Consider the following 144,179-nt stretch of genomic DNA (forward strand, 5'->3'; position numbering starts at 1 on the left):
AGGAAGGAAAATTTCTGTACACAATTGTGGACACAACACACTTTTTGTACAATAAGGCCCAGACAAACTTTTTTTTAGTCAGCATGTTGACTACAAAAAACTGAAACAAAGTGGGGGGGGGGGAGTCTCGATTTTGCTTAAAGCTAAAAAAAAAAGGGGGGAAACTAATTACAGCCCCTGTCATTAAAATATTTGTGTATATGTTCTAAACTTTACAGACTGTGAGTAGTCCCTGAATTGGATTGCTCTTGGTACATAAAGTTATTGAAGGCTGGGGGGGAGGGCATATTTATAATCAAACAATTTGAAACAACCCATAACATTATTATAAAGTGTAGCAGCAGTATGCATCTTCCACAAAAATAGGGTGTTTACCTCACAGTTACTGTGGTTGCTTGTAGCGGCTTAAAAGCTGGTTTATGTTGCAAAAAACAACAAGAAGAACTTTTAAGAGAGGACTAAAATAACTGCTGCTGAAGTCTAACAAAGACACCAGTGAAAAAAAAGTACCAAGGTTTAGGCAAAAAAAGGGGGGCAGTCATATAAACCACATGCAGCTGTATGAAAGGCCTTCCCTTAACCACATTTAGAAGATTATGGGCAGGTTGCAGGATCAGGTATTCCATTCTCCCAACCCTCTGATCTGCAAATCTCACATTTCCACCTTAATCGAATCCTATGTGTGTACTCAGAAATAAATCCCACTGGGTTCAATTGGGCTTACTCCCTGGTAAGAGTGTAGGATTGCGGCCCAATAAACCCAACTGCGGAAGCTGGTTACCCTTAACCATAATGACATTGATGCTAATGAATTCCTTTACCCCAGTTACCAGCAGGAGGGAGGAATTCTCTCTGGGGAGGGAAAAGGATGGTAACCATGGTTAAGAGAATCACATTGATAATATCTAAAGAAACTGACTAGATTGTTCATGATCTTCATGTGCTACAGAAGATGGGAACAGTTCAAACGTAATAGAAGCTAGTTACAAACAGTCTTAACAAAATTGGCAATGACTATTTTACTGTGCCCATTGCCGGCAATGGACTAATAGAAAAATCTGGTTCCTGGTTAAAATTAAGGATGCAACAGACATTTGCCAGGTTCTAATTTCATATTGTGGGCCTAAAGGTAAAAGAATTGTATGCCAAAAATCTCATACTCAAAGTTTGAAGGTTTTACAAAATCAGTGTTTGTTTATTTTTGAGCTGCATAATAATTCCAATACTTACTGTAAGCCACATTTTTTTTGGGGGGGGGGGGTACTCTCACAATAAAGGTAGGAGAGGCTGGGGGCACGAACTGTTTCAACAGCTAATGCAAACCAACACTCACAGTCATGCTTTGCCCCACCCACTTGATATTTTAGGTTATCACAGTGTTACATCAGTTTGCTTAACAGCTGCTCATTGCGAAACAAGAACTGTCATTACATTCTGCCCGTTTTTCAACAGATCTGTGTGAGGTTTAAAGCATTTTAAATATTCAAGCAAGAAATGTATTACTTTTTTTTAGAAGAAGAAAGGGACCCAGACAGCAATAAGTTTCTGGTGATCCATAGTTAATTTAGTATGTACTCACTAGATCTCAGAAAGACCTCTCCCTTTGCACTTGAAAATAAAGTGGTTGCATTCAGTTTTAGTTTTTCAGTGCATGAACACTTTGTTCTGATTTTTGTACAAGTCAAAATATGTTACATGACATACTTTTAAAAAACCCAGTCCTCTACCCTTTTTTTTTGGGGGGGGGGAGAAATCAACAGATTAATTATTTACTTCTCCCACATTCAGTGTTTAGCAGTAAAGCCAACGAAACGAAAGAGATCACTTCAAGACTATAGCTTTTGTACTCAGGTAAAATACCTGAGCAAAAAATGACATCAGTTGAGAGTACACATGTGTATTTAAATTGCTGCTTCTTTTGGCAAAACACACTGAAACAGAGCCAGATCAAGCCTTCATCATACATAGGTATTTTGTCAAGAAAACTGGCAATTTAAACAGGTAAACCATTCTAACCTGATGTGAGGCCCATATATTTTGCACTTATAGGCAAGTACAAAATGTAAACAAGAAGCCCGTGATGGGCATGGTGCAAGTAGGGGAGGTATGTTTAGATATTATAGATTTGCCCATGAAAAAACCAGGAAGAAAGAACAGAAAGAATAAAAAGTGATTCCTTATTGACACTTGACATCCATGCTTTTGGTCTTGACAAATTGATCTTAAAAAAAATCAATTATCTACATATTTATACACAATACTTTCATAAGGCATAGCACAATAGTTTGTGCATATACTGCCTCATACTTCACCAAAAAGCCAATACTACCTTTCAATAGTATTTGCCTAAACAATATGTAAAACATCATCCATTCATTACAAATTTACACCAAAACATTCTTCCTGTACATGATTGTCTCAGTGATGTACCTATTTGCTTAAATTAGTCATACTTTAAACTACTTTGCAATGTGCTAAAATTCAAAATCAATTTGTTATCAGAAGGCAAACACTCATTACAGCCTTTCATTTATCATACATTTCCACATTTAGGTGATGGTGCCAAAACAGAGTCTGTTCATAAATAAGTAAAGATTCACAGAGTATCCTGGGTCTGAGGAACTAAAAGAGGGAGAGAGAAAGGGGGGGGGAGTAAACCTTTTCAAGAAATGTATGCATGGGATTCTTAAAAAGAAAGAAAAAAGCTCAGTCTTTGTTGTGCAATCAAGTTTGCTGTATTTAAGAAGGTGTATGTGCGCCACAATGAAGATTCTAGAAACCACAAAGCACTTCCCAGTCTCTTCACAGGTACGAACCTTTCAATGTGGTGAATGTGATAAGGACACACTGTTAAACATTCTCATCATGGCTTGTTTTCATTAGATTCACAGTACTAGAATCAACAGCTGTTTCTGAAGACAAGAGACATGCTCCTCCATTTACTGCTAGGGCAAAGGTTGAGACCAGTTGCAGCTGTACATCAACATGATGAAATCACAAATTTCTGTAGCCCAGCAATGACACAAGTTGCAGGCACACTGTCCATGGGCGCAAGGGAAGTTCTGGGGTTACAAAGTGCTACTATAAGTACTCCAGTTCCAAGGCATGATGAAGGGCCATAAGGTCAGAGTGACTTGTGATCCTCCAGAATGGCATGGCATGCTGTGAAAAACAAAAACACAATGTAAGGGCGCAAAACTGTATCTTATTTTGGGCTGTGCTTGGCCCATTTCGTATTGGAAAGCAGGCAAATGAAAATGCGAGAATGGCTGCAAAAGTGTATCGATTCAGCATTAAAAATACTTCATAAGATTCAGAAGCAAAACATTAGGATGTTTACAGAGGCAGGACATATCAAAACAGACCATATAAAGTGAATACAAAAAACCACAGTGCTTAGCTGCCCTTTCTTTTTTCTACACAGTGTTTATTACAAACGCAGATCCAAATTCTGTATTAAGAATTCTAGCTGTTGAGCTAGAAGTCTACAGCTGGAGGCAAGTGCCCCCTGTGGCCAGAAGGTAAAAGCTGTAGTACAAGACAAGCATAGGGCCAAAGTCTGCAGCGTCAGCACCTCCACACAGGTAGCCTCTTTCTGCCAATTCCCAAGGAAAGAATGGGATGACTTAACAGTGTGGTGAGAAATGTACTTATGAGACTATATTGGGAAGAAGTGTGATAAAATATTCCTCAGTTTCAAAGACATACTAAGCTGCATTATGTATTCCTGCTCTATACTCATGTTCTCTGAGACTAATTCAATAGCTGGCAGTGGCTTTGTGGTCAGACATCGTAGTTTTTTCTCTGAAAGAATGCAACAAACATTGGGTAGATTAAATCAGGGCTGTTGATGGTGACTTGGCAAAGGAAACTAAGTTTACTGGGTTGTATCCAATGGTGTCCCTCCACGAATGGAAGATTCTTTAATTCAGTAGAATGAGGAGGAAGCTATTTTCGCTGATTCACCCTCTCACTGCAATCTTTTGCACCACCTGCCAAATTGTTCATAGGGTCCCCCAAGGGAACTTATGGGAACCATGATGGGGCTACATGGGGGGGGGATGAATATGCAAAAGTCACCTTCATTTCTTCCTTCCCTCCCTGTAATCCACTTAGAAATTCTCCACTGGATTAAAGAGGTTTTTGTCAACGCACACATACAACCTAGTTTGTTTTGCTGCACCTATATATGATATGGTGTTTAAAGACCTACAGAAGGGGAGCTTCACAAAACACAACATATTAATAGCCAACATGGTGCCCTCCAGATGTTTTCGGACTCCATCATCTCTGACCATTGGCTTTCCTGGCTGGAGATGTTGGGATTTGGACCCCAGCAACTTCTGGTGGCCCCCGTGTTGGCTACCCCTGGTATAAAGCAACATAGTAAAACTAATAGCAAGAATCCAAACAGCACTGCAAGAGCATGAAGTGCTGAGACACATGCGTGTGGTGCATTAGTGGCACAATGCCAGTTTTCATTTCAAATTGCACTCCTTTGCATCATGCTGGAATTCCATTTCAGAGGGTTCTCCTAACTACCAAGAACAGATTTTCAGAGGTTAAGATAGGTCTGCAGTAGAAAGGTGGACTGGAAAGACCCCACTGTTCATATGGAAATCCATAAGCTGTCCTTGAAACCCAAGTTAAAGGCTGCATTCCTAACCATGTCTACTTGGAAGTATGTCCTATGAAATTCAATAGAGCTTACTCCCCTGTTAAGTGTGGTTATGACTTCAGAGGTTTCCTAAGTATGTAATTCTTCCTGTTTCATAATTAATATTGCTTCAGCACAGCAATCCTTTAAAATCTGTACCAAAATACATAGCTGAACAGCCTCATTAAAGAAGCAAATCTGAACAGCTTTTCCTTGGAAGGAAAGAAAGAAATCTGGTTTCTTAAACTGGAAACCTACAGAGAGAGAAAAAATCTTTTCTTTGTCCACAAGACACATATCCCAAAATGATGCAGTATTTGGTGACAATACATTTAATAGTGTATTGTTTGCTACCAAAACATCCTTGTTTAAAACTTTCTGGCAGGTGAATTAAACAGGTTATTAAAGCAAAGAATCAAAATATATCATTTTTTGGCTAACCCTTTCCCAGTGATTCGTATTATACTGGCATTGCTCATGTTGACATTGTAACAACTTTTCCATATGAAATATCTTAAAGATGAATGTTTACATTTCATTCTACTAGCTAAATAAAAGGAAAATTTGAATCTGGACTTAAAAGTGTGTTTGCAAGACACCTGAATAAACCAAAGATATGAACAACTGGGGTGGGGGAAGGGAAATACACAAATATAATTCACAAGGGGTGAAAATGTGATTGTGAAACCATACTACCCTAAAGCTATAAAAGCAGGACTTTTGATGTCAGTGAAATATTTTATATAAATAATAAGAAAAGATAGCCATAACCTTTCAGAGAGAAAACATTCAAGCTATCCCATCAGAAAATATTTGACATTTTAAATGTAAAGGAAGTGAAGTATGTTTTGGATTCTATTATTTTAGATGTGCACAGTTCAAATAGCTGAATCCTTCTTTTAAATCTTAAGCTGCTATAATGTGAGAGCCTGGTTTGCATGCCACATTGCGGCAAACCATGACTTTAGTGCAAACGCGTGTGCTCCTGGAGAGAAAGCTGTGGCAACTTTGCTTCTCCATGGTCATTTTGCTGCTGTGTTGCACCAAGCAAAACCCTGGCTTGGCTTAGTGTGTCATCCACACCAAGGTTTATGAGTTAGCTTTCTCGAGACTAGCCACAATCTGTAAACCAAGAATGAATCTTTATTACAGCATGTAAAGGTAAAGGGGTCCCTGACCATTAGGTCCAGTCGCTGACGACTGGGGTTGCGGCGCTCATCTTGCTTTATTGGCCAAGGGAGCCGGCGTACAGCTTCCAGGTCATGTGGCCAGCATGACAAAGCCGCTTCTGGAGAACCAGAGCAGCACACGGAAACGCCGTTTACCTTCCCGCTGTAGCAGTACCTATTTATCTACTTGCACTTTGATGTGCTTTCGAACTGCTAGGTTGGCAGGAGAAGGGACCGAGCAACAGGAGCTAACCCTGTCGTGGGGATTTAAACTGCCGACCTTCTGATCAGCAAGCCCTAGGCTCTGTGGTTTAACCCACAGCACCACCCGCTTGGGTGTTAGCATGTAGTTAGAGCTAAATTGCAAGCCTGTGTTTGGATTACACACTAAGCAAGGTTATGGCATGGCTCAGCGGGGTTTAGCAGCAAAGCAATTGGGGAGAGGTGAAGCAGGCTTAATCTCATTGCTGGGAGCCTACATGTTCATGCTAAGGCATAGTTTGGCTTGTGACCAAGACCAGAGAAAGAGGCAATCTATATGGCACAAATGGGGCATTTATCTACTAGGCATTCCTGCAACTCTTGCATCAATAGTAGGAAGTTGGAGTCTGTCTAAGAGAGATATGGAGATTTCTGGCAAAGAAGGGAATGGACCAGTTAGGGCTGTGTTTTCCTCCTCCCAACGCCTTTTTTGCTGTCCTTTGGCTCACCCAGGGCTTGGGCTCAAGCTACTCCACTTGGGAACCTAGGTTGTGGTCAGAAAGGGAAAGATGAAGCAGCCCAGCATAAGCCCTGAGTGACAGCAGGAGGGGGGAAATTGCCCAAGTTAATCCACTTCATTCTCCAGCCATATTTGTCAGTACTCCAAGGCTGGCTCCTGTTTAAGAGTCTAAGGACAAAACAAGGCTTTGCTGGGTACATCTAGTCAACAACAGCGGATAGCCAGATGCCTCTGGGAAGTTGCAATCAGGGCATGAAGGTAACAGCTGTTGCAGTATCTTCTATCCCACCTACCTGGTTATAAGAGACACAGCATGCTTGGACAGCATCCATTTAGCTATCATGGCTGATAGTGGATATGTCAATCCACAGCTATGAATTTTCTCTAGCTGATTTAGAAGCTGCCTTATGGTCTAGCTACACATTGCACAGAAACACATGTAACAAAACTGTGATATCAAGAAGGGGTGATTTTTAAGCAGAGAAGCAGCAGTGGGGTGCATTTGAGTTTGGGTGCTTTACCCCTGTCTCTTATCTGCCACTTTGTTAATGCAACCTCTCTTGTAGAAAGCACATTCTGTTCTGATTTCAAACCAGTGCATGTCGGTACTTTGTGGGAACATCAGCTGAATTCATTACGCTGTTGCTTTAAGAAAACAAATGTAAAATCAATATATTCTAGTGTGGAAAAAGCACAAAAGTGGTCCCAGCTGTGCCCCAACACATCTCTGTTTCAAGTCCTAAGCAAAAACTCAGAGCTAACCAACAGACAACAATGTAACAACAGCCACAGAACGTGGCATAAACTCCAGACTAAAGTTTACCCCTTACTGATTCACTGATTGTTAGTAGTTTACACAGTGATCCTCTTTTCTTACTGTTCTACATAGAACAAAACTCAATACTTTTTGCACAGTTTGCTATTTGAAAAGTAAATATGCTCCAAGTTGTTCCATATCCCCCCTGTGGCAATTACTAATTTTATATTACTGCAAACTCATAAAAAGAACCTGACCCCAAATGTATTTGAATCTGTTTGCAAATGAAGAATCTGAAGACTGCAATTTGGGAATGGTTAGGTTAATAACCAAATATTCCAGTAAACATCTACTGCTATGTTCTATATGCAATTTTAATAGCATTTATGTGTAGGGATTTCCTAGCACAACAATCTCTCTCCTAGGAGGCAAATACAAAGACAGTGAACTCTATGCATTGTATCCCGGTCTCCTCATAATCCCACCTGCATCAGCTGTTCTATGAACTAGTCCAGATACGTTTTCCCCATTTTATATTACTGTTTAGTCTGAATATTTTAATTGTCTTATAAAATGAGTCTGCAGGAAATAACAGCTTATGGAAAGGTGACAATGCCATGACTTATTCACTACAAGTGAAATATAAGAGTGTGTTGCATCCTGAGTGAAACACATTTCTTTTAATCAATCAAAAGGGATGCCTTAAAAATAGTGCATTTGAAAGGATGCACATTCTCTTTTTCCGACAAGTTCGGTTTAAGATTGCAAAAATTTGGGCTGTTTGTTATTGTTATGTACATCTAGTTTTTTCAACACACTGCAACATGTATAATAATTTTTGTTATACATGGTGATATATGAAAAACCATCAGTTCCTCAAGCAACTGATTTATAGTTTTTGTCCACCTAAAAGTTGCTTTGTCCAGCCCATATTTTACCAGCTTCCTCGCAAAAATATTTTGTCAAAAGTCTTACTGAAATCAAGACACACTACAACCACAGCATTCCCCCGATAGATGTATACATCCTTTACATATAATGCTCATCCTCCACCCTTCCCATTTGTTCTATTCCTATGGACAGGTTATAACTCTCAATTTCTACATTCTAGTCATGAGTCTTATCCCACCCTGTTTCAGTAACACATATTAGTAATGCCTATTATTTACCACCCTGTATTAGCACAAATTTGTCTTGCTTGTTTCCCATGCTCTGTGCATTAGTACAGAGACAACTGAAACCACGAGTCATTCCCTCTAGCAGCTTCCTACTTGTAGTTTTCTGCCCTTTAGCTGGTAGAACCACATCAGTTTCCTGTCCATCAATGCTGCTATTATCCCTAGTGCCAGTTGGTCCCCTGTCGTCTGTAATATCTGTAAGTTTTTCGATGGTAAACTGTTTTCTGACACCAACTTAATAAACTGCACAGACAAGCCACTGTCATCAGAAACAGATCTGGAATACAGTATTTGATTGGTTGATCAGGCAGCAACTCACACAGAGAAAATGTGTTTTCTGGTGTTACACATTAAACTCTCCAAACAAACAAAACACAAAAAAATGTACAATGCCATTTGTCAGTCTTATATACTGACAATTTTGAATGCTTGAGAATAACTGTGTCATACCATAACCACTTTTCCAGTTCATTTACTCCCTCACAAAGCAGGGGCGTACCCAGGATCAAAACTAAGGGGGGCAAGGGGCGGGGTCAAGGCACTGGAGGGGAGGGGCCACAGCAGACGTTAAGGTGACAACAGATCATCTATCAGGGCCGTCTTAAGCCCATCCAGCGCCGTGGCGGAAAGGTGCCTTTGCCGCCCCCTCCCTGCATGGGGGAGTGATGGGGGGGGCTCTGAGAGAGAGCCGCACCTGAAAGTGCCGCCCGGCGCACGCTCCCTCTGCCCTTTCTGCCGAAGGTGCCTCACAAGTCTCCCGCTGGGAGGAAGGAGCTGGCCGAGACGCGGGAGATGCGAGGCGGCGCGGCCTGCGTGGCAAGCAGTCGGCCACTTGGACGCGCCCCTCCCAGCTCACAGCGCTGGAGCCCGGTCCTGCTCAGCCTTTGCCCGGCCACGCAGCAGCAGCTTCAGCCCCACTCTCGCAGCTGCAGCTCTGGCGCCGCAGCAGGACAGGCACGTGCTCTCGTTCTTGGGATGGCGGGCTAGCCGGGCACACTGCGTGGCTCCCTCAGATGAAGTCACGCCACACACGCATGCACAGCTAGCGTCGTGCAGCATTCCTCCGCTGGGGGCGGGGGGGAAGCAAAACGCAGCAGGGCGACAGCGGCTTGGCTGCTTTCTCTGGTTCCCCGCTGTGCTTGGCCTTGCCGGAGGGTGCAATGGGGAGCTGGAGGGAGGGTGCGGAACGCCGAACTCGCGCTCCACCAGGCTGTGCCCACCAGCCCCGCCGGCAGCGCCGCTCTCGCCCACGGCTGCGCCAGCCCTGCTTCTGGGGGGGGGCTGCTTCCAGGGGGGCAGCTGCCCCCTCCTGCTCCCTGCCTACGCCCATGTCACAAAGGAATATCTAAAGGTGCACTCAGTGTTTTCAGCATCAAATCTGAGCTGGCATTAGGCAATGGAGATGAGACATAGCCAGCGAAGGAACTAGACATAGCCAGTGGAGGAGGAGCTGGCACTTGGGAGAAAGCTGCTTCGTTTATTTAACTGACAGCTGGTGGTTGGGATGGGAAACTGGTTTGACCACTTGAACCAAGGAACAACTGGGACTGTGTAAAATTAGTTTGCATAGTATGGAAAAGTAGCTCACTCCAAAAGTCAATTTCTCTTTTTTATTTTAGTTTCGGTTATTTGACCATTCAGACTGAAAGCTCAGTCTACGTTAGAAAGGAAGCATGAAGTTCTTTGGTTATATAACTGCAGTGGTGTGCCATAGATGTGTTAAAAAGGGTGCAGCACTGGCTCCAGCTCGCCTCTCCCTGCAACTCCGTGCCAGCTTAGGTCAACAAAACAGAGAAAGTGCATTTGCTGTGGTGGGCAAAGAGCCAGCACAGTTTGTTCTCTCCCCAAAAGAACAGGAAAAATTGGAGGAAAATCTCTTTGCTGGCAGATATGGGAGCAACAGAACCACAGGGTGTCCTTTATTATTCTGGGCTTGGGGCAAAGCCACAATTGAGACCTTTAAGTTAAAGGCATATAAATATAGCCACAGGGAGCTTGAAAAGTAGTATTTTTGAGGTGAGATAAGAATCTGAATGGTTGTAGACACAGGAAGATGTTTTTCTTAGGCACAAATACATATAGTTACAAAATTCCTTGTTAATATAATCCCATTGAATTCACGGTTGCTTTGCCAGGAGAAAATCTAGATGCTTCCTTCTGTCCTAAGCTGGAAATTCCTTCCGGCAACAAAGAACACATGAAAGGAATGCCTCCGGAGGATGTTTTGTACTATCTGTCCATTTCACAAATGTAAAAGTTTTGTGAAGGAAACTTCCAGAAACTGCTTATTTAGATTAGGCACTGATAAATGCGCACAGTTCTTTTGGCAAAGGACTTTTTAATCACCAGCACATGGAATTTAGTGCTATTCATAAAAAATAAGGGCGGGGGACCTTTGGCTCTCTGGATGCTACTGAACTACAACTCCCATCATCCCTAACAATTGGCTGTGCTGGCTTGCACTGGTGTGAGTCAGAGTCTACCAACATTTGGAAAACCAAAACTTCCTCACCCCTGATAAAGGATATAAAAATGAATCGAAATGTTGATATTTCTCTTACTTTTATATATTAGTTTTAAAATGTAATTCATTTAGGCAAGAAGGCTTAATAAATGAAAGTCATATATATGGCCCAAATGCACATGGTGTTCAGACACTCCCCACCTTCCCCTGACATTTTCTTATCTGTTAATTTTTGGGTTTTATTTGATCTTTCACACAATGTAAAAGGCACTACTAGAAATCCAGCAGAATCTAAGCACTCATTTCCATGTTAATTGCTTCCGGGGGGGGGGGGGGGACAGATTGCAATCCTGCTAACCCAGAAAATAGTGAGAGTTTTGTACAGTAATTTCCCCATGATTTTCATGGATCACACCACCACTGCTCATGTGATGAAATTTAGGGCAGTATTCCAGAATACAGTTCTTACCCAGTTTTCATGGGTGAACTGAAGCTCACATGCTTAAAAAGGGTGGCAAAATGTCTGTAACATCAGCTGTTGTGTCACATCATGCCCATTTTTATGAATGAAATTTGGGGTGACATGGTGGTATATCAACCTAAAAACCACAGTTCCGTATAACACAGGAAAACTAATGCAATAATCCTTAGTCCAGCTCTGGGCTCAAGGCATGAAATCCAGAACTACAGCCACCCCAAGACATGGCTGCCCAGTCACTACATGATTACCTCCAGCAGCAAAGATCGTGAAACTCGGAAAATTAGAATATTGTCGAAAAGTGCATTTATTTCAGTAATGCAACTTATTATTTTTTATCTTTATCTTTATTTTTACAAACGCTTTCTTTTGGATATTCCACAGTAATAAAACAAATCGTTACAATAATACAAAAATAAACATTGCTATTACATTTCATTAATTAAATTCCATTTACAGTGGTACCTCTACTTACGAATAACTCTACTTACGAATGTTTCTACTTACGAATGGAGCTCCGTCCGCCATCTTGGATGCGGTTTAGATAGGATTTTTTCTACTTACGAATTTTTAGATAGGGTTGCTTCTACTTACGGATTTTTTCTCCCAATGCATTCCTATGGGATTCGACTTACAATTTTTTTTGACTTACGAATGTGCATTCGGAACGCATTAAATTCATAAGTAGAGGTACCACTGTATAATTGACCCACCTAACAACAAATAATTACAATTACAACAAATTAAGGCTTGACATATCTTGCTTTGCATGTCATGCATCTATCTCATATATTGGTTTCACCTTTTAAGTTGCATTACTGAAATAAATGCACTTTTCGACAATATTCTAATTTTCCGAGTTTCACCTGCAATTCCAAGGAACATTGCTGTAGAAATGTAAACCTTGACTTATTACCTTCTTTGATCCTTGTTCTTCTTCCACACCATCTCCTATAACAACATATACTACTTTTCTTCCAAATCTTTGAATTATGCGCTCAAAACAGCTTTCTTTTCCTAAAAAAAAACACATAAACCACCCAAGGTGGTGTAACCGAAACCATGTTGTATTTTGCTTTAAGAAACCAACCAGTGCAGCTAAAAACATTTTATATTATACCAACAACCCTATCCTGACATTAGCTTATTTTTTTGCATGAATGGTCACTGAAAATACCACAAGGCTCTGATGTAGCCTACACTTCAACTTATTTCCCTCCCCTGGCTTCTTACTTTTCTGGTATTTTAAGCCAATGCTGGTCAAATCCACCAATTCACCATGGATATTCACTAAGGTCCCTATTTCTCATTTTGCCAATTTCCTCCAGGGAAGGGACTCAGTGGCATGGCAAGGCTACTATTTCTTCATACACTATCAAAGTTATTGGTGTGCACCCATATGAATATTCAGAATTACTGAATAATAATAAAAAAACCAGAGCTCATTTTGAGAAGAGAACTTGTGTATGTATGTGAATATGAAATGGCTAGTGTAGGTGCACCAGGGGCAAAATGAAGTGAAATGAAACAGTCAGCAGAGCATGAGAATCTTATTCCCAGGGTCATGGGTTCGAGCCCCACTTTGGGCAAAAAGATCCTTACACTGCAGGGCGTTGAACCAGATGAATCTCATGGTCCCTTCCAACTCTTCTATTCTATGACTCTATGAATGGAATAAGGAAGGGTAATTGCATACACGGCTTTGAAGATAATTAGTTGGAACCAGAGTGCTCCTTCATCAAACAGAAAGGCTCCTTCTATTCACAGAAAGGGCTGAGATCTAGTGAAGGCTATCTCTGAAGGAAGGGATGTGAAGGCAGTTTTTGCCAATTCCCACTCTGTGCCATCTCTCATGCTGATCTAGAGGAACTCCCAACCTTACAAAACAGTTTTTCAGGAGACACATGACCCTACAGGGGAAGGAGAACTTGGTGATAAATCACCTCACCCCCTTCCTTCAGCAGGAGCACCCTGTGAGCAGAACTCATTCATAGGAACTCTGGATCCAAGCTTATGTTTCTGGGTAGAGACTGAGCAGTGACTGGATATAGGTGCATCTCTGTCAACCTAACTTTCTTCACAGGATTGTTGTAGAGATAGTTCAACGGCAGAGCATCTGCTTTGCATACAGAAGGTTCCAGGTTCAATCCCTGGTACCTCCAGATAGGGAGATTAATGTCCCCTGTCTGAAACCCTTGACAGCGCCTGCCAGTCAGTGTAGACAATATTGAGCTCTTAGATAGACCAATAGACTAAGCATAAGGCGGCTTCCTGCATTCCTAAAATCAGAACAGTGAAGAACTCTGTACACAAAAAAACACTATAAAAATGAATAATATTTTAAGGACATCGCCCAGAATGATGATATCTCTCTCTATACACAATGGTTAGTATCAAAAGAACTACATGATATTTCAGAATTATGTTCCTTTAATAGTAGCTCCCAAAGCCACAGGGAAAAGTTCTATTTTTTTAAAAGGGGATTCACAGGGCAGTTTCTAGCATGGCAAATGAGCTTTCAAAGGGGAGGGGGGAATCAACAATCTCAGTGGGTGTAAACAAGTTCTTGGGCACACCTAAGGTAGCTCTTTGGATCCTGCCCTATATATAAAAATAGCTCATGGGAAGCAGTTCCAGAGTCTCCTTTTGACTTAGTATTTTAGTGGAGTAATGTACAGTTAAATAAACAAGTAGAATGTGGAATTGTTTATAAAGTTCTCCTTAAGCATTGAACTATGAGCAGAGATAGATTAGAAGCACACATCACAAAATGAGTGGCAGATGGAATAATAGGGCAGACTAAATGAGATTTTCAAAATTAACTTAATCAATGTTTCTTGTTACTAAGACTTAGTTTAATAATTAGAGCCCCAGGAAATTCTGAGAGATGCACAAGTCTGTTGCATGCATAAACAAAGCATGTGTTTCTGTATTAGTAAAGAGACACTTCTATCTCAATCATTGTGCCACCACATTTGAAACAGGGTTTGTAAGTTGTAAAAATAACTCACCTATTTTAGTTGCACTGTAAATATTTTCTATTGGAAATACTACACCTAAGCCATATAGCAAGACTTTTGCAAGAGCTGGAATAAGCTGAGTAGTCGTCACTAGAATATTCACACAATTTGTCCTAGAAGAAAGGGAACGTATCTTTCATAAACCAAACAAAGACTGCCATTTTACAAGCATTTTACTATCCTTGTTTAGAACCGGGGAAGGGAAAAGTAGGAGAGACAGACTGAACCATAGTTAGAAAACGTCCACAGGCAGAGGAACAGCATTTATATAGTACACCTGTTGTTGTTAAAGCTGTTGCTCTGCTGATGAAGCATGTCAGCGCTGGGACGCTGCACTGCCAGAGCAGCATAGACAGGTGCTGCTATATTAACAAGATTAAGGGCACAATCCTACACTGAAAATCTGCTGGCTGTGGAGCTAAAGGATTCAGTGGAAGCTGTGCTATGCCAGCAGAAATCCAGATCTTTCTCCACCATATGTACCACCTCCACCTACAGGACATTTCCACTGGCAAAGATATGCCATGGAATGGTTTGTAAAATCACACTTACCAGTATATAGAGTCAGAGATGCAATTTTGTTGTCTTCTTGCTCGGGGCAAGCAGTAATTGTTCCCAAGTTAGCAGCCAAATAACAAACTGCCCCTTTCACCCCACTGCCACTACCTATCTGCCTGCCTGCTCTCCTCCTTGCTGCAGATAGTCCTGCTGTGCCATGAGTGGGGAATCTTTGGCCTAAATGTTGCTGAACTATGTCTTCCATCAGCTTCAACCTACATGGGCCAATAGTCAAGAGTTATGGGAGTTGTAGTCCAAACACTTCCAGAAAGCCAAAGGTTCCCCATCCCTCTGCTGCACTACAATCACCTCCCTATTGCAGAACAAATACTATGTTGTGGAAAAGCAAAAGTGAAACTCTTAATATGCACTTTTAGGACAACATACAAAGATAGAAACCCATCAGATCATTCCAATTTAATTTCCATATTCCAGGGAGCTACAATTGGGATTAAAAGAGCAGCTTCCTGCTAATTACAAGCACAAGCTTTATGGGGGGGTGGGGTGGGAATGTATATTAGTGGTAAAGATACATGGTGTCATTAGCAGAAATGCCCTAATTTATATTTCATGTTACTATGTGTTGCTGCCCCAGCTTGAACCCACTTACCTAGAGTGAATTAGTGTGAGTGCTTTTAGTGCAAGTGTTAACCAAGAATCTGTAAGAGCTTCAATTTCTGCTCTAAGCTGCAACCATGCTTCTCTCTTTGCTGGACCCAGAAGACCTGCAGGGAGGAAAGGAGCAAGCACTGTAGTGTTTGCATTTCAGCTAAGATCACTTACCACATCTTACAGATCTATAAAGTGTGCAGCTCTAAGTAGCTGAGTAAACACAGCCATGTTGAAAAAGGTTCAGAAAGACTATTAAGCAGCATGCAGTATGACGGGCACTTGCCTCCAACATTATTTTTGTAGGTGTTGTAGATTTCTTTTACTCGTCTGTATCGAAAGGCCAGTTTTCTCATCCAGTCCACTCCTCCACGCACACCCGTTGCTAAGCATAAATTAGCGCTGGTAGCTGCTGCAGGGAAGCCATCTGTTCCGAAGTTATAGGTGCTGATTTAGTTGCAAGAAATTACAAAAAACAAAAAACAATAATCAGACTATTCCAGACCAAGAACAACTGAACATTACACGGGCAATTTAGCTGAGTTGCAAAAAGATCCAAAGGAACAACTGTACTAAAATTATTATTATGTATTTCAATATTTCCTTTTCAGTTGCCTTTTTATATAAATCAATATGGATTTACCTTAAGTCCTGGCCATTGTCATCTGATGAAACATCATCAATATGAACTTGGTCACATTCCTACAATGAAAGAAGGTTGCCACTATGTTTACTTTTATTTGACAATTGCAATACAATTTTTTTTTGTGCCAGAGGATTTAAAAAAACAACAACAAGCAAACCTGCAAAACCAACAGATTAATTTACTTTTTATCTTGCTGTAATGTAACAAGCATGCTCTATTTTTAGATGTTATTATTGTAGGAAAATACTTGCATGTTTAGAAAGTAAGGTAGTTGAAACAATTACCATGTTTAGTTCTGTACATGTTCTTATACCCTTTCAGGTACCTTCAGACTTCAATCTACTCAAAGCTGTTTCAGCCAGTGTATGTGCATAACTAAAACCAGACATTTTGGTAAATGTAACATATTAGAAAAATTAAACCTGATGCTAACCACCAATGAAATTATGACCTCTGATTGCTGTTGAGCCACACACCAACACAGCCTGAGGCCAATGTTTCAGAATACTGCAGACTAAAAAAAATCTGTTACTTGTTTTCCATTCACTTGAGAATTGTGAGCTTCTTTCTCCTGGCTACCCAATCTATTCTTAAAACATGGAATTAGGAAATCCAGAGTGCTGCGGGAACACTTTAAAAATCTACAAACTAACTCTTTCCTTCCTTGAAACCTCTGCACACAAATTAAGCCCCATACCTTTATATGTAGGTTTATCTGCCTGAAAATTGCCACATGAGTGCATTCCATTTGCTTCAACATTGGGCAGGAAAACATCAATTGCTATGTAAAAATTTGGCACTTGGTGAGTAAATAAAACACCTTCCAAAACAGCACTTTCATTTGAATCTAAGCTCTATTTCTCAGATATTTAAACAATTGTCATTGACCTCTCTTAAAGAAGTGAAGGCCAATAGCAAAGATGGTCCATTTTTAAAAAGAACTAATACATTGGAGCCACGTATTTTTGTGTTGCTGGTTCCCTCTGAACAAATTTCTCTCTCTCTCTGTGGACTTGGGAGGGAGGGAGGGGAGATAGAAGTGGAAAGAAATTCAAAACAGCTGTTCCCTAACAGAATTAAAATCATGACCCTTAACCCCTGTTCTAAAACATCTATTTTCCAGCCAACCCTCTCCCAGCAAGCAGTGAGCTCCAAGGAGGAAAAGACTTTGACCTCATAACCTTCTTCTCCTCTCCTGAGGTCAACAACCTCAGATAAGAAAAAAGGGGGGAAAGTCTATGTGGCCTCACATGATGGCTGAGTCTGAGTCTTTTGAACACATATTGCCTTTTGAGAATATAGCACAGAACAGTGGAACACAGCACTGGCACCAGTGTGTGTGTGTGTGTGTGTGTGTGTGTGTGTGTGTGTGTGTGTGTGTTAGAGGGAGTATGCAGAGGAGCTGGAAGCATTAAATATTATTGTTCAATGCAAGTTTGCTGGAAGTTTAGAATGCATACTGCCGGCAGCACAGAGTTAGGTTCACACTACAGTAAAATAATGGTTGAAAAAAGATTAATTGAATGGCAAACATTTTTCATATATAAGTTGTTTTTACAACTCTCTGGATTTATCCTTATTAACATTAAAACTGTCTTACCATATTTATTTTAAATATGAAAATCAGGAGCAATGCATAAAGGGAAGCACAGAAAATCCATTGCTCATGGCAAATCATAGAGATACATGCCATCAACATGGTGCTGAACCAAGATTTTATTGCAGGCATTTGCAGCAGGCATTAAATGCAGGCATTTGCAGCAGCAATAAAATTAATGTGCACCAGTCTGAGGAGAACCAATTAACATATGTTGAATAACTTCACCTGTGTGCACACCTACACATATATGTGCATGCATGTACACACATACATCTATGGAGTTTGGTTACTCAGTATTTTTACATAGATGTTTGCAAGCAGAATAGTTTTTCATGGAAAGGACAATAACACACTATGATTTATTTAAACTCTGGGAAAGCTGAAAGAAGGGCAAGAGTTAACAAGAGCAGAGCTGCTTCCATCTGTTTCACAGTTTTTAGCTGCCTGGTGAAAAGGAATAATAGTATACCTACAAAGGGGTTATGAGAGTCTGGAACATAAGCAAAATATTGGGTTAGAGCCAAAGCTGCTTCCCTTCACTTGGATCCAGCAGCTCTTCCAAGACCCAAAATTGGATGGAGCAGATTTTTGGGTGTGGTGTGGGCTCCAGCGGGAGTCAGGATCTGAGTGTGCCATGTTCTGTTAGTTGCCATTCTCCTCTCTACTCCACTAACCAACCGTCACAGCTAGCTAAGAGGATTAAAAATATATATGACTACCTAGGGATAATAGGATGATGATGATGATGATGATGATTACAATTGTACCTTGGAAGTCAAAGGGAATCTGTTCTGGAGGTCTGTTACTTTCAAAATGTTCAGAAACCAAAGCGTGACCAAAGCAATCGAAAGCTGTGGAAGCCACGTCAGACGTTTGGGTTCCAAAGAATGTTCGCAAACTGGAACACCGACATCTGGGTTTGCGGTGTTCGGGAGCCAAAACGTCCAAGTACCAAGGCATTCAGGATCCAAGGTATGGCTGTATTACTATTATTCAAACTCTGAAGTTTACAATCTGAAACAAGGAAGCCAAAATGGATCCCTTTTCAATCACTGGAATGAATTACTGAGAGATTCTATTGGCTTGCTTATGACAGCCTATGAATTTTTTTTGCTTGGACTTGAACCCTGATCTTCTAGGTCCTCTTGCAACACTATGGCCTCTGAACAAGCACATAAAGATAAAATGCACTTTCTAAAGCCTGGCAATAATCCACACAACTAGGCTGTAACATCTCCCAACATTTTACCACTTTTGGAAAGTGAGACTTTTTAAAAAAAAATTAAAAAAATTGATACTTTTTCAGGCGTTGAGTAGGAAAAAGACTAGTGGGGCAGATTAGAAGCAGAATGTTTTGGATAGGAGAGCGGGAAGGATATTGATGGTGAAAAAGGAACTGTAGGAAAAGCAAATCAGAACAAAAACAGCCAGAAAAGATGGAGAGAGGTAAAACCAAGAAAAGAATAAAAGAGAAGTGGAGAAAATGAAAAGAGGCACCATGACCAGCTCAGTGGATGAAGCGGGGGTGGGAGGTAAACAAAAGATAAAAGGCTGACAGGTTCTATTTTAAATGGCACTGCAAAGATATAAAATCTATAGGTAAATCCCAGGTTTTTGAAAGAGAAAAATTATTTAACTGCTGGGAGAGATGAAAAATAAAAAATAAACAATCAAAAAGCAAATTTAGCTGATAGAATCCAATCCAATTACCCTCTAATTCTTAATGAATCTATTGTGCCTATTCTCTAAACATCCTGTGTTTGTTTTTGCCTTTTGGGGATTTTTGATCTAAGGAGGAGGCATTCAAAGCATTGTTCAGTGTAGGTTAGGTATAATTAAGTGTTAGCAGGTTTATAAGACTTAACTTCTGAAAGCTTTAATTTGCTGAATTGGGACAATTGGGGTTTGAGTCAAATGAACTTCAGTGGAATGACTGACAGCCTGTCAATCTCTTCACTGCTACACTTCTGAAAATTCTGATGTACTGACAACTTCAAAGACTCACAGAAAATAAATAAGAAAGAACTGCAATGGATAACAAATGAGGTTTTAAGATACCGGTATGTATCCTGCATAGATATATACAAATAACACATGTGCTTTATTTATAATTGCAACAGGTCAGAACATTGTAATAATGTAAAAAAAAAATTAGAGTTCTAAATCCAAACATTTAAATCTCTATGAAATTTCCACAAGAAATAAAATTGTCTCTGATTTGTATGTACGACTTACATGCCTTCCAATCCATGCACCTTTTTTTAAGATTCTTTATCTATGAACTAATTTTAAGTAGAATAGTTGAACAATTATTATAATAGTTTTTAATTTCTTATTAACTATGCTTATTATTAACTTATTAACTTGGACAGATCAGACAATTACATTTCCCAACTCTTGCTTTCAACCAATTGAAATAAATGCTTTCAGGCAGGTGGCAAGTTGGTAGCTGGACATGAGTCTGTACGCAAACATTAAACTGAGACCATTTTGCCTATACTTACATTATTTTGGTTCTTTCTATCATTTTTCAAGGTGCACAAGTGACATGATAACATAAAATACATTTTATTCAGTATACTGCAGTAAAATCAAAGGGAAAAAGCCCTGTAACAATGGCTCTTAACTTTACCAAAAGCATGTCTGCTGCAATGATGTAATGGCTCCACTTTCCAAAAATTAAAAAAGTAAAATCAAGTAATTTGTAGCCTTAATGAGCAGTGTGTGCAAAGGCTTTGGACAAGTTTGCACATAATGAAAAGGGACAATATGAATAACTTTACAAATATATCCTCTGAGAATGTGAAAGCATTAGAGGCCAGAGTTCCAAACCTGCTGATTACAGCTAAAATACACTTCCATGTTTGCTTAATCTTCCTAATTTACCGTGAGAAAACTAACACCATGCTGTCAACTAATTGTTTCAGTGATTTGCTTTACAAAGTAAAATGAGCTGAGAAAAAAACAAAAACAAAACTCCTTCAGAGCTAGCTCTTTTCCTTTTGCCTTTACATCAGGGTGTCCTTTGAGACTGGCTGGATGTTGGCCAACTCACAGGAAATGATCAGTGGATTCTCTGTTCCCCTTGTATCTGTCATTATGCAATTATCCCCACTGCTTCACTTTTTTCCCTACTGAACGAACAGTAGAGAAAATTGGTCCAAATATGTGTGAGAACAAGCCGTTGAAGGTTGAAACCTATATTTATATGTGCGTGCATTTATTTTGTTGAAAAGAAAAATACAGCATGTTTGTTCCAACAATATTCTTCCCCTCTACATATGCTGCAGTTTATTAGACCTAAGAAAGCACAAACTTCAAGAAACCTGTGTACCTTGACATTCCCAACTGAAACAACACTTAAGCATATGCTTAAGCATTTATCCCTCCTCCTCCTCCTCTCTGGCTCTCTCTGTTTTTTATCTCACTACTGTCAACCTTTAGATGGTGAAACCCTCAGAACAGTTATAGGGATACAAATATGGCTCCATAAATAATCATAATCACAAAATGCAAACAACTTTATTTTGGAACTGATTGAACTGTCTACATGTTTCAGTGTAGCATTTGTCTTTGATGAAGCACTTAAATTTTAAAGCCTATTCATGGAATACCAAAGTATCAAAGCCCTGCACCTGCAGGGAATTCCTACACAAAACTATGAAGGAAAGGATCCCATCTGCACATGGAAGGTTTCAAACCATTTGAAGAATTTTCCCTGCTTGCCCAAGGAAAACAATAGACTTATTGCCCATGTTTCAGAGCCCTATCAGAGTTGTTGGAGTGGGGCTTTCACTATGATCCGTCAATGAATGTGCACTTATTACCTGTGTAGTGGACCCAATCCTGATATCTTCTTTGTGTTTGTGCTTCTGAGCATGGAAATGTGAGGGGGTTGCTCCTCCTCCATTTCTTGTATAGGGCAATATAATATCTTTTCCTTAGAGCATCCATTGCTATTTTGTTCAGTGCCTACTTATCACCGGCTCACAATCTCCTCCTCTTCTTCCTCCTCTCATGAAATGAATGAAACCACTGCCTCCATGCCCAAAGTAATTTGTTAATATACCCTTCCCCCCCTTTTAATACGTAGTCATAAAGTAAGCCATTAAGCATTTGAGAAATATAAGACATACCCCGAAAATAAGCCATACTTCCGCGCCACGGAAACCAAACCCCACAGGCACTTCCACTCACAGAGTCACTCCATGCGGCCGGCACTGCAGGAGCACGATCAACTGTGAAGTGGCGCTCCAAGAGCGCCATTTAACAGCTGATCGCACTCCCCCCTTGTTGGCTGCATCCCGTGCTCCGCCTTCTCGTCCACCGCCGTTCCTGACACCTCCGTGCTTGCCGCCACCGCTGGGCTCACTGCTTCTTCCTTGCCTGGCCAGGCCAAGAAGCTTGGAGCGCCCTGCAGCGGCGGGCGGAGCGCCTGAGCCAGCGGCCTCCGCCTGGCCCAGCCAAGGACGCCTGCCGCCCCGCCACCCGGAACCGGTTGCTGCTGCAGCACAGAGCACTCAAGAGAGCCCAGCAGTGCCCTGAGCCAGCACCCTGAGCCGTAAAAACCGTACCGGTAATAAAAAAATAAGACACCCCACTGAAAGTAAACCACCCTGTGTTTTTTTTTAGGATAAAAGTTATAAGACGGTGTCTTAAAAAAGGGAAAACACGGTATATAGGTATTAATTTACATAAAGAAATGAATATCCTTGGAGGATGTGCCAATGAAGAGCCTTAAGGATATTGCCTCCTTTTCGCATTCTGTCTGCCATAAAAAGTAACTGTTTGGGAAACCTGCTGGTTTATTTCCCTTCTGGCTCTGTACTCCCCTCCCCAGAGAAGCCAGTGCGGAATGTTCATGAGAACACTGTTAAATGCTGTAGACAGCAACATGGTTAGGACCTTGGAGCAACTCCCCATCATTGCTCACTTGCCATCTGGCATGTGGGATAGGTAGGATATTACATTTTTATTCTAGACTATCATAGTACATATAAAATGCAGTTGTTTTATGAGAGGCAACTAAATTGAACTAATTACTAACCTGTCATGTGTCCATTAATTTCAGTTGGTTTACTTTGAGTATGAATTAGTTGGAAATTGTGGAGTATAGTTAGTCGTGTTGGGTGTAGTGCCATAACGAAAGATGTATTTATTAGGAAGGATGGAAGTAGTGAACCAACTGAAGACTTATTTATCGGGCAGTTGCTGTATTTTGTAAATAGTTATTTGATGGTGTATGTGTGATCACACCTGTTTTGTTATTGATAGCTGGAATGTATGGTTTTATTGATTTTACAGGTACTGTACCCCTCCTCGGGATTATTTTATTACTTATAACCGGATAGCAAATTTCATAAATAAGCAAACTTTTTTTGACATCTGTTTAGCAAAACCAATTAGAAAAAGGTAGAATAAGGTAGCTAAAATTGACTTATTTTGCATTTAAATTTCTAGTTCTTATTAGTGCTGATGCAGCATCCATTTGCAGAAATAGGCCTTTTTATGTGCAAAAGCCATTCAAAAATAACTGGAAAATTATTTTTAATTGTACCTCCTTCGTCTGTATTCGGGACCACTGCTGGCTTCCTGTTAGTTACTGACAATAAAAGTTTAAGTGCTCCTGCCTAACCCATCACCAGAAAATTGCTGTTCACATATGACATAAATCCATGTGAAAAAGGAGAGACTACAGTTCGCAGGTTCTCAATACTAGCCCTCAATTGGCAGAACCTGTCATCCCTGTCTGGTCTGCACTTTGTGACCTGGAGATTTCCTCGACTTTCCCACAATAATTATTCTGTGCAAAAGGTAGGAAGAAAGGTGCAGATTACCTGTGGGACAGGCACAAGATATAGAGAACAAAGAGAGCTCTTGAAATCCATTTCATTCCATCTGACAATTTGTGGATTAACAGTTAAGGAATTAAAACTGACCTTGAAAAGTTTCAAAATACTTCCAGTTAAATTCAGTGTAATGAACCTACACAATTTACATTCATACTACAATGCCTGTTAATGAAAGGCTAAGACAAAAATTAAAGTACATGAAAAGGCCTGACTTTTTATGTAGTAAAGGGCAGGATTTTCCTTTGCAAACTGAATGCACGCAGAATTGCTTCATTTACATGGGGGCAAGCAGTTTGGATCAAAATCTTATTTTAGTTTTGTACAAAATGTGGTACATTATATTAATGATAATATCCATATTTCACACACGTCTTTGCAATTTTACCATTTCAAGATTTTTGTTCCATTAGAAAAAGAATACATGCATGAAAAGCAAGATTTTTGACCAAATTATTAATGACTTTAGGGATATGACACGTTATAATTCCCAGCATCTCCTGAGCTACTTAAACTGAAGCCATGATTGATATACAGATTGTTATCATAATCTGCATGACATTTTGATTAACCCAGCAGATGCCAAACTATAGTTAGTAGGAATGCTATACCTTTTCTTCAATATATTTCTTGCTAAATTATTCAGCAAAAATCAGCCCCCCCAAAAAAAACCCATATGTGAGCCTTAAATACTCTATCCATCATGCTAAATTCCTAAGCATGTAGAGTATGTACTTTACAGTTGACACATATTTTTAGATGTGTACAATGCCCACTATTGCATTGCTCTGTCCAAAGAACCATCTCTTAGAACCGGATGGTGAAGTTCAAGTTCAGGGATCAAATGCATCGCTTCAGGCCTCTTGGGCTCTTGCCAGGCAAACGCCTCACTGGTGCTGCTCCATGCCTAGGGTTAGCTAGAATGTGTTTTCCACAAGGGAATGTAGTCCTTGGGCTGCAAAATATGGTCCACCCATCTCCCTTTGAACAAGGTCTTTGATTGATGGGTTTTGACATATAAATGATCAGAGCCATAGCTGATGGTAAGCTGAAGTAAGCTTGGTAGTACAATAGCTTTGTAAATAAGCACTTTGGTTTCCCTGCGAATGTCCTGGTCCTCAAACACTCTGCACTTCAATTGGGAGAAAACTGCACTCGCAGAGCTCAGGCGATGCTGGATTTTGGCATCAATGTTAGCCCTTGGTGGAAAGGTAACCGCCTAGGTAGGAGAAGCGATCAACATTTTTCAACGTTGCACCACTAAGTTGGATTTGTGGAGCTGCAGAGGGGTTTTTTTGTACTTGTTGGTGTAGCACTTTGGTTTTTTGGATGTTGAATGTTTCGTAAGCTTCTGCAAAGATATTTAGGATGGTTTGGAGGTCATCCTCTGAGCATGCACACACTACGTTGTCATCAGCATACTGAAGCTCTATGACGGAAGTTACGGTAACTTTACTTTTTGTTTTCAGCCTGTTCAGATTGAAGAACTTTCCATCTGTTCAATATATGATTTCTACTCCGGTGGGGGGTTTCCCGTCGACAAAGTGTAGGATCATGGCAATGAAAATAATCTCAGGACGCAAGGGAGAAACGTGCTAAGAGGAAGGCACACTTGGCAAATCCACACCGTGATCAACTCCCACCTGGAAACCAATGTCCCCACTGTGGAAGGACGTGTGGATCCAGAATTGGCCTCCACAGTCACTTACCATTGTTAAAATCGTGTTAATGGAAGATAATCTTACTCGCCTACGAGTGATCGCCAAAAAAGAAGAAGAAAACTGAAGTGTTGTTGTTATTCCATTTTTGTTCCTTTGTTTGTTTGTTTAAAGAGGAAGGTGAGATGAAGAGAAGGAGGAGAAAAAAGGTACACATAGAAAAGGACTGACATATGGTTAAAAGAGAGCTAGATACTATGTTGCAAATTCAGCTTAAAACTGATCCCAGGTTTTTTAAGGTTGAAGGACATTGAAAATGGCTTTAAAGATTATTTTCAAATTCAAATTCTTAGGATCAAATCTTTAGGGTGTTTTTTCCCATATCAAGTCAATTTGTTTTCTTCCAATGATCTGCCCATTACTTTATCTCTACTAATTTGTCACTAGTACTGCCAGTGATCACTATAGCTTCTTTTACCTTTCATTTTAACTGCTAGTCTTGCTGAGACACTCTAGTATAAAATAATTTTTCATACTGGTATCAAGTGTAATATTGCTGTGAAAAACTACATTCCAATACCATCGGTCTCTTGCTATCCCCTTGCTATCCCCTTGCTTACTTTAATACCATCAAGTGCTACAAATAATCCACTTGCAGAGGTCATAATGCTGATCTTGGAGTAAATATATTATTTTATTGGCAGTAAGAATTGAAAACTACACCTTACACTGAAATCACTGTATTTTTCCATCTATAAGGTGCCCCCTTGTATAAGACGCCCCCTATTTTTGGGGCCTCAAAATTTAGAAAATAGGGGGATTGAGCTTTCGGGGAGGATTATTTGGGGGAATGCCGAAAATCGCTCACCCGCAGAATGCAGCATACAACCGCTCACACCGCTTACAATCTCGGGCTTGGGTGAGCCATTTTCGGCATCTCCCCCCCTCCCAACAATCAAGGGCCATTCGCCGCTTAAAAACTCAGCCTCGCACTTCATTCTGGTTCTGGTGGGGAGAGATTGAATGACTGGTTCCCCATGTCCCCTGACAGAGACCCCCAGCGATTTTCATGTGCCCCTCTGAGTCATGCAATCTGAGACCAGAGCTGGTGGCTGGAGAGAGCAAGAACCTGTGGTGTGAAGTTGTGATGAAGCTTCAGGTAGGCAGCAGAGTCCATCACCGAATAGCTTCAAGCAGAGGTCTGACCATAGGGTGAATTTCAGCAAGCAGTCCATGAAGCATCTGGACTAACATAGAAGTCAAAAGAAGCAGGAAGAACTTGAGGCAGAAGAGATCTATTGTACAGCATCTGTTCCTAGTTGTAAGCAATTGACTGGAGTGAAAGTCAGAGAAATCTGGCCAGAGGGATAGGCTACTGAGAGCTTATTTGGCTTGAGAAGACTTTTAAATACCAGGCACTGTAACTAAATGTATTGAATCCTGCTTAATTCAGAACTGTACACTTAAGCAAGCAATCTTATTCTGCCATCTGAAAAGCAACACATTATTTCTTTATGTAAATAATTCCCTTAACATCTCTCTCTCTCTCTCTCTCTCTCTCTCTCTCTCTCTGTGTGTGTGTGTGTGTGTGTAAAAACTTGTCTTTATGCACCAAACTACTGGGCTTCTCTTACAGAAGTAGGGGCTGTTTGGTGGCAAAAGTTAAAGGTTTTATAGACATTGCAAAAAACAACAAAGAGTCTTGCGGCACCTTAAAGACTAACAAATGTATTATGGCATTGGCATAAACTTTTGTGGAAGCTTATGCCATAATAATAAATGTCTTACTCTTTAAGATGCCGCAAGGCTGCTGTTTTTCTTGGGGGGGGGGCACTGCTACTTCTCTGGAAATAGTTAATGCAACATTCCTTAACTGTGACATCTATCTGAGAACTTCATTATACACTATGGTAGGAAGTTCCATAGAGTCAGGTCTCAAAGGCATTTCAAAGGGAAAATAGGAAATCTATTATTTTCATCACATTTTGTGATTGTGCACTCTACATAATCTAACCAAATTGGCTGTATTTGTTTTATTCATTTTTTCCAAGCAATATTTATAAGTATTCACTTTACTGAAAAATTCCATATAAAAACAAGACAAAGGAAAGTATGATAAACCAAATATTTTAGGAAAACAGAAGTGATTAGTTCAAGTCAAATGCCTGCTAAAAAGAGGGGGGAGGAACCAGTTTGCACAGAAGTGGAAGCTGATCAAAGAGTGGGTGATATGGGTATTCCCTGGTAGGAAATACCAGAATTTAGGACAAGTCACAGAAAGGCTCTCTTCAACATTCCAACGAAACACAGCTCAGATGTTGGTTGGAGGTGAAAGAAAACCTCTGCAGAAGGTCTTAATGGGCAAGCAGTCTTCTATAGGGGAGGATGATCCTTCAGTTATCTCAATTCCAAAGCTGTTAAAAGGTTGAAAGGTCACACTCAGCCTTGTGGATTGGGCTTAAAATGAATTAAAACCAATAAAGCCGTTGTAAAAAGGAAGTCATATGTTCTTGATAACCACTTCCAACCAGCAGGCTGGGTGCAGCACTGCATACTACCTAAAGAAGTTTTAGACACCTTTCAAAGGCAGTTCCATGTACAACACTTTGTGGTAGTCTATTTGTGATGTGATGAAATCATCTGACACCATGCCAGATTTGCTTCCTCTAGTGTGCATACTAACCTAAGCTCAACAAAGGTCATCTAGGTTCAGAGTTGGATCCAGAGGCACTACCAGACAGCAAGCATGTGCATTGAGAAGAAGTGAACTCATATCACTAGATCAGCAGTTCAATTAACCACCTTTGTCTTGTGTGCATTAAGCTTTAATTTATTTGCTCCCATCCCATCTATTACCAGCCTCCAACACCAGTTCAGCACCTCTACATCTTCCCTCAAATGACAATAGAAAAGATAGTGTGGGCTGCCACATTACAAATTCTTGGATTATTTTATCCAGCAGTTTCAAGTATAAGTTAATCATCATAGAGAAACAAGATAAAACTCTCTGGGTGTCAATAGGGGTCAACACGCTTGCCTCACCTCATGACCTTCTGAAATTATCCTTCAGGAATTATCAGAACCAGCACTAAAATGTATGTATTAGAACAACAGATTTTCATAAGTAATCCTTTTCTTAATTAAAAACAAAACAAAACCAAGCAGTATTCAGCTAACACATTCTGTCAAGGCCATAGCGTACATAGATTTGCTGTCTTAATTGGTTTTAAATTCTTTTAGCCCATACTTATAGACTACAGCAAGTAAGCCTGATTGATAAGACATGGGATGAATTCTCTTTCTTGTCATTCTCTTTCTAGGTTTCCTGACTGAACAAAATAATCACTGAACTAAATGAAACTCACATAGAAGTTTTATTGTAGTACTCCTGAAACAGAAGAAGACTCTGGGGGCCCTGGATCTAAAGCTCATTCTGGAAGCCTGAATTATACCACTCCTCTTTATTGTTTTCAGACAACTTTGCAAATAACTCTCTCCCACTTAAATACCTAATAGCCCAACATTTCCCATTCTTTCATAACATATATAGAAATGGAAAGTTGCCCAGAGAGTCCAATATGGTCATATTAAATTTCAAAGAGCACACTTGTCAAAAATGAAAAGTAAAGTTAAAAAGGAGAGTGAGAGGAGACACATTTATTTAACAAACTTGTCAAACTGAATCTGAACTTAGAAGTAGTATAAACCTTTATTTTTTCCCTGCAGATCAGGACTGAACCAGCTAGTTTCTGCAGGCCTGCCAGTTACTGAATCACAACTAAACCAGAATAGTGTTAGTTACAGATGAAACTAGAATTCAACAACAACAACAACAACAGCAGCAGCAGCAGCAGCAGCACAAAGTAATGATCCGACTCCCTGTTTAAAATTCAGCTAGAATGTATACCACAGTTTAGAAAAGGTACAAATAAGTTTAAGATGATTTGTTTAACAAGCAAGGTCACTACTAGAAACAGGATAATGTAGCAGGTGGACCTTTTGGCTCAATCCAGAACAGTTTTCAGTCTAAGCATGGAATGTTGCAGTAGATATCCACACTCCAGGGCTTCCTACTTCTCTAGTAGTACATCCCAACTACTCTGTAATGCAGAACACTTCAGCTTCCAGAACTTCTTCCTTATAGTTACTGCAAAACAGGTGTAATGACCGTTCCACCCCTCACTTGCTTCCTTCCCACAAATACACACCTATCTCATGTTTGCTTTTAATCCTCTTGAATTCTTGCTGCTCCTCATTTAGCTTCCAATTCCAAGTATGAAGGCTATAACATTCAGCAGCTGTAGCCGCTGAACAGTTCATCTGCTTGAACTGTGCACTTTTCACTCTGCTTTTGTTTTAATAACAGCTCTTCCCTCTTGTTGGGTTCTGGACTTAAGTCAGGATATGTCTGTGAACACAGTTTTGTTTTCTCTTCACCCCCTGCTCAATGTACTTCAGAGGTAGTGATACTTCAGGTACTTTAGGTAGTGATACTTGCAGTGCAATCCCAACCTCTGATCTGAGACCAGGATTAAGGTAGGAGCAACCCTCTTTCAGGCTCCATTAGCCTCTGCCACTGCAGAAGTCCCCACTGCATCCATGGGATCAGGAAGCTACTGCCAATGGTTCTCCCACCAGTGACAGCCTGTGGAAAATCCACAAAACAGGACCTTTCAGAGCAGGATGATTGTACAGCAAAAGAGACAAAATTATCTCTTCTTGGAATTCAGCAATTGCTCCATGCTTCTCTGGCCAGGGTTTAGAATTTTTCTGTGGGCAAGAATGGGGAATAAAGTTTTCATGCTTCTTTCTGCAACCACAGTGACTGAAAACACATTATCAAATGAACTCTGGTATTTTAGTCATTTAAGCTAATAAAGCTCTTTGTTGCTACTACCATTTGGCAACTTGGGCTGCCTGTTTGTAGCAAAAAATAAAATAAAAACAAATCTTAAAAACAAGTCATGCCAGATGAATCTCATTTCTTTTCTTTTTTTGATAGAGCTAGAAGCTTGTGGATGAGAGGAATGCTGTGGACATAGTGTATCTTGATTTCAGTAAGACCTTTGACAAAGTACTCTATGATATTCTTGCAGAGAAGCTGGTAAAATGTGGGTTGGATGAGATAACTGTTAGATGGATTTGTTGCTGGTTGACTTGTTGAACCCAAAGAGTGCTCACAATTGGTTCCTTATCTTCCTAGAAAAAAGTGGCAAGTGGGATGCCACAGGGTTCTGTTCTGAGCCTACTGTTGTTCAATGTCTTTCTAAATGACTTGGATGAAAGAATTGAGGGAATGTTTGTGCAGTTTGCAGAGGCCACAGAAGACAGAATTGGGATTCAAGATGACCCGAATACCTGGCTTGCCAGTAGTACACATGAAAATGAGAAAGAAAGAAGCTAATAATAATAATAATAATAATAATAATAATTTATTCTTTGTACCCCACCCATTTGGCTGGGTTTCCCCACCACTTTAGGTGGCTTCCAACAAAGATTAAAAATACATTAAAATGTCACACATTAAAAACTTCCCAAAACAGAGCTGCCGTCAGATGTCTTCTAAATGTCAGGTAGTTGTTTTAACTCTTTGACATCTGATGGGAGGGCGTTCCACAGGGTGGGTGCCACTACCGAGAAGGTCTTCTGCCTGGTTCCCTGTGGCTTTGCTTCTTGCAGTGAGGGGACCACCAGAAGGCCCTTGGCGCTCAGTGTCTGGGCAGAACGATGTGGGTGGAGACACTCCTTCAGGTATACTAGACTAATGCTAGTCTTGGCTGCATCAATGGAAGTATAGTATACTGATCAAAGGAACAAAATAAAAAAATTCCTTCCAGTAGCACCTTAGAGACCCAGGAAGTAAGAGTTCTGCTCTGTTCTGCCTTGGCCAGACTATAGCTGGAGATTCCAACTAACAATCAGTAAGAACTTTCTAATGGTAAGAGTTGTTCAACTGTGGAACAGACTTCTTTTGAAGATGGTGGACTCTCTTTCCTTGGAGGTTTTTAAAACAGAGTTTGGATGGCCATCTGTCATGGTAGGGATTTCTGCATTGCAGGTGGTTGGACTAGATGACCCTTGGGGTCCTTTCCCACTCTACAATTCTTTGATACATAGAAAAACAACAAGCACAGTCTACATTGATTCTAGAATAAAAAGTCACGTGTAAGAAGCCTTGAAATTTGTACGTTTTTGGTTCCTTTCAGCGTCTGTTTTCAAACATTTTTAAAAGCAACTGAGGTACAGAGCTATTTTTTAAAAAAATTAAATGATCAAGACATATCTGTAAATAAAAAGCCTAAATTTCTAGCATTCGTTATGTGGACATCATGTGGAGCTCCAAGACTGACAAATTACTTTGAAAATATTTTGTTAAAAAGCAGTATATCAATAGCATCAATAAATAAATATCTAGTATGTATCGTACAGACCGAGCCTAGCTAAGTTGTTTCACAAGTTTTAATGATTTAAATAGGATTTACTTCCAATAAGGTTTGCTTGGAATAAGAAACTTATAGTGCCATGTTATGCATGTTTTTTCTGAAGCAAGCTTGACTTTGTCTAATGAGGCTTACTCTCTAATAAGCGAATTTAGGATTGAAGCTTTTTTTTTTTGCTTTGTATATCTCTGCCACATCTAAATCACCTATCTCAATTACCCCATCAAAAATGTGCACAGTATAGGTATGCTAGCAGGTATGAGTAAGTATAAATTCAGTGTGGATGTATGTGTTTGTGTGTGTAGAAATGAACAAAATACAGTTATATTGGTATGTCTATATTATTTATTTATTTGATTAATTTCATAACATTTGTACAATGAAATAGTAAATTTTATTCCTTTATAGGAAAAAAACCCTCCTCAAACTTACCTACTGGTTAAAGCATTACCAAGACAAAATGTTTACAAAGTAGCAGTGTAAACCACTACTGAGCAATCAGATTTGTCAAATGGCTGAAGACTTGCTGTTCTAAGAAAACTTACTTGGAAGCAAATCCCACTGAAAACAATGGGGCTTACTTTCAAGTACACTTGGAGTTAAATGGTTTGTAAGTGGCACCTTATCTGGATAATTAGAAACTCAGCTAAACAGGAACATGGAATAGCACTGCTGTTTACAACAGAATGCTCAGCGTGGTTGGAAATGAGTATCATGGAAAATGTGTAATATGGGTATGAAGACAGGTGGGTTAGTAAGTTGTTTTGAGAGGTAGAGTCATATTATGCAAAAGGAAAACTATACACATGAGAAAGTATTTGAATTTGGTGGACGTGATCTGTGCTTCTCAGCAGCTGCACTAGAAAATGTGTCGCTGCTGCCAAGAGATTGTGCAGATTTGTCTGCTCTATCATACTCCAAAATGCAAAGCTCAGTACTCTGTTATTTTTTTTTCTGATGGTGGAAAGCCCAAGATATAACAAACACACCATATAGATGAAAAGAGTGAAAATTGTATTCCTGCTAATGCACCATGACCACCCTGTTTAGGATATTATTCCAGAGGTGTAGACATCCCAAGAGAGAAAATTAAGAAATTAAGAAAACATCTATTCATATAAATTCATTGTCACTGACTGAGCGTGTTGATGTTTATGCCCAAGAGGTTTGCTTTTATCCTAAATGCTATCTCTGCAAACCCCCAGGCCACATAACAAGCCATCTGTGAAGCTCCTTCAAGTTAAAAACAGAGTTTACAACATACCAGGTGAGAGGGAAGGCAGGCAGGAAGGGTGGGTTGGGTTGGGGGAAAACGAAAACATTGCAGGGTGGGAAGAATTAGTTGCAAAGAAGCATTTCAGGTCATGCCAGACCAGTGAGAAATGACCAGTGCAGGCAACAAATTCTCCTAGCTGAAGCCAACTTGTATGTATATGGATGCTGCTCTTACACAATACAGTTGACAAACCAAAAGGTCAGATATATTGTATTGCTAGCCCATACATAATTCAGTGCTTTCAGGCAGCCTAATAAGCTGATGCTGAAAACACCCCAGCAGCCGGGGTGTTTATTCATTGTTGCTCAGTGTTTACTTTGATCTATAAAGAAAGAAACTTATATGACCTTACAACTGGTCTGTCTCCAGAGTAGAACAGTGGGTGACAGGGGGCAGGGAGGATGCAGAGTTAAATCCATCACTAAACTGAACTAAAGGAAGGTTCATCCAGTGGTGATTAAATCAAAAGTGACGCAAAGCTTTCCCTAGAACTCATTGCAGTGTGGAAACAAACCTGTTTAAGGGGTTTGAAAGGCTCAGATAACTTCCCTGCCATTGTTTTTCATTTTTTTCATGCCTCTACACTTCCTGGTTCTGCCTGAGACCAGATGTGCCAAAATACTCTAATAAAGAGCGTTGTCATAACCCAGCAAGAAGCCGGAAACCCAGGTAATCTTGTAAGCAGAAAAAATGTTTTCATGTTCAAGACATCTGCACATACTTTTCATGAGGACCAAATACTTCTCAAACGCCGTCACATTGCCTATTCAACTATTTATAATGATCACATGAGGTATAACTATTACTATTCCTTTTCTAGAAACTCCCCCCTCCTGAAACCTATTGTGGTTTTGCAGTGTAGTGCACATTAAAATCTTCCACATTTTCTGACAGAATGTTGTTTTCTGTCCTTTAGAGAGTTAAAAGAAAATGTATTGTTCAGAGAATTACTGTGCAGTTGGTCTTTTTAAAGTTTCTATTCCAAAACTCTGAAGAATTGATGCTTTTGAATTATGGTGCTGGAGGAGACTCTTGAGAGTCCCATGGACTGCAAGAAGATCAAACCTATCCATTCTGAAGGAAATCAGCCCTGAGTGCTCACTGGAAGGACAGATCCTGAAGCTGAGGCTCCAATACTTTGGCCACCTCATGAGAAGAGAAGACTCCCTGGAAAAGACCCTGATGTTGGGAAAGATTGAGGGCACAAGGAGAAGGGGACGACAGAGGATGAGATGGTTGGACAACATTCTCGAAGCCACCAACGTGAGTCTGACCAAACTGTGGGAGGCAGTGGAAGACAGGAGTGCCTGGCATGCTCTGGTCCATGGGGTCACAAAGAGTCGGACACAACTATACGACTAAACAACAACATTCCAAAACTATTATCTAGATTAGAATATAAATGTCCACTCTACCACAATTCTGCAGGACCACAACTAACATAAAATAATTACAGTATTAGTGAAATAATTTACTAAAGGCACAGCCACATATTATGAAAACAAGGGGCTGCCACTGAAAACAGCATCATCATCACCACTGCCATAATAATTCTTAATCACCATCATGGATTTCTTAATCAGCTTCTAAACAACCATCTCAACATGATTTACACATAATACTATTAAAAACAGTTAAAAACACATAAAGATCAAATGCATGTAAAACAAGACTAAAACCCTAACAGGTCAAAACTTGTGATAAAGAACCATTTATGCAGCCAGAAAAGCCTGTCAGAACAAAAGTTCCCACTTGTTTCTGGAAAGTGCAGATAATGGAAACCTGTTGTATCTCAACAGGAATGCTATTCCACAGAACAAGGGAAGCCACACTAAAAGTCCTGCTCTGAATTATTGCACAACATGGGTGATCCTTGGAATTTGCATAAGAAGTGCTCCTGCACTCCACATCAATATAAGGTAGTACTGGGTCCAACATCCTTTTTGAGGTGCGGCAATAGAACTGCACATAATATTTTTAGGAATGTACAATGTGATCACAAATTCACATGCTGAAATGGACTGACTGAAACTGCTTTTGAAATGTCACCATATTTTCAAAAGCAGCTTACAGTGTGAGTTGAGAAGATGCTACTCAGGAAACTCAGCTCACAAGCCCTTTGTGGCATACAAAGTAAAATCCAAAATTCTCCATTAATGTTGCCAGCGTTTTGTCATAACCACTAAACTTATAGTTAACTTCTATTGACATCAGTTGTAGTTGCAAGAAGTTACAAGGCTTTACATATGTATACATGTAGATTTATGGTTGGGTAAAACAAAAGAAAACACTATAAACTATTGGACGTAGGCTTAGGATATGATACTATTTTTTATAGCTTGTATAAAATTGAAAGCAACCAAAAATACATATACAGCCTTGGAAAGTAAGGAGTCTTTAACATTAAATTGCATTATTGAAAACACTTGCAAATGTATGAATTCTTGCATTTTAAATGTGAAGAAATAAATACTTCACTAAGGAATGAAAGAAAAAATAAAGCACATTTAAATAATTTTATTACATTCTTAAGTTGCCAATTCATCTGTGAGTAGTTTCTTTGCAGATGAAAAGAATTCAAAATATAGGACAGATGTTTGAGAAACCACATTTAAGGTTCCTCACACACTAGCATTTTTCAAATGATATTGGCTCATCTATTAAATAAGGTGTATTTTGCTTGATTTTTTTAGAAAAGGAAACATCAGGAAATATTTAAAGGCCAATTGCTGCCAATTAACTTTGATCAGCAAAAGTTGTATTTGAATCTTTTGGATTCTTTTGCCTGTCTGGAATAACATACATTTATAAATTCTAACAAAACAACAATGTGATGATTAATGCCTGTTGGCAGTCCTGCCACAAGCTTGTTTAATGGTTGGATTTTAAATAAGCAGCTGTCTTTATTATGATGGGAGCAAAACTTGTTTTAATATATTCTTTTCTTTTTATGATAATAACAACAGAAATTGCCTTTCCCATTGTAAGATTAAACAGGCAACCCACTTCACTGGAAGTTTATGTAGAAAGTTCCAAAAAGATGGATACAAAAGTAACAGCATTGAAGACTGAAATGGGTTCCCATTTTTATTTTTATTTTTTCAGTTCATGTAATAGTTCTACTGCTGAAATCCTTCTGATCACAGAGGTCACTGCTGCTGTATTCAGCTAGTTCTCTGTTCACATTTCATTACTCACATGGGAAGGTCTACTGACAAGCTGAAAACAACCACCACAATCAACTACAAATGTCTATGAATTGGTGTTCATACAAGACTTGAATGACTAACGAAAAGAAGTGGAACAAGCTTTATGTACTATGTAGGGCTGAGCAATATATCAATATATCACCCAGGAATGGTACATGGGGGCAGACTAAGGGCCGGTGCTACCGGTAGGGTTTTTGGCGCCCTAGGCGAGGTCACCTTCTGGCGCAAGAGCAGCCAATCAGAAGCTGCGGGTGCCTCTGGGCCGAGTGGGAGGAAGCGGCCGGAAGTGGCCAAGAGCAGGAAAGAAGCAGCGCCGGCAGTGGCACGAAGACAGTGTCCGCCGCCCAGGCCAGCCTCCAGAAGGCGCGCACAGCGGCGGCGGCCTCAGAGGAGGATCACCTCCCGCGTCCTCCTCCCCACAGTGCCCCTGTTCGCCAGGTGCCCTGGCGCCCCCCAGCCCGAGCCTAGGGACGGCCCTGAAGGCAGTGGCGGGCGGCGGGCTGGCCAACACAGCACACCTCAATTTCGGCGCTCTAGGCAGTGGCCTAGTTTGCCTTTATTAGCGTGTCGGCCCTGGGCAGACCGCAATGACAGCTTCATTCAGTGGTATATCACTGGTGAAACCGTCACTGCTCTTGAGTTCCTCTGCCTCCAGTGCCCAGTGGAACAGAGGGAGCAACAAACAAGCTGGGAGCTGGAGGCAGAGGAACTTAAGCGCCGGCAGTTTCAGCAGCAATATTGAAGACCCAACATCACCCAGCCCTAGTCCTATGCAAAAAACACCATTTTAATTAAGTAGCTGAGTCTACCAATTATTCAACATTAATTATTTTCCTTGGGTTAAAATACAAGACTTCCTCCCAGAGGTTTGCAATTGAGAAAGAGACATACACCTAGTGATCATTAAGAAGGCAGTAAGGTTTAATATTCAATTGTATGCATAAACAATTATGTTCTGATGTTTGAACTTGTGTACTTTGATCAAAATTACAATAACTGAATAAGATATAGCCATCAACACTCCAAACAACTTTTTCAGCTACTAAATGTGGAAGTGTAACGCATTACAACTGATATTTTGTGTGAGCAAATATATTCATGCAGCCCTTGTGTAGCATATTTCCTGATTATCCAATATACTGTTTTCAAGATGCTGCAGGCCTACAGCTCCTATCATCCCTGACCACTGGCTATGCTGGTTCGAGTTGATGTGAATTGGAGTACCCCTGCCATATTCAAGCAAATAAGCATTTCTGAGAGGTCAAAACAACCCTCACTCCGATGTTGATGGCTGGTGTGTGTAGGGCTAGGATGGCACATAGGTGTCACCAAGGGTAGGACTTTGCTGCATCGGGGAGGCTCCAGCTGCATCCAGGTGAGTGGAAAGCTACTGCCAATAATTCTGCCGCCATCACTAGCAAGTAGAAAGCCCAGAAATTGGAACTTTTCATGGGTAGCGAACCACCAGGTCAGGAGCAGACCCCAAACCGTCCAGATCCCCTGAAGGGTCTGATCTTTGGGCCTGTCAGCTACACCAACCTGGAGTGAAAAGTGGGGAGGAACCCTCCTCATTTTCTGCCAAGGCTGGTATGAACTGAAGTGACATTGCGGATCCAGTGTTATTTTCCTCCCTTGCGCCACTTATGGTTGCCCTCCACAAGCCTATAAAAAGAAACTAATAGTACATTTTGTCTTGATAGACCTATAATTACTTACTTCTAAATCATTAAAGAATAGATGTGTGTCTGCCAAGTTGAAAATCATCTCCTCCATCCTCAGTCCCAAGGAAACAGAAGTAGGGGGGTCCTCAAAGAAAAAAAATAACAATTATAGTCGGTAATGTATAGAAAGGAATCCTAGAATTCTACAATTCTCTGCCACCCAAACCAGTCTATGAGCCCAGATCTTGCATTTATTTATTTAGGTTATTTATACATTGAAGCCAGATGTGTTCAGAGGGAGGAAAGGGCTTCTTTGATCCAGCTTCCTACTCCCATTCCCCCTCCTCCTGTTCCTCCAGAGTCTGCCATCCTGGGTCTGAGCCCAAAGGTGCTCCAATGAAGTACTGTTGTTGCTGCAGTAGTTAGGATGTGGGATACTGTGGACTAGAGCAGTTTGGGCTGCTGTACATGGTGTGGAGGGGTATGAAGCGATTTGCTAAAAAGGTAGGCCAGGAAAGATCCTATGCATGGGTGTGTGTGTTTTTGGTGGAGGTCACTGTAGTCTAATTGAATAGAAATACGAAGCTTCCTTATACTTTGGCAAACCTTTGTTTCATAGGTCCTCAGGGGAGTTTCCTCAGCTCTGCTACATGAGCTCAATTCTGGAAAAATACTAGGAGCTGAACCAGAACCTTCCACATATATTCTGAAATAGATCTATGGACTCCTCCCGAAATACTACACAATAAATTTAAGGACTCTAATAAAATACTAATCATTCAACTATAGCCCACCCATATGGAGAAGTAATCTATAGGGTTTTTTATTCATGTGCAACACACTTTAATTGCTCTACAGACATTACCATAACAAGTTACTTCTTACTGATCTAATAAAATCAGAATGTGCTCAGCATTGTGGTTTGCAAATATAATACAGATGTGTGTTTTTAATATACATTATTAATCTATGAATTGCAACAGGGCCCTAGTATATACATAGGGCATGCAATTTAACAAAAAATATTTTTTAAGGTCATGAACATGAAAACATAATTTTGAAAGAATAGGTTATATATTTGAAAAAGCTAATAAATAAACTAGATTGGGTTAGATATCTCCCACATTAATCTATCATTTGTTTGGCAATAACTTCCCAGAGTGTTTCAACATAAATGCTTTAAGTTCATTAAAACAACAAAATACAACTATTTTGTACTTAATGTTCTGATGTGTTTAGGTAATTTTGCAACTCTGAATATATTGATAAAGAAAAATGAGGCTTGAAACCTAACATGGCTGCCCATCCAAGTGGGGGGGAAAGAACAATGCTAAGAACAGGACAAAATTTATAAACATTATTTATTTATAATATATGTATATGTATGTGTTTGTGTTTGTGTGTATATCTATATTTCACAGGGAAGGGTAATAGATCAGAGCTAGAGCATATGCTTTGAATGAAAAAGCTTCAGGGTCTGAAAAGACTTGAGTATGAATTCCTGGAGACATACTGCTAGCCACTGTAGACAATATGGAGGAAGATGGATCAATGAACTGACTCAGTATTAAGCATGTTTCTATATTATAAAAGATACATTCCAGTCTGGTTTCTCATTCCAATTCTAACTACTATTTCCAGGACTACATTTCTTTGATTAGTTTATTCCCTTTTCTCCTGCATCACAGAGCAGAATCCTATTATTATGAATAACCTCACTTTCCTAACTACAGTCTCTGGAACAGCAATATTGCAAAGTAATAATAATAATAATAATAATAATAATAATAATAATAATAATAATATATTTTTGCCACTACAAAGAATCTATAGAGATAAATTTCTCACTGTTCTCCTAGATTCTCTCTGTTCCCAAACCAAACTGCACTGACTCAAGCAATCTACAGGATAAAGATTTTTTTTTTAAAAAAAAGGTCTTGTGCTTGAAATCCCTGTGTACACTTAACACAGGTACAATGGTGTATAGGGTTGATGTAATCAAATACTACAACCCAAGTCCTCTTTTGCTATTCAGAACCATTAATTTCCAAATAATTACTGGGAACTGAAAGTTAAGAAAAACTACCATCCATTGTAAGTTTATTAGGATTTGTAGTTCAATGGAATGTCTAATAAGATATAAAGGTGCAAATCTCATGTGAATGTTCAGGTTAAAAGGGGAAATACCAGTGTGATGGACCACATATTCTTTTCTTGAACATGGAAGTCAGCATACAAAAACTATCAGTATGTGATTTTAAAATGTTCACTCTCTTTGTTCTGTGGGTAAGAAGTAGTTGAAAAACAGGAAAGTTCACTTATTGTACGTGTCTTGGCTTATTTTCCAGTTAAGCTGGAAAGCCACAATTGAAGACTTCTGTGAAAGAGAGTTTTTGTTTCCCCTCCCCTCTTCACAGAACATTAAAGCACACATAAGAATCTCTTAGAATTAAATCAGGTAGGGTTCCCTGCCCCCAAGAGAAAATAACTTTTCTGATCAGGATTGCAAAAATTAAAATACCATTAAGGTGGTTAAGATATCATGCTAAACCATTATTTGGAGGTACATGAATGAGTGGTCAAGGAGCCTTGGTTAGCACTCTTCCTTCTTTTATACTCTTGCACATGGCAATTCCCTACCTCCTTTAATCTGAACTATGATTTTTGTTGTCCTGCAAATCAGATTTAACACTAGGATATGGCAGTGAAATGGGAAAAGTGGAGAATGGACAAACCAAAATTGCTCATTCATATAGTACCAAACCATGGTTTGATGTTACATCTGAACCATTTAATGTGGCAACTTTTCTTAGCGTCTTTCATGTTATGCAGCAATCGATTTTTAAAATAGTTTCAAATAATCATTCACGAAGCACTTGGCATAGACCACCTTGTGGTGCATGCCAGCTGCTAATGCTGTATGAGGTGATTTGATTAGAGACACAAATCTGCAGAAGGCATCTCTCTTTGTAAACATTTGAAGAATGTATCCAGCACTTCCACACTTTCTTTTTTAGCACAGCTATTGATCATTTTTTTTGAATGAAATCTAAATATCTATATTTAAGATAGTACTTATATTGCAGAGAAATTGCTTTTGCCCTGTGGCCAAATGACAGTATTTTGTTAATGAGAAAATACACACACATCCTCTCCAGCCACATCTATTGCCATCATGATTGGTGTGAGAAATGTGAAATGTGAATCTCATAATCACCCCATGGCTAGCATCCACAACATCAGTTAGTGGTATTTTTTGTTGTTGTGAAACACTTCAGTTTGTCAGATATATTTGTTATAACGCTATCATTTTTTTATTTTATTTTTTAAAATGAGCTATTTAGATCCATCTTAAAAGGTCTAAAAATATAATGCATCAAACCTGGACTTCTTCACTTCCACCCACTACTATGGCAGAATTACTGAAGAAGATAAAATGGTAATTTTGATCAGTGCCACTTGACTTGTCACTGTAAGTTTGTTGCTTTGCTTCTTTTCTTCCTCTCATTGAAACAGAGCAATAGAGCTCTAACAGCAATATCACACCTGATTTAAATGTGATGCTGGGTATATAAATGCAAATCACTCATGCAATGTTACATGTGGCCAGCATCTTATTTAAATCAAATGCCACTTTGTATATGTGTAGTATTAATACACTTGCACAGTGTACACCTGGGGAGCACTGCTCACTGATGCTGCATTCACTGGTGTCTGTAACCCTAGCATTACTTATAAAATGAACACCAGATTTTGGGCAAACTGTAGAATGCACATTCGTGACACTTCTCAGCAAAAAGTTGTTGTCCTGAATTGGCCAATTCCTTTTTGCTCTGAGCTGCATTCTAATGAGCACATGAGGTTTTGTTTGCTGTTGCTTCTTTCATTCGGGGATGAATCAAATTTCACTCTAACACACTATAGTATGAGAAACTTGTGCAGCACAGCAATCTGAACCCTGGGCCAGGGAGCAACAAGGTGGACTAGAGGACTGACTGCCAAATCCCAAAACTTGCTGCATTGAACCAGCCAGGGCATTGAAGTGCCTCCCTGCTCCCACCCCCGTTTTTCACTATATAACTGGAATAGCAGAGAAGATCTAGAATCAAGCCCTTTAGGAGATCCCAGGCTGTCAGCTTGGGATCCACTGATAGGAAAACAACCAAACATGGCAACTACAGCAGAGCCTCTCCAACTGGTGGCAAATGGAGGCAACCAAAGAGAAGACTACACAATATCCTAATCACCAGCACCCCAGACATCAACATCAAGAGAGATCAGGATTGCACTGTCAGCAATACAATATACAAAAAACACACACCACCCTTTTGATGAGAAGGAAAAAAACTCCTACAGCAAACACGGAAAAGCTTGATTGTGCTCCTAAACTTTTATCTAGCCTTTGTAAGAACAGCACTTTATACTAAGAACAAGAGAGACAGAGATTACGTTGACTAATATTTTAAGGGTAGATTGCAGTGCTTTATCACATCATAATTCTGAAGCATGTCAGAGATATACACATGAGCCCATTTATTTAATAGCAGGATAGCTTTGACATACACACATCAAAAGTTATTTATTCAGTTCTCTATAGATTAAAGTGCTTGATCTATCTTAAAGTATTGGAGGCAATTTCAGTGCTTTTTTCAATTAAAATATTTCTTTCCACTGATTCATACAGTGCAAGCACTCTTTTTTGGGACATCTGCCATAGCAAACTCCCTTTCATAATCTTATACATACCAGTAGTTATTTACTTTCACTCAACATAGTAATAGGGACAACACAATCATTTCTTTCCTAGTATATTATCAATTTAATTGGGGTGGCAAAAACTTCCTCACATCCCAAGGTCCAGTAGGGGAATTATGGGGCAGTAATGCTATTCAAGGGGAAAAGTTTTAGAATATTAGGAGAGGGTGATAGTTGGGCCTAGCACTGTGGGAGCAGCTGCAGCACTACTCTTTCCGGTGCATTGGGATACTGTGAAAAGTCCTAGACCTAGACTGTGTGGGAGGAAACCATGCTGCAGCTGTTCCCATACCAGTGTCAATCCTTGGAGAACAGGGGAAGCACTATAGCTCAGTGATAGAGGCTCTGTTTGCATGCAGAAGGTCTCAGGTTCAGTCCATGGCAGCTCCATGTAGGAATGAGAGTCCTGCCTGAAACCCCAGAGAGCCACAGCCAGTCAGTATTGAGCTAGACAGACCACTGGTTTGACTCAGTATAAGGCAGCTTCATAGGTTTAAAACTGGACTAATGTAATGGGAAGAGCCATAGAATATGATCTTCCTGCATGGTATGAAACTTCTTATGTCATAGGGCCCCTGAAGTCAGGTCATTTATGTGGTTAATCCAAATAAATGTGGTTAAAATAGTGCAAATAACCCATCATTTTTCCAACTGCAGAAAGGCCAATTAAAAAGCTGATGGGAAATTAAACTGGAAATTGCAGAATAGCAACCAAATGCTGATGATGTCTTATAACCTCTGTGTGAACATAATAGCATGAATGCTCAGCTGGGAAGCTTCCAGAGATAGTAATAAGAATCTTAAGGGTAATTCTGCAAATTAAGGCCAAAAGCTTAACTAGTCCAACATGGTGTTTCTGACAGTAACCAAAAAGATACCTATGGGAAGCAATCAAGAAGCATATGAGTGCAATACCCATCCTCTGCTGTTTCCCCAGTGGCTGATATTCAAATCATGCAAATATTGGTTTGTTTGTTAATAGAATATAATTATCTAATTCCTCACTTCTAGTTTATAAACATGGTCAAATAATTCTGTAGGAGAAAACCTACAGAAGTTTTGGGATTTACTCCTGAGGAAACCACGGGATTACACTGATAATTAGATCAAAGCAATTTATGATCTGACAATCTTATATTCTACTAATTTTGTTTTTGTGCCACCAGCACTGAAAGCCTGGATGGGAACCATTAGACAGTTCTCCTACTTTACTTTTTACTTCACTACCACACCATACTATAGATTCTTTCTGCACTAACACATATAGACGTTGACTGTCATGGTACTTACTCTCCCATATCTGTTAGCATAGGATCCTGTAAGCAAGGAATGGAAAATGATGATTGTCTCATCCAAATCCCAAATGAATACTCTCTGTAAAAAGATAACCAAATCAATGGGTCCCTCTGTAAAGTTGATAATTAAAATAGGAAAAAAAGCTTTGATCAATGGATGTACATGTGAACAAACTATTCTGAATGTTGTACCATAAGAAAGCTATCCTTTCTTACTATTTTAGAGAAACAATACATTTCAGAACGACGTCAATAAGTAATATAACATCTAACATACTTTCCTATTAAGAATTAACATTTGGAGGGTGACTGGTTTCCTATCCCTGCAGTAGATTTTAGGGAGGAAGCAGTAGAAGTGTTGCAGTGATGCCTTGGGTAGCTATTACCTCTCAGCAAGCAGGGGACACAATCTAGGGGGGAGAAATTTTGAAGGGGATGGAAACTCCCTTGTGAGAAAGGTCAAAATATAAGACTAAGTAGGAGTGGAATGGTTTTTAGCTGGAGTTTATAGTTTTGCTTTGCTTTGCTTTTGAGGATTTTCATGTGCTGGAATTTGGTTTTATGCATCTCTTAGCCTGGTATGCTGTAACTCACTCCAATGCTTCTGAAGAGTATGAGAGATAAATAAAATAGCTTCTTCATATACAATACCTCTAGGTCGGAATCAGGCGGTGGTGAAGGATTATTATTCCTTCTGCCTCGACCACGTGATTTGCCATCTGAGCTGCGACGCAACCTTTCTGCTTCAGAATCTTTGATGGGTGTTGCTGGGCTGTGGATTGTACTGTACTCTGCTTCAGAAGAAAAAATTGCTTATATTTTAGTTTAGTTGTAGTTCTTTGATTTTTGTTTCTCTTTAAGTATGATGCACTGAAATGGCCACACAAAGTTTTGGTGTACTTTTGTAATATATTACCATATGTATTTATGTTACTAGTGGTACACTAATTCCTGGAAGTCAGAATTCTTCCTAACCCAAATATATACAACAATGAAGTCAACTGAAAGTTCTCCTTTCCAATACTTGGAGAGGTTATTACTTAAAAAACAAAACATCCTCCAGCTTCCAAGAATTCATAGAACATAAGCCGGCCAAAAGTTAACCTAAAAGCTCACTGATTCCTGTAAACTTTGTTCTTTGCTCTCTCATATTCTTGGCTCTTGAAATCAGTTTAAAGCTAGTTTAGAATTAGTTTAAAACTACGTCTTCTGTGGAGAACTTTCAGCTTAAATTTCGGAGTGTGGAGGAAGTAGGGCACCAACATCTCTGATAAATATTATGGGGCAAAGAGGGTCAAATGGGATGGGATAAAACTCACTGCTGCAGCTTCTCTGAGTGACTATCATCCAGTGGCCACCATTCTCCCTAAGCCCTCTGGATTGATGCTTAGTGATGACTGGAACATCTGGGGATTATTATAGCTAAATATGGACTTGCAACTTGCAGTCAAGCTTTTCAGTGCAATCCAACTCAAATGTCCCACTGTGTTCAGTGGCATCTACTCCAAATAAATGTACGCAGGGTTGCAGATGGACTAAGCAATCCTAATGAAGTTCTTACACATCCTTTTTTTTTTTTTTTGGCTGTGCCTGTTCCAGGCTGGTCCAATTAAGATGCCCTAAAATGGGAAAGTTCTTTAGGGGATCTGCAGAGCTGTGACCTGAAACGTCCCATTTCAGGACTTCCCACCAGCTACCATGGATGGTAGTTTCACACCCACCTGGGCAACACTTGGGGTTCATGCTACAGTGGAGCCACCAGCAGCAGCAGCGCCACCAGAGAAGCCATGGTGTGCCATGCTTACCCCACCTACCAGTCATCAACACTGGGACGGTCACGATGGCAAATATTAACTAAAGTTTGAGTAATGAGCTCAACATCTGAAAAGACTATAACACATCTTGTAATCTGTGGTTTTTACTTTTTAATGCTGGTGTTTATAAATTATTTGATGTGGTAACTATAGGAAAACCTGTATTTAAAAACTCACTGCTGTCCATTTACCCCCTGCTGAGCCAGTCCTTTCTTAATAAGTGGCACCATACATTCAGAATTCTTCTAAAAATACATTTCAAGTGCCAAATTGTGGCCTATAGGTACAATCAAATCTATGCATTTACCTGCTGTAGGATCTGCAACTGCTTGATTTGTGATGCCAGATGGTGGTTCTTGAAGCTGGTATGTCGCATTGGAAGAAGGGGTTGTTGGACTGGTATTGCTGCTTGTCATATAATGCGACGGATATGGAGAACTGTTATAATACTGTGCGTATTGACCTTGGCCAAAGCTGGGGTAAGAAGGATACTCCTACCACAGTAGAGAAAAAAAGCTGTATTAGAGACTTTCCCATCAACATGCTGCTTACTTTTTGGTGTGCGTTCCAAAATGTAAGTGCAAACAGATGCCTCAATTTCTCTGCCATCTTGGATTTTGCAGAGTAGGAAATCACAACCATTATTTATTTTGCATAAATAGGAAATTGAATTTTAGAAAAAACTATATCAGAATTGGGTATAAATATCATCCTGACATTTTTAAGGCAATAAAGAGGGGCTGTTACAACTAACATTAAGGTAATCTTCAAAATTCTAAAGAACTTCAAGGTTTTATGTAGAATTACAGCTATGAGTTGTATTATCTTTCTCAAAACACACTTTTGGCACCCTGTCATTAAATTATTTTCATATATTTACCTGTTGCGAACTGTTAAATCCCGTAGAATTTGTAAGTGAATTGTTTCCAGCATATATTCCAGATGATGTTGTGAAACTGCTTCCTGAAACAGAACAAAAAAGGAAGAAAGTTTATATGAATAGTCAATACAATGTCTCTAAAAAGAACAACACAACAAATCAACAGTGATAAAACAGAATTTTTCATATGCTGGTACAATAAGTAATCTACTGTGTCATAGGTAAGATTATACTGTGAATGAAATGATAAATCATTACTTCCAGGGCTCTAGATTATGTGAAAGCTAAAAAGTTATTCAAATGGAATGTATGAAGAGTAGAATCAGAAGTCAAAATCACTTTGCTTCATTTTATTATGTTAGGTACCCATAAGAGCAAAGCTTGATCAGTAGAACCAATGACACAGTTTTCACTGTGGGCCACTTTCAGTGAAGTGCCACTTCAAACTATAGGTGTACGGTTCCTATGTTAAAAATGCTTCCTCATATAAAAGACTCCCTCTACTATTGAAAACTAACATGTAGATTTTCTATGTGAAGAGAAAAAGCAACAAGAGTGTCTGGTGGCACCTTGAAAACTAACATTTATTATGGCATAAGCTTTCATAGACTAGAGTCTACTTCACAAGAAGGCTATAGTGTTATTGGCCTCCACAGTCACTTACGGACCCATTGTTAAAATCGTGTTTATGGAAGACAATCTTACTCGGATACGAGTGATAGAAGAAGAAGAAGAAGAAGAAGAAGAAGAAGAAGAAGAAGAAGAAGAAGAAGAAGAAGAAGTGTGTGTACCGGTAATTCATTTCACATTGTGGTCTTTGTTTGAAGTTATTTTGTTCAAGGGAGGTGACCATCTAATTTAACTGGCTTATCAATTGCCAGGCTGTCTGTTATCATGTTTTGTGACTGGCCCTTTTTAATGACATAATTATCACTTCCTGTACTCTCTATATTTCACCCCCCCCCACCTGTTTACCACACCCCCTCCCAAACTATGTGTATCCAGATAACACATCAAGCACTGATGAAATAAACTCTAGTCTATGTCATAATAAATAGGTTAGTATTATCTGATTTTACTGGAAATTAACGATAAATTGCTAGAACTCAAGCCAAAAGATTTTACTGCAACAGACGAACACAGCTACTCCTTGGAAATATGTGGAGGAAGCTTTTTATTTGGATAAGCATTCAAATATGAGATCTCCCCCTACTGTCTTAAATAGTAATCCAGAGCAATATCTGCATGCAGTTATTATGTAGCCTCGTAAGTTTCAAATCAGAGCAAAACGACATAGAGATTGTGGTCCTAAAACATTTACTTGGAAAAACCCCATTGATTTATTTAATTATAAATGAATATTATTAAAATATTTTTGTCACATTTTTTTTTGGGGGGGGGGGAGGAAATGATACATATGATACATGATACATATCCTAGAACATACTGAGAACCCCAAACTTCCATTGCTGTTAACAAGACTTATACTTTGCTGTTGTTGTTTAGTCGTGTCCGACTCTTTGTGACCCCATACTTTGTAGTCCTTATAAATGAAACCTTTTATTGTTGCTATAATGTTTTCTTCCATGCTACAGAAACACAAAGGACGTTTTCACCACAATCTATGAACCTTATGGGCTTCTCAATAATGGCACAGATAATTATAGTTCATTAAATGTTCTTGAGTATACAGCCTTGGGCAGCAGTTTTCTCTTTCCTTGAGAAGTTATTGTTGCCCCTGACACTACGAGAATTATTATATGACATTTCAAGTAGAAAGGCCATAGCCTAAATGTGCCTGGACACTGCAATACTACTCTCTCAACCTTAGCTGTCCAAAATGGACAGATGGGCACTCTTGTTTTAATGCCTTTATCTACAAAGCTGAATTTCTAAAAGGGCAGCAACCTCCTTTTAGGCCCAAAAGCAAATGTGAACATATGGACACTTAAGAGTGAAAGTGTATGGAGGAGGGGAGAGGGAATGGGGAATACAAAAAGCTGCAATTTCCAGGAGGCACTGAAGTAGCAAGGCACCCTCATCATAATCTGCCTTTTTCATTTATCATGACTACAGAATAGCTAAGAACTAAGGTACCAAAAGGATAACCAATGAGAGGAACAATGGTCCAAAAGTTACAGTTCAGAATGCTATATATCTGAGAGAATGAGGTTAGGCTATGCTTGGAACTGTATCTAAGATACACACACACACAAGCTGGAGAGTGGTACCGGTAGAGAGATCCTACAGATCCCAACCACTTCCCAGGATGGAGATCTCTTTTGGTAGGGCTTTTTCGCAGCCGGCACCTCTCAGGCAGGCACCATCACCATTATAATAGAACAGGGGAGGCGTTCATGGTGAGTTTTGGCACCTCTTTTTCTAGAAAAATAGCACTGCCTGTTGGACCTTCCATAGGATTGCAATTAAATGATTTTGTAAAAAGTGATCCTCACTTTGAAAAGTCTAAAAAGGAAATCTAAACGACGCAGTATACTAGAAATGTTCCTTCCTTAATTTTGTAAACACCGTATAATGGGCTCCATATTGCTGGAGGTGCCTTAGATGAAGTATGAGATTTAACGCATAAACAACTTACATGGTAAACCTTTAGATAAACTAGTCTACATTAACTAGTGTTCTCTCTAAATGCCTTAGAGAAAACAATAAAAAGTTATTTATACTCATGTTCATGAGCCATCCAGTTATGTGGACACTTACTATGGATACCTCAAGACATCAGGTTGGATCCTGACAACCATAAGTAGAAACAAGCTTGCAGAAGGGGACTTTACAAACTTCCTTCCAGTGACCCCCTCCACCCTGCCCAAAAAAGCTTGTCCTTGTGGTTGGGGACCCTCCAGAACAGAACAGGATGAGCAAATGAAATTAACAGAAAGAGAGTATTAATGAATAGTGGGCTCACAGAAGGTGTCAATTTACCCCTTCCACAGCAGTCCTCTCATGTTCAATCTCACCCTGTTCTGAATGATCCTGCAACCCTCAGGACAGATTGCTTTTGAGTGGGGAGTGCAGAAGACTGCAGTGGGGAAAATCCCCTTCTGTGAGCTTTCTTCTGCTTGCAGTTCTCAGGATCCAACCCACTGCCTTTGGAGAAATCAGGACTAGTTGTATATGAAAAAACAGACACACATTAACATTTTAGTAGAACAAAGAGATATTTCAGTAGCAGGAAGAAGGGTTTTCAACTCCCAGTTTTTCAAATACACATTACTTGCTTTTAGTAAAAGCATTCACCTTTATATTAATGCAGAAAATAAATATAAATATCAGTGCCTAAGCATTTAGGAAACTATTTATGGAGAGTGATTAAAATAATTGTCAAATGTTGCTCAGCAAAGATTCTTGTTGGCTACTGTTTCTTCTGGAATTGTGCAGAGGTCTAATAGATATCTATATCCCTACTCCTAAGTAAACATGAATGGGATCATGCTGACCAAGTAACCACTTTATGCAACATTTCTTAAGAATAGACATTTTATTTTTTGTGATTAAGTGGATATGTACATCGAAGTACTCCTATATAGAATCAATTAATGTATAAATTTCACATAAATGTAATAGAAATATCTAACATCTAAAATAACACTTAAGCGGCAATCCTGTGTCTACTTACTTGGGAGTAAGCCTAACTGAACTTATTGGGACTTATGACTGAGTAAACTTGCTTAGGATTGTAAACTTGCCTTTCTTGCATATTGGCAGAAAGTTCACAAGAGCCAATGAAAACTGTTATTGCACCTAGGCCAGCATATTACAACAAACATCTCTTTCATCTTATGCCATTACTGACTCCTATGGAGAGCAAGTAGGGTCTCACAGACCATAACAAATGTGAAACAGGTTTCTGAAAACTGCTACGTAGACCACCCAAGGGCATCAGCTTAGGAGTACTTAAAACATTCTTTAAAGTTTGCCACATTTTAATAAGGTATGTCATGCCACAAAAGCACAGTGCTATTGTATCAGATGATATACAGATCAACAAAAAAGACTGAATGCCACCATCTAGCCCAATGAACTATAAAATTATACAAAAATCATTTTTGCACCTTTACAAATTAAAAGTACATTTTATAAATAAGTAATCATGCTGAAACAATTGGCTCATGAGTAATGCTAGGACCACAACTCTGTGTATGTAAGACTTTCAAAACACTTTTGACAAAAGCTTAGCAGTCATGGGATAAGAACAGAAGTCTTTTTGTTTGTTAAAAACAGCAACTGGTTAAAAACAGGAAGCAGAGAGTAAGAATAAATGGGAAGTTCTCTCAGTGTTTTTGTTGGCATCCGTCTGTCTTGAGATAAAATGGAGTGCACCTCTGGGGGTGAAGTCAAAGTGCTGTGTTATAAGCACCAAAATGACCTCCCCAGAATGCAAGCCTGAGCAGTGTGTATGGACATCCTGACAAAACCTCTCTCTCGGCCTTGTTCATGTGGTCCAAAGGAAAGCAGAGCAATACATTGCATGAGCATGGCTGCAGGAGCTGCCAGAAGGAGGTGTACAAGGTGCCATCCAACCGTCTCAGGGACTCCGCTCCAGATTTGTTTAGAGTTTACTCCTTGGCCTTTTCTTCTTCCGAAGGTATCCCACAAGGCAGTGGAGGTTTTGGTACAGAGTTTTCCTTCTCCTAGATGGGCTACGTTCCCAGGTTGGTAAGCCCCATCTCCCCCTCACTTCCCTCTAGACACATGCAGGAACCACCTTCATAACCTTTGGACTCACTATTGGTCTTTTCTGCTCAACCCATTGGAGCCACATGCAGGGGAAGTTCCTAACTTACTGAGGATTTGACACCCATTTATTTTTTTAGGACAACAAAACTGTAACTTTAAAAAACAAATTAAAAACAGAATATACATTACAGGGTCATGAGCTAGCTTTCCATACTTAAGGCCATGTTAATTATGCTTTATATCGGGGAGCAATCTCTATTCTGTTGAACTCCACATTCCTTCAGGGGTAACATTTTGAAGCCTGCATGCCAGCAGCAGGCATAGCTAAAACCAAGGATGGGCAAAGCCAGAGCAAAAGTGTTTTGCATTAACTTATCCACAATAAAAAATTTCAGTTTTCACCATCGCAACCTCAGATTAGAATTATCAATCCTATGCAGATGTAAGACCCACTGTGCCATTTCAGATTGTACAAATCAGTATTTGTGGATAAGAAGCAAATGCCATTTTCAAACTATTTTACTACAGCTACCAACATATGCAACTTCCCTATAGTCCTCAACTTATACCAATTAGGAGAAGATAAGGCACATCTTTGAACCCTTTGAACCTCTGCATAGCTGCCAAGTTTTCCCTTTTCTCGCGAGGAAGCCTATTCAGCATAAGGGAATTTCCCTTAAAAAAATGGAGAACTTGGCAGCTATGAACCTCTGTGAAAATCGATCTTTGGTGATTTGTGGAAACTCAGCAGGATGCAAAAGTGTTTGTGCATTTAGAATATGAAAAATGTAGGATGCAGGAATCATGGCCCTGACTCTGCTGCTTTTGCTCTCAGCAATGTTGCTGCTAACCATATTTGAATTGTTATGTGATAAGGCCACTACTCCAAAAAAAGAAGACAAAATTAAACAATATTTAAAAATGAGGCTGAAGCAGCTGCCAGATCCTACAAAAGAAGATGTGACTCAGACATAATTCCAACTTTTAAATAATAATAATCATAATAATAATCAGTTGAAAGAAATCTTATTCTTTCTGTTGAAAACTTAGTGGTAATGTGTCTTAATCCAGACCTTATGTCAGATCATCACCTCTGCCATTCTAAGTTTGCTGTCAGTTCTAAAGGTAAATGTTTCCTTTGCTTACTGGCTAAGGACTAGATCAATACATCCTAAAAGCTATTCTGCATCAACGAAGTCTGATACAGTTAAGACATTAAGGCTTCTCTGCTTCATAACATCTGTTCTAAGGTTTCCAAGGGATTCAACATGCATAGCTCCCACTGACCCAGTCTAAAATTAGAGATCATGTTTCTGGTTAGTTTTGAATCCTTTTCTCTATTCCTAAGGAGAACTGGATTCCTTAAGTACCAACACAAAGAAATATACAATGTATTAGGCATTATGTATAATATCAAGTAAACATTTAAATTACTTTGGGGAAGAAACCACAACTGATAGCATCTAATACTTACAGAACTTCCAAATTATACTGCCAACATTACCTAAATAATTCTGACAAGTTAACTTGTAGGGAATGTCATCTTAAATTTACAGACAAAGAAAACACACCTAAGGGATGAAATTGTGTCAGCTTATATTTGTATTCTTGACACAATTTTTTCACACTGCTCTGTTTTTTATCACAACAGAGAACTATACTGCAAGAAATGGAATTTTACAATAAAGGTCATTTTATGTTGGAATCACATAATAAAATAGCCTGTTTAAAATGCCTATGTTAATGAGACCTTTAAAACTTAGGTTTGAATTAAAAATGCTAATTTTTCATCAACAATGCAAAATTGCATTTAAAATCTATCTGGTTTTGCACATAATATACACTGCTATCATCTTCAGTTGGCTACCTGAATTTTCAATTATTATTTTTAAAAAAAACCACAAAACCAAAACAACATGTGAAAAGCAAACAAATTCTAATTATTTTATACAGACCTTGCATCTGGTAACTGTATGGAGCCTGTCCTGGCTGGGGAGCGCTAAAACTTGCACCATAGCTCAGAAAGCCTGTCTGTCCTGGTGACTGTGTTTGTGATAATCCGCCTTCTGTCTTGATGCCTGCCCACAATGCACCTAAATCAGTTAGTGATAGCAAAGCTAGTTGTTCATATTTTAACAGAGGGCATTAAATAAAATCACACGAGTATTCATGTAAGTATGCAACATTACACCAACCCATAATCTAGTTAAGCTGCACTATCTGAACTGACACAGCCTTTCTAAATTCTTGTTTAATTTAAATCTCACATGAACATACTGTAGATTCACCTATTTAGCAATCGTGACATTATCAGTTTAGAAATGGTGGGCAGTATGAAGGAACAGTGACAGTTTTAGCTTAAAATTGTGAAATTATAAATGTTTAAAGCACATTTGATACTATTATACATTTTTTTTTATTTTCTGTTCATTCAGAAAGACATTAGACAACTCGTTTTATTAATATAAGTATTTCTTTCTTCTATAGCTTTTCACATGCAAGAGCTTTATAATTAAAGAGGGTCAGAATATCAATATTTACAAAGTCCAGCATGTGAGTGAAAACTTTCTTAGCTACCAAAGTTGACAAGTTTTACAATGCAATCCTGTACATCAAGGTAACTGGACAACTGTATATAGGATTTCCACCACATGGGTCCTAATGCTTTAGTTGATTTAGTTACCAGGGGCCAATGTGAACACATACAGTAAGCACCTTTTACAATTAAATAGTTTTAAGATTTTTCCTAGACATTTTCAAACAGGGGTGAGAGTGGGGAAATTATCTCTTTTTAAATTATTGCTTGGGCCTTTAGGCATATATCCATTATTACAAAAGGGATACAGCCTTTTTGCCATGTAAACAATACAGATCCCACACTAGTAAAACACCTTTGAGATGTCTCTTCAGACTGGAGTAACATTATATAGTCTATTTTATTTCATTTCTTATTGAATTTCATCAAAATTCAAACATCTACAACCCTGAAAATGATTTCATTAAATAAATGCAATCCAGAAAATTAAATGTATTTAACCTGATAAACAGATAGAGACAAAAGTAACCTTTTGCATCCCACCATATGCATTGACACCTCACTGTCTGGTTTGCATCCACACCATAATAGGCCATTATATTATGTTGTGTTTGAAAAGGGCCTGCAGCCCAGTTGTGCAGGTAAGCTTTAACTGTTGCAGAGAATCAGTGACATTTGGCAATGCAACTGAAGCTCAGCCCCGGGTTTCTGAAGCAGGGCAAGATGCATGCAGGTGACAAGGAAGACCAACAAATCCGTTTGGAGCTAATCTGGTGATTTGGCATACAAAATAAAATCACCATGTGGATCATGCACTTGCAATTTCAGATATGGCAAAGCTGCATGTAGACCATGTATTGGTGTGTAAGCTGCTTCTCCTTTACAAAAACCCTCAATTATTTTTCCACTGCAAATCATCCACTCTCAACGGTGCATTGAAAAGGAGAAGCAAGTGTCATGATAACACTGCAAGCAGCTGGGGAGTAAAATTTCATTCCCCACGTGGCAGCTATATTGTGAAAAAGCAATCCTAACTCTTTTAAACCTCTTCTCTGCATTAAAAGGGAAAACTCATGAATGGCATGATGGTAGTGATGGGAATTATGCTGGTGCATGAATATATGTATGTTAATATGTGTATTTAACCTAATTCAAATAAATAATAAACTTCCAAGAGCATTTCTGATAAAGAAGCAGTAACTGAAAACCATCCTGCAATGGGAGAAATCTACATTTTAAAGTCTTTTAAACAGTTTTGCTGAAGCATTAGAGCCAAGAAAGTATTAGCAACCAGCTGTCGGGGCAATCATTTCCACCAACCAAGCTCGCTCTGTTACAAACATTATTTCTCCATTCTCTCATTTTACAAAAAAATTAAAAGCCTTTGCCAGAGTGTTCTATAAAATGTTTAGGTACTACAGAGTAAATTAATCAGTGTTCAATTAAAAATTCAGTTCTCATTATTGTTATTACAGCTATCTTTGTGATGTATTTATCAAGTATGTATAAATATATCAAACAGAGTTTTTAAATTTTGCTGTTCAGAAAAGGGGGGGAAAGAAACACAAAAACAGACCAACTGGCAATATTACAAAAAAAAAGACTATAAACCCTAAAACAAGAATGTAAACTGTAGTAACAAAACAAAGTTGCAACAAATAATCAAACATTGTGATCAATTTTCCTATTCTAACAGTTTAAGAATAAATTTCAATTATTTTTTAAAAAATGTATTTTTAAAAAATCAGTTCTAACACTACAGGAATAAACCACAAGTGGCCAAAGTTTTAATTTTTACTTTCATATAAAAATAAACTTGAAAGTATCATCCTGATAGTCGCTTTACTAAGATGAAGTTTAAAACAGGTCACAAGATTATATTTGCTAGATTTAAGCAAATACAAAAGGAACAGATTTGTAAATGCCAGTTGAAGAAAACATAACCCATTATTTCCCGAGTTTCAGTCAATTTAATTTGTTGGTTAAGATTGCAATCCTGGGCATACTTTATTAGAAAATAAACCCCAGTGGACTTATTTTCCATTATATAGGGAGATAGTATAATTCAGAAGTCCTCAATGGTGAGCTCAACAGTGGGGATCACCAAAACTTTTAGGGCAACGTGTTTCCAGCTGAGATGAGCCAGTGCCCTTCTCAGTCAACATCTAGGGAGAGAAAGTGTAAAGCCTTTTTATATGAGGCAGTACTTTTGGATATATTATTATGTAGTTCTTTGGCTCCTGTTTCAATTGTTGAGTACTTCTTGGTTTATTAACTGTTGTTTTAAATAAAATTGTGGGTCGCTTTTATTGGGTATGTTTAATAGCTGCCATGGAAATCTAGTAGTAGTGGTAGTAGATCCCAGGGCAGTTCACAATACAAAAATAAAAGATAAAAACAAACCAATACCACCCCGCATCCCACAACACATTTAAAAGGACATCAGATGTTAATGGGACTTCAACTTTGGTAGAATTATTCTTTCTATATTTCATAAGAAATACTTTAATAAGTAAAATGCAGCAAGGGCATCTATATACACCATGCATGCTGGGAGCTTCCTTTAACATTCTTAATGCTCCATAAAGAAAAGTGCACTGATCTTTCTTTCTTTTTACACAAACCATAGGACATTCCAGTACCTAATATACCCACAGACTAGGATCCAAATGACCCTCCTTGCTTTGCTACTCCACTGGAGGCATCTGACAACAGAGGAGGAGGGGGAAATTTTCAGGTGTGTCCTGAAAATCTGTTCTACTGGGTTTGCATAACATAACCTCCAGAATTTTTGTGGGACACTGGGGACTGCCAATGGGACAGGGAATTTTTAAAAAATAACCTCCCCTCTTCTATTAGCAGATATTTCCCTCTGGATCAAAAACTCTTGTGTTTCTGCAAGAACATACAGTAGTTGGAAATAGCCCATAGCAAGGAAGTGGGAGACATGGGGATGTGAAAATTAGGATGCTGCTAAATACTGATGAGCGCGATTCCAAAATCATGGAACAATGCTCTCCTGTACTTCTTTTCAGGCCTCAGTGATTTTGCAACATACTTACGGGTATGCTTAAGCTACTAACATGCGGTATTCTGTCACTAAGTTACACTGCACTCATCAGCAAAGCAACTTCACAGCCCAATACACAACTGTTTGTCACCATCTCCCCAAAAACATTACTCACCATATGATGGGATTCCATAGGGCTGACCAGGCTGTGGGTACGTTGAATAACCTGTGGCTTGTTGCATCCCTGTGGTAAACTGCGTCTGCCCATATGCAGCCATCGTTTGTGAAGAAGGAGTAGGAAGAATATGAGGGTATGGTCTGCTGTTTGTTGAAAAATGACAGAAAACAGGAAAGTCTTTGTATTAGATAGAAACATGCAAACATTTTGGTTAAGCTGCATGACAGAATGTAAATTCCTTGGCCACTGTGCAAAACAAATTAATTAATTAAACAATTTTCTACGTCTAAAGATACATTTGTAGTTATTCTAAAGTACAACCTCTCTCAAGGGTAAACTGATTTCAATTATGATTTAGCAGATGGATTCAATTATAATTTATAAATGAGGTTTAACTCATTTCTTTTTTTTTAACGTAACAGACATCTTACTTGGACGGGTATATCTGTGGTGGGGAAAACTGGTGAGTTTGTCTTGGGCTGAAGCCACTGCTTCCAATTGCTGTACGGAGGAGAAAAGAAAGCACATGGAAGTGTAAACACACACATCTAACCTAAATATTATTTCTGTTAAAGGAACTTTAGAAATTTAATGAAGTTTAATAAAATTAAAACAGTGCCAAGTAATACTTTACTAGATCCAGGCTAGCACAACAATTCTCAACATCTTTATTGCAAATTAGGCTTTTGCAATTGCTCTTAGGGGACCGTTTTTAAAATATGTCACACTTTAAGGCCTTTTTAACACACCCTGTCATATTTCTAGCCATTTAATTAATGTTCCACTTTTCTCACAGTTTTGTACTTGAATTAAATGAATTACTCCATGCATGGTTCTTAAATGTAAATGCTGTAAAATGTCAGCATTTTTACACAAGGGTGACATTTTAGTGAGTCAGATATTCTTCAAACCCACAATCATACTTCCATTTTTCCTTCCCAAGAACTATAGCCACTACTGAAAACAGCTATTTAGCACATGGTAGTGAGGAATGGAACAAATGCCTGTAAGAGAGCAATTCCTCTTCAGTTTATTTTTTTATTTATTCCTTCCAATGACTGTGTGTGACTTAGGAAGCTGCTTCATACAGTCAGTCCACTAGTCCATCCAACTTAGTATTATCTGCACTGACTAGCCGTAGCTTTACAGACAAGGGAGTTCCTCATTCAACCTAGATATGCCACCGATTGGACTCAAAACCTTTTCATCGCAAAGCATGTTTTCAAGCACAGTGATGGCTGAAGACATTCAAGGTGCTATGGAACTAAAAAGGAAGCATTCCTTGTTGGGTTCTCTCAGCTAGAATCTTAAGCAAAGTGACAGTGTATCAGTACTGAGATTGTAAAACTGACATATCAAACTTGAAATCTTGCATAATAATTTGTGACATTTTGGTTGGCCTTTAAAAAGTATTGCAGGCAGGCATCCTGGGCAGCATCCAGCCAAGTGCTCCTCAGAATAGACTCACTAAAATTGAGGGCCTAATTTACTAATGTCCATTAATTTAATAGATCTACTCTGAGTAGGACTAACATGGAATACAACCCATTTTTTTCAGCAGTAAAACTGCTGAAGCACCTTCACTGTTCAAATGTACATTTCTTTTTCTTTGTCAAGATTGGGGGCCGGTGGAAGGATCTTTACATTTGCAGCAGAAGCTGGCTATGAACAGTGCAGATTGGCTGTTCCCTCCTGGCCATAACCGGGACAGCTTTGCATTAAAAAAATAGGTTCTCACCTCAGCAGAAAAACTTTTGTCTTCACACAAACTTAGATTTTTTTGAGGCAAAGCTATCTGCTTTACATATGCCAAATAAAATGTGGGCTTGGACTACACTGAGACTAAAGGGTGCCCAGTAAATGTCTCCAGTAACAGCTCTGTATTTCAGCTAAGAACAGCAGAACGTACAGAAGAAAATATTGCTAGACCAAACTGAGGCTGCTAGATTCACCTGGAACTGGAGCAGAACTTACTTATGAGTAGACATGTATAGAATTTCACTATTAATTTCAAAATAGACTTGGCAGCTAATAGGTGGCAACAGCTGCCAATAAGGGGAATACACACATGAAAATCCACAGAATGTATGGTTGTCTTTACTCAGAAACAGTTTCCTAATTAAATATCTGAAACATATATGGGTATCATATTTACACATGGCAAATGCTTCCTTACCTGATCCTGAAAAACTGTCTAAAGACCCGTCCGCTGTTGTAGTAGCAATCTCACTGCTGCTCATTGGCTCTGTTTTAACTAAAATATAAATAATGTTTTATGCTCACTGTGACTGCAATCCAGACAAATTTCCTTGACAGTCAGTAAAACTGAACTCAGTGGGGCTTACTTCTGAGTAGACATGCACAGAATTTCATACTTGTGCACAAACACTCATGCATACGTGCAACACACTCATACACTAATTGTTTATGTTCATATATACTAATGCAGCATTAAATTCTAAGAAACACAAACAAGCTTCTTTTATACATTTATTTTCTGTAAACATATTATACACAAAGATATGTACAACTGTCCGAAATGAGTAAAAACCATCATCACAGAACTGCTTATTGCCTTTCTAGAAAGTCGTTGAGGTGATCTACACAACTGCCAAAAAGTTACTGTCAGGTCAGTACAATATTAGGCTGCAGTTAGGCTGCAGTCCTGCAGCATTTACCTGGGAGCGAGTCCAACTTGGGTAGACAGGAACAGAATTCTGCTGTTACTAAACCAATTATATAATTTACTGTACAGGCGGCAACCATTTTGCACAGGGGTTCTGTTCCTGGTCCCCACGTGTGTAGGTGGAGCATGCACAATCCCAATCCACGCCCATTCTGCCCGGCCCGCCCATTCTGCCCTCTTCTGATTCTAAAAGGACCTGTGTGTAGATAGTTCAAAATGGTCGCCGCCTGTACTTTATTCAAACTTTTTATACCTAATCTTTATAACTTTCAGGACATTTCATGAGACAAACACACAGACACTTAGTTACTTTACATTCTGCTAAACTATACATTTGCAGGTATCCAAGTTTTGTACATTTCAAAGGAAGCTGCCTTGCACTGAGCAAGACTATTGTATGCATTAATAGGAGCTCTCCTAGTTTCAGACATGAGTTTCCCCCAGTCCTACCTGGAGATCGCAGGTATTAAATCTGTACCATTTTACATGCAAAACATGTGATCTACCACAGTGCCCCTTGCAACTGCAGTCTACCTTATGTTTCTTAACTAGGATAGTGGAGGATACATAGTTGGTCTTGCAACAGGAGTGGAAGATTGTTGCAGGGATTCCCCCCAATTGGGAAGCAAATCTGGAGCAAATCTGGGAAGGGTGTGGGGGATTCCCAGAATTTGACTAGCATAAGATGAGTGTGGGTTAGTATGGCTCAAGAGTAAACTAAAGCCCTTACAATAAAGTAAAACATGAATTTATTTATGGAATCATAAATTTACAGGCACTTGATAAATTAGCATCATCATGGCGTGCTATGGTCCATGGGGTCACGAAGAGTCGGACACGACTAAACAACATTAATAATCTTCTAGACATTATAAGACCATTTACACTTGAGATAATTAAAAACAGCAAATGCATTTAAAACGAGACTAAAACACAATGAAGCAGACACATGTAGTAAAGACCCAATTATCTAGCTGAGAAAGCCTATGGGAACAAACACGTCTTCAATTGTATTGGAAAGTGCAGATATTGGGTAGTGCCTGTCATATTTTGTAAGGAATGCTATTCCACAGAACAGGGGCAGTGACTCTTTCAGTTACTGTGCAACAGGCTTCTCAGATCTTTGGAACTTGCAGGAGGAACTCTCCCACAAACTGCAGCGAAATACAGGGTTTATAAGCGATAAGGAGGTTTCTCAAGTAACCTGGTCCTGAGCTGTATTGAGCCTTATGTTAGCAATCAACACCTTGAAGTTGGCCAAGTAGTAGACTGGCTGCCGGTGCAAATCCTGAAAGCAGCCTCCAGACCAAACCCAAGGGTTGCACCAATAGAGCACATTGCAGTAATCAAACTGTAAGGTTCCCAATGCATGCACTACTGTGGTTGAGCCAGTTTTGATCCAAGAATGTCCATAGCTGTCCTACCAATTAAAGTTGGTAAAATGCATTCCTAGCCACTGAGGACACCTGCACCCCCAGTGACAGAGCTGGATCTAGGAACATCCACACACTATATAGGCACCTGCTTCTTCAGTGAGAGCACGACCTCATCCAGGACAGGTAACTTCTCAACTCCTCTGACCTGGGAGTACTCACCCACCAAAGCTCCATCTTCCCAGGATTCAGACTCTGTTTATTAATACCTATTACCCCTGACAGTCCAGGAGGAACAGCAACAACATCACACTTCTCCTGTCCCTCTCCTGAGAGAGGTCATCCAGTAGGGTGACCAAGGAATTCCCCATTCTGAACCTGGGTCTGAAGGCAGATTGAAATGGGTTGGCCCTCTCAAGTTCCTTGCCCAAAGAGGGTATTAACAACTGGGTAGTAGTTGTAAAATACCATTGGATCCCGGGTGGGTTTTTTCAGGAGTGGCCACACAATCACCTCCACTGTGGCTAACACCACTCTATCATGCAGAGATGCATTTATCACACACTGAACCCACCCAGCCATGTCTCCCTAGCTACCGTAGCTTTAATCAGGCTGCAAAAACTGAAACTGATCCCACTAAACATGGCTTGATGGAGTATTGGCATCTCACAAGCTATGGAGACGAATGGCATTGTCCTCAAGCAGGTTATAGAGGATCTCTGAAGTACCTTGGGCTCCATCCACCAAATGGAGTGCCAATAGCCTATAAATCACATATTTACTTAGTTCCACTTGCCAACTTCTAGAGGACCCAATGGGGTCCTCTAGAAAGATGTAGGTCTTCGTTGTTTTTACCCCCATGCAGTAAGCACGATAATGTGCTCTCACATGTGTTTGGTCATCTTTGCAGTGGGACTTCCACCACCTGCACTCTAGCCATCGCCTGGTCTGTTTCATCACATGCATCTCCCCAGTATACCAGGGAGCTGAATATGTTCCACAGTGTTGGAGAGAATGGTCAAGATCTATCATATCTACAACCTTCTGCATCTTGTCATTTCATAACAAAACAAGGTCTTTTGCAGGATTGCCAGTTCTATTCACTAGAAAATTTCACAGGAATCCATTGCAGTCCACATAATAAAGGGTCCCACACCCCTACAGGGCAAGCTGGTACTGTTAGCCCAAACTGCACCAGGTTGGAAGGGCAAGCAGTTCAAAAAGCAACCATAACAAAGTTCATACCTAGCCAGGTATTATAACTGGCAGACTATTTTATTTACTTTTGGTTACAAATAGTACAAAAATCCCAAAGCCATATTCAAAACACTTTTAATTATCACTATACCACACTAGCACCTCTCCTCAACCAATATCCAAAGAGGTTTTCCTAATTTAAAGCTTCCCTTGTGGGTAAAAGTTTGTGTTTCTATTGACTGAGTGTGTTACGCAATGCTAGTGAGAACTGAGAAAACCAGGCCAATGAATATAATAATTTAAACCTTCAACTTTATGCCACACATTATATGACCCCAGCCCTTTAGACCTGAAGCACCTGTGATACATTAACTTCACTTCACCTGTTAACTGGATATTTCTGACACAGTGGAGTGGGAAAGATTTGAGACTTCAAATCATGCATTCTCAGTGTTTCCCAAACGTGGGTCTCCAGCTGTTTTTGGACTTCAATTCACATCACCTTTGATCCCTGGTCCTGATAGCTAGGGATGATAGGAGTTGTAGTCCAAAAACAGGTGGAGACCCACGTTTGGGAAACACTGCATGACTACTGGGAATGACACTAGAAGTTTGCACACTAGAGTCTGCAAAGATGAAACAGGGTTTTCATACAGTCAGTTCGTCCTAATTTTTTCATAAGGCCTGACGCGCAAAAGTCCACCAAGGCCAACAGGAAGAAAATAATACTCAGCAGGGCATACACAGCAGCTATGCTGTAAGAGCTTCGCCTTCTCAGATTGCTCCATACCCACACATTATATTAAAACATTGCCAAAGTGCAGATAAGCAATTCTGCATTGTAACCTATTGCAGGACAGGTGTAAGAGTTTTGGAGGATCCCCAAAATCTGGCAGTAAAATACAATCCCGAAGGAGCTCCAAGCTTAAAAACAGATATTTTAAGTGTGGAAAAGGAGAGTTCTGACATATACCCTCTTTTCTGAAACAAATGCCTCAGAATGCAGTGAATGTGCTTAAAACCACTTCTACCACATGTTAGAAACCACACTATCCAAGTAAGCTGAAACTCTACTCAAGCAATGCCAGAATTTGGTCCAGCCTTGAATACATTTTTCCTGTCCTGCCAATTGTTTCTTCTTCCAAAACCATATTTATATTCTGATACTTCTCTGAAGAATTTTCCCCTGCTCTTGGCCCTATGAGTTCCATCCCGTCCTTCCTACAGCAGTTAGTATATCACTCATATTTTGTGTGCTGATGACACACTACTATAGGTCAAAGCTTTGGGAATAAATAGGTCATGGACTTTTGGAAGAAAAGAACAAATTCAAACTTCAAAAAGCATTAGCCATTCAGCCAATCTTTACAATAACCCCCAAAACTGATTACTGAAAAGCTACTACGGCAAAATTGACCTAATTTTAAATGATAGGTAAATAACATTTAACATATGTTTCTTTACTAGGTAACATACAGAAGAATTATTTCTCCTATTATATTCCTATAATCTTAATGACCCATTAGATTCACTCATAAAATGCAGAACTATTACAGCTTCTGATAACAAAGTGTGCTCTCTATTTTCCACTGGAATACAATTTGCAGAACTGCCGGAAAAGCCATGGCCATGATGAGACTGAGATGTGCAGGTGTCTTTAGAGTTCCAATGCTCAGGAAAATTACTATACTGAGCATCTCATTATTTATTTTATTTTATTTAGCTATACTGCTTAATTGCAGTTGTCACAATGGTTGAAAATTCCCTGCCCTCTCTAAATTTATGGAGCATGAATAGAAGCTTAGCAGGTGGAGATCATCTATTTTACTTTCACTAATACAGCCAATCAAGAAGTCCCTGGAGCACTTATGGGGCTTAGGTGTAGGTGTACCCATTTAAAGCATATTCTGCCTGCCTGGCACTCAACCCCCAATTCCTGAAAGAAGGCAAAGCAGGGATGCATTGTTGGGTTATAGCTACCATCATCTTTGACCATTAACTTTGCTGGGTGGGGCTTACAGAATTGGAATTCATCTTGTGAAAGGTCAGAGATTCTACATCCCTGACATGAAGAATCACAGGATACTATTACTTAAGTAATACTGTTATCTAAGAGAGTAATTCCCCATAATCTTTAAGTGAATATTACTTTCTTAATAATAATTAAATATTCATACTACAGAAGGCTGGAAAATGCAAAGTTAAAGTCACATTACATTTGGCTCTCCAATAGAGATGGCACTGAAATGCTCAATACCTGGTTTCATAAACTGACTTGTCCAGCCTGTAATGCTTGACTGTGTTACAAATTGTATATCATATCAATGAAAAGTTAACTCAGAATGTTAAACTATGTTGTGCATGCTCAGTTAGCATTCAACAGACCAGGTACCCCAACCCAGCTGTGCTTTGTGGGTGAATTTGTATAGGTTATTTTTAGAGCTAACCTCTCTCATTCATTGCTGTAAAATTACATGACTACATACTCTGCTATTTGGTAAGTGCATCTGCAGAAGTTTTTCCCCTCTTCAGTTAGCCATTGACAACTGATGAATCTCACAGGCTGCTGTGAAACACATGGTCAGATTAACCCTTTGATGCACATCTTCTCTACCAATTCAACCAATTATCCTGATTGTTTAATGGAAATATTTTATGCTTGTTTGTTGTGCCCCATCCAAATTCAAAACGCTTTTTGCTTTCAAATGTGTTTGCTTACAGGAGGATCTCTCTGCCATGGACGGTGCTGTGGAGTTGAATCATGCCAGGTTTAACCAAACTATAGTTCTCAGGGGTTGATACAATGTGCACAGAAAATAGTAGATTTAGCTGAAAGGCATGACATGGAGCACATCAGCACTGATCGTTGCAATGCGCCCATCTGAGCAAGCAGACTTGTTTTAAATGGAAAATAGCTTGCCAATTCTTTTTAGTGATTTAGCTGCAGTAAAAACCTTCAAAGCAGCTCAAGCTTTGCACATGCTTTCTCTCCATTCATGAATAGGACCCATGTGCATACATCCATAATTAGGTTTTCAGAAATAACATCTGAACTTGGTTCTTAGCAGATATTAGGACCAAATTAGATGACTAATGGCTATACACATCATTAGCACACACCCTTAAGGGGAAAAAAATACCTTAAACTGCAGGTGTGTATATTATTTTCACCTGTGCAGGGGGAGATAAGGGTTAACCTTTTCTTCCTGCTGTGAAACCAATGAAAATTTTCCCTTGACAATGGGAACTTTCCTTCCTAAGAGCAGCTTAGATAGGATTTTTGGCCAAATTCACCCCACCACACACTATGGTCCCAATGAAAGCTGGGCCCACATGTACCTATTAACTTAAACACACAAGCAGACACATAATTGCTAATGATACATCTAGTACCATGTCTCATTAGGCTCTTGATTATCCAAAAGCACTGCCAATTAAAAGAGATTCTCATGGTTCATGTTGACAAAGAAGCCTGATTATACTTCCTTTGAAAGAAGGTTAGAGGTTAGTGAGTGGGGCTGGGGCAGTGGGGAAGAGAGAAATGGAAATATGGGAATATATGAGGAGAAATACACACTTCCTTCTTCCTGATGTGTACCATTGCATCTGAGGAAAGTGAGCAGAAAAGGAGACCAAGGCTATGGTGCACCAGCCACGAGAAAGGATTGCAAGTGTGTCAAATTCTAGATATCTCTTCCTATCCACCTTCCATGAGAAAAACAACAACCCAGGGTCCCTCTAGATGTCCTTTTTATCACGCATCATGATAAGTCATGCTCATGATGCTATTGGGGCAGTTACACCCAAGCCTGATTTCAGTACCAACGTCCTACTGGAATCCTTTAACTTTATGTACCACAAATGTTTTTCGTTATTTCTGCCCCACTTTTTTGTGCAATAGCCACTTCGGACAGCAATAATATGATAGCAGTGTGAAAGCATCTCAAAAGAAACTAAAGTGGAATAAATTCACCACTATTATTGTGCCAAGAACACATTGAAGAATACAGTACAACCACAATAAAACACAAACACCCATGAGATAGCCATTTCAAATGATATTGAGACCAATACCTTCAGTTGACTTATACAGTATATAAGTTGCTGTTTTTTACAAAGTCAGGCCATTGACTTTGTATGGTCTACAATAACTGGCATAACCTCTCTGGGGTTTTTGACAAGAGTCTTTTCCAGCCCTATCTGGAGATGCCAATCCTACCAGGGTTCTGCATACAAATTCTGTGGTGTATCACATAATTATATTTCCATCCCCCCAAACCTCTAAAAAAAACAAAAACCTTCCCCACCAGCTCAGCAGATAGGTCCCCTTGTAAGAATAGTTTCATTGTTTCTATTCTATCAATTTTTCTATTTTGTATATCTACAAAGTGTAAATAAACATGATGCAAATGTTCGTGGAGAAAGGAGGAAGAGAACATCTGAACAGGCAAGCTATTTGGAAGAAATAATATCCCCCCCCCATCATTTCAGAGAGCATTGTACAAAATTAGTTATAACATGTACTTGTGAAATGGGTATTGCAGTATTGTTGTATTGCCCTTAATAGCCTACACTATTTTTTCACTGTTCAATGATAAATTAAATTATATGCAATTTCTTATCACCAATCACCATGACTGATAAGTGGGGTTGAAGAGAGGGAGAGAATGAATTTGTGGGATCAGAGGATGGTAGGGAGAAAGAATCCATGAGAGAGAGGAGAGTTTCAGGGAGGGAGGCCGGCTTATTTCTGAAATCAGATTAGATCAGAGATAAGCTATTTACTGATTTTTCACCTATTTTTGAGCTAACCTGACATGATCTGGTGGTGGTGGAAGAAGTCATTCATCTCTATTCAGATACAGCCTTTCCCCAAGTAAATGCTGTAAGTCGCTTGCAGACATCCAGGTAACAAGCAACGAACAACGAAAACAATGACAAGTGTTCTTGCTCAGTATCCCTATATTTTACTGCAAATGGAAGTCTACTCATTTCACCATGTGCAAAAGGCAAATGGGTGTCATGACTAGCAGTTTTAGATGTTCCTAGTAAGATAGGAGAAATGGGAGTGCCTGATCACCTCATCTGTCTCCTGAGAAATCTCTATGTGGGACAAGAAGCTACAGTTAGAACTGGATATGGAACAACTGATTGGTTCAAAATTGGGAAAGGAGTGTGACAAGGCTGTATATTGTCTCCCTGCTTATTTAACTTATATGCAGAATTCATCATGTGAAAGGCTGGACTGGATGAATCCCAAGCCAGAATTAAGATTGCCAGAAGAAATATCAACAAGCTCAGATATGCAGATGACACAACTTTGATGACAGAAAGTGAGTAGGAATTAAAGAACCTCTTAATCAGGGTGAAAGAAGAAAGCGCAAAATATGGTCTGAAACTCAGCATCAAAGAAACCAAGATCATGGTCACTGGTCCCATCACCTCCTGGCAAATAGAAGGGGAAGAAATGGAGGCAGTGAGAGATTTTACTTTCTTGGGCTCCATGATCACTAGAGATGGTGACAGCAGTCATGAAATTAAAAGACGCCTGCTTCTTGGGAGAAAAGAGATGACAAACCTAGACAGCACCTTAAAAAGCAGAGACATCACCTTGCCGACAAAGGTCCATATAGTTAAAGCTATGGTTTTCCCAGTAGTGATGTATGGAAGTGAGAGCTGGACCATAAAGAAGGCTGATCGCCAAAGAATTGATGCTTTTGAATTATGGTGCTGGAGGAGACTCTTGAGAGTCCCATGGACTGCAAGAAGATCAAACCTATCCATTCTGAAGGAAATCAGCCCTGAGTGCTCACTGGAAGGACAGATCCTGAAGCTTAGGCTCTAATACTTTGGCCACCTCATGAGAAGAGAAGACTCCCTGGAAAAGACCCTGATGTTGGGAAAGATTGAAGGCACAAGGAGAAGGGGACGACAGAAGACGAGATGGTTGGACAGTGTTCTCGAAGCTACCAACATGAGTTTGACCAAACTGTGGGAGGCAGTGGAAGACAGGAGTGGCTGGCGTGCTCTGCTCCATGGGGTCATAAAGAGTTGGACACGACTAAACGACTAAACAACCACAACCACAATAAGATAAAACACACAGTAACCCATAGGCTGCAAGCAGCTCGGCTGTTCTCTGTACAGCCTGTTAAGTTCCCGGGGAGCCCCATTAACTTCCTCCAGCTCATCGAGCATCAACTGGATGCCAAAGAAAAACAGTCACTTTCTATACTGCTAATAAGCATTAGGATGATGATTTAAGCTGCTTGATTGTAATAAAGCCTCAAAGCATTTTACAAAACAAAACATTTAAAATATCAACAAAAAGACAGTTAAAAACAGGTATTAAAACATTCAAACACTGATTATAATCAATAATCAACTAAAAACAGATTAAAACATAAGTACCTTCTGCTTGTCTAGATCAGCTTGCCTAAACAAAAAGGTTTTAAGCAGGCACCTGCCATATGTCTACAGGTGGGGAGTTCCTCTATACAGGCAGGGAACCACACTAAAAGATTGATTTCTTACAATTGAAGAACGAGCCTTATACGGCACCTGTAACAGCGCTAGTCCCACAGACTAGAGTGGTTGAGTGGGAATATATAAAGGAGATTCCAGTGATCAAAAGATTACTGTCCCCATGCTACTAATGCAAAATTGCAGGGTAGTGTACCTCCCTCCAGACAGTGACGGAGGGAGACAGCGCCCCCAGGGACATGGCACACATTTTGGGGGCACTGTGCGCTGCGCACAAGGGTGTGGCACACCATCTGTGGGGCGGGGTGCCCAGAGCGGGCGGGAGAGAGCCGCAGTGGCGCTTCTGGGATTCTGGGATCACACTGCCCAGGGCGGCGCGCCCTCACCGCCCCCATCTTCCTACGCTACTGCCTCCAGAAATCCCAGAACAGTCCATACCACTGTTTTCATTTTGCTTTTGCCATTGCAGATAGTGATCTTGGCTGCATCAGGATCATTAGAAGACCTTAAAGCCTCCACTCCCCAGTGATCCCAGTGATCCAACTAGATATGCCAACTAAATATGTTTTGTTTCATCAGCCATTTACTATAAGCTCTTGTTCAGAAAATACATGAGTAACTTACCGAACAACTTGATTTAAGTAAATTATTAAATAATTCATTTTGTTTATTTAAAGACATCATTCTATACCTGCTTACCCGGGAAGAATCCCTATTGGATTAAATAGGACTTACTTCTGAGTGGCATGTACAGGATTTCATAGTAAGCCCTCTTGTTTTAAATCAGTGCAACTTGAAGGCTAGTGAGTACTAATGAGATGTTCCTAATGCTAGCTCTCAGTTGGAAATAATTTAAGATAAAGCAAGACCCCTGCCTTCACTATACATAACACACAGCTCCACATGGATCGCTGGTGAAAATGCTTAGATGTCTGATGGAGGCTGCATGTATTATCCATTAGTATGACATGACAAGGTTACTCAAAATAAATGAGTTAAGATTTCTAAATGCATATCAACCCAAACACTTATTATGTAGTACTATGTCTAACCACAACGGGACCACTCAGCATGAAAGGCTTGTGGATTACAAACATAGCCTGTGATGATCCCATTCTTCCTACAGAACAGACCACATTCATTCCAGTGTGCTTTATACAGGCACAAGTGATTTTTTGCTGCTTCAGAATACATTGCTGCATTACTCCCTTATTCTTCTCATTACAATAATGCTGAACTAACAGTGGCTGACGTAGCAGTAAATTGGCTGCATGTACAACCACACAAATCTGAGATCCACAGACCATCAAAGTACTACAATATCTGATAGCACAAATGCATTGTAGTCCTATGCACAATGAACAGTTTATGCAGGTAGATCTTTGCATACATGGAGATTACTACTAAAAGAAATACAACTGCAGACCTAAATCTCATATTTACTGTGTTTATCCAATTTTCCAAAGAGATTTACTATTGATGATATTCACTGAAAATAAACTTCAGGAACAGCTATGTTAGTTGGCTGTATCAAAAATAGCAAGAAATTTTGTGGTACCATTAAGCCTAATGAATTCAGATATTATGAAAAGGGTTCTGACCCACAAACATTTAGCCACAATAAAATCGTTGGGCTGGTATCCAACATTAGTCATACTCAGTGGGCAAGTTATTGATTTACTGAGTCTACTCTGAGTATGACTACGGTAACACTGGACACTACCCTTAGTCTTTTGCTGTTCTTTTACTAAAAATAAATACATTAATTGTTAAATTTGACTTATTGAAGTTTAAGCAAAAATATATTGAAAAATTGCAAGAGGTTTTTGTCACCCATCAAAATTAAGCATCTTCCTTTTGCATTCTCCCCATTGCATAAAGTGACAGTATGTCAGAGCAGGCTCAGACTCCGTACAGCACTAAATATCCTTAAATTTCATCTGAAATTTCTTCCTATCCACGAATACTCCATAATTTTCCATTCCTTCTTATACTACAAGGTTTGATAATGGATAACTTCACACTAGCATGTATTATTAAAATAATAATAATACTGAGCCAGAATCTCTCTCTCTCTCTCTCTCTCTCTCTCTCTCTCTCTCTCTCTCTCTGTGTGTGTGTGTGTGTGTGTGTGGTGTTTGTAATATTCAGGAAACATATTATTTTTCTTGGACATTCATAGCACTATTAATTTATTTATTAGACTTTTAATTTACCTCATTCAAATGCCAATATGTTAGATAACACTTTAAAAGTCCACAAAAAAACATTGCAATATGCATCTATTAAAGTACGTGGGTGGAATTCAACATAGCAATGAAGAAATTGTTCTGTCAGTGCAAGCATTTCTGCTTGCTTGATGGAATGATCTCCCCTCTGTCCCCTGTACTTTGGTCGGGGTGGGGGAAGTCTTCTGACCTCTCAGAGTGGATTGGGGGGGTGAAAGTCATAGGGGGGAAGAACAGAAAGCTCCTTTACACTAACAGGGGTCCTTGAGCTGGCTTCTACTCGTGGAACAGGGTAGCTGAATCCAGCCTTATATTTTATTATCATTCTATTTTCAATATTTTTAGGTTATCTTTAAGGACAAAGCCCATGCAGATGTGAGAATGGACCAAGTTATAGGGAAGGACATGACCTTTAGTAGGCACTGCCTTTCTTCCTCTCTAGGACCTGGCAAGGACCCTTATTGATCAACACTTTGATTTGTGAGGTGACAGCACCTTCTTCACCATCCCATTGTGATTTGAAAATGTGGGCTCTGATATTTGAACATTAAGCGTCTCCTGTTAAATTGCTGCACATGTTACTAGGAGTGGAACAAGAGATACAAAATCTCGTTCTAGCCTTTCCATAATGACAGTGCTGTGATTGCATGCAAAGGTGTCTGTAGGCTCATTTGCGTAAAATATTATTTATGTAGAGTGCAGGCTTCAAAAGAAGAGTAAGTTTTGAAGTCAGAGCCCAAGTTGAAAATGCTTGAGTAACTTTGCCATAAAGGTTTATATGCTTCTTGTTTATATCTGCACGCACTCTGAGAACGCAGAAATGAATTCCAGAAATTAAGAATTTAAGGGTTCTTAAACTATTTGTCTAACCAATTTTCAAGGGGAGTGGTATCAAGAACTTTGGTATCAATAACAGTGGCAACACATACTGTATAACTTTTCCTTGATCCATTCTGAGAAAAAATGTATTTCTTCCTAACATGCCTTAGGTTTTAAAGGAGGTATCAATCCTGATGTCCCCATTTATATATCTGTATCTTTTCCAGATATTATAGCAACAGGTTTTTTTTTTATGACTTCCTGTATAAAATGTTGTGACAGTGTTAAAATACAATAAAATAGATGCGCCGTTACAAGTAATGCTTTCAAAGAACAAGATATTACTATATGATTTAACTGTGGACAGTTTGTGTAAACACTGCATTGGATTGCTCTTTCAATTAGAAAAAAGGGGGAAAGAAAGATATTGTATTATACACATGTTTAATAAGCTGTTTTATTGTTTTTAAAAGATCCTTCTATTACAAAAAGCCTAATTCCTGCAATAAAAACAAATGCTATCCTTCCTCTTTCCTTAAGATACACAGTAGATTCTAACACCTTGCACCTTCAGTCCAATAAATGAAACATAAAACTTGAGATATATCTTGCCTATAAAATGACTCATTCAGAAAATGCAAACCATATTCCTTTCAGATCTAAAGAACAACTTTCCCACATGTATTGCCAGAGTTTGTTGCAAAAATGGCTTTTAGGTCAGCTGTCCCAATGTGGGATGTGAAAAGATATAAATAAATCAAATACTTGTTGTCTCCTCTTCCAAACACACATTGCATCAGAGGCCACCCCAAAACGTCCCTAACTTCCACAAAAAGTGTTTTGGGCATCATAAAGTGATTCAATAGGCAGGTAAACTCAGAAGCTGCAACTTAGAATGCATAGAAACTGCCACCATAGCTCTTGGATTTCACCCACTGCATTTATTGCCAGGGTGTTCGTATTCTACCACCTAAAATATATTAATTCTTATAAAGCACCCACCTACACACAGTCACTCCCCCAAAAGATCTGCTGGCGTCCGAATAATATATTTTGTGTGTTAGGTTCTAAAGTTCAATGGGTTATCAAGTCCCAACTGCCTGCCCTACAGCAGGATCCCTTTCACAAAATGGATTCATCTTGCGAGCTGTACCTATTGCTCAAGGGGATATTGGGCTAAGGAGTGCAGTGTACCTTTCCTGTAAAAGGTATCTATTTCCAATACAACATTGCACAATATTTATCACAATAACACTACATAAGCAGGTATACAATAAAGGAAGTAATTGCAATGAAGCAGTACACACGTAAATCTAAATAACATACTTAACACATTCCATAACAGCACATACAACAGCCACATACAGTTATCCATTTTCTATTAAAACAAGCCAAACTGAAATTTTAATATCAGCTAGTCTACCACAGTATTAAAACCAACTGACAACTTTAGCCCAGTATATATATGCAGATATAGATTCTGTAGCAGGTATAACAGACCAGGTGTACTGCAGACATTAGGGACTACAACACCCATCATTCAGTGAGGTTGTTCTTCCCAATTGTGTTTCATAGAATTATAGAATCGTAGAGTTGGAAGGGACCACGAAGGTCCTCTAGTGCAACCCCCTGCAATGAAGGAATCTCAACTAAAGCATCCATAACAGATGGCCAATCAACCTCTGCTTAGACATCACATTTGCTTAAGTCACATTTCAAGTTTCAAGTCAACTTGCACATTGCTATACACACCAGAGAGGAGGCAGGGATATTTTCAACCAATGTGCATTACTTGTTTTGTTTCCATGCATCTGCACCCTCCTATTCATGAAACTCATCTATGCAACTCCTGTCTCAAATGTACACACCTCAGCTTAACTGCGAAGTGAATGTAGCATATATATTTTTGATCAGATAGAAGCTGGTAAGGGCTGATGGGCATTGTAGTCCAACATGTATTGAGTGTACTATGTTTGCTAGCCGTGGTCTAGAAAGCAATTGAGGAAATGGTTCTCCTTTCTTATTCTGAGAATCATGGCTACTTACACCCTAAAATGGCACTTCATGCCATTAGCAGTTTCATTTAAACTCAAATTTGCTTATTCCCTTCAGTATTCACATCTTGCACTAGGTAGTTCCATATTGATAGACTGTTGCCAGAATGCACTATCCGGCTGAACAATCAAGGCTTTTTGTGCCAATCATGACATCCCATCATGTTTTGGTAAATTCTGTTTGCATTCATTATCCACAAAAGTTATTTCTTGGGAAGCACCTATGCAGTTCCACCAACTACCAATTATTATTTTTTCCTGTATCAGGTATAAGCTATTGTTTTCCAACTTGGCTCAGAGCAAGTCTTGAGAGAGATGAACAATAAAATTTCGTATATTCCTAACATGAATTCATGGCCCATTAGATGTGGCATACAACTATTTCTATAACTTATTTATTGCAAGAATGGCTAAGTCTCTGTTAAACAACTAAATGAATAAAATTCAGTCACAACTATACTTAATGCTGAAGTAAATACTTTCACATCCTGATGCCCTTCTGCAGAAATATGTTAAGGATCATGTTAAGAAAGTAACATTTTCCGCATACTGCCACAAGGAGTTTCTATGATTTAGTTCATTCTTGAACTAATGCTGCAGGAATCAGCACTAAACTTTGATTATACCAGAGCAGTGGCACCCACCTACATCCCAATTTCTTGCCATAAAAGGTTAACCACTAAGTGTGAAGTGAAAAATATTAGCTACTAACAGATAGATATCTATCAACCACATCCTGCTGCAGCACATTTGAAAGGAATTAAAAAAAAAACATGGGGTTTGGACAGAGCTGTTTTATTTAGTACATTTTTTTTTAAAAAAAAACACCCCTTAGTGAAAGCAGCTTGACCTGTCTATAATCACATAAAACTTAACTTTGCTTCAGAATTCATTTAAAACACATACTGTAACAGGATTAAGATTGCCATAGGAGTGATATCAGAGTTCACATTAGAATCTGATCCATTCTATCATCAGATGTTGACCACCTGACTATTCAGTGACATCTTTCTATCTCACATGCAGCAAACAAGCAGATTACACATTATGTATGCTGCAATTTCAAGGGAAGCATGTAGAAACCAAACACTGACAGCATCTCCATCAGTCCTATGATTTTTTTCAAAATACTTTTATTTAAAGTAAGATTTCCTTTTAATAGTTTATACTCTCTTGCCCGCCCCCAAGTTACTATTACTATTCAACTGTCTGTCCTAGACTATCATTATCCTCTACCCCAACAGATAAACAAAAGGAAAACAAAAAGGGACAAGGGTAAGTAATACATCCCAAAAGATCAAATTCATTTTAAGGAGATAAAACAGCTCTTGGTGTATTCCTACAATTACTAAATAAGTAATTGTAAAGCAAAGTCCTATCCCGCCTCACAGCAACCAATTTAAAATTTGGCTTTTGTGCTAACATTTTGCTTGAAAATTATATTTATACCCTAACCTTATACATGGCTATTTGGAAGCTGTAGTGTTCAAGAGAGTTTACCTATGGAAATCATATAAAGGGTTATGACTTTGTTTATTTATCAATGAGGGCAAACCACAGCATTTCCAATTTTGATTAGATACAATCAGTCAGAACCTTTTAATAGTTTGCAAACCTTAAAATGCATGCTAATAACTGTGCATTCACCGTTACTACACAAACCTGCAGTGGTCTGTGTATTAGTATTTAACAACCAGTCTGCAGTGCTGAGCAGAGTCATGTCACCTAAAGGAAAATTGCAAAGAAAATGAAAAAGCTAGTACCTTTTCCACACACATCCCAAAAGAATACGTACAAAAACTGTATAGAAGTTTTCCATTTCTTTTTAAAATTGTTAACTAATTAATTAAAGGGCAGTGCTTCGGGCTGTGTTCCTGTAGTCTACAATCTCTAAAATATAACCTTGATTCAACATCCAGACTAATTTTTGTACTCCTTTTTATTTTTCCTCATTCCCTCATGCACCCACCATCCCCTGCTTTGGGGGATACCTTGCCCGATAAAGACTTTTGGGGAAATCACAATTTCATAACATATTGATTGGTCCTATTAAAGGAGTTCTTTTCCTCCTTACCAGTGCACCACTTTTCTCTTTACTTGGAGCCATTACATTAAAACTTAACTTCGATGTAAGTGTGTTTATCAACAGGAAAAGTTTTCTCAATTTTGTTAAGATAAAACAGTATCTTAACAATTACATTTACATTCCAATTTTAAAATCAGAAGTCAGTGGTGTAATATGCGCACACACACAAAAGATAAACAGCACAGTCCTCTGCATATTTTGAATCAAGTCTGTGTGTTTAAATGCCTTTATTCACAAGTAGATATGCTGTGACTACATCCTCAATCAGATGTCTTTGTCCAAAAGGCAGTGGTCAGTCATTAATACTGATTAAGGTTGCAATCTAAACATACAAACTACCCATTGAACAAAGTCGGACTCACACACACACACACACACACACACACACACACACACAGTAAAAAAATTGTTTAATTTGCATTATTTTAATTTAAAGGGAACAAAAAAGGCCTATCTGACAAAATACAATGCAGCTCCATTAGATTTAGAGGGAATGGAGGCTAAAAGTATAATCTGATAACCTAAATAGTCTTCAGTTAGAACTCAGACCAAAAAATGTTTTGGGTAATGGGCATGGGAATGGTGGGTAAATGGATAACTCATTTGATAGAAGTTTCTCATCACTGTCATTGCTATGGTCAAACTCCAGTAAGTGCCCATGAATAACCATTGGAATGTTATCTAGTTATACAGTATTTCATATCTAATAGAAAGGTAAGGCCTGGCAATCTGATATGGTAAACCAGTGTATAAGGGCTCTACCATCTCAGTTTCCAGATGGAAGCTCCTCCATCCAAAATAGTAGTACAATCCAACAGATAGAAAGCTAGATGACAGGAAGTTGAAGGATACTTTCCCTGACATGCTGCTTTGTCTATGTGCAGAAGACTGTTGTTGTATGAAGGAGTATTCCGTCATGAAAGCCCCCACCTTTAGTCCGAAGTGGCATAGTCCAGACACACATTTACCATCTCAGTGAAAAACTGAGGTCTAAAGTAAACCCATCATATTACACAAAAAACCCCCACCAACAACTCACCTTCTGTGCCATTGGGTGTCATGGAATTATTATTTATATGAGAATTATCAAGTTTTGGACCATTGGGAGATTCACTACTACCACTTAGTCGACTATGAGGGCTGGCTAGATCCTGCATTTCCATAGACCTAAAAAAAAAAGTGAGTAGAAAAATTGACTACTGCTTTCAGATCTGACTGTGGAAGTACAACCCATGCCCTACCATTGATTTTACTATTTACATTATTACTTCCTTAGTTTGCCTTACATTTTTGCGGCATGTCATACACTCATTGCATAATGGCTCTGTATAATACACAATCCTTAACAGATTTAAAATACATTTATACCTTCCCGTCTACACATTTTTATAAAGCGCAAAATTAGAGACAAAAATTAAAATGCATTGAAGAGTACATCCCAAGTGCAATACAGTAACACTGTTTGCTTGCATATAATTTACCACCCAATTACGATTTAATGGGCCTCCAAACCAAATAAAACACTTGAAGCAATAGTTGAACCTACGCTCAACTGACAAGGAATGAGATATTCCTGATGTATGTGTTTACTCTGGCAAACTACTTAATTGTTCTTCTGTTTCCGTTGAAACAAATGCAGCATTAAAACATTATTATGTCTGCTCTCTTGTTTGCTTTGTGGATTACATAAAGCGTGCCCAATTGAAAAGGGATAAGGCCAATATACAGTGAATCCATACAGGCATTAGTATGCCTTAGCACTTTGCAGTACTTGAACTGTCACTTAAAGTGAAACAAGAACAGAATCAGTGCAAATTGTTAATATTTTATATAATATATTGCCTCTCTTGTATCTTAACTGTGCTTACGATTCCTGATCATAATAGCTTTTATAATACTCAACTTCCATTAGATTTATTTTGAATAGAAGATCTGCATAATATAGTTAAGGGGCAATGTTCAAATCATGTACTCTAGAATAAGGGCCCTTCTGCATGAAGAAAGTTTCAGAACACTTGATTCATGTCTATGTAATGAAGTATCAGTTTGCATTAAGCCCAAAGTTTACAATATGCTAATGAATTTGGCTTCTGTAATATTTTTGGATTAAATATTATCAGGAAAAGTTTGTACGGTATACTTTAAGCCCACCAAATCAGTTTAACTTTGGTTGCAAAGCTGTGCACCTACTTAAGAGTAAACCCCACTCAACTCAGTGGAATTTACTACCAAGGAAGCACACACAGAATTTCATTGCATGTTTTCTAACATAAATATGTATTTTACTTTCCACAGTTATACTGCTTTCACACTACAAATTTTCTCACTAAAAATGCTCCATTTAAAAATGACTAGTTGGAGTCCTTTTAAATGCTAGACTGCTGGTGTTACTTTCATTACCAAATCCAAACAATTTTAAAATACACAGAACTGTATACATGAATTAGAAAACATTTTAGTGCTGAGCAGAACCTTTATTTAAAAGTGCATATTTAAATTACTTCTCAAAGCAGTGAAAGAATATTCTCCAGATTAAAATTAACAACAATCAAATATCATTCATATGTCTTTTACATGAAGTAAAATAACTTCATTCCAAGTGGTTTTCCCCCCCTACAGAAAGGGCACTTTGATCTTATCCTTACCTGCAAATGGATGAAACAGCAACATCTGAACTGGTTTGGGACTTTTGCACCTGCAAACCAGGGACACAAATAGAAGCCTCTGTTATTCTACGTTCATGTCAGGTCTTAATCTAACTAAACAAAGAAATCTTCCTGGGGATGGTAATGCTGTCTTTTAACCAAAAGAGAAGGAGGGGGTTACTGCTGCAGTGAAAGACATATTGTCTTTAAATTGAAGCCTCAACTGTTGTTTCCTCCAGCAGGTCTATCCCCCCCCCCCTTGCCCATGTCATGGGGAAGGCAGCCAAATGACGGGATAGTGATTCATCACTGGCCTATGACAGCTGCACACTGGATTTCCCCTCCCCCAATCAACATGCAAAGCACTCTTGCTAAGGTAGTTTAGGAAGAGGTGCCTGGGCAAGGTAGCTATTAACAGAGAAAATATACCGTATCTAGCGAAGGGAAGAAGCTCCCTAATGCTTTCCTCCAGCATCCTCTGAAGATCTTTCAGTTTTTGTTATCACTGGCTGAAACACATCTCCCTCCCACCCCTTTAACTCTTGACAGTCTCTTATCCTTATCATGTTAGTTTTCATCCCTCCCTCCTCCTTCCACTCCGTCATTTAAGTTTGCAAGTCCAGTTTCCAGCCAACTTTGAAGACTGCAAACCAACGCTGAAGGATTTAAAGTCAAATGCAATGCTACGCTCCTATAATTTGACTGTAAGTTCCTGAATGTTTAACTAGGCCAGAAATTCCCCTTCCTCCTATCTGCACCTCTCCCTACAATGCAAGTTAAACTAAAACAAAGAAGAGCATACACTTCAGAATGAATGAATACGAGCAGTACGCAAAAATGTATTTCTAAAATGAACTCTGTGATCATGAATTGGTCTTGTGCATTCTCTGTGAATGTACACTCTTTGGACGGGGGTGGGCGAGAGATTCAATAATGTTTGAAATCTAGACTCTCACTGGTTTAGTGTAGTGCTGTTGCATGTTATCAGAATATGTGTAAGGTTGTGTTTAAATGAATAGCCTTTGATACACAGTTTACACACACACACACACACACACACACACACACACACACACTCACACACCAAAAAAGCCACCAACAACTGCCAGCAGGTGATAAAGCCCAGGTGAAGCCTGGCTGCCGGCTTGAAAGCACAAACAAAACTTCCCCAGCAAGGACACACATTGTCTAAATGTCTGAATTCAGAATTCCACCCAACCTGAACTGACATCTCTTACATGATCACAGAACAAAGACAAGCAAGATGAGGCATTTTAAGTGCCATAAAAGTCATCCAGGAAAATCTCGCTTGTGCGCCTCTAGTTTTTGTTATTTTTAATCACAGACAGAATTACTACTTTAGCAGGAGTACACCACTCATATAAGCAGCCAGACAACGTATAATGTTACACACAATAGCAAAAAGCATGTACTAACAAAGATAGGAAAACTGTAACTCTCCCCCACCAATGGTATTTAAAATGCTGCATAGTGTGCTTTTTAATAGACCATGGCAAGCCAAATCAAACTGGAGTATGAAATAAAATTTTAAAAAATCCTTCCAATAGCACCTTAGAGACCAACTAAGTTTGTCATTGGTATGAGCTTTTGTGTGCATGCACATGAAAGCTCATACCAATGACAAACTTAGTTGGTCTCTAAGGTGCTACTGGAAGGATTTTTTTTATTTTGTTTCGACTACGGCAGTCCAACACGGCTACCTACCTGTAACCTGGAGTATGAAATGTGTATTTGCAACAGCTAAGACATTTTTTTAAAAGGAAAAGAAAAAGGACCCAAGTGTAATATGGAAACTTTTTACTCTTAACCCTACAGTGCAGTAGAATGGCTTTAGGATATGTTCTCTCCTAGTTCTTCTGTATACCTTGAATAAATTATAGGAGGGAGCGATGCATACTTAACAGCTATCTCTTATTAACATTATGGAGGGCCATTTAAATATAATAATTTTAATTGAACTTCTAGTAATATATAGTAATGTTTTGTATATTATTTTGCTGATGTTATAGAATATAATTTGTCAATTACAGACAATGAACAAAAATTGTTCTGAAAATAGATAATGAAATATCTTATTACCTCTGTCTTTAAATAACGGCTAGTGTATATATATCTCATATGCTGCAGATATTAGCATATCTTTTTAAGATTCTATAAGTTGTGAGAGTTCATATCCAAGACCTTCATTTTCATTCGTCATACTTCAGTTACAGTCCTTTTCCTATTAAGGATTATTGAAACCATGTGTTGTGTGTTATGGTATTTAAAAATGATTCTTTAATCAAAATAACTTTAAAACTACTAATCCTTACTTAGATTGGTCAAGTGAATCCACATAGTGGTACAGGAAAAATAAATCTACTCTCAAGAATGCAAATGCAGACAACAATTAGACACAGATGTTGGCGAAATTAGTTACAATTTACAAAATGCTACACTTTACATGCTTTCAGTTTTTTATGCAGTATGCAAAATTACAGTGCAGTGAGTAACTGCACTTAGGATGCCCAGTTTTTAGAAAGCAACATATGTATGAATAGTGTTTCACCGTTACTGCTACTTTAATATGTCTGCATCTACTGTCATCTAATACAGCCTTACCAACAAAGTATATGGTCTTCTATGGCTCATTAATTATTACACAAGTAGGAAGATTACAGCAATAATTAAAATCTACTCAAGAAAGAATACTTTAAAAATGGAAGGGAGAATTACTGCAATGGGCAAATGCCATGCACAGGGAAATCAGACCAACAATATTTTAAATAAAACTTTCTGCTCCTTATGAATAATCACATGATTACTGCTTAGGAAGTGGCTTTTAAAGGCTTAAAAATGTTTGACTAACATTGGCTCTTAGTATTTCTATAATGAAAAAGAAAGGATTGTGATAGCAAAGCTACTAGCATCTTAAATAATACCAAAATGACATTTAAGTATCTTAAACAGTAATGTCTAATTCTGATTAGTTAATGAGATCTTTTAATTTTGGGTTTTTTTCTAATTAAATTTATAATTCTTCACAGATGTAGGTTTTGTTGATGTTCAATTTGTCGCTCTCATTTTGTTAAACCTCACATAGTACTCCACCAATCCACTGAATAGCCACATTAAATCTGTTAATACCATGCTCTTCAACCCCAGAAATTATTTCCAGAAGGCAAACTTGCTTTCAGAGATCATCAAACAAGACTTAAGGTACACATTTTATCACATTTTCCCTACCACAGAGCTCAAGATGCAGGAGAAAATTCATGACTTTTGCACTGTTTATTATACTTTGGTAAATTACAAATCAAAAGCATCTGACAGAAAATCATGTATGAAGCCAAAAAGTTAATAATGTTCTGTGAAAAGTAAACTGTAAATGGGAAAGGATTCTAAATCTCAGCACCATAGAACAAACAAAATGTAGGTACTTGTCTAAATTATTGGTTTTCCAGACATTTTTTCACTTGCTAGAAGCAATTCTTATAAAATGACTATAATTTAGAATATTTCTTCCAGCTAAAAGAAAAAAATCAAAGTAAAAAATGCTGTGCCTATTCAAACAAATATACCTCACATGTGAGTTAGTAACTTACTTTCAACCACAGTTGTGATCTAAACCAGAAATCGTAAAGACAATGGGAACTTTCTAATCATATTTTTTTATATCTGAAACTGCATTTTTTTCTGTAACGTTAACATCTTCAACATAAAACATTGCCAAAAATGGAAATTAAAAAAATGAAGAAAACCACAATTCTTAACTTCAGTATTTTACAAAACCCTGTCAATCTTCAATAAGGGCTACCTCCAAATGCTAAAGTATTTAAATGCACTTTTTTAAACCATGTGTTTTAAAAATGTAACCATGTTATTAAAACTAGATTAAATTAGTGCATCAATCCCCCAAACAGAATATTATGATAATCTCCCTAATACATCTGAAATTTTGACATATCACTGAAATTTAAAAACAGAAGACACATGTCACTATGACAATGCTTCTGAAACAACAAAAATGTAATTTTGAAGTTGCAATCTTAAAGTCTCTTATTTTGTACACAATGGTACTTACTTCCAAGTAAACATGTCCTGCATTGTATGTTGCACTTTGTGTAACAACTTTTTAGTTACTATTAAACATTTTTTTAAAAAAAACCACTAATTTGTTCCCTCTCATTTGAATCTGTGTTAACCCCTGCTGCGACCACCACAACTGAAACAATGGCTTGTTTTTTTTAAAAAAATCTGTCACTGTGCTTGGTTCTCAGCTTCCTAAAGCTAAAGATAGGTCATTAAGCAACAAAGCTGAACCTCAGGTAATGCCAAAATTCCATTAATATGTATTTTATACACACGCATCGTCATGCATTTATGAAATCCATAATTCTCTTGAGGCTAGTAGAAAGAAACCTCCAAGAAACCTTAAAATGCAGATTCCAGAAAGTATGCATGAAGGGGAGGGGGAAGAGAGACAAGAAACAAAACAAAACAAGCACATACACACACACCATTCTGATGATCTAAAAATATATATATCCCTAAAGCTGACCATCTGGACTTTCCTTTCATTAAAAGATAAACTAAAATTTATTATCGGCTTTAAAAGTGACTTCTGTACTCCCCCTCCCCATTAAAGTGCACCTAAAATTTGGGCTCGAGGGTAATTTTATATAATTTGATGGCTGGTTGTTGTTTTTGGGTTTTTTTTAAAGACTATTTTGACGTTCATAAACAGCTTCAAGAAAAACATTCTTATAAATTTCATGAGTAAGGAGATTCATAAACATGATGTAAAGTATGCTTGGTCTTTAAAGAGGTCGTTTCCTAATTCGAAGTGTTGAGTTTCCAGCAGTACCTAACGTCATATATAATATTGTCAGGTAGCTGTTTATTTTGCCATTTTGATAAAGCCCTCCTTTAAGGTTCAGCAGAGCTTTGCCAGCATTTAAACATATTAAGCAGGATTTCCTGCTTCGGCAAGAGCTGTCAGTCTCTGCCATATGTCCCCCTTTCTCTGTTCTTCTGAATTGTTGTGCCTTTTAGGCAGGTCTATAAAAAAAATCATGGAATATATCTATATGATCACTCAACATTGTGTTATTTATTTTCAGTGACCCTCGAACACTTTAGAAAACCAAACACAAGGCACAAAACGCAAGTCGAACACAAATAAAGAGCTGAGAGCTATGTAGAATCTGATTTGTGGGAAGGCTACGGAGCGAGCCGGGAAGCACAATTAACTGCAAAAAGTGACGTATATTAGATATTAATTGGAGGTGGGAGTGGGAGTGGGAGTGAGAGAGAGAGAGAGAGAGAGAGAGAGAGAGAGAGAGAGAGAGAGAGAGAGAAAGAAAGAAAGAAAGAAAGAAAGAAAGAAAGAAAGAAAGAAAGAAAGAAAGAAAGAAAGAAAGAAAGAAAGAAAGAAAGAAAGAAAGAAAGAAACGTGCATGAGATCCAGGCGTGGAAGATTACTGAGATTCTTGGAAAAGTACAAACTTGTTCTGCAAACAGGCCATGGATGAGGGTGCTTTCGTCTTAAAGCAAAAAAACAAAAACAAAAAGTGTTATCTCTCCCTGTTTTGCAAGATGGGGCAGCTGTTGTCAAATCCATGCAGTTTTTGAAACAGCCGGGTTCGTACTTACAGTGAACGGCTTTGCTGCATCCACCAAGTATTATGGGCTGCCTTCACGCTTGCGCTTAACTTAAAGCCCAACCACCGTTGCTCACATAGTTTTGTTTTGGTTTTTATTATTATTCCTGGGTGAAAAGCGCTCTCTCTCTCTAGCCTGCCCTGGTTTGGCTTTTAAAAAAAGTTTTTATACTTTTTATTTTATTTTTAAGTCCCCCTCGAACAGCAGACGAGAAGCGCAGCTGAGTCTGGAGGGCAAATCCGAGTTGAGAGCAAAGGGTGGCTGAGGAGCGAGCGAGCGAGAGACTGGCTGGACTGACTTCTGTTGCTGCTGCTGCCGCCGCGGGCTGTGCCTGCCAAGCGAGTGTCTGTGTGTGTGTGTGTGAGAGAGAGAGAGAGAGAGAGAGGTGGGGTGGCTGTGGGGAGCGGAGCTGAGGGAGGGCGCTGCGTCTTCGGCGAAGAAATTGAAAACAGCCACCGAGGGCTTTCCCAGGAAGGCTTAAAGTCGGAAGTGGCACCGAGGGGCCCGTCTCCGGCAGCACCCAGCTCCGAGGACACCGCCGCCGCTCCGAAATTCCCGCTCAAACGCCGCTTCGGGAAGCCGAGGCGCGCGCTCTCTCTCCCGCTCGGCTCCTCAGTGAAGGCGGCCGGAGATAGGATCTGTGGAGAGGCTGAGCAGACAAAGGAGCAGCAGCAGCCCAATCTTCATCTCTTCCCCCTCTCCATATAGGTGGTTTTTATTTATTTTTGCCCAGTCTTGTAGGTCTGCCCCGACCTCGCCTCAAGGCTTCTCTCTCTCTCTCCTTCTTCTCCCCCTTTGGTTTATTTGTAATGCGAACCACAGCTATTCTCTCGTCCTTGTTGTCCTTAAAAAATAAAGAAATGCTAACACAATCGAGCAGAGGGCCCTGGGCTGGCTCGCCTCAGAGGCAAACCTTTGCTGGCGAGCAGTTTTGGTATGCAAATGAAGGATCCCGCGGTATGTGAATAAACAGCTGTGGGGGAAGAATGCGGCCCGAGCGCGCCCTGTCAAGAAGCGCGCGGGATCTCTCTCTCTCTCTCTCTCTCTCTCTCTCTCTCTCTCTCTCTCTCTCTCTCTCTCTCTCTCTCTCTCTCTCTCTCTCTCTCTCTCTCTCTCTCTCTCTCTCTCTCTCTCTCTCTCTCTCTCTCTCTCTCTCTCTCTCTCTCTCTCTCTCTCTCTCTTTGCTGCTGCTGCTGCTGCTTCTGAGGCACCATCACCAACAAACCATTTATAGCTTCGGAGAGGAGGCACGGGAAAGCCAGATCTGCACCTTCCGAGCGAGAGAGAGCATACTTAGCCTTGGGGGATATTGGGGGGGGGGGTTAAGCCCCTCTGAACGGGGCAGTTTCTTTTAAGTGAGGTTTTTAGGAGAAGCCCGAAGCAGATGACAAAACGCGGGATCCAACCGGGAGAAGCTCCACAAGGAAGGGGACGATCGAGTCCGCTGTTTACAAAATAATAATAATAATGTCACGCAACATCCACGTCTGAACTTGACTGGGCGCGCGTAGCAGATTAGCTCTGCTGCGTAAGGAAAGGGGCAAAAATATCCACATAAAAAGTCAGTTCAGAAATATTTAACCTACACTAAACCCTGCCCTGTGCCAACATCAAGCAATCTGACACGATAACCACAAACCTTTCAACAGTTCATAATGTGCAGATACAAATGATGGTGGGCAAAATGAATCATTTAAACACACTTCGACTTGGATTTCATTTTTAGAGCAATTGCACCTCATCCTTATTCATGCTTGGTGGTGCACAGTGTCTTTTTACATTAATTGTGTTTTTATTTGTCCTTTGTGTACATAAAAACGGGCTAGGAAAGAATCTAGTGGGAATATTTTTGGTAACTGATGTCTTTTTAAAAGAATGATATTTTAATACAATTACCGTTCTTCTAAAAATCGAACCACACATCACCAGAGAAGCAGTGTCCCCCCCCCACCCACAATAACAGAATTATTCTGAGCTATTTAAACCAATCTCACCATAAGATACACATTTATAAATTAGCACAGCCTTCTCCACTATACAAATAATTTTCTCACAAGGAGATAAACACCGTGAATTGTACACATAGCTTACTTATACAAGTTCAAATGCCCTAACTAAAACTGGTTTCGGACTCACATTCATAATTTTGTCTCAGACTCTGTTATCAAATATTGAGTATAGCCTTACCTTTCATTAACAAACTTTGTGATTGAAAACAACTCTCATAAATAGAAAATACGTTCTGGCTGCAATGTCCAAACTGATACACATTCTGAAGAAAATCTATCAATAAAACTTTCCACCAAGCAAAAAAGTTGTGCCTAACAGTCTTAAGCTGATACACCAAGGGTCTCTATTTGCTTAGCGCTGGCAAAAAAAAGGGGGATAGACACCTACCATATATGGAAGGTTAAGGTCAAAATCCGCATATTTCTATTGGATCTGTTCATGGAGCCAGTATAAACAGAGATGCTTGCCTTCTTTATATAGCTTAAACGTCATACTCAAAGTGTTCTTTATAATGGTTCATTAAACTGCACTAGAAATAAATTTATTTGCAATATTTTAATTTTATTAGCCAAGATTTTACTAAAATGAAAACCTTATACTTACTATGACACAAGGAATAGCCATTGCTTTGGGCTTTATTTTCATTCTAAGCAATCTGTTAAAAGAATATGTTATTGATGTTTATCAGCATAAATCTGTTTCTCCAGCACACTGTTAAAATGAAAACATTAGAAAAGTTGGTACACATTGTATGTAGATACCTGTTAAACCTTGCTTTCTTCCCCTGAAACACACAACTGCTGGAAATAATTTTGCAAATATGCAAAGAATAAAAAAGTGAGGCAGTGTACCAAGCCTGATATATTTCTACTATACAAATACAATACTAACCCAGTCTCCCCCCCCCCCCCCGCCCCAAAATACATTTTTATTAACTACATTAAGCCTGCAAGCCTGCATACACTTACATGGGAGTAAGTTTTACTGAACTCAGTGGGGCTTACTTCTGAGTAGCCATGTATCAAATTGCTCTTTCAGAAGTTTTACAATAGATACTAAAGCAATTGCTTTCCATGCTTATATTTTGTGTTGAAATCATTTGAAGGTTACACAATGAATTCAGTCTGAATGTATCCAATGTCAAAATCATTTATACTCAAATATGTATTTACAGTGGTTGACAGACAAGTAGCTAATTTTATGTACAAGATAGATATACTGTATTGAAGTCTGAAAGACTAATCTACCTTGGATTTGCAAGAGATTCATTGGTGAACATTTTAATAATCCTTTAGTAAAGCATTCATTCATACTTCATACAGTGAGTGGAGATATAAAGGACCATAGCTTTGTAGGTCTGTGTTAAACTCCTGATCTGACTATTTGTATATAAGCATTTGACAAAAATGCCAGTAGAATCTGAAAAAAATACCATAAGCATTCCTGTTTAAATTCAATTTACAAACCACAGTATTGCTATTGGAGGCCAATTTTTCAGCAAGGGTAAAATAAGCTCTGTTTGATTTCACTATGACCCTTATTTATATTATCTAAAGCACCCTTCTTGTCTTTATAGGAGCAGATTCCTGGGTTCTGCATAGGGAAGTGTGTTAATTTTCATACATTGTTTCTGCTCTTAAGGTCCAATCAACCCTCTCCAATTCACAGTTCTTGCATGCAACTTATCTGGCACTAAATTATATTGATATCAGTAGGACTTAATCCAACACATGCATTTAAGATCAAGGTGTTGGACAATGATCCTGAAACTTTATAGCCTGTGATCCCAAGCAAGGACATGCTCTTCTACTAAAATCAATGGAAATTATTTCTTTATATGCCTTTTAAAGCTTGAGAAGTCTGAAAAAACATTCTAAAATCCCACTGACATGCTACATATTATTTATTTGTCTAATAAATTTTCAGACATGTTACTGGAAAAGACTCCTGAGGAGACATGGCTGGGGTTTTGTTTAAAAAAATACAAAATACAATAAAGCAATATAAAAAGTCAAATGGTGTCAATTGTTTTAAAAAACCACCCTCTAATTCAGAAATTTCCAAGCAGTTCATAGTAACTCATAGTAAAATGACACTAATCAATAAATATTGCAGAGAAAAAGTTTTTTTTATTCAAATCACATGCCAACTGCTGGTTTGAACTAGAAGTTTTCACCTGACTTTCAAAAATCTACAGGGAAGAACTCTAGCAGGCTCCTCTAGGAAAGGATAGCATAGAGCAGGCCCCACAACCAAAAAGCCCCTGTTGTATGTCCTTCCCAACAGACACAGTATTTGGTCCTCTCCTGCAAATCTTAGCAAATGAATTTCAAAAGCTCAAGAGTTTGATATTTAACAGCATTTTGCATCACTTGCAAAAGGTGAAACAAAGGCAATACATTTGCTTAAGGCATCTTCAAATTATATCCTGCCATCTCTGAAATCTTTAAAGAGCAATTTACTCCATAAGTAGTCCTTGTTTAACAGAATCTGGTAACTATGTACTGGAATGCAAATCTTGCAGTATGCAAATGTTACAAATTACCACTCATCATAAGGAGCTGATTTAGGCACCTTCAAAAGATTGCACATTCCCAGTGTGATATTCATATATTTTTTTTATCTTTGAACAGAAGCCCTCAAGGCTGTATCACAAAACTGCTTTTGAAACTCCACTGTGCATAATGGATCTTGACTCTCCTAGTCAGAATGTGTATGTGTGTGTGTGTGTGTGTCAGAGTAAACCCACTGAAATTAATAGACATGATTAACCTCATTTTGAATATGAATAATGTTGGCTACAACTATGATTCTATGAACCCAGTTTTGATGTTTGAATCTTTACTCTCTGTTCCTAAATTGCTTATCTTGATCCACCAAGGCAGATCATGTGTATGGAACCATAATTGCACAAATGCCAATGCAGTTAACAAAAGGAAGCAAAAGTAATACTGTAGCTCTGGATTAGATTTTGGATGCACCTTAATTGGTCAAGAAACTGGTTCTCATCTTCATTTGCAACTCCTCACCCACCCTAATCAATGTAATACAGGAGACTGTGTGCTTCACCAAAAAAACACTGGATCTAGTGTTAGAAGTTAGAGAAGAAATTCTTTATATCATGGTTAGGGAACCTGTAGACTAACTCCTATCAGCTTCAGCCAGCATGGCAAATGGTTAAGGATGGTGTCAGCTTTAATCCAGCAACACCTAGACTCTAGAGGGCCACAAATTCCCAGCCCTGGCTTTATATTAATTAATTAATTTAGAATTCTTGATGACCTACTTTTTAGTCAAAAGACTTTCAGAGTGGGTTGCATCCGTTAAAACGTCTAAAAATGAGGCTTTGTGTCAGATGAATCTTCTTGGGAAACAAACTGTCAGGAATGCTTTGATGGTGTTTCCTGCTTGGCAGGGGGTTGGACTGGATGGCCCTTGTGGTCTCTTCCAACTCTATGATTCTATGATTCTATGATTCTATGATTCTAATTCTATAACCTGGGCATCACAAAAGACAAGTTTCACCACCCATATTTCCCCTAAAGACAGTGAGACTTGAAGAATGGCCTCCAAGGAAAATTATAATAGGAAAGTTACAGGTAGGTAGCCGTGTTGGTCTGTTGCAGTCAAAACAAAATTAAAAAATCCTTCCAGTAGCACCTTAGAGACCAACTAAGTTTGTAATAGGTATCAGCTTTCATGTGCATGCTCATACCTATGACAAACTCAGTTGGTCTCTAAGGTGCTACCCAGGTGGCGCTGTGGTTAAACCACTGAGCCTAGGGCTTGCTGATCAGAAGGTCGGCGGTTCGAATCCCTGTGACGGGGTGAGCTCCCGTTGCTTGGTCCCAGCTCCTGCCAACCTAGCAGTTCGAAAGCACGTCAAAATGCAAGTAGATAAATAGGAACTGCTACAGCGGGAAGGTAAACGGCATTTCCATGTGCTGCTCTGGTTCGCCAGAAGCGGCTTTGTCATGCTGGCCACATGACCTGGAAGCTGTACGCCGGCTCCCTCGGCTAATAATGCGAGATGAGCGCGCAACCCCAGAGTTGGTCATGACTGGACCTAATGGTCAGGGGTCCCTTTACCTTTACCTAAGGTGCTACTGGAAGGATTTTTTTATTTTGTTTTGACTGCGTCAGACCAACACAGCTACCTACCTGTAACTAGTACTATGGAAGGCACCACATTGAGCCGCATGAAATGGAAGTCCATCAACCTCACAGGTATCTGAAGAGGTGTGCATGCACATGAAAGCTCATACCTATGACAAACTTAGTTGGTCTCTAAGGTGCTACTGGAAGGATTTTATTTTATTTTGTTATAATAGGAAAGTACATATGGGAAAAGATGGCCTTTCATGTATTTTGGGCAGCAGTTTGTGGCTTTCCTTGGGTCTTTCCCTGGGAATCTGAAAATACACCAACAGTCCATGTAGTAGATCTATTGTTTCCTTCTTTTTACATCCGTCTACCTGGCTCTATGCTTGTAATAATAGCAAGATCTCTGGCAACAGACTGCTCTTTACTACACTTGAGGAAAAGGGGGACAAGGAACTCTAGTTATTGGAAAAGGCTCACTGGGATTTAGTGATAAAATGTGCAAGCCACTGTCTGCAGTAGAGTTTTGAGGTTGAGAAGGCATGGCTATGTCATTGTATGTTCACTATAATGTGACCTGATATCAAAACAATGCTCTTGGAGTCTGTAGGTATTGTCTGTGTCACACCATTGTAATTCCATCAAGTAAAACATCTTTTATTAGCTTTAAAAGCACTAGTTCTCTCAAACACAACGTTTGTGTCACCGTAGAAGTCACTTAATAATGAACAATAAAATCCAGTTCAGAACACACAGATTCAGTTAAGTAACTTTATTCTTTTGCATCGTTCCACTAGGGTCTAAAGCTCCTGAACCAAGCATTGTATACTACTTAAATGACTGTAAGACCAAAATGAAAACAGATCAGGAACATTATAGGCTCCATACAAAACACTGTTGATAATGATTTATATTAACATTTTAATGCATTCTCAATATGAGAGGGGGGAACATAATATAATAATCATTTGCTACATGAGTTGACGGTAATTTGGTTATTCATTTTAATAAAGCACTCAACACAGATAATAAGCACGCTTTGTGACTAGATCATAATTATTATGGGTATATGCTTCCAAATACATTTAATTGTGTGAAAAACAACAGATTGAATTATACTTACTAAAATAATCAGATCTATTCCAATACTTAATTGGCTCCTTGGTCTTCATAAAAACTATAAAAACAGAAGTTTTGCATCCATGTGGTTATGAAATGTTAGCTAGCCTTTTAAAAATTACTTTGAAATCAACAATAAAACAGATTATTTTTCTTTGTAAAATTGAATAAAAATTAGCAATGTGTGTAGTGCAGCCAAGGCTAAGTACTTTTAAGGCTGCAATCCTATATACACTTACCTGGAAGTAAGTCCCATTTAATTTAATGATGCTTACTTCTGAGTAAACATGCCCAAAATTATACTGTAATACAGAGTTTTCTGGAATTCAGTCATTAATTTCAGAGAGTGTTAACCAAATGCTTAACTGTCATTAAAGTCAATTGTATTTTTAAGTGCCTAACTTTGACTGAATTGTACTTGGTGGCCTAATGCATTTTCTTTTTTTAACCAAGAAAAGGGTTAGGCAGCTATTTCAGAAAAGTACATTGTCGCCCATGACATACATTTCATTAATTATTATTTCCAAGAGTGTTGCTTACAATACTGTTCCCTGGAGGCAGTTCAAGGCTGTGCAACCAATTTGTCCAAATACAAACTGAACCAGCCAATTTGTACAGATTTGTGCCAAATTTGGATCAGATTGACACAGCTACAAAACACTGCAGAGTGGGTTGCATGTGCACGAATGAATTTGTAACAATTCGTGCCAATCTGAAACTAAATATTAGTATCTCTAAAGCTAGACAGTCTCCACTACAAGAAGAATGCTGGGTGGGGAGAGGAAGGAGAGCTGGATAGCTATAGCTTCCAATCCAGGGCTAGAATCTCACCAAATACTCTCCAATCACAGTGCTTCGACAGAGGGATGATGGTGTCAAAATGCAGCAAGCTCACCTCTCTTTTAATAAACTCTGTCTCTTAGATGTCAATCAGCCAAAGGCCTAGTTAAAGAGGGACATTTTCTCCTGGTGCCTAAATGAAGGCGCTAGCCAAACCTTCCTGGGGAAAGCATTCCACAAATGGGGAGCCACTGCAGAAAAGCCCCGTTCTCTTGTTTCTGCCCTCCCGTTTATTAGTACTTGTGTGTGTGTAAGTCTTGTGAGTACATTGTACACCAGGGGCCAGCAAACCTTTTCATCAGGGTCCACTGTCCCTCAGACCTTGGACTATATTTTGGATAAAAAATAATGAACAAATTCCTATGCCCCACAAATATCCCAGAGATGCATTTTAAATAAAAGGACACAATCTACTCATGTAAAAACACGCTGATTCCCGGACCGTCCGCAGGCCGGATTTCGAAGGGTCAGATCCGGCCCCCGGGCCTTAGTTTGCCTACCCATGTTGTACACAGTCAGTGCACAAGCAGCACACATGCAATGCAATAATACATACATGAGTGTATGTTTTATTTTTATTTTTGAAAAATTATATATACAGTATATATATATATATATATTACCCATTTTGAGTCAAAGTCCTTGCACCAATGTTAAAAACCAAGAAAGTTATGCGATTTTTAAATCATTTTTAGCTATCTGTACCCCCAAAATTCTTCCCTCTTCATCTTTAAATTTTACTTCTGTCTCAAATTTTGGATTAATATACATCACTATTCCTCTCTTCTTTACTTTGTCTGATGCTATGAAAGTTATGGCTGTTTTGGTTTCCCATTCCAAGTCAATGGCATTTCAGATGTTTTGTTTTTTCCTACACTGTGGTTTGGATCTGTGCGTCAGATCAGGCTGGGTCCTGATTGTGCCGAGTCAGGGCTAGTATAAATAGCTGAATCAGGCTCTGAATCAGATTGTGGGGCTTGGGGGGTATGCACAGCCACACAACTAAGATCCAATGCAACAAGTTATTGATCTTTCAGTGTAGTCTGTATTGCAGCACACTGTGGAGAAAAGCACAAGCTTAATTTTCTGCTATTGCAACCCATCATTTCAGTTTGGATGGTTCATGCCTGGTTATTGTTTGTTTTGGGGTGGATGAACAACACCATCTTGTAGAAGTGTCAACTGTAAATGACAAAGGAGGATGTCTGAATTAAAAGTATAGTTAGATGGATCACTTGATGTATACTTCCCCCCACCTATTAATTGGTTAACTCCAATTAACCGTAGTGACTCACTTCAATACTTCATATCATATACATATTATTTTAATTGTATTTACCAGAGATCCATTAGTTTGCCATTGAATACAATGTCGAAATTCCAGCCAAAGTCAATGCTAGCAGGATTTGATCTCAGAGTTAAAGTGTAATGATTGCACAGCGGCTGAAATTTCTCCCTTTAAATTTTTTAATAATAATTTAAAAAACCTAACCAGTTACAATTGGAGAACAATGGTGGGGGTGGAGGAATCCAGCAGCTTCAAAGTTTTACCCCTCCTCCTTCGTTCCAGCAGCATTAGCTCCTTTTCTTCAGTCTCACAAATCGGAAAAAGAGTAACCTCTAAAGCTGTTTTAGACTGAAGGTCAGAATTCAAAGGGCTGGTAACTTAATCCACAGAACACTACAATCACATTGCTATTGGAAACACACTGAGGAGTACTTGCATTCTTGAGGCTTATATTAAGCAATGTCAGTAAGTATACAACTTGTGTACAGTACATTTATACATATACATACATATTACACTTACACTTACGCTTACACACACATTAAAAAATAGAGGGGGAAAACCCTTTCCTTAACTTATGGTTGCAAGAGATTAATGCCTAATAGCCTAATGCCACTGAATTTTACTTTAGTGCTCTGGAAGGTGAGGAAACTGGACTGTGTGTAATTTGATAATAAAAGCAACAGCTTTGGTTTGTTTTATCAAATACTTAAAAGAGGTATGGTACCTTTTCCAGCTCAAATGTAAATAAGGGTCAAGATCTTATTTAGAACCATACTTGCATGGTACTAAAAATTATACAAAATAATAAATAAGCACCTGAGAGACAGTTCTATTAATATATCCTTCTATTAACCCCAGCCATTTCAGATTATATAGAATTAAATAGATTTAACCCTGTTATGACAAACTGCTTTTTTCAGGCACAACAAACAGAACAGAATTTACCTGGAAATTTATTTTGCAGTTGAGAACGAGGTGAGATAAATTTTGGGCAGGGGGAGGGGATTATTTGTATATTTATACTAACCTTCAATTATATTCCCAGTTCTTTTGCTTCAGTCATACCCCCAGCCATTTTGGCAACATAAAAATTTTATATGACAGAATATGAAATAAATTATATGGAAATTATTCTTATTATTATTTTGCCAAATATGAGTGTCTTCATTTTGTTTGCAAATGCGTCCATTTAAGTACAGTCATACCTCGGTTTAAGTACGCTTCGGTTTGAGTACTTTCAGTTTAAGTACTCTGAGGACCCGCCTGGAACAGATTAATCCACTTTCCATTACTTTCAATGGGAAAGTTTGCCTCAGCTTAAGTACAGACTTCCGGAACCAATTGTGTACTTAAACCGAGGTATCACTGTATTCTAAATGGCACGTCCTTTCTTATAATCAATGTCATTTTTTTAAATGTTTCTTTAAACCAGTTTCAGGAAGTATCATATAAAAGTCAGGGATTTTGCTTTGAAGAATGGAGTTTTATTCTCTTGCAGGGTATTAGTTTAGAATGAACAAGACTAAATAAAACGACAAACTACAACTGGAAATGACATTTCCTCCAGCATTTGTAAAATAAAAACTGTTAACCGTGCTGATAGAGACTGTCTAGGATTCAAGTTACCTCAGGAAAACAAATCACTGAGAAGCAAGGAAAAGGATAGTAGTGCTGCTATCATGTCATCCCCTGCTGGCTGATCTATAGAGCTCCAATTAGCTGAGGCCTAATCGGAAGGCTGTTCACTTTCTTTTCTTGGCCAGTGAGATATGAATTCGTTCCCAAACAGAAACTCCTAGACTGGGGAAAGCTAAACAGAACTTAAAATTACGGATTAAAACGTGAAACTTTTGATAACTTTGCTTTATACAGGACAATACTCATTCAGCAATATTAAGGGGGTAATTTAGCCCAGTTTCTAATATTTACTCACTTTGTTTAAATCCCATATTTTTCTAGTTTACAGTAGCATGGGGCTCTATGCCAAAATGCATGCTAATACTTGTGAAAATGTCTGAAGAACCACAGTTTCATGTAGTCCAGGGAGACCTGCTTTCAAATCTCCATTTTATTATGCAATGCAATGGCCGACCTTAGGCTGGTGTGTCAGTGGTAGAGCACACACTCGGTATGCAAAATGTTGCAGATTCAATCCCTGTCATCTCCAGGTAGAATTGGGCATGTCCTCACCTGAAATCCTGGAGACCCACAGCAACTCAGGTTAGGCCAGGTACCCTCAAACTTGGCCCTCCAGTTGTTTTTGGACTACAATTCCCATCATCCCTGACCACTGGTCCTGTTAGCTAGGGCTGATGGGAGTTGTAGTCCCAAAATAGCTGGAGGGCCAAGTTTGTGGGTGCCTGGTTTAGGCAATACTGAATTAGAGGGACCAATGATCTGATTTGCTATCCAGTGTTCTTGTGTACTCTGCAGTAATAATTGTTCTACTCACGCCTACCCCACTTAGCACTGTATTGAATTCCGCCCACATGTTTAATTCTGCAACTACGGTGTGTGTGTGTGCGCGCACACACACACACACACACACGAAGAAACAAATACACAGGGTGTACACAAGGCATAGAAGAAAGGGCATAGAAGAAAGATGGGTGAGTAACAAGTGGTCTATGTAAGGCAATGTGGGGTTTTAAAAGAATGGGCTGCTCTGAGAGCAGTCACAAGTACTGATGTGTGGAGTGCTGGTGATGTCCTGAGCTAGCACATTGCTCTGTCAGGCTGATGGTGAGCACAAACTCCATGCAGGCTTGGACATGAGTCTCTGTAGAGCTTCCTTGGAGTGCAAACACCATCTCTCAGATGAGAACCCACCACACTTTTGTCTCGGAGTGGGAATGTGCCAGGTTGAACAGACCCCCGTTGCTCTTTGAAGGGAAGTATACACCATATTCAGTCAAGGTGAAGGCACAGGACAGCAACAGGGAGAAGAATAAGCCAAAGAGAGTTGACGCTGCTCTTTGTGTAGGATGTCAACATTCTGCATATCTGGATAGACTTGGCAAAACAAAATTGTTTTTAGTAGGTGCGAAAAGGAAGTACAGCGATGCCTGATAACAAGGAGCAAAGATTTCTGCTTCAGCAAGCCAGGATCCAAAGATGCAGCAACTGAAAGGATGCTCTTAAAAGGACTCTTGACCACCAACAAGGATCTCCACTTCAGCAAGTAGGGATCCAGTCAGGCAGAAAACTGGAGGTACTAGCTGAGGAAAAGCTGCGGAAGAGAATGGAATCAGTCCCCTTGTTCCATGCTGAAATAAAGTGATTTCAGTACGAGTGGTTTCAAGCAGCAAACAGAAGAATTTGGCTGTGAAGCCTGGTGTTTATATACTGCCCTAAACAAAATCCCTGAAGCGAATTCCAAAATTGATTTGCTATAGGGAGGTGTAATTCCTGGGCAGCCTTTCTTACAGCACGGTATAACTATGCACTTATTGGCAGGATGGGGTCCCCACCCTGCAGGATTTTCTTTTGTGGAGGCCAATAGTGTTATGCACTCTTTAGTTAGCATGATTAAATTAAATTTAGACTGGCCTCATCTCTGGAGCGATGCCCTATTGTAATACTGGCTTGACAGGGTTTCATTGCCTGAGGTCCTGTCATGTGAATTGCAACATCATCTCAGTCGAGGTGACCAATTTCCACCAGGCAGGCATCCAGCAGCCTCCTTGCTTTTATTGCAAAATAAACCATAGTCAATACTGGAGCGAAGTGCCTCCCAGGCTCTTGTAGCTAGCAGCTTGCCAACACTTCCCTTTTACCTTTAAAGAAAAACAAAAACACTTTCTGCAATGATTTCCTGAACTGTGAAAAGACTCCACTCACAACAACAGCACTAACAGAGGGCCATCTGAAACACAGGCTTCCCATGCTTACAGGAAAGCCCAGCAGTGGACGTCATGAGGCTTTCAGAAGCGTAGGCTACAGGGAAGGCTGCGGAATGAAAACCTCACCTCTTTGCTATTTTCAAATACAGTATCTTTGGAGATATGTAAAAAAAAATGCAAGCAATCAATTCAACATGGTTAACTTTTAATAAATAATAATAATAATAATAATAATAATAATAATAATAATAATAATAATAATTTATTTATACCCTGCCCATCTGGCTGGGTTTCCCCAGCCACTCTGGGCGGCTTCGAACAGAAAATGAAATAGAATAATCTATTAAACATTAAAAGCCTCCCTAAACAGGGCTGCCTTCAGATGTCTTCTAAAAATCTGGTAGCTGTTTTTCTCTTTGACATCTGATGGGAGGGTGTTCCACAGGGCGGGCGCCACTACCGAGAAGGCCCTCTGCCTGGTTCCCTTTTGTATTTGATTTTACATATGTATGAGTGTATGTGTGTAAAAAACAAAGCAATAACAGTTTTTGAATTATTGGGGAAATGTCACTGGGCTCTTAATGAAACCCACGAGTCTGACCATCTGATATCCCCAACTTTAGCCAAATCACCTCCCACATTGGCCCTGTTAAAAGCAGCTGCTAGGACAGGTATCACAAAATAAAATTGGGGCCTTCCTTCCTTCATCCCCCTTCCCATAATTCAACAGCAGCAGTTATATCCCACTTACTTAAATATTAGTGCCAGTGCAGGACTTTCTCCCAATGCAAATAGGAGCAGCAGTTGAGAAGCACTTTTTGTCAGGACTGCGGTACCTGCTATAATGCTGATCATTACCACCCCACAGCAATTTATATTTGCACTTTTTAAATAAAAATGTGCACATTAAATCATAGAATTGTAGAGTTGGAGGGAATCTCAAGGGTCATCTAGTCCAACCCCCTGTGCAAAGACATATTTAACGCCAACCTAGTTTGGTGCTCAGTGATAGAGCATAAATGACCTGAACAAGCATACCTTGAATGTATTCTGCCTGGTGGGCACTTGAGGTGCTGATAATCTGCTGGGCAAAACCTTTTTGGGATCAAGCAAAAAGCAAGATTTCTTCCATGATGCTGTTGTTGTTGTTGTTTAGTCGTTTAGTCGTGTCCGACTCATCGTGACCCTATGGACCATGATGCTACTGTAGCTTTGAAACTGTCCCTCCCAGGAGGCCTGCTAGGCCAGCTCACTTATAGCTTTTGGCATGCAATGAACATTTTTATTCCACCAACCTTTTTCATATTTTGACTGTGACAGGTATGGGTTTATTGGCAGGTGCTGCGTTATTGTTTTGGTCATTTGAGAGTGATGCTTTATATTGTGGTCATATGCCTTGATTTTTATTGTTATTGATTTCACGTTATTGTAAACTGCCTTGCATAATTTCGGTCAGAATGGTGGTCTAGACATCTTGAAAATAAAGAAATTAAGTAAATAATCCTGAATGTTTGGGATCATTGAGTCATCTGCTACCCGCCTCTATGTATTAACAGTCAGCATTTTAAAAGTCCACTTTTCTGAAAATTATTTCCCCCCACACCGATGGGTTTTGATGCAGAGTAAGTGGCAATCAGTAGATGAAATCCAATGGTTTTAGATCAGCTGAGTCATCAATTGTTTCATTTTTGGAGCTGAGTTCTAATTTAGTCACACTGAAGACAAACAAAACTCAGCTGGTTTGATATCAGCCTTTCACTTTCACAGAGATTCTCTCGGAAAAATAGTTAAAAGTGAAAAAGCAAAAGCAAATTATTCCCAACTGGTTAATTATCCAACAAAATATCTTTTAATAATTGTAGTTAACACAAACATTTTCCTTTTCAACTAGCACAGTACTCTAAACTTAGTCCAATGTTACTCTGAGAAAAAAGTTGCAAGAGGTACCCCCCATATACAAACTGTACACTGGTACTCAGTCAGAAGCCCTAATGCTTAAATTATCCTGAATTAGATCTTCAGTCCGTAAAACAAGCAAAATTAAGATTATATATTCACTTTAATTGGGAATTGAGTAATTATTATAATATGCTACTGAAAGAAACCAAGCATAAACAACAGATACTTACGCTTCTACTGTATTATTTAGAGATATTTTGAGCAGATCATAAAGTAGCAGGATTCATAATTGCAAGCAATACAGAGATGCTTACATTGATTGTAACTAATGAGGTATTGTTATAAAGCCTCGGGCATCTTGCCACTTGTTTTGCATAAATAATGTAAGGAATAAACTTCCATCCTGTTAACGTGCTTTTTTTTTAACTCATCTGCTCAAAACAGAGTGAAGGTGTGGGGGTGTGACAACAGACCCATCATGCATGCACAGAATCCTACGCAGATGCCTGTAAAAATTAATCGGTGAAGGGTTCATGTGTAGCTGCTCGCCATACTGGCTTGGCCATTGTCGTGCATTTTGAGTCAAGAAGATAAGCTAAGGGTTGGATCCTGAATTGCCCTTCCATCCACAGCAGGGAATGCAATCCAGCACAGACTCCAGCTGGATGAACACAGGAAGGAGCCTATTTCTGCTAATTCCCCTACAACTAGGGATGGGAGGTCACATTTTCAGCAGACACAGCAACCCTAACTGATTTGAAATGTTTCTTTTTCACAGCAATGAGACAGTATTTCCTCTCTGTCTTTTTAACTTGTCTATCTATTTTTCTAACTGACCAGGTAGAGACCCTGTGAGACATTGGTGTGATTCAGCACTGAGCATCAAGCAACAGACTGGATTCCAGGAAGTTGGATTAAGGCTTCCATACATCCTCCACCCCAAATCTTGGAAACCAATTTGTTAAGGATGCTGGGAGTTGTAGCTCTGTGACGGATGAACTACAGTTGCCAGGATTCTTGGGTGTATGTGTGCTTTGTTGTTGTTTAGTCGTTTAGTCGTGTCCGACTCTTCGTGACCCCGTGGACCATAGCACACCAGGCACTCCTGTCTTCCACTGCCCCCAGCAGTTTGGTCAAATTCATGTTGGTAGCTTCGAGAACACTGTCCAACAATCTTGTCCTCTGTCATCCCCTTGTCCTTATGCCCTCAATCTTTCCCAACACCAGGGTTTTTTTTTCCAGCGAATCTTCTCTTCTCATGAGGTGGCCAAAGTATTGGAGCCTCAGCTTCAGGATCTGTCCTTCCAGTGAGCACTCAGGGCTGATTTCCTTCAGAATTGATAGGTTTGATCTTTTTGCAGTCCATGGGACTCTCAAGAGTCTCCTCCAGCACCATAATTCAAAAGCATCAATTCTTCGGCGATCAGCCTTCTTTATGGTCCAGCTCTCACTTCCATACATCACTACTGGGAAAACCATAGCTTTAAACGCATTTTAAATGTATGGTGTGCATAAGATAGTAACACAGACTGAACTCTCTAGGACCTAGGAGAGCTCTCAGGCTAAAAGGGATGCTGCTGCCACTGGGGGTTGTATGACTCAATACTAGAGAAGTCCTGCAGACAGCTCAAACCCCTCACCTTAACTGTGACTTAGCAAGACTTTATAAAGGGGATTCCATCCTGACTTCGAGCACCGTACTTCAGCATCTCCAGATAGCCTCCAGATGCCCCTTCATTGTTCTTTGCAAGACTTTTTCTCATTCCCTTTCCTCTGGTGCTCCAAATGCTGCAAAATCAACATGTTTTCAGGGACTCTGGGAAATGTAGTTGTCCTGAGCATCAGAGTCCTTAACATCAGAAATCTGGAGAACAACACATCACATTTGGTTCATTTTTCCACTACTGTAGTCCTGAAATGTTTGCACATCCCAAAAGCCCAAACCTCAGTGGATCAGTGTTATTTTCAAAAAAAGAGAGGGGACAGAGAAGCAGGCTATGAATCTTGCTCTTTCAGACTGATCTTCCTGATGCTGAAGAACACATACAGTGTGCTGGCATTGAGTGAAATCCCAGAGAAGATATGGCTGATACAATCTTGCACTTTGTAAAATGGCTTCAACAAGGGCATTGTAACTGGGTATGTGCAGCTAATCTATGTGCAGCTAGACCCTTCATATTAGCGGGGGGGGGGGGAGATTAGGTTTTAGCCAGTTTTAAATCCATGTTCTTTATTTTTGTGTGTTGAATTCCAACCAATATGATCTCCTAGTAATAAATCTTTTGGAACAAATGTTATAATATCCAGATTGATACAACCCTCAACACCTATCTATGCTTAAATCTTCTAGTGCATGTCATTGATAAATTGATATTTTACTTGTTATATAAAATTGAGGCACCCTCAAATTTCCCAATCAGTTTTAGAACACCTATCTGGGATCATAGCACCTGATAGCTACCTTTTTCTGTGACCGGGAAGCAGGGAGTGGGGAAAAGTCACAGGAGGGTAATAAAGTTCCCTTACTGGAAATTATGCACAGAAAAGCTGTTTTCTTTTAAAAAGTAAATGATTTAATTTTAAAAAGCAAAGGGATTAGAGACATGCAGCATCCAGATTACTAAATGCAAAATGTAAGGCAAAGAATTGCGTTTTGCAGAGACATATCACCTTACTGGTGATTAGCTCTCTGAATAGGTTTCTAAATGATTGATGCTGTTTTAGCTAATTCTGACACTGTCTTGCTTTTTTGACCTTGGAATGAAAATTCGGTCAAAATTCTAAAGAGTAAGTTTGAACCTTTGGCTCCACACCACTCTATCCTGCCACATGAGTCCGTGCCCATTATAGATGTGTGCATACATATGTACATATTGCTTCTTAATATGCACATTTGAAAGGCTACAGGATGATACCCTTTGGCCAATGTCAGGGTCAAGCTGCACATTAAGCACACTTCTTTCTTTTTTAAAAGGATGCTTAACATTACCACTTTTCACTTGGAGGAAAAGCAGCCGATTAGCAGCTGTTCCTAGTGAAAGGAGGCAATCAGACAGAAAACGATAAATAGCCATCCTTCCTCCATTCCCTTGCCTTAAAATGGGGATAGTAAAAAGGGGCTCTCAAACTTTCTACCCACAAGGCCCACTTAGCTGAAAATTACATAGGCCCACCAGTCACAAAATGGTGGCAGATGGAGGCAGAGTTTGGTATAATCAGCCTGCAGGCACTAACATCACTTTCTAGCGACAGTAATCTATTTGTTTTGCTAGAGCTACATTATTTGCCACAGCATGTTCCTTGTGACAAACAGTTCCTATATCCTCTTCCTCTCTCACAATCTTCCCTTTCTATTTCTGTTATTAATAAATAAAAATTAAATGCTAACCTTGCCAACAAAGGTCTGTATAGTTAAAGCTATGGTTTTCCCAGTAGTGATGTATGGAAGTGAGAGCTGGACCATAAAGAAGGCTGATCGCCGAAGAATTGATGCTTTTGAATTATGGTGCTGGAGGAGACTCTTGAGAGTCCCATGGACTGCAAGAAGATCAAACCTATCCATTCTGAAGGAAATCAGCCCTGAGTGCTCACTGGAAGGACAGATCCTGAAGCTGAGGCTCCAATACTTTGGCCACCTCATGAGAAGAGAAGGCTCCCTGGAAAAGACCCTGATGTTGGGAAAGATGGAGGGCACTAGGAGAAGGGGACGACAGAGGATGAGATGGTTGGACAGTGTTCTCAAAGCTACGAATATGAGTTTGACCAAACTGCGGGAGGCAGTGGAAGACAGGAGTGCCTGGTGTGCTCTGGTCCATGGGGTCACGAAGAGTCGGACACGACTAAACAACAACAATCTTTTTATTTGATTTCCCTCCCAACATTGCCTCTTTTTACTTCAGAAAGGGGCCACTTTCCTTCCCCACCCTGCCCAACTCCTATGTTTCTCAGCCACTTTTACTCAGCATACAAAGAGTTGCTGGTCCTGGCATTGTCTCAACCCAATGACTATGGCACAGCTAGTGGGTAAGGCAGCTAAATGAGGAGAGACTGTGCTGGCTGTGGCACTTGAGACTCACCTGAAAGTGGCCCATTGGTGGGTCCCAGCTGATAGTTTGAGGCTGCATGCACACCATCCATTTAATGCACATGCCCTCCCCCCCCCCAAAAAAAGAATACTGGGAACTGTAGTTTGTTGATGGTGTTGGGAATTATAGCTCTGTGAAGAGTAAAGTACAGTTCTCAGGAGGACGTTCCTTAAATGTTTGTGGTGTGTACACAGCCTGAAAACAGGCCCAGCTCTAGGTGCAGTCCTGGTGGCGCAGGGCGCCAAGGCGCTGGGCTGGCAGGGGGGCGCTGCGCGGCAAAGCCATGCGGAAGCCATGCTGCGCTCTGTGAGGGCGGGAGCGCCGGAGCGATCTCCGCACTTCAGCGCCAGGGTGCCCTTGAGACGGCCCTGCCTGAAAAACACAGCTGCAAAGGATCCTGGCGGACACAGGGGATGAGGGCACAGACAAACAGGAATTCTCCTAGAAGTTCCCCTGTAATTCCTGCTGCAAGTTTTGCTGTTTCTGGTAGTTGATGAGAGATGTGAGGAAGTAAGAGAAGTAGCAACAGCTCCTATCTCACCCACTCTGGGTATCACACAGTGCCACCTTCAGAGAAAATGGGCACAGGCAGTGGCGGAGAGCAGGCGGGGGCAGGGCTGGCACGCGTCCTGGGGACGTGGCACGCTGGCTGTGTGGGCGTGGTGCACTAGCTGCGGGGGCGTGGCACCCAGTGCAGGTGGGGGGCAGCAGCGATGGCCCCCCACCAGGATTGTGCTGCCGATGACAGCATGACAAGTAGCAACACTGGATGGGGCTGCACATTTTACCTTTATATAAAAGAGCCATCCAGTGGGACTCAGGATGAGCATTGGAATGCAGATGCAAAGGCACATTCAGACACAAAACACAACAACATGAACTCTGCATACATAAGCCTGCTTCCACATGTTCTCTGAAGAAAGCAAGATATTCTTACTGACAAACCAAGACACTTTCAGAGTTGGAAAAACTGTGCATTGACTAGCATATGCAAATTCTTATCTCTAATACTTCTGTTTTCTATTCCTTTGACTTGAGTTTATTTTCAGCATGCATTTTGTTCATTAATTTTGTTTGCAGATGTTGATTTAGAGCAGGTTAAACATAGTGTGGACTTAATGTTGCAACTAACCCTCTCACCCAAATATTTAAGTACACCCAAATATTTAAGTACTGTAGCAAGTTTTGTTTACTTATGTTTTGTAGCAACATGCATATTGCAACTTTCATTTATACTGTAACTTTCCCTTGTCAAGCGCTACTGTTCTCCTATGCAGAAACCACTGGTAGAAGTGAAAAAGCAGGTCACCTAATGGTGTCAATGTATTTTAAGCATTACAAGCTCTCTTGAAATCATGCCTCTGGCAACACAGAACGGCAGCTAAATAATTAATTGGGTATTGACAAGGCCCGATAAAAGGGAAGGTCTTCATTGCATTGGGACCAATAACTTCTTTTCCGTGTCCACAAGGAAGATGCATTTCTGCTTGCTTCCCTTTTTGGAAGATTTACACACTTCTCTCTTCACACCATGTTGGGCTCTTAGTGCTACAGTTCTAGCTGCATACTGTGAGAACTACCGATAGCTACATCTGCTTTGTCCTGCACATTCATTGAGTGTGACGTCATATGCAGCTGATTCCACAGTCATGTAAGACATATTCTCAAATCATAAGGCTTTTCCAACACACTGAATAAATGCTTCTTCATTGCAGTTTCTTTTGCAATATCTAGATTCCCCTTCCCCCAACCACAGACATCTAAACTTAGACTGCAGCCTTATACAAAGGAGCTTCGATTGTAATCAACATGGCTGCAATGTAGAAAAGTGTGGCCCAACTGGAGTTTTAATTTGCTTGTTGGCCCACTGATGTTGCAGTATATGAAAGGCTAAAGTTGATTATATAACCCTTTAAAAAAAAAGAACTCTGCTGCTCTATGATATCATTCATACATGGATCAGAAAACACTGTAAATATGGGAGAAAATTAATTCCTCCCCGTCTCCTATGTCGTTTGCTCTAAATTGTACTGCAACAACCTGCATCCTTTTGCTGTATATCTATTGTCATGGTACTTCAAATGCACTTAATAAATTGCACCTTCCATGAAAAGAAAAGGTGATGGATTGAAAAATGTTTAGCACAACCATGCATAATTGATAGGCTCCCTAGTGCAAATAAGTGTCTAATAAATAATTAAATTTAATCTCATTATAAGAGTTTTCATAATGGGATAATTTAATTAAATGAAAGCCAAAGGGTTTCTAGGGGTTGAAAGATGCTGGTGTTGCTATATTTGGCTAATGGTCTAGGGATGCTAGAGTGAAGAAGGGTAATTCACAGGGGTGCATGCATTATTTAATGAATCCCTCCGAGATAGAAGAAAGGACAGATCAATGATAAAATGACAAGTTATCATTGCTTACAAAGCACATTTAAACAAACTGAGTAATGTTCAAGGGGGGAGAGAGAGAGACTTTTCAGCTCTCTTGAAAGATAGCCGTATTCTTACTGTCACATGTTCGTCCTTCATTTTTTCAGAGGCATACTTTTGCTACATTATCACATTATTAAATTTTGTCTCCATGTCAGAGCGAAAATAAAAGCAAAACCTTGCAAGCTACTGGACAGTTAGGTCTAACTGAAAGTTATAATGGATACAGCATGTATATACGATACTAAAAAAATCGATAGCTCTGTCATGTGGGACCCATTAACAAGCTTTTTCAGCGAGCAGAGTTTGGGGCTTCGTCTCCAGGAGCACTTAGCTACCCTAGGATGCTCAATCCATGCAGACTAAGTAGTTATCTTATTTACAGGTGATCAGTTATGAATTAATATGAATGGCAAATTGTGCACCTGAAGTTGTGGCTAATTGTTATTCTACGAACAACAGTGATCAAGATACAAGACATTAATAAAAGGAAAAGGGAGTTATCTGGGATAAATTAATTTCTAAGTAGCCAGACAGCAGATGCAACCATAAAGTTTCTTTGCTAATGAAAACAGTGGTTTATATCTGAAGAATATATAACAAAAATATCATGCTACAGTTAGGGTATGTTTCAAATAAAGGTTCAAGAAAAGAGACCACAGGCTAAAGGAACAAACAAAAATAAGTTAATGGCTTTTGCACAAAAACAGCAGTTATAAATAGAGTTTTTGGAAATGTATCTCTTTAATACCCGACAATGAACTATAACTGCTGCTCCATAGCTTTCCTGGAAGATGTTTAGAATTTATGCATCTCTCACATTCTCCTTTATAATACAGATGGAGCTATCACACATTGGCCTGGCCAGTGTGACCATGTGAGCATGATGCTGACTCCTGTAGAGGATCGTTCAGCTGGTTTGGGACTTGTAGTATAAACCTTGGTTCCAGCTCATGGTCAATGAGGAGTGAGCTTACTAGGAGCCCTAGTTCAGATGACATGCCAAGGCAAAGCTTGGCTTACCTTGCCTTACCTTACCTTACAGCAGCAAAAAGGTCCAGGGAAGAGCAAGGCGGCTATGCACTTGTCTGGGAGACCTCACACTCTCTAGGCCAAGGTTTGGCTTAGCCTATTGAACCAGGCTTGTATGTCATTCTTTTTACACTCTATTTAGACAAATTATGCCAGTTTACTATGAAACTGTTTTAGCATCGTGATCAAAATCTCAGTCTGGCTTCATATTTGTCCATTTTCATGCATCTAATTTGCCAAAGGACACATTTTCTCTGATCCAATGGCAGCTTCAAGATGGGCAAAGATCTTATTCATACTCAGGGATATTCTGTCCACTTTAATACATAGATGGGGTGGCTTCATACATAGCAAAATATACACACGCAGAGCTCTCTATAAAAATTCCAATTTCCTAATCTGAGAATCATCCCAGCCTCCTCCTTTTGCCCCATGTAAAATCTGAACCACTCCCTTGCTCTGAAGTATTTTAAAGCAAGATCATTTAGAAAGCCTCCTTCTGCATGATAAAATTTGGGATGAAACTTTATTTCATTCACATGACTCTTCAAGAAGGTATACCATACTCCATTCTGGCTCCTGGTGTCAGGGGTCCTCAGAACCCTACGTGATCCCTTGTACTCAGAGCATCCCCTGGTGGAGAATTTACTTGAAGAGTTCCATTGCCCCCTCTCATTACGGGACTCCCCTCATTTCGTTTTATATAAGCTGTGGTCTCTCCTGTTTTCTCTTACATAGTTCTTCTGGCTCTACTTGTACAGTGACCTCTCCTGCTAGCTTTTCCAGCTCCCTCTCCTGCTCCCCCTTTCTGGCTCACCACTATAGATGATAACCCTAGACCCCTTCTGTTCTATTACTCTCCCTCCTTCCCCTCCTCATATGCTCAGGAAGAAATGTGGAAATCTAAGATCTCTCTCTCTCTGTGTGTGTGTACACGAGAGAGAGAGAGAGAGAGAGAGAGAGAGAGAGAGAGAGAGAGAGAGAGAGAGAGAGAGAGATTTTACTAAAAAGCTGGCAATGCTCAGAACCCTTCCAAAAAGAGGCAAAACACTTACATACTCCCATATACAAATTAAATGCAGACCATAAAAGAAGCCAATCAGCAGAAACAAACAACCCCCTAAACCTCAATTTCTTAAGGGAGCTCAGGAAGCCTGATTGGAGCCCTGTGGTGTCCATGGGTGCCATATTGGGGACCTCCGGTTCACTCAACATTGGGGTCTACCAATCAGGAAAGTGTTTAAATATTTCTAGGTGCACCTTATCCTCTGCAGGTGATTTGAGAGCTGATAAGGATGTAATGAAATCCCTAATCTTAGTAATGGTAACTAAGCAAGCATGGAACATGTGTGGGCCAGGCACTGGTAGATATCCATGCATTATAATTGGGGATCTAACTATTTAAAGCAGATGAAACAAGATCCCAAAACTTCTATAGAAAATTGTTTGAAATGGCCAATATAATCTTTGGCTTTTACATTCTCCATTCAACTTTAATGCCCTTGGTTCTTTCGGAACGTTGCTGGACCTGATGTAATATCAAACTACCTCTGAGAAAGTATTCCCCATGATAACTGCCAGTTTTTCAGAGCAACTGTATATATGTATAATCAGAAGTAAATCACATGAGATCGGTGGGGCCTGTTCCCATGTAAATGGGCATAGGATTTTAATCTAAATTCCAGGACTAACAGTACAATCTTAACCACATCTAATCAGAAGTAGGTCCCATAGAAATAAATGGTGCTTGTTCTCAGGTAAGTGGTGATTTAGGATTCTAGCCTAAATCAGTGCTAAAGGATAAGGATGCAGTCACATAATTTGGCGTTTGTATTTAAATGAGCACCTTTCATTTCACTCCACTATTTTCATCTCCAGAGGTTTCTTGATTGTGGGGGATCCCTCTCCTAAACTAGCATGTGATAGAACAAACAGCATTGTGGACAAGCATATCTGGAACAAGGTATGGCCAATAAAATGGATCATAATTACAACTGGGAACTTTTGTTTTATAACCCACAGTTGCACACATGAAGAGCTAAAAGAAGGAGAATAAAAGATGCATGAGATAAAAGGAATTGTGGTGTGGGAGGTAAGCACAGAACAAAGAACCTTTCCTGGCAAAATTACCTCTCCTCATGTTTGTATTCACTTTCCTTTGCATTAATTCCTGCCAGGTACTTTAAAACATTCAGGTTTGGCAGCCAATTAGGCATTTGATCACCTTGATATTCATGCTGCCAGGTGGCTGAATGGTGGTTTGCACATATCTATATAAAAATTACCCCTTTTACCACATCAAATACACATGGCAACTCCTTCATCTAACTTTGATTGGTTTATATTTTATTTCAAAATTGTGGATTCTTCTCTCTCTCTCTCTCTCCCCCCCCCCACTTTATTTTATTATTTTGGTAACTGACTCTTTTATAAGTATCATGTAACTAGAATTAATATATGAATGAAGGCAGAGTAAACCTGGAAGAGTACATCGTCGTTTTTACTGCAAGTTTTTAGGAACCACATATAAAGTCAGTGAATTGGGGGCAATTGGTGCTGTTTTTGTTTCATTTGCCTGACAAAAGCCAGCTTTTAAAATCACGATTGAGATGAAAATATTAAAATAAGTTATTTAACTGATTTAATTTTAAACCTTAGCATATATATACCGTATAAATGTTTTAATCCTGAATGTATGGTTCTTATTCTATTTTTTAAGCTGCTGTTTTTATAGATTTTAACATTTTGATTGTATTCTCATTATTTTATCTCTCATATATATATATATATATATATATATATATATATATATATATATATATGAGATAAAATAATGAGAAAGCTAAAATGCAAATTGTATCATTATTTTATCTCATATATATATATTTATATATTATGAGATAAAATAATGATACAATTTGCATTTTAGCTTTTTACCTTGTAAATTGCTTAATGGTTTTTTAAAAATATATATATAAAGTTGTCTATACATGGATTAAATAAAGGGCAGTAACCCACAAAACAGTTATGCCACAGCAACCACTTTTTGCTGCACAGTGTAACTTCTATACTCTATCTTCTCACCACAGCTAAATTTGCTCAGAAAGGTTGGGGGGAGCGGATTTATGGGGCATGTGGGGAGAGGGGAGGGCATGGAAGTTACACTGCACCACAAAAAGTTCTTGCTTTAGTGTAACGATTTAGTTGGAGACTGCCCTAATAATAATAATATAGTGGTACCTCGGGTTACAGATGCTTCAGATTACAGACACTTCAGGTTACAGACTCTGCTAACCCAGAAATAGTACCTCAGGTTAATAACTTTACATCAGGATGAGAACAGAAACTGTGTGCCAGTGGCACAGCGGCAGCAGGAGGCCCCATTAGCTAAAGTGGTACCTCAGGTTAAGAACGGTTTCAGGTTAAGAACAGACCTCCAGAATGAATTAAGTTCTTAACCAGAGGTACCACTGTAATAATAATAATAATAATAATAATAATAATAATAATAATAATAATAATAATAGCTATCCATCTCTCTTGCCACTCCATCTATCAACTGTCCTGAAATCCCAATACTGGCTTCTTTTCCATTTCTGGATCATACAGAAATATCAGATATCCCCCAAACCTCTCATTGCCTTACCCTATATCTTTGCTCTTACCAACACACCCATATCTCTGATTTTCTCCCATCCTCCTCAGGCCTCCTGCTCTCAGAAATGACTCCACTGCTTTCTCTCTTGCTGCCCCTGATGCCTACAACAGGCTTCCATCATGCTTCTATGTGACCAAATCTCCTATTTTCTTCCAGTCCATCCAGTGGTGACACTCTCCTTGTCACCAAACTTTACTGTGACCTAAATACACATAATTAAAATGACCCCATACTATTGTTCTTCCCCCCCTTTCTCCTTCCTCTGTTGTTTCTTTTGGATCTGGTTTTGGATCGTATGCTCCTTGGGGATAGGAGCCTAACCAGTCTGCATAGTAGTACCATGTGCAAAGATGACAATACATAAATTATTAGTAGCAACGTTAAGTGCCAATTGTATTTTACTTGAAAATGTGAATGCTACAAAAATAAGTAAAGCTGCCGTGTTTCATTTAATGGTATTTTCAGATCTGATTGACTGATTGCACTTCTATTCCCCCTCCCCCCTCCCCCCCTCCCCCATGGAGCTTAAGGTGGCAGACATGGTTCTCCCTCCCCTCATTTGATCCCCAAAACAACCCTGTGAGTAGGTTAGGCTGAGAGGCTGTGACTGCTCCAAGGTCACCAAGTGCGTTTCATGGCTGAGTCGAGAATCCCTGTGACAGGGTGAGCTCCCGTTGCTCGGTCCCAGCTCCTGCTAACCTAGCAGTTCGAAAGCACGTCAAAGTGCAAGTAGATAAATAGGTACCGCTCCGGCGGGAAGGTAAATGGCATTTCCGTGTGCTGCTCTGGTTTGCCAGAAGCGGCTTTGTCATGCTGGCCACATGACCCAGAAGCTGTATGCCAGCTCCCTCAGCCAATAATGTGAGTTAAGTGCCACAAACCCAGAGTCAGTCACGACTGGACCTAATGGTCAGGGGTCCCTTTACCTTTACCTTTAGAGATTTGAACCCTGGTCTCCCAGGACATGTCCCCCACTCTAACCACTACACTACATGGAACATGGGCAATCAATACCTGACATTTCTTGTTCTGAGCAAACACATGGTGTGTCAGAAGGAAAATGAGCTGGTATTTATTCATATATATTAGTAAATTTGTATTAATGTAACATTTCTATATGTATTTTTGTAATATTTTGTTTAAGTTGTCTGTTGTTGCTTCAGTTTTCTGTACAATCCTTAGAGATATTTTAACTATATTAAGCAGTATAGAAATTAAATAATCCATCATCCATCCACTTCAAATACAAACACAGCTTTCTTACATGACAAAACCTTGGCCTATATTGAGGATGAAAACATGGTGTGATGAAGTTATTTGTTTACATGGCTGCAAACTGGAAAGATCCCATTTGAAAACAATCCAAAATAGAAGCTTTCTTGTGCACAAGTTCCTCTTGCACAACCACCTATATTGCTCTTATTCTGTATCCTAATAAAAATTACCTTAATCCGAGGGAAAGACTAGCCATTAAACTTAACAAAGACCATATGCTTTCCATTTCACATGCATTCAACTGGTCATGAAAGTTTCCTATGAGTTGCAGGTATGGCTCTTTTTCACGAGAGTCTCTGCCCTTCTAACATTTTAGCAACATGAGCACATGAATTTAAAACATCTCAGACACCATGATGCATTTCCCTAGGAGAAACTATAAAGAAAATTCTCATCAGATTCCCTAACAAATTTTTAGAGCCGTTTCCTCTGTACATCTTTTTGTACTTCCTAGGGGTGTTTATTTTCTTCAATTATTCATGTAGGTTTCAGTGAAGCTGAATGCTAATAAATTTAAGAGGTGAAACCAGAGGCCTTCACGGCTGCCTGCAGGAGGGCGAACAAAACTCTAAGCTTGCTCCAGAGTTATTAGTATTACAGAGCAATACCATACTCACATTACACAGGGACCCAACATGCACTGCTGCTATGCTGGTGGACTGACGGCCAATTCCAATGTGAGTGCAGCCCAGGAACAGAAGGGGAAAACACACAAGTAGAAAATACAAACATGGACTGAGACCATGAGAGGTGCACACAACAACCTGGGAAATGTCACCAAGGGCAACCATTCAGGGCTGTGCTGCTGCCCCACACTCAGAGAGCCCCTCACCCAAGCACATTTGACACAAACAAAAATGCTTGATCGTTCCTGCTCCAGCAGCCCTAGTGGCACAGCCAGCAAAACCCCAGGTATTCCTTCCTGCCATCCAAATTGGTGGCCATCACTGTATCTACTTGTAGAGAACTCCAAAATTTAACTATGCCCTTTGTGAAGAAATCCTTCCAATTTCTGTCAATTAGCAATAATCACGCCTTTCTTTAGGCTACATTCCTGTACCCACTTGCCAAGGAGCAACCTCTCTTAAGCGCAGTGTGTCTTCTTTTGAGTAGGGTTGAACTGTGAATGTGTTGGCTTTAAATATGGTTTAAGAAGCAATTGGAAAAAAAAGAATTGCTAATCGGCCAAGGCCAGTACCAACTTATAAAATGCTCGGCTTCCGGTTCGTCGCGGCGGTGAGAAGGACGCAGGGACTTCGCGTGCCGAGGTCCCTGGCTTCTCGGAGGGGGGGGGAAGTCCACAGAGCGAGCGGACTCCCCGTAAAAGCATCGGATAGAGAGTTCCGATGACTCAGGCGCCCAGCGGCTGCTCCGTTTGGCGGATCCCCCGCCGCCCGAGAGCTCAATAGAGCGATCGCGAGCCGGTGGGGTTGAACCGCGGGAGCCATTTTGGGCCACATCTTACCTCCGGGAGGCGAAGCTCCGAGTCCTGACCCGGCAAGCGGCGGATTCTTCCGATTCAAATTAAAGATTTCCAAAGAAGTAAGTGGAATTTTGATCTGGACTCTAAATTTGCCGATTGGAAAAATAGGAGAGACTTTAAAGAAACGGAAGTCGGTCTCTTCCTAATGGGAAACTGGGAGGCGTTTTAAGAAAAAAAAACCTAAGCCGAACAACGAAAGAATTTGGAGTTGCGGACCCGAAAGGGAAAAAAAGACTTTTTTGGAACCATCTCAGCCCCCGAGTCCGGCACCCCTTGAGGTACAGCGGCATTAAGGGGAAGAGCGCTTTGACAGCTGCCAAAAGCTGTCAAACTGTTAAAAGGCTGGGTGGATTGATTGCATTGTTGTGAACAGTAAAAAAATTGTTTGAAAACGTGATAGAACTATTTAAATTGGAAGTAAGAATGGATTTGGGATTGAGTTAAGAACTAAGGAAAAGAACAGCCAAAATGGAGTCGATCGTCTGAGAAAGGAATTTTCCAGCACCCATTGTTCCCTACCCCCTGTTTATCTGTGGTTACGAGAAGTATGAAAACAAAGCTTTCTCGAGCCTTCCAGGAGACTGTGCTGAACTATCTGCTGTCATGGGAAGATTTTTACAAGGAACGGCAACATCCCAACTTATCACCAGTCGAGACTGAAGTCCAAGTCCAGGACTTAGAGGATAATTTAGATTTGGAGACTGCTGAGTTGGAGACTGTGCGTGAGGAGAAACAACTGGATGAAAGTACTGAAGAGGACTTGGACTATGACAAACTTGTTTGGGATGAAGCAACATATGGTTTCCAAAAGGGAGAAAAACAAGCAGAACAAGAAGATGAGAGGCAAAGGAATTTAAAGACTAATGGAATTGAAAATCCTGGAGGGGTTAAAATGTGGAGTGGTGTTTTTGAGGGATGGGAAGGACAGGGGCAGGGGGGGGCAAAGGTCTGGAGATGGATTTGGGAAAGAATGGGTGTGGGGTAAAAATTTTAGTTAAAAGGTATTGTTTTGGTGTTTGAAAGACGGTTTTCGAAATCTTGGCTTGAAAATGGAATTGCTGAACCAATTGGGGGAAAAAGACTTAGGGAGAGGAGATGGAAGGTAAAAAAGAAGGGGGGAAAAAGTTATGTTTTCTTAAGGGAGTATAAGAATGGTTTGGGAAAGAATTTTTTAAGTTATTGTAAACTTTTGTGAGTTAAGTGAGGTGTTTAGGCAGAAAGATGCCTACCCCTCTCTCCTTATTCTGAAGCACTCAGTGGCAGGGGGTGCCCAGATGGGTGAGGAGGAAATGGAACCTTGGAAGTGCTGTGCCCTGCGGGTTCCTCTTGTGGCAGGAGGGGACCTGTGGGAGGGCAGCATGGAAAAGGAGGAGGACTGAGTTAATATTATAAGATTAAGATTTGAAACTGAGTTAGAAAATTCGCCACAAGTAAACAGAATCTGTTAGGAAAACCATGAGGAAGACTATCGAGGGAGTCGCAATTAAAATGTTAAAATAATAAGGACTGGGAAGCTCTACATTTTCCCAATTTTCTTTTTCTTTTTTTTTCTTTTTACTTCTGTGTTGTATGTTTGTAAATATGATTATGAAAGAGCTGGGGGATGCAAATCCCCATAACTCCTTCCTCCCTGTTCTCTCAGTGGCAGGGGGGGGGGTATGGGGGGAGGAGGGAGGGGGGAAGCTGAACTCAATTCACAATTGGACCCCTTTGATTCTTAAAGCACACGGGCTCCACTGGTGGCAGAAGTGGACCGGTGGGTGGAGGGAAAACGAAGGGACAGTGTTATATTGTATGTTTTGTTTGTGTCTGTCTTGTTTGAAAATTAATAAAAATCTTTTAAAAAAAAAAAGTACCAACTTATAAAATGTAGTCCATAGAAATAGCTGCTGCTGGATTCATTGAGGGCTTCAGATATAAACAAGCACATAGAAAAGCTATCATTTTCTCCCCAACCCTTTAAATGCTAATCAATTCACATAAAGATCACATAGATTAATCCACTTATCAAAGGAAGCTGCATTTACTAGTACAGTATGTACTTTATGAATAGAAAAAGTGAATACAAAAATCAGAATAATTTCATGGGCCCCTGTCAGAAAAGTTATATTCAGCACTTGATTTATGTGATCCATTTATAATATGGCACCCTACTGACTAAACATTGCCATTTACAACAAACGGAGAAATAATTTGTTTAGCTGTATAATCAGAGCAGAGGCCACACACAATAAAAGAAAGCATTCTGGTTCTAAAATGAATAAAAATTGATTGTGTCCCTATAAAAAGTAAATTGGCAGAGTGTTAATTGCATTTCACATAAACATCTGTAGCAGTCTGACTCGTTACTGTGCTGTAATGCAATACAGGACACTCAGGAATAAATGCATCCTTCTAGATGAGTTCATAGATATATTCTAAAAGCGCCTGATGAGATTGTAAAAATCTGATTAGTCAGAACTGCTAATGACACTTAAAACAAAGGGAAATCTTTAAATAAAGTTATTTTGCTTTCCTTCCCTCCTGACAAATTACATGCAAATCAGCATTGATTGAAAAATGTTGCCTTCAAGGTAATTCATACTAATGAAGAATAAGGCCATCCAACTTCAGTAAAAAATATAATTGGCAAGTTATTCAACAATTAGTAAAGTCTACTCAGCTTTTCCCTTTGTGGTTCAACGGAATAGCTATATGAACGCCTGTTTTCTCTTTGTCCCTAGGTTACAAGCACATTCTTTTATTTATATCAACGTGTATTATGTACCTTTCTGCCACAAAAACATACAGAGTGATGCAGAATGGGTTCTAGATTGCTAAACATTACCAGAAACAAACAATAAGATACAACAACAACAAAATAGTTTCTCCACACCAGATTTTAGGTGCCTCAGTATCACTTTGCAGCAGAACTACATTACAGAGAGCTTCTATGGACTGGGGAAGTGGATTCCAAAGCTCTACTAGAGTCACCACAGAGAAAGCCCTGCAATGTGTCCCACAAGTTATTTCTTCACAGAACAGTGGCATGAGTTGTCATTGAATTGTGGGGGCTAACAGATTGTGACTATTACAAGTTAAATTTCTACCTTCAGGCAGCCTTGCATATAATTTTGCAAACGTTTTTGTCCACAAACATTTGTACTAGCTGCATTGCCCCTTCATATCTATATTAGGCTACAATCCAAACCCTGAGGAGCTTGCTTGTAATTCCAGGTTTCTAGAAGCTAAACTGTGCTACCTATAACATGCAGTCTGCAAATTTACAGATAATGGGGGAGAAATAGTAATATGTAATTATCAAGCAAGCATTGTAAAAGTCAATGCCTGTCTTTGCACATAACATTACTACTGCTGCTACTACTATATTTCTTACCTGTGTATGGCTTATTATTATTATTATTAGGGGACAACCAAGGACAATTGTTGGTAAAAGAAATGCAGAAATGCTTCTTCTTGTTGTTGTTTAAAAAAACTTTTAAAAACCTCCCAAATGCCACCCGTTCCTCCCAAATGCCAAAAAAGTATTGTGATACCAGCCCTATTCTACAGTGTGGGGTCATCTAATGAAACTACAGTGGTACCTCTACTTACGAATTTAATGCGTTCCGAACACACATTTGTAAGTCGAACAAATTTGTAAGTCGAATCCCATAGGAATGCATTGGGAGAAAAAATTCGTAAGTCGAAGCAACCCTATCTAAAAATTCGTAAGTAGAAAAAGTCCTATCTAAACCGCATCCAAGATGGCGGACGGAGCTCCATTTGTAAGTAGAAAAATTTGTAAGAAGTTCAAAACAGACAAAAGGAAGTACCTATTCCCACGGCATACAGTTAAATTATGGATTTTGCTACCACAAGATGTAATGATAGCTGTCAACTTGGATACTTTTAAAAGTATGTTGAACAATTCTATGGAAGATAATGCTACCAATGGCTATTAGAAATTATACTGATTTAATTTATGAATCTCCTTCTACACGTGCTTCAATGCAATTTACAAACATAGCACAAAAAACAACTGAAGATAGTTTTCAAAACAATACAAAATGAACACCTAAGGCGGAGACCTTTTAATCCATATGGGAAAACATGTTGACACAAAAATGTCTTCTTCTTTTTTTGAAGTATACATAGCAGTCGCCTGTAGAATCTCAGTAGGAATGCTGTTCCACCAACACACAGAGACTGTATATTTTTTCCAGTATCAGATGTGGTATGCCTCTGAATACCAGTTGCTGGGAACATGAGCAGGAGGCTAATATTGTGCTCATGTCATGCTCATATGGCAGCCTCATATCGCAGGGTTGACCATGGAAAGAACAACAAAGAAAAAGATTTGTGTTGAATTTTGAGAGACGCATCATTGCAACCTTGAACTGAGTTTGAACTTGTATTTTAATTGTATTTCTTTAATTAATTTGTTATGCTGTTCAGCTGACTCACCAGGAGGCATTCTTGGGGGCAGATGATACAGGGGCCAGGGAAACTGATGATCAAGACAAGCAGGAGGCAGCAAGGTAGGACCAGGAACCACAAACGTTGTTACCAGCATCTGATTGCTGCTGGAAGCTCTGCTTAAGAAGGCTGAAGCCAGCTGGTTGTCATCAGTGCCTTTTCCTCTGTGTCCTTGAAGACTGATCAGCTGCAGGTGGAGTCACTCCACCTTCTCCACCTTCAGGCTGCTGAGTCGAAGCCGACTCCTGGCCCATGACACAAGCTTCCGCGGAACAGGACATAAATAAGTAAATCAGTTTCATCCTCATAACAATTAAGACAAATTGAGAGCTAAGTTGAGAAATAGGGGGTTAGTGTGGCACCATCCAGTGAGCACTTGGAGGGGTCAAGATCTCAAACTGCCATTCCACCTATTTGACAAAAATTAAATAGGACAACGGGTATGGCATGCTCATTTTGCAGTCATTTCATATACAACTCACTATAATGAGATCCAACTGCTCTCAAGAGTAATATCTTATTTATATTGATTTTTTTTAAAAGTATGAACACAGAACATTAAGCATAGTTTGGTTGCAGATTAAGTACACACACTCCAAAAAACCTTGGGTGGAATTAAACACTGCATTATTACAATTTTTCCGTCAAGGCAAGCTTTTGCTTTCCAGATGGAACTATCTTTCCTCTGCTTAACCAGTGTGCTGTTCTGGGGATTCTCTCCACCCTCCAGAGCAGATGTGTAGGGAGACATGGTGGCAAGTCCCATTGTGTAATGGGAGTTCTTGTGCTGGCTTCTGCTAGTGCACTGGGTTTGTTGAACTGAGCCTTTTGTTTAGATTTATTTCCCCGCCCCCCCCGCCCCCCCCCAAATGCTAAAGTAGTGTAGAAAACAAAATATGGAATATGAGCAGTGCCTTTTTTTTTTTTTGTAAAACATGAAGTGCTGGCACCTTTGTATCGATAAAAGTGCCATGTGTGCCTGAACAGAATGAATGTCATGGGCAGCAAGAGAGAGAGAGAGCTGCCAGTATTCTGCACTGACAAGTATCATTACAAAAAGTATAAGGATGTAATTTTATCTTCATAAGTGTGTGTGTGTGTGTGTGTGTGTGTGTGTGTGTGTGTTAGATGAATAGCATTGTATTCGTTTTTGTGCAAATGGAAGGCAGCTTCTGCAACCCTCTGGAACTTGCTCTATCAACCCCACCCCAAAAAACCCCCACAACCCTGCAAAGAATTAGGGGTCCCTGCTGAGCACTCTGGAACTGCACAAGAATTGGGAAACAACCCAAAACTGGACGAAGTAACCTTGAATACAGTGGAGCTCCACTGGCAGACAATATTCCTACAATTTTTGGGTGTTTCCCATGTCTCACTACACTTCTGTGTGATAAAACCAACGCTGTTCAGATAGGCACCTGAATAGACTTTTGGGGGGGAAACAGGGGGCTTTAGGTGGAGAGGAGAAGCAGGAAAAGATTGTTTGCACAACCATTGCTTACAACCCACAGATTATATCAGTTCATTTCTATATCCATCTATCTATCCATCTTTTCATCTATCTGCCAATATCCAATATAGAGAAAGTAGTCATTTTCTATCTACATGTTAGAAATTGTATGTAAGAACTGACACAGCACTTTGTCAGGGCAATAAAAGAAAGCCTGACAGCTGCAATTTCCTACAGATATGTCTTGTGTGATCCTCTGGGGAATGTTTCCCTTCTATAGCCTGTGTCAGGAAAGCTCATTCACTTCTAGAAATACTGGCCTCCATTCCAGCTGCATTCACTATTTAGTATATCTATGAAATAGGTTACAGATATTAATAAGCACCAAAACAAAATAAAAATGGTATATAAATGCACTGAGTGCTTCCCCCCACAATTCCCTAGTGGTTTAGATACATTTTCATTTCTAGGTTTCTTCATTTTGTCCATTACATTCAAATCGCTTTGCAGTACAGCACAGCATAACGTCAAAGTTGCGTGGCAGCTCTTTTACAAACCTGCCTTAAATAACAAATTATATTAAGCCAAGCTAAGTATTGCAGTTAAAGTAGCCAGCCACTCCTCTGGGAGCGAGACCCACTGGTGCCTTGTGCTGTCTGCTGATGAGGACTAAATATATTATCCGCATTCTCCTCAACATTCCAGTTTGAAACTTGCATGCCAGTCATTGCGCTACAAGTGAATAAACAGCTGCAGTGAGGCAGGCAGTTTGAAATCTTGAAACATCCATCAATTCACAAACCTGACCGAAGAAGCAATCATGTATTATATGAGTCTGGCAAAAGGAAAGGAGCTCCTGTCTGCCTGTCCAATTGGTGGGACTGTGTTGGGGAAGGAGGACACATACAGCAAATAGGAGCACCACTCTTATTTCTGAAATTATGACACAACTCTGTTAATTAAGGTTTTTTTAATGGTTTCTTGCATTTGTTTGGCAGTTGATGCAAAGAAATCTCAAAGAGACCATGGGCAAAACTCAACTATGGTAGTGCAGCAGCCATCTTGCTAGCAGGAGCCCCATTCCTAGTGTAGTGCAATGGCCAAATTCAGGTCTGGGATTTCCCCAGAACTACCTGAAAATACCAAGAATTGAACTTGGCCTTTCTGCTGTTTCCCAAATAACAGATGTCCTAGAAAGAAAATACCTAGTGAATGTACAAATCTATGTCAATGGCAAGTCATCAAAAAAATTCTTACGCAAAAGTTCCTGTTACTAAAAAAAAAGGGAACTCATCTCGGTCAGACTTGGAGGCACAGATGAAACAAAGAGGTAAGAGAAATAGAACTTTTAAAAATTGGTAGTTTGAAAATTAGCAGCAGTCATTTGTACACACACCCCTACAGCTATTGGGAGTCACAGTGTGAGAAAAGTCAAGGAAGGAATGCTTTTATGTTGTGGGTAGCAAAAAAGAACGAGGCAGGAAAACCCTATCACTGCAGAAATTACAACTGCCCAGCAACTTTTTTGCAGCTGCATTCTTTTCAGCCCCTGGGAGTACAGAAAAAACATTGGGTGTAGGTAGCCCAGTTCCCACAGAGAATCCTCCATGCCAGCCCACCCATGGGAGCGATTATGTGGACACAAGTAGTTGGTAGAACTGCCAGTGCAGGTGCACTCCAAGTGCAGCAACAGATACATAGCTCTGCACCCTAATGTTGTAAACATAAATGAATGGATGGATATAGAATAGAACCAAGCAACTGGGGAGCAGCGAGGATTAATATGAGGGAAAATGCCACTGTGCAGAAGACAGCTGGTTAAATTCATTTAGGTTGGGTGCAATCCTGTATCTTATCTCATTGTGCTTTCTTGCTGGATAGCTCCCCTCCTGTCCAGATAATCTTGATCTATATTCCCCCCTGGACAGCTCCTTGGTGTCTCTATTAAGGTAAGGGTGGTAGGAGTAAGAGAAAGTATTGTATTCAACCTTTTATCTCCTGGGTCATATACAGGCATACCTCGTTTATTGTATTGCGCTTCACAGATATTCCTCCTTATGAGGACATGGGTGCAGCTGTAGACAGCCCGGCAGCTTTCATGGGAAGGAAGCTCCCTTCTGCCACCCCTATTTCTGGCCACAGAAGTGGAGCTGCTAGAGCTGGAGCTGAGTTTTTCCCCCTCCCACCCATGCAGCCTGGCTTAATAGACTACAATATAGTGTAAAACTAATTTTTATATCACTGGGTAATGGTGTGTGTGTGTGGGGGGGGGGATTGTTTGACTTGTTTTATTGATATATTTGCTTTTTTTAAAGGTGACCTGGAACCAAACCTGCGATATCTCTAAGGTATGCCTGTACACTTTTGTTAGCAGAATTCCCCTTTTCCTTTTGGAAACAGTAAACATTTCCACATTCCAGTTCAAGTTATGCATAAGAACCAGTGCCACTGGATAGAGGTATTTTTTGCTTCAAAAAATTTAATTTGGAATATTTATAGACTGCTAAACATTATGAAATACCATGTTGTTGTTGTTTAGTCGTTTAGTCGTGTCCGACTCTTTGTGACCCCATGGACCATAGCACGCCAGGCACTCCTGTCTTGCACTGCCTCCCGCAGTTTGGTCAAACTCATGTTCGTAGCTTCGAGAACACTGTCCAACCATCTTGTCCTCTGTCGTCCCCTTCTCCTAGTGCCCTCAATCTTTCCCAACATCAGGGTCTTTTCCAAGGATTCTTCTCTTCTCATGAGGTGGCCAAAGTATTGGAGCCATAGCAATGTACAACAATAAAAATACCATAGCAATGTACAATGAAATATCATAGCAATGTACAACAATAAAAATGCAATTTAAAAAAGCTCTCTGATGGCAAACTGAATATTGCCTGGATTTATGTTGAGCTTTAGAGTTTGTGGATCAACATCTGCCTTCCATGGGAGCTCTCCCAGGTTCTGAAGAGCCAGTCCTTTGAAACCTATTTCCTTATGTAGGACAAGTCTTGCTCAAAACTGGTGCCCTCCAAACTTCATGTAAGCAGTGTGGTCTTGTCCAAACAGAGCAAACAGTTTTGCTAGTGTGAAAGCCTCTTTGTGCATACAATTCACCTTGCTAAATAAGCATGAATGCATATTCAGTATCTACAATGGGATATAGTTTTACATACGCATATTAAGATTGTGTTGTTCACAAATTCTTGTAAATTCTTGGGTTTTTCTTTAAAAATGTGCCTCAGAGTTTAGGACAAAAAATGCCAAAGTTATAGATATCAACACAACTTTAAAAGGCTGAACTTTAGCTGGCTCATGCATCAAATTCTTGAAATGTAGCAAATTTCCATCAGTTGCATGCATAGTAATCACTAAGCATCTTCTCAAAGTTCATTTTCAGATTCATCTAACAACTAAAAATGTTTTAAAATAATGTTGAAGTTAGTTTTTAGTTGTACATGTTTATATGGTCTTGACCAGCTGGATCTCTCTAGTATTTGTCATCAGTGTTCAGAAGGCCACAACTGGGAGATATTTGGCAACGATCCAGATTTATGTGCATTCTGCTCTGCCTTAACAATGAATAGCAGCCATCATAAATTCACAAGTAGAGGCAACAAATTAAATGGGTTATCAGCCACATCCTTCACCTTTAGTTCAAAGCAAGAAACACATGAAGTTTCCTTTCATTTCTTGCAGGGGGGTATACAAATCACAAATAATTATACCACCTGACTTTAAATATGTTGTTTTAACAAATAATACTTGTTCATATGGAAGACAGCCCATAAACAGCCTTAATTCTAGCCATTTCAGAGGAATGAGTTTTCAACACTGATCCTACAGTTGTAAATATTCAGTTTTCAAATGACTTCTACCCAGAGGCGTAGCAAGCCCAGGTGGTACCCGGTACAGAATTTTTTTTGTCACACACCCCACGCTGCTTTGCCGGGGTGCTGGCAAAGCTGCGCCCTCTTGGGAGCCACGGCTCCCATCCATCCCCCTCCCTCCTTCCCCGCCTCGCTGTAAAGCAGCAAAGCGGGAGCTGCTTACGGCGAGCCAGGGAGGGAGGGAGGCTAGGAGGGGCGGGATCCTTTGCTCACGGTTGCAGCTGCGAGTGGAGGATCTTCTACATGTGGCGGCAGTGGCGCAATGGCTGCTCGCACCGCCATGGTGGGTGCGCTGCCTTGTGACCCTCAGAGACGTGCCAATGGGAGCGCACTGCCCCTACCGCCCCCCCCCATTGCAATGCCACTGCTTCTACCAACCACACATATGTTCTCTGTAGCTTCAACCTCTTCCTCATAAATCCCTGTCCACCACCAGTGCTCCTACCTTTCTATCATCCATATACTTGACACATTCTCCTCTTTCTTTTCCTTCAAATCCCAGCTCATATCTACCATATTTGGCCTGTGGTTTAATATATAATAGGGATTTCATCAAACACCCTATAATCTAGATGTACCATATAAGCAGAAAGGGCCCAAGCAGGGGGTGGCATTGGCATCGAGGGATGGGCTGGTGCACAGTGGGCTTTGTTCACCCTCCATGCCCTGCTCCCCCACCAGCATGCACACACGTGTAGCCCGGGGCACCACAGACACACGTTCTAACGCTGGCACACCAGGATATAAAACAACCCAGGTATTAAGCATAGAATATCACAGAACCTAGTTATACTCACCTCTGAATGGAGATGTATAGGATTTCTTTGACAGGCTGCATTCCCGTACCCACTTATCTACAAGTAAATCTCAGTGAAATCCATGGGATTTACTGCTGAGTAGACATGTACAGGACTGTGCTGTAATTAACATTTCTATACAGTACTAGGCTCTTCTGCCCATAGCACACTCTGATTGGCTTTGCAATGTAACAAATATAAAATGGGATATATATATATATATATATATATATATATATATATATATATATCAAGAAGCAAAAACAAACAAACAAATCACCATGTGAATAATGTAATCAGTAAACTTAAAAAACCAGCAACAGTAGCCATGGCTAAATGGCTATTGTAAAGCCATAATGGAAGCCTGGAAACAAAGCCACAACAGAGTTAACCAGGGACTAATTTTGCTGAAAATAGATTGAAAACTAATGTTTGTTTAAATCAAACCCTGTATCTCATAGCCAATGCTATTTATCACCTGCAAATTCACAAAAGTCAACTTTTTTAAAAAAAGAAGAAGGAATGTCTTTTATATAAAAAATAAAAACAGTGCATGGTATAAACATTTCATATATATGAATACTTTGTTTCTACCCTGGTTATCTTCAGGACTGCTAAGTCTTTCTAAATTAGTCCAAGCATTTTCTCTTTGTTTTACCTAATATTTGAAAATGGCAAAAAAAAATCCCCATGGGTCATTGAAAATTATCCTTTCAATCCAGCCGCCTGTTTCAAGTCAGTCAAAACATTCCAGACTTCAAAAGGGAGCTTTGCCTGCTTAGGCCATTTTGGTGTCTTTCTATGGTTGGCCTATGAGGGATTGGTTATTTGGATAAATTAATTTGTGGAGCCTGCTGGCCTTCTAGAAGACCTCAGTGTCTGACTGCAAATTAGTTCTACTGAACATGCAGAAATCCCTGGGCAGACTAAAAGAAATAAATGGTGATAAAATCTAATACTACGATGTTTGTAATGTGATTTTATTCTGCCGTAGACTCTGCAAGCAAAGCTAATGTTGAATTAAAAAATTAAATATTATATATATGAAAGCATAAAAATCAGATCAGTATCCTAGTCACAGCAGAGTAGGCAAAGTTCCAGCTTTAAAGTGAAGCTTCCAGCAGGAATCTTTTGCAAGAACAAACAAAAAAATGTCCCAGTTTCCACAAAATCAACGAGGTATTTACATTACGGATGCACCCTGCTTAAGCCAGGAAGTCACACAGTTGAATTCTGCTTGAGTTCAGGGCTGTGAATAAACTGCTATGCAGTCATTTAATGCATAGTTGTACAAGTGCCTAAGGATAGTTTATCCTTAAGGAAGAGGAGAGATTTGTGAGCCAAAACTAACAAACATGGCTCCTCAAGCGGAACAATGGGCCAGAAACTCAGTAAAAAAGAAAATAAACTTTCCTGGCAGTTTGTTTTTTACTATTAAGAACTAAGCTACAACTTTATCAAGACTTTCCTGAAGAGGTAAAAGATTTCACATGCATCCTCATGTTCTCAAGGCTGCTTGAAAGTTTATGGAGGGCGGTGTAATCCCATTTTACTGTGCTTAATCCACTTTCAAAACAGACACTTGTATATTTGCTACCTAAAGTGCAGCCACACCTGGAAGCAAAGATTTCCATCTAAAGGTATGCATTACATACCACATTCCCAATTTTATATTGTTCTCTTCACAGAAAGTGCCATATAATTTGGGCAACAGAGCTTGATACTTCTGCAAACAAAAATTCACATTGAATCACTTTCTTTGTTTAATCCGAAGGAGCAAAAATTACATTTCAGTATCAGACCTTATGGGTACTTCAGCAGAACTGCCAACAATACAAAGAAACACAATAGTCCGTTTCATAGGACCAGGTGGCAGAGGAAGGAAGAATGGGCAGGCCCTACCCTCCAACTAATGCATGTACTGTACACTAGATGTGGTGTGATCCACTATGATGCCAGGATCACAGTACTGGACAGCCGCCACCACTTCAGACTCAAACTTTCTCAGGCTACAATTTCAAACTCAAACACACATACTAGTGAGAAATCCCCACTTTGGAAAAAGTGCACAGGATTGTGCTGTAAATGTTTTGACACTCCCTTCGCCCCTTTTAAAGACCAGGTTTATGCCAGTTTCACTCTCATTTTCTAAGTATTTTACAGAATTCAAAAATAATAACAAACAAAAGGAGAAATGACTGAGTCCAAATAATACATCACTTGTAGAATGGCTGTATTCTTTCACTTCATATGAACAGGCATTTCTGTATACAACAGAAGCAAGCAAGCAAGTGAAAGATAAACTAAAACAGATAACTCAGGAAGAACTCTTGGATTTCTGTTCCTAGGTATATTAACTATTTAGTAGCTGGTTTTCCCACAGTAAAGTGGGTATTAATTAAAGGCTGTTGCTTATTCCAGCAATAGCATCCAAGGGCTAGTTTTTCTAGACAGCCTTAAATAATATTTGAGGTTGTGGTGGTGTAAGAAATTCCCATGGGATTTTTTTTTAAAAAAAAGACCAGTTTTAAGAACTATATCTGCAACTAAAGGCTCCCTCTATACTCTGTTGCACAGTAGAGCTTTTGATTTAGATTGACAAGGCTGTAGAGCATTTTGTGTAGGGAAATTAGATCTTTATACAAAATAATTCCTACAAATTTTGTCTTTGTGGTTTTTTGTCCAAATTCAGTCCAGTGTTTCATATTTGGCAATTAATTCCTTCCCCTCCCTTCATTTTGCACGATATTGTGATTGTTGCATAAAGAGTCATTTAGTCTACAGACAATATGCAGTATTTAAGAACAAATTATTGATTTTTCTTTCAGTTATCTTTTATTAAATTCCACCAAATGTAGAAAATTCTACTTTCTGATGTTTACACTGAAAGCACTCTGCTTTGGGGTTTCTTCTTTTTCTAATTTGGTCATTTTAATCCACCTTAGAGTACCATTTCATGCATCCGACAAAGAGATCTCTGGCCCACGACAGCTTATGAATAAATTTGTTTATCTTTAAGGTGTCAGAAGATTTTGTTGTATTGCTGCAATAAAACAACACCTCTGCTCTTCAAAAGTTTGTCCCTTGTTCAGCATAGGGCCTAACACTGCTTCAGATACACTTAAAGCAAAGAACACGAAAGTCTCAGAAAAGCTTATTAACAAAACAGATTAAACTGTTTTAAGGTTAAAATATTGGCTGACTCATTGGCAGTAGCACCGTGATTTTTCCTGTGACATTTACACTAAGCATAGAGCAATAACTTTAAAATTAAATACATTTGCAGTTCAGCTTTGATGTAGCCTTTAACCTCTCATGGTATAATAAATCCATACCTCCAGATCATTAAGAGCGGGACAGTGCTTTAAGGAGTTTCCAACCACTCAGTTATGACAAAAATAATTACCGCTTTAATGGCAATAATTCTTTCCTCAGGGGTGACATGCTGTTTACTTACAGTCTATCCATTTATCCCCGGAGGGTCTTCCATTGAAGATATCTTCTTCCAAATTATATGTTGGCTGTAAAGCTACAGTGTGCTTCAAACTAGCACCTGTAGAAAAGAGTAGTACATAGCTGTATTCATTTTTTGGCATGAAATTAAGAGCAGATTGTTGTATGTGCAGCTTTCCGTGGAACAACATGTACACACACGTCAGGAGCATTCACCTTCAATGAATTAGACTGATCTTTTAAATAAATATTCTCGGTGGGTTGGCCATGACAACCAACATGAGCCCCAATTATAGCTCTCTTGTTAGTTAGCAGCTGAAGTAAAGAGAGCCAGCCATGGATGGCTTTTGGTAGCCAATATTTCTGTGCCACTGGGACAAGAGATGAGGGGCTTTTCTCATTCGGTGCCACGCTTGTCCTTACATTGGCTGCCCACCAGCATCAGTGATCATGCCATGTTCAGAAGGCAACAAAAATGGACCACAAATGTAGATTGAGCTCAGGTTTTAAACATAGGAAAAATCACACCTTTGATAACATAGCTTCAAGCAAAGGAAATTGTTCTACTAATTTGCTAAAGGTTCATATTAGGTCACACTTTTATACATTCAGAAACAGCCATCTTTGTTAGCCATCATGCAACAGAACATGGTGTTTAGGTATTATTTCAACTAGGGAAGCAATTATAAAAATGCACTTTTTGTAAGAACAGTGTTTGAATGCTGTCGTTAGACACCCCATTGCCTTTTGAAGGTATTTGGTAGAGTGTGGCTACTCTGCACTCTAGTATTTCTGAAGCTTGTATGGGAAATAAAGTTATTTGGTTTAGGAGTAGAAGAAGTCAACAAGCTTACTTTCTTCTGTTTGCATCGGTCAGAATGTTTGGCACAAATAAATGACTCCCTCTAGTAATGCAAGGGTATGTGGATTTCATTATTCATTTCAGAAATGCCTTGAAAGGGTTAACTGAAATCCTGATTTATCTGTTTTCCCACTGCCATGCCTTGTTTGGTTGGTGGCTTGTTTGGATAACAACAAACAACAACAACAACAACAACATATTACAGAGCAAGCCTAATTCTGGTTTAGACTAATAGAATTTTGTGATCCCCTAGGGACTCGTGGGTCATCTCATCCAACCCCCTGCAATGCAGGACTCTCAATTAAAGCATCCGTGAAAGAAGGCTGTCCAATCTCTGTTTAAAAACCTCCAAGGAAGGAGAGTCCACAACCTCCTAAGGGAGTGTACAATATTTAGCACATATTTTGTAAGAAAACGTATTCAAAATATTGTTGCTAAATAAATACTAAAATAACAGATTTTGCACAAATATCTTCATATATACTTCTATGAAGATCAACATAGAAAGGAGAAATAATGTACTTATGAATGAACACATTTGAAAGTAACATAGCCCCAAAATGAACTGACCATCCCTATTGTTAAGGTTGTGGTCTCTGCCTTATATGCATTAGCAAATATCCCTCATAATATCTGTTGGATATCGAATAGAAAAGAGGACAGATGGGAGATGAAATATGTAAAACGACACACAAACCTCCTAGAATAGCTCAATGTAATGTCTTTTTACATCTCCTCTGCAATGGGATATGGACACTATTTTGAGCACTGATGTGGCTGGCTCCACTGAGTACAAAAATAAAAACACAGGATAAAAAAACCAAAACAATTTATATTCTATCAAAGGGACAGGAGGAAAATGCAACCATATTTGGGAAGAAATTAACATTATTTCCAGCTTGTTATGCTTTCCCATCAATGAGCCACTGAAGACAGGAAGTGGCAATGACTTGAGTAACTAAAGGTGCTACAGTACTTAGTTATTTTCAGTGCATTGAAAGCCATGCTAGATTGGTGGCAGCTGAGAAAGTAGCACAGGCTTGTGTGCTATCGCTTCCACTTGAGGCAAACTTGTCCAGCCCAGGGTTTATCTCCTCTCTGAATGCATGCCAAGTATCTAGGGTCCCAGATACACTATACAATACACTTAATGCAATTTCACACCAGTTTCATAAAGGATCCTAGGCACTGTAGTTTGTTTCTTAAGGGTGCTGAGAGTTGTTAGGAGACCCAATTACAATTCCCAGAGTAGTTTAGCAGTCAATCCCTCTCCCCATGATAATCTAGTTCCCATGATCCTTTGAGGGAAGCTGTGACGGAATGGTGCCTGATGATGATTCTGGTTCATCATGGGCTAATCTATCACTCCCAGTATAGGCAGGTGTTCCTTGGGAGGCGGAGCTAGAGGGGATTCTAAATGGCAGTTGGGAATTGACAGTTGGGGGGGAGAGTAGAGTGTTAGAGAGGGATGCAGGAGCTGTAGTAACAAGTCTGTGTTAAATAAAAGGAAGATATGTGCTTTTAAGAACCAAAGAAACTCATGTTTATAAGTTAAATAATAAAGTTAAATGTGCTTAAACGTTCACTGACTCGGCAGTGTCTCAGTACCTTCAGAGGTGTGACAAAGAGGGGAGAACAAAGCTTTCCTGGGGAAGAGGAAACTGTTTGCTTTTTCTCCTGTCATACAAAGGGCTGGTTAGCGAAGCTGAAGGAGCCACATAGTTGCCTAAGGGAGAGGCACACTGTAGCAGTAGGGGTCCATGGGAGGGACTTCCCACTGGTGGCCATAGGTTTCGAACGCAGCGCCTGAGGTACTCTGGAGGCAGGTCCAATTTGGACACTCGAGGTTTTCTTCTCCTGTTTGTAGAGAAGCACAGGGAGAGCCTCTGATGTTAAAGCAGTGAGGGGGGGGGGATCCCTCACAGAAGCCGTGGCAGAGAAGCTGCCACCAGTCTAGCATGGCTTTCCATGCACTGAAAATAACTACGTAGCACCTTTAGCCATGATACCGCTTTGCATGTTTAGAGCAGATGGGACCTAAGTGAATAGCCCTTAGACCTCTGCCACCCTTTTCCCACTGTAAAGAGAAAGCACTTTCCACACAAAACATGAGAGGCTCTTTGCACAGCTTTTAGCCCATGTGCTAATGTTGTTAATGCAGGATATATGCAGAAGAATAATCAAATGTACCTTGTATCTCATCCAGGTTTTACATTCTCCTTACAGATAATTTATTTAAACCAAATCCCTAAGGCCCCTTTTAGAGTTTCTACATTTCTTGACTCTGTAATACAAATTCCAATCCTATACTTGAACGTACAATGGATTTAAAAATGTTCTCTCTCCTACTGTCCGTCATGAATAATAATATTCATAACTGATGAAGTCTGACTAAAAGGCAATCTTAGGGCCAAACTGCACATTATATTACTCACCTTTACAAAAGCATGCTTACATTTGCCACTCAGAAATTGGGGGAAATAACGTGATCCAGAATATATTCCCAATCTGTATTTGGGGCCCTGTGTTGGTTTCGCACTAAACAATATCTCTCTCATCTTCTATTTGCCCCCTTTTTATTTATCTATCTGTATACTGCAATGTTGTAAAATTATTAAAATAGTCTATAACAATTACATACAATCAAAACTCCATAAAACAAATAGCCCCTCCAGGGGTAAATAAATAGCAATGGGAAATGACATTTGGTGGGAAATCAACACAGGGCCCAAACAAGATTGGGAGCACATACTGGATTAGAGCCCAGAGTGGCTCCTTATCCTTCACATGGATGCGTTTCAAAAAGTGTGAAAAAAATTAACATGCAACTACAAAAACTGTGCTCAACCAGCATTAATTATTCCTTTGCACCCTTTCAGTGTATGTTTTGCAAGTCAAATAGGAGTTCTCATATGTCTTGGCAGCTGTGAATATTTTACTGAATACTGTTAACTTTCTATACTTATTGGAAAACTTTTGGCCTTCTTTTGCCGCTAAGAAGAGCTGCTGCTGCTGAAGTGAAATCCCAACCATGTCTACTCAGAGATTCTATAGAATTCAACAGGGCTTACTTATTTCCAGGGAAAGGGGCTTAGAACTGCAGCCTTAATCACTAATTGTTCACTAATTTTCTTACCTTACCCCTTGTTTATCAGTCTCCTCCCTGTTTGTAATACACACCCCTCTCTTCTCCCTGTTTCCTTCAACATGGCCAAATTTACTTGACAAACTTCTTGGAATAGGAGTACATCATCTTTGCTTATCATTCAGTTATTTTTATCAAAACATTGATATCCCAACTTTTCATCAGATGACTGTTTTGACCTATAAAGTCTTAAATGGCTCAGGACCACAATACCTCAAGGACCGCCTCTTTCCATATGAGCCTACCTGGACCCTGAGATAACCTCGAGGCCCACCTTTGTGCGCCTCCTCCTCAAGAGGTCCAGAGGGTGGCAACATGAGAATGGGCCTTCTCTACAATGGCTCCCCATCTATGGAATGCTCTCCCCAGGGAAGTTCACCTGGCACCTTCATTACACACCTTTAGGCGCCAGGCAAAAACGTTCCTTTGTAACCAGGCCTTTGGTTGATCTGTTTAACATCCTATACCCTTGTAAAATGTGGCTGTTTTCTGGGAGGGTCTTATTGAGTTGTTGTTTTTATTCTGATTATTTATATCTTTTCTGTGAACTGCCCTGAGACCTCTGGGTATAGGGTGGTATATAAACTATAATGATGATGATGATGATGATGATAATGTGGCTTAAACAGTAATAAAACTATATTAGGTGATCGGCTGGCATCCATCTGTCTCAGGAGACAATGGAGGAGTGCACCTTTGGGGGTGAAGTCAACTGTTTGTAGGTTACAGCATCTGCTGTGGTTGTAGAGACCAATACGGGAGAAACATGTTTTGCTGAAGGCATCCAGTTGTGCTGCTGCAGATGCACCATGATATTTCTTCTCTCTGCTGTTGAATGGACCACACAACAGGTTTGTATGGGAGGCTTTGAAAATGTGTTCAGTGACAATCCACATGGCATTCTGGAAGACAAGTGGAGGAAAAGCTGCATTGTCTTCATAACAACCCATCCCAGATGAAACTGATTGAAACTCAGAGCGTATTGTCATTCTTCCTCCATCTGCATTACAAGATCTGAGACAACTCCACACAATTGTTGCTCTGATAGCCTATCATCCTCCAGAAGCAGCATCTGGTATGAGTGGCAGACCCTCCCTATAAAAAGTGTGTGGTTGGCTTAAAGTATTCCGACTTAGTGGACTGAACAAGTCCTCGTCTCAACTGGGAATATAGGGAGCCAGATCCTTGACCCTAATTTATTCCAGATGTTAGCTGGAATGAACAGTGATCTCTAGCATCCACAGATACCTAAGCCTTGGGAAGGCACAAGTTTTTATACATCTTCACACTCAATGACAAATCCAGTTTCAAAATGCAGCGATAAAGAATTTTGTTTAATTTGATGAAAACGTCATTTTATGAAGGTGCCATGCGATCTGGTGGCAGAGAACTTGAAGCACTTACAATTAGGTAGCAAAAATATGAGGTAATAATAGAGGTGTTGAAATTTCTCAGAATAGGTTTTGCCGTAAGGATGGCTAAATCAGTTATACCCAGTCCATGAACTAGCAAAACATTTTCAGCATTAACTAGGTAGAAATTTCCCAGAAGAGATTTTTCTTTGAGATTTGCTGGGAATTTTCTTCCCACCCAAACTGTTTTTAGAATTTCATGCCCTCCCTCCAATATTATTCAGTGAAATGTACACACACACACACACACACACACACATTACACCACCCACATATAGAGTGAATAATTATGGAGGGTATTTTCATTTAGCCCTAAAACAGCAATTAAAATGGAAAGAAGTGTAAGCAACACCTTCTAATCATGAGGAGGAGGTGACAATCCTGATAAGATTTTTGGAGGTAGATAGGCTGGATTAGGCCTGGGAAACATACTGAAATTTAAAACACAGCAGCATTTGGGGTCCAGAAATCTGCTGATCTGGAGGATCCTGGATGGTGTCGAACACCCCTTCAAGGACCAAGTATGCTGCTTGGGCATAGTCCTAGACTTGGCACATTTCAAAGAGGCATAAGAAAGAATGCTGCCAGTATATTGAACAGTAGTACGCATTGGTCAGTGTAGCAAAGGATTTCTTGCTTAACAAAAACAAACAAAAAACATCCCTTCAAGCCAGGTACCCAGGTCCTTTTGTGGGGTTCCTTATTTATGTGGTGTGGTACATAAACACAACAGGCTGGGATGGCATAGAGGCAGCACCAGTGAAGGCCATGACAACCACAGCAGAAAAATCTTGTGGAAAGGAAATCTAATGCTCACATAACTCTTGGCTTATTTCAGAGAATGTTCCATGGTGGTTCTGTTTCCAGCGTCATCCATTAGCATTAGCATATTAAGGAACTGTAGCTCCACGTTGTTCCTGCTAAAGTTAACAGCAGATAGAATTCTCCCTGGCTCAGCCAGAAGTAGGATGTGGTTCTTCCATTCTACTTTTATTCCTTACATCACTGTCATCATTACCACCAGGGCAGTGATTTTCTGGATTCGGAGGTGTCCAGATCTGTAGCCTGCAAATGAGGTATCAAATATCTGCAGCTGTGTCAGTTTATGGTCTATGCCCAGGTGCTTGCCACCTCCCCTTCTTAAACACGCTGCTAAAAAAAAACGTGAGAGGGGCCTCGGACTGGACACTGCAGAGCCCTCTTGTTGCAACATCTAAAAAGCTGTTCATTCTGCTGTTTTGGAGAAGGGCAATTGCTCAGTGGCAGAGTTATTGTTTTGCATGTAGAAGATGCCAGCTTCAATCCCTGGCATCTCTAGGAAGGGCTGGAAGAGGCCCCTATCTGAAATCCTGGAGAGCTGCTGCCATTCATTGTAGGCAGTACTGAGCTAGATGGACCCAAGACTTGACTCAGTCTAAGGCAGGCATCCCCAAACTGCGGCCCTCCAGATGTTTTGGCCTACAACTCCCATGATCCCTAGCTAACAGGATCAATGGTCGGGGAAGATGGGAATTGTAGTCCAAAACATCTGGAGGGCCAAAGTTTGGGGATGCCTGGTCTAAGGCACCTTCCTTTATTCCTATGTTCACAGGTGAAGAAACCCTCTGCACAATTTTCTTTTCAGGCAGCACATGGAGGCACATCAAAAGGGCTTGCCTATATTCTCCCACTCTCAGCAAACCTCCTGAGAGAACCCTGTAGAGATCCATAAGACAAGACTGGGATCTCCAAGAACTAAGATAACTTCAAGTGGACACTGTACCCTCTATAGCACCACACTACATATTCCACATTGGGCTCTCTCTGACTCTTTGGAACAAAACACACTTGGCAAGGCTCAGATTGTGCTACACAAAAGCAGACCTTATATGTTGTTTGGGTAACAGATAAACTGAGAACGAGCCCTATGCAGTAGCAGTAGCAACAGCAGCAGTTGTTCCTGCTGCCACCACTTTTCAGTTGCTACTCTTGTGAGCACTAGAAGTTAAATCTTCAGTTAAAGGGACCCAGCTCACTCCAACAGTCTCCTAGTATGATGGAGCAGGGGAGCCTCTGATCTCGGGGAGGTTTCTGCAATGGAGTACTCCAAGCCAGAGGACAGTAGGCCAGAGGGCCCCTGGCTGCACAGGTTCGTCTGTGGAAGCACTCCTGAGGCTGCCCTGCTTGCCCTTCCCCTTCTGTTTCAGAGTCCTTGACCCCAATGAACCTGAAGAAGGGAAATCCGACTCCGAGTCCCTGACATCTTAGTCCACAGAAACTTTGATTCCTGTGAGATTCCTCAAGCCATAATTAGATCCTACGTGGCTGAGAAATGTATTAAGCTGGGGTCTTCTGGCCCTGTGGGTCTCACCTGTTTCTGTGCTGGGTGTGGTGGAGTTGATAAGGTGACCAGAAACTAAGAAGGATATGAGTCACATGTCAGGATGGGGGGGGGGGGAAGACATATTTTAACATGAATCTACCCAATTTGCGCTTCTCAAAACAACAAACAAACAAACTGAAAGACTTGTATCCTCTGAAATTCACATTTTTCTGAATTTTGCAGCAATGTATTCCAAGCCAGAAATTGGTATGGAATGCATATATTAGAGGAAGGTATGCATACAAATTCACAGTTACCGGTAATTAAGATAATGTACAAAATGCATTATAGTTGAGAAACTGCAGGCAGAAATGAGTGTATTAGTAGAAAAGTGCACTAAAATGCTGATGAACAATGTGGCAAACTGATGCAGAAATGTGGCAGACTGAATTTAAGATTAGAAAAATGAGAAAACTAGTGCTGAAGAAGAGGGAAAGATTGCACCCTTATTTGGTCGTGTAAATCTGAGCAGCTCCAAACTTTCTCCCTTACACCTGGCAATGCCTCCCAGAACACCTCTGTGATGCCACATTCCTTCAAATCCCTCCTCAAAACCTACTCATTCAGTGAAGTCTTCACTATACCATACTTCTTTATTTGTGTATTTCACTCAATTTATGACTTGTCTAAAAATATAAATATTCATATACTACAGTTTCCAACCTTAAGTGCATGTCAATGGAAATAAATGCATATTCTTCTATGCTGTAGTGTATCTTGATTTCAGTTAGGCTTTCAGCAAAGTTCCTTATGATATTCTTGCAGGGAAGCTGGCAAGATGTGGGATTGACAAGGTTACTGTTTAAGTGGATTTGCATTTGTGCACCTGTGGTTCCTCATCATCCTGGGAGAAAGTGACAGGTGGAAGGCCGCAGGGTTCTGTCCTGTACCCTGTGCTGTTCAACATCTTTATAAATGACTTGGAAAGAAGAATAGGGGGGGGGTGAAAATTTGCAGATGACACCAAACTTAGGGGGGTAGCTAATACCTCAGAAGATAGAATCAAGATTCAATATGTCCTTAACAGATTGAAGAACTGGGCCAAAACTAACAAAATGAATTTCAGTAGGGAAGAATGTATGGTTCTGAATAATCAGATAACACAAATATAGAATCATATAATCATAGAGTTGGAAGAGACCACAAGGGCCATCCAGTCCAACCCCCTGCCGAGCAGGAAACACCACCAAAGCATTCTTGACATATGCCTGTCAAGCCTCTGCTTAAAGACCTCCAAAGGATGAGACTCCACCACACTCCTTAGTAGCAAATTCCACTGCCGAACAGCTCTTACTGTCAGGAAGTTCTTCCTAATGTTTAGGTGGAATCTTCTTTCTTGTAGTTTGAATCCATTGCTCCGTGTCCGCTTCTCTGGAGCAGCAGAAAACAACCTTTCTCCCTCCTCTATATGACATCCTTTTATATATTTGAACATGGCTATCATATCACCCCTTAACCTTCTCTTCTCCAGGCTAAACATACCCAGCTCCCTAAGCCGTTCCTCATAAGGCATCATTTCCAGGCCTTTGACCATTTTGGTTGCCCTCTTCTGAACACGTTCCAGCTTGTCGGTATCCTTCTTGAACTGCGGTGCCCAGAACTGGACACAGTACTCCAGGTGAGGTCTGACCAGAGCAGAATACAGTGGTACTACAGTGGTACTATATAGGATGAGGGGCAACCGGCTTCACAGCAGTAAATGTGAAAAAGTTTGGACAGATCCTTAATTAAGGCTTTCCCAACTTTCTTTCTATAATCTAGTGTATGGCCGAATCAAGGGACCAGTTGATCCAGGGGGGCAGGCAAGGTGATTCCCTCCAGATGTCATTGGACTCCAGCTTCTATCAGCCCCAGTCAGCATGGCCAAAGGTCAGGGATGGCGGGATTTGGAGTAAAGCCACATCTAGACACTATGTTGGCTTCCATGTTGGAATTATTTTGGCCATTTGCTTCTGCCTATAGGAAGAAGAGTGGGCAAGAGGTGAGACAGGAGTGAAAGGGCCTGAGGACCACCCACATCTCTCTGTAGATACAGCCTAGGAGTGAACATAACATCTGAGGACCCTGATGATCTTCTGTTGCTTTATTAGCTAGGAGAAAGAAAGGACCAGCACAAAAAGCGGGGGAGAGAAGCAGGCCTCAGGCGAGTACTTGGAAGTAGCAATTTATTATATTAAGATTGCATTCTTCATATAATTAATTGCTACTTTCAAGCACCAGCTTTATGACCCCATTCATTTTTTGCATTGCTGAATATTAGCACTACATTCTAATCTTCGCAAAGATCTGTTGCAGAACATATCAAACCCTGGTATGATTTCAATAAAGTCAGGGAGTTATACTATGAAGTAGTAAGCCAGTGAATTCATCTCTTTCAATTACAGAGCATATCAATAGCATCCAGGGTTTAGCAGTAAATATTATTTATTTTGATGTACGATAAGTCAAAAGAGTTGATGATCCATATATCATACATAATTTGTTAGAGCTTCTGAACTTATTAGCAGCCTTGCTATTCCCTCTGACTCTGAACCAATGTATGAACATAACCATAAATCAGGCAAGGTTTATTCACAAGAAAAAGACCTATGAAGATCAAATTGTGCAAACTGCCTGCTCAGCTGAAGAATGAGTCACTCTTTTTCTTAATACATATCAAGCATGAATAGAAAACATTTATCTGATCCCTCTGGCTATTGCACTCACTTGTATACAACCCTTGCCAACAGTAACAGCAACCTAGAGCTTTGAAGTTATGTAAATTGTCTTTGCAGGCACTAGCCAGTATTTTAATAGAATCACTCTTTGGCAATGCTATAAATGGCAACATGCTGTAAGATTCGGTGGAGCCAGCAAATGCAGCAGCCTTCCCAGTTTCCTACAACTTCGGGTCTCTTCTACTGCAGACATTGTTTCAACTGGAGGCAAAGTCAAGAAACGCTAATGAATGCATATGTTCAACATTATGGTCCAGGCAGTCCACGGGTGTTTAAATGGGGTTTTCAGCATTCAGGAAGCATCAGAGGGAAACCTGGAATGCCACAGTAAAGATCAAATGTGGATGGCAGATTTTAAGTGAAAAGTGAGCTGGGCTATTGAGGGGAGGGAAGAGAGAGGCATTTTGGGCCCCAGCTAATTCCTGCCTCACAAAAAAACCCAAAAACTCATGCCGTGGTCAGGGAGCTATGCAAAATTTCAGCATGCTAGGAGCATGAATCTGCTGACTTAGCCTTTAAGTTGGTGGTGACTTAGCTTCTTTTGATAAGCTTCTCACTTGGCTTATTAGCGGTGGTGCAACACAAGAGTCACGCCTCTGGACTCCTGCCAGGCAGAAGCACCCCACCTTATTCTGCTCCTTCGTTGCTTGGGCAGCCAGCAGAGCATAGGCACGGAAGTTATTATTTATCAATTCATGAATTGCCTTGTACATATGTCTCCAGGCGATCAACATACATATTATAAAAGGAGTACAAAAACAGCTGAAAGCAGGTTTCACAACAGTACAAAATGAACACCTGAGGCAAGGACCTTTCCTTCCAGCTGGAAAAGCTTATCAAAACAAAAATGTAATCAGTTGTTTCTGGAAAGTACAGATAGTGAGCGCCTGTCGTATCTCTGCAGGAATGTTGTTCCGCAGTCACGCTGGAAACCTTGCTTTGAGGTCCTGTGGAGAGGGCTTCTGATCTTCTGGGGGATTCAAAGAGAAATTCTCTGGCAGAATGTAGCCACGGGGTAGACCAACCTAATTGGCTGGCCTAGGCATCATCCTTCAAAACAAGTTGACGGGGCTGTGTGCTCATTTTAATGTGAATACCCAGCCTAGAGACCCTACAGGACTTTAAGGCACATGTTGTCCAATATTGACAGCTATGTAAGACTAAATTGCCATACAGAGATATTTGTGGGCATAGGGCATCAGTTGGAGGTTGGCAAGCTTGCCACTCAGATGAACTTGGAAGTAATCAAAATCATTTGCCAGGGGAAAAAATGAATCACTTGCCAAACAAACAGTGCCAATTTTCTAGTTGTGTCTGTTCAAAAGAGCTGGCTAGTAAAGAATAGACACATTTCTCCATTTCCTTGCTAGGGTCTTGGGATGTTTGTGTCCCTGCATGGGGGAGCTCTTGGGGTAAGAGGGTACCCTGCAGGTAGGTGGGTTGGCTTTTGTCTCCTAGTCTCATTTTTGAAAGGGTCAGCTCTTCAAAGAAGATAAACAGGAAATTATTTTATAGTCTGGATTTCAATCCCAGCTGAGAAAGAACCTGGAGCTATTGAATGCATTTCTCTCCCCTGAGATGAGTGATACTGAACCCTTGGAGTGCATTTCTGGGCCTGAAGTGGGGAAACCTCTCAAGCATCAGCTGGGACTGGTGCAGCAGGCAATCTCTGCACAAACATGAATGGTGCATGATGGCTTTGTCTCAGCAACCTACTGAATATTAGGTGAGGAAAGCATCAGATTCATGATAAACGGATGAATTCATATTATTATTCTTTTTTAATTCCTCATGAAAAATTCCAGACAGGTAGCTGTGCTAACCTGTTACACCAGGCATCCCCAAACTTCAGCCCTCCAGATGTTTTGGACTACAGTTCCCATCATCCCTGACCTCTGGTCCTGTTAGCTAGAGATGATGGGAGTCGTAGACTAAAACATCTGGAGGGCCACAGTTTGGGGATGCCTGGGTTACACCAACTCTCCTCCTCCTTCTTCCCAGAAGTCTCAAGGCCCTTAAAGATTGCCAGATTTATTGCGGCATAAACTATCATAAACTAGGACGCGGGTGGCGCTGTGGGTTAAACCACTGAGCCTAGGGCTTGCCGATCGACGGTTTGAATCCCCGCGACGGGGTGAGCTCCTGTTGCTCGGTCCCAGCTCCTGCCTACCTAGCAGTTCAAAAGCACCTCAAAGTGCAAGTAGATAAATAGGTACCACTACAGTGTGAAGGTAAACGGTGTTTCTGTGTGCTGCTCTGGTTCGCCAGAAGCGGCTTTGTCATGCTGGCCACATGACCTGGAAGCTGTACGCCAGCTCCCTCGGCCAATAATGCGAGATGAGCGCCGCAACCCCAGAGTCGTCCGCGACTGGACCTAATGGTCAGGGGTCCCTTTACCTTTAAGCTAACAACATTATAACATTATATTGGATATTATTAAGGAATTTTAAACCCAAACTTGGAATTCAAATGCACATTTTCTAGAACTGTTTAGATCTCAGTTCTTACAGGAGAAGTAGCTGGTAACTGCTCCCAAGAAAGAGACTTTATGGATTGTATCCAATGGCGGTTTTGCGCTAGTGAAAAACACTTTCACTTTTGCAAGCAAGGGAAACAATGTTTTTTCTATCCATGTTCTCCCATCCCCATCCCCTGCAGTTTTATGTACCCATGAAAAGCTGTTTTTTAGGCTGGGGGAACTGACCTGGAAGCTGTACGCCGGCTCCCTCGGCCAATAATGCAAGATGAGCGCCACAACCCCAGAGTCAATCACGAATGGACCTAATGGTCAGGGGTCCCTTTACCTTTACCTTTAAACTATCATGAGTGAGCCTGTTCACCAACAAAAGCCTGTTAACCTTCTCCTGTTAGCCTTTATGGTGCTGCTGGAATGAATATACAGTGGTATTCAACTAGGTTTTATTACTCAGAGTAGACTCACTGGAATGAATGGACCTAATTTAGTCATCTTCATTCATTTCATTTGTGCTACTCTGAGCAAAACGTAATTGAATATCACCCCTTGGATTTTCTTATTACAGAAACACTCAGAAAATGGAGGTGCTTCAGTCTCCTTAAAAACAATTGGCACTATAGTACTAAAATTATTTCCACATATTTTTGGGGTGGTGGTGGTGGTAATTATTCATGAGAATAGGGGATGCTTCTTAACCCTAACAGATCATCAGTATCTCCAAATACCATGAAACATTCCCTGTATTGTGAGTTCCTCTGGGAATTGATATGAACTCCTCTAATAAAATAATTAATACTTGGTGGCAGGTGCTCAGGTCCAAGGTCCAGCAAGTACCTGAAGCAGACAGTCACTCTGAAACATAGACTGTGAGTATTTATTTGCAGCAGGTTGATAGCACATAACAGAAGCGATTGTACAGACCTGGCTCTTTGAAATCACCTGGATATCAGGTGTAGGTTTCTGGTTTGTCTTCCGATGCTCCTTCTTTCAGTGATGACTTGGGCACCCAGCAATAGAGAGCCTGTCCTTCAGAAGCAGCATGGCACCTGTCTCTTTCATTCAAGGCTGATTTTTCTTTTCTTTTCTTTTTTTGTGGGTGGGGAGCATGGCTGCATTTGGAGGAACACCTTGCTGGAAGAACCCTAGAGTTTAGAACCAGACTGTATTTTACCAACCCCCCCCCCAAAAAAAATCCTGCTTTTCTGTCTGCAACTCTTACTTATTCCCTATACATGTCAACACACTCTGGAATATCACTTAGTCATTGTATTGGAGGTGAGGTCTTCGTAGTACATATCTTGTGCATCTGAAGAAGTAGGCTGTTGCCTCAATATACCATCTACTGTCAGGATTGAGCCAGCTCCAAGTGGAACTTTACAGCCAGCTGCAGAATACGGGCAGGAACAGAGAGGTTTAGATTTGACACAGGCTGAGCAGAGGCCAGAGCTGCCAGTGTCAACTCCTCATGACCTTGGACGGCCAGTTGCCAAAGGAACATCTGAGAGAGGGCTGGAACACAGCCAAAGCTCTCAGGAAGCTCAAACAGGTGCGAACAGACACAGAGACAGTCTTTCAGAACAGGAAGAGGTTGGAGTTGATCCAATAAGTCTGAAGAGTCAGCGAATGGGAGGGCTGCTGGACAGGAAGCAAAACAAGAGATGTAAAGGGCGAAGGTTCAATATATTCTGTAGCAACCGGAAGAAGTCTTCAGAAGGGTCATCTTGACTGATAACATCGACGGCTTTGTTAGAGCCATCTGGAGCTATCTGTTTGTTTTTGTAAAAAATCCTCCTTTTTAATTACCTACGCTTACTGTGTTATCAAGCCGGGAACCTGGACTCCTGACATCTACTCTCTGAGATACCAAAAGCTCTGAACATTCAGTCTTCCTTCCTTCCTTCCTTCCTTCCTTCCTTCCTTCCTTCCTTCCTTCCTTCCTTGTTTATATCACTATCTGTGCATCTGGTGGAAAGGTGTGACAAGCACACACATGCATGTCTTTGCATGCACAATGAGACTCAAGCGTAGTGTTTATCCACTTTTTGAACCTGGCATGCCATAGAATTTGTTTCTCCCACATCCCAACCTAAGTCCTCAAAGCAGGCACTTAAAAGGTTTTGGAGTCAGTCAGTCTATTGCCAATCCATATTGGAATAAGAAAAAGAGGAGGTGATGCCAAAATGCCTGTGGCTTTTATAAACTACGTAAAATCAGGGGGGTGGGATTCTAGCGAGGTGGATAATGAGCATAATACAGTAGATAAAAATCAGTTGTTATGGCTTGTCAAATGCTTATATATATATATATATATATATATATATATATATATATATATATTCATAGGAAGCCCAAATATGCTGTCATTTAGGGGGGAAAGACACACTTGTCAAATAATGTTTAGCACTTAAAAGGCTGGATTTTTTATTAGTTTGGTTTGTTTTTTAAGTTCAGCAGGCATTTCCCCCACTCTTCTAGGTTGCAAAATGGCAATGCCGTTGATTCTGCGATTCAGCCATTTGAAAGGCAGCATTTCTTTCTCAATAGCACCGTGCTGAATAATGCTTACTGGCATGAAATCAAGTGGAGTGTGGCAGACAGCTGCAGAAGGACATGGCCACTGCCAACTTCCATGCACAGATTTCAATCTTAAATGAATCTCAGCAGAGCTTTAGTCGTAGGATAGACATAGCTCACATAAGTCTTTGCTAAGGCTGCTTGTCATCCCTTTTGGACTCAGGCCACCACAACTACAAAGGCGAACATTAGGAGATGGGGAGGCCTGGCTTCCTTATGTCAGTTTCCTTAGGAATTTCCCAGATGCTGATCCAGCAGCAGACATTGTCCCTGCTCCATCTGGCTACGTTGAAAAGCAAATACTAGCCGACTCCTTATTTCTAAAACCCCAGCTGCTTCCAATTAGCTTGACATGATTGGTTTACTCTGTTCAAGCCACTGCCATTTTTGAATCTCTCCTACACACCAGCAGTAGCATCACCATTCCCCGTGAGTGACACTGTGGTGTACTAGAATTGTCTTTCAAATCATAAAGTTTTGCAATAGCAAGACCCGTTATGTTATAGTGCCAAAAAGCTTCCACCTCAGGGTAAGCTATCCTAAGCCTGGTGCAGAAATACCACAAGGAGGCCAGCCCCCCACCTCTGCATACCCTTCAGCAGCATCCACAGTCACTAAGGACATGCATTCTGCACACAAGGCACTGCACATACATGGTTGCATGGAACCAGGTGGGTCCATGGTGGCTGAATGCAGAGGTACAATCTTGTGTACATAGTAGTAGCATAGCTGCCAAGTTTTCCCTTTTCTCGCGAGGAAGCCTATTCAGCATAATGGAATTTCCCTTTAAAAAAGGGATAACTTGGCAGCTATGAGTAGTAGCCACCTGATGCAGTAGGACTACAGAAGCAGCGACATTGCAAATTTGCATATTTGGCACTTCCTTTCCCAAGCACCTCTGCATGATTTTAAGTCAATTCATTCCTCTCCAATATTTCAGCCTCTTCAGTGGCACTGCTCTGTGTCCTCTTCCTGCAAGATCCAAAAGTGGCCCATGTGCTGGGTGGAGGAAGCCGGCATCATATTTAAGTCCCAAGAGCAGAGCAGACTGAAGGCTTAGCCAAAGCCTCCAGTTAGCCCCAGCACCAAGGGACTCCCACCTCCAAGCCTGCCTGCTACTGGGCCATTCGCAGGCAGGCGAATTCAATGACCAACAGGAGCAAAATTACACCCC

At 39.9% G+C, this 144,179-nt stretch overlaps 1 protein-coding gene across 18 annotated transcripts; it reads right to left on the reverse strand.

The window, feature by feature from the left end:
• Positions 1 to 1,252: 1,252 nt before the first annotated feature.
• EYA1 (EYA transcriptional coactivator and phosphatase 1) lies at positions 1,253 to 85,228 on the reverse strand. 18 transcript variants are annotated; one of them, XM_088675604.1, is made up of 19 exons: positions 84,343 to 84,722; positions 78,688 to 78,737; positions 77,082 to 77,209; positions 75,619 to 75,681; positions 59,293 to 59,370; positions 57,548 to 57,617; positions 57,114 to 57,259; positions 53,348 to 53,470; positions 46,695 to 46,777; positions 46,122 to 46,308; positions 44,652 to 44,794; positions 43,996 to 44,079; positions 38,006 to 38,095; positions 16,255 to 16,313; positions 15,898 to 16,058; positions 15,613 to 15,727; positions 14,436 to 14,557; positions 12,341 to 12,441; positions 1,253 to 3,162 (listed from the first exon to the last, which is right to left on the reverse strand). In XM_088675604.1, the coding sequence occupies exons 3-19, from the start codon at positions 77,203 to 77,205 to the stop codon at positions 3,082 to 3,084; spliced, it is 1,830 nt and encodes a 609-aa protein (XP_088531730.1). In that variant the 5' UTR covers positions 77,206 to 77,209; positions 78,688 to 78,737; positions 84,343 to 84,722; the 3' UTR covers positions 1,253 to 3,081. The 18 variants fall into 18 exon arrangements, with proteins under 18 accessions (XP_088531730.1, XP_034980982.1, XP_088531729.1 ...); XM_035125091.3 differs by having other exon boundaries at positions 53,348 to 53,485; positions 84,343 to 84,479; XM_088675603.1 differs by having other exon boundaries at positions 44,652 to 44,791; positions 57,114 to 57,256; positions 75,604 to 75,681; positions 84,343 to 84,479.
• Positions 85,229 to 144,179: the final 58,951 nt, after the last annotated feature.

Source organism: Zootoca vivipara, chromosome 8 (genome assembly GCF_965207765.1).
Source record: "Zootoca vivipara chromosome 8, rZooViv2.hap1.1, whole genome shotgun sequence".
In the NCBI taxonomy this organism is placed as follows: domain Eukaryota; kingdom Metazoa; phylum Chordata; class Lepidosauria; order Squamata; family Lacertidae; genus Zootoca; species Zootoca vivipara.

Excerpts from the sequence above, each read along its gene's own strand:
- EYA1 (XM_035125086.3), bottom strand. The coding sequence starts at position 77,205 with ATGGAAATGCAGGATCTAGCCAGCCCTCATAGTCGACTAAGTGGTAGT. Across the intron at positions 75,682-77,081 it reads GACACCCAATGGCACAGAAG|GTGACATGACTCTGCTCAGC; the intron begins GTGAGTTGTTGG and ends ATTTTCCTTTAG. Across the intron at positions 12,442-14,435 it reads TTACAGTGCAACTAAAATAG|GAAAAGAAAGCTGTTTTGAG; the intron begins GTGAGTTATTTT and ends GTTTTTTTTTAG.